General features: G+C 35.8%; 1 protein-coding gene across 1 annotated transcript; it reads right to left on the bottom strand.

The window, feature by feature from the left end:
* Positions 1 to 76562: 76562 nt before the first annotated feature.
* On the bottom strand, positions 76563 to 140766 carry BCHE (butyrylcholinesterase). The gene is made up of 4 exons (XM_045903441.3): positions 140641 to 140766; positions 131976 to 133500; positions 83849 to 84015; positions 76563 to 76951 (listed from the first exon to the last, which is right to left on the bottom strand). Exons 2-4 carry the CDS (start codon positions 133490 to 133492, stop codon positions 76827 to 76829), a joined length of 1809 nt encoding a protein of 602 aa, XP_045759397.1. The 5' UTR covers positions 133493 to 133500; positions 140641 to 140766; the 3' UTR covers positions 76563 to 76826.
* Between the last annotated feature and the right edge of the window lie 3413 nt (positions 140767 to 144179).

Genomic DNA, 144179 nt, shown 5'->3' with positions numbered 1-144179 from the left:
CATATTAGAAATTAGAAAGTGGTTTCCCCACATGTGAGGGAGGGAAAATGACTAGAAAAGGCAAAAGGGAAAATTGTGAGGTGATGAAAATGTTCTTGTTTTTGGATAGTGATCACACAATTATACAATAGTCAGAACTAGACAAACTGAACACCTAAAGTTGGGTGTATATTATTATGTTAATTAGACCTAAATCGTATACAGACACATATATACACATCCATACAAATACATATTAATATATAGTTACTTAAAACTAGAACTGACACTTCTAACTCCATGTTGTTAAAATTCAAACACATAAGAAAAATATTAAAATTAAAAATGCAAATCATGGTTGACACTTCTGTCTTAAACTTGTTTTATAATAAAATTTTGTACTAAGAAAATAACCAGTGAATTTTAATAAAAGTGGAGTTCAAAATTGTGTAACAACAGGAATTCATAAATCTACTTAAAATTGTAGTATTCATGATTCTTCCTTTGGAAAAAAAAAACAACAATTGCTATAGGTAACTTAAAATTTAATATGCAGGAGAGTAAATACAGCTCCCTCAGACTTTTCAGACTTTAACTTCAACATAGTTTTTGATTTCTACATTAAGACTCTTATATCAGGACAGTGTCTGTTAGAATGTAGGTACAAATAGCCCCATATTCTCATTGGCTAAATACAACAAAGATTTATTTCTCCCTTCTTCCTCTGTATGTCCAAGAGGGCTTTAAGGATTTTGCTCATCAGAGGCACTTGGTTAAGAATCTTTCCCATTCACCACCACAGGGGAAGTGAGGCTGTAGGGTCTCTGGCAATTAAATTCTCCAGTCAGAAAGTGAGGTGCATAGGTTCTACCTACAGATCATCGCTAGAATTTGTTATATGACCCTGTCTGTCCCACCTCAAGGTGGGAGGGTGTATATCCATCCTCCCATGTCATGGAAAGTGACGAGGATCAGATATTGGTGAACAATGTTAACATATTTCTTATTTAGGTAATGGGAAAGGCAGATTCTGGGGGCTCTTAAAATCATACAAGTTTCTTTCCAAACCAAAAAAAAAGAAATATATTTGGTTTATGTAATTAGAAAGTTCTCCATTTGCTCATATTAGTAAATAATTTATCAGCAAACTTTTAGGAGCTAAAATCGTTTAGATAATGCCTCCTTTTTTATTTACTTATTTTTTTAAAGTAATCCCAATGTGGGGCTTAAACTCAGGACCCTAAGACTAAAAGTCACATGCTCTACCAACTGAGCCAGCTAGGTACCCCTAGATAATGCCACTAAAACATCAACTATTCACAACTAGAGGACAAAATTTAAAAGAACAAAATAAAATAGAGTGTACGATGTGCAATATTCTTTCTTTGGCTTATTTGAAGACCCTCAATTGTCCAAGTGTTCTAATGATCACTGCCTCTGAAAAATGTATTTGATAAATTGCAAAGGTTTCTTGCAACTGCTCCTGATCAAATGTTTAAAAAATATTTATTATAGAACACTAACTTTAATTTGAAAGAAAAGAAAGGGAAAAAATTCACAACCTCACTACTCCAGCCATTATAGTGGTTGTACTTTTTCTAGCTTTACATATCAGCCTGTATCCATTTGCAGGTAATTTTTACTTATTAAACACAGAATAGATATAGTTAATGCCTTTTCCCTCACTGACAAATATAAGCATTTTCTATGCATTTTACTCTATATTTAAGCAGAATACTGTGAAAAATTCTGTAAATCCATAAAAAAGACAAATTATCTGAGGCAGAGTTGGCTAGTTTTCTACCCCAATACCATCTCTTCTCCTTAGGAAGTTAAAAAAATACATACTTATGTAAGCAAAATATCCAGGTAAGGATTATATCTTCCAGGTTCCCTTGAAACTAAGGGCTAAGAAGTTTTGATGAGTAAGAGGTAAGAAGATCTTTTCTTATGGTATTTCTGGGAATAATCCTTAGCAGGATGAGAGGTTCTTTATTTACTCCTTTGTTCATCTGGAATTTAGACATGATGACCCAGTTTGAGAAAATCATTGTGGAGTATCAAGCTGGAATGAACCGAGGTTCTGGAAGAGAAGGCCTGGATTCAAATGTCTCAAGAGATAAACAGCTAACTTGTCCATCCATTATTTATTTTGTTTGATTTTATTTTAGTTTTATTTTGTTACATGTTGTTGAACCTAAAACTACCAAATACAAGTCAGAATTCCCTAGCAAAAGTCCTAGATATGCTTGTGCTAAAAAAATTCTAGTAGTATGGGGCGCCTGGGTGGCTCAGTCGTTAAGCGTCTGCCTTCGGCTCAGGTCATGATCCCAGGGCCCTGGGATCAAGCCCCGCATCGGGCTCCCTGCTCCGTGGGGAAGCCTGCTTCTCCCTCTCCCACTCCCCCTGCCTGTGTTCCCTCTCTCACTGTGTCTCTCTCTGTCAAATAAATAAATAAAATCTTAAAAAAAAAAAAAAAAGAAAAGAACTGTCTTTCAGTTTCTAAAAAAAAAAAAAAAAAAAAAAATCCTAGTAGTATAAAAGGTAAAAAAAAACATTAAAAGCATTCACTTTTTATTTCCTTTCCCCAGAATAACATCTAAGTTTTGTTCATTCTCCAAATAAATATTTATTTACCAGTGTAGATAAGATCTAGACATAGATGGATAGTTATATAAGTACATTCTGACTGTGTTAGTTATTGTAGTAGTTTTTATCTATGTAGATATTGGTGTAGATATAGATACATATGCACATTTTTCTGAATTAGCAATGTTAGGCAATATTTACATGGTATAAAGGATAAAAAGAGTAACTTTTACTTCAATTCACCCTCTTTTCTTAACCTCCTTGATTTCATTATTATTTTTCTTTTTTTTACTTTTTATTGTTATGTTAATCACCATACATTACATCATTAGTTTTACATGTAGTGTTCCATGATTCATTGTTTGAGCATAACACCCAGTGCTCCATGCAGAACGTGCCCTCCTCAATACCCACCACCAGGCTAACCCATCCTCCCACCCCCCTCCCCTCTAGAACCCTCAGTTTGTTTTTCAGAGTCCATCGTCTCCCATGGTTCATCTCTTCCTCTGATTTCCCCCACTTCATTCTTCTCCTGCTCTCTTCTTTTTTTTTTCCCTTAACATATATTCCATTATTTGTTTCAGAGGTATAAATCTGTGATTCAGCAGTCTTGCACAATTCACAGCGTTCACCATAGCACATGCCCTCCCCAGTGTCTATTACCCAGCCACCCCATCCCTCCCACCCCACCCCCCACTCCAGCAACCCTCAGTTTGTTTCCTGAGATTAAGAATTCCTCATATCAGTGAGGTCATATGATACATGTCTTTCTCTGTTTGACTTATTTCGCTCAGCATAATACCCTCCAGTTCCATCCACATCATTGCAAATGGCAAGATCTCATTCCTTTTGATGGCTGCATAATATTCCATTGTATATATATATACCAAATCTTCTTTTTCTGTTCATCTGTTGATGGACATCTAGGCTCTTTCCACAGTTTGGTATTGTGGACATTGTTGCTATAAACATCGGGGTGCACATACCCCTTCAGATCCCTACATTTGTATCTTTGGGGTAAATACCCAGTAGTGCAATTGCTGGATCGTATGGTAGCTTCATTATTATTTTTCTAATGTTCCTTCTGAAATGGTATATGACTACTTACGTTATTTCTTGATTTTTCAAGTGTATTCAATATTTGTTAATTCTCCATCAAATAAGTTGAGAAAATTAATAGATTTTCATTATCTGCTATTTTCCACTCTGCCTCCCAATTTTTGTTTGTTGTTATCATGGCATATATATTATATGCTATTACAACACATATATGTTATATAATATATAGTATGACATTTAATTTCTGTAGTCACATTTTAGCAGTTTTATATATGAATGATTTAATATTGGTCTTTATTATTTTAACAGGGCTTATCATTTTTATTTTGACTTGCCTAGATTTTCCTAGTCGTTACATTTAAAAAGACTTTTATGTTTTGAAATGCTTTCCTGCTTCTTCTATAGTTAAATGCATTTGGATGGGTACACCACTCTTGGGTCTTCATAATTTTACAGTCATTGCTCCATTGTCTTCGGGTTTTACTATGGTTCATCATGCTCTGGAAAACATTGAAGAATGACTTCCCTTACTTCTCCCTCTAAATGTTTGAGAAGCTTTTTATCCTTGAAATTCAATTATTTGTCTCAGTACAGATGACTTTGAATCAATTTCCCTAAATTAGTGTGGGTCCTTTTCATTTCAGAAAATTCAATTCTTTATTAATTTCAGGAAAAATTCCCACAATTTTGTTGTCAATTTTCGCCCATACCTGTTTATATTCTATTTATGTCATGGGCATCATTTTTCTTTAAACTGGCTCAGTTTCTTCTATCTTTTAATGACAATTCTAAAATATATAATGATATTGATTGTGGTAAAGAAATGGTTTGTTTTCTATAAGAGATTTGACTTCAGGGATGCCTGGGTGGCTCAGTCAGTTAAGCGTCTGCCTTCGGCTCAGGTCATGATCCCAGGGTCCTGGGATCGAACCCCGCATCAGGCTCCTTACTCAGCAGGGAGCCTGCTTCTCCCTCTCCCTCTACCTGATGCTTCCCCTGCTTGTGCTTGCTCTCTCTCTGACAAAGAAATAAATAAAATCTTAAAAAAAAGAGAGTTAAAAAAAAAAGAAATTTGACTTCATTTTCTCCACAGTTCAAGAAGGTTGTTAGGTAAACAAAGCCTAAACCTAAACAATTTACATTCAATTTTTTTTCTCAGAGTTGAGAAATGACACAGGTCATTTTTGGGAAGTTTTGCATATTGATAATGTGCTTATTGTACCTTTACATCTAGTAGATAATTTGGTTGGATATGTTATTCCAGGTGGAAGTTATTTTCCCTCAGAATTTAGAAGGCTTTCCTTCATTTTCTTTAGCTTCTAGTGTTGCTGTTGAAAAGTCTTATGTCATGCTGGGTACACCTTCCTTATATTAATAGCTAAAATTATTGTTTCTCTATGAAAGCTTTTAGAATGGTTTCTTTAGTCTGTGTATTCTAAAATTTCGGGATGATAAGTAAGGACATTGATATTTTTAATTTATTTTCCTGGACAATCAGTAATCCTTTACAATTAGACAATTCATGGCTCTCACTTCTTATGACATTTAACGTTACTTATTTCATATTTTTCTCTCTTTTGTTTTAGTTTATCTTTCTGGAGCTCCTGTTATTTGAATTTGGAGCATCTAAAATAAAAGTTCTTTACTTACTCCTTATTTTCCTAATTTTCAATTTCTTCTGCTCTGTGTTCTAGAAGATTCTGCAATTTTACCTTTCTTTCCTTCATTTTTACTATAAAATTATGATTTCTCAGAGCTTTTTATTTGTTGTCTGTGTGGCTTTATATGGCATCTGATTCTCTTACAAGTGTGATACTTTTACTGATAGAAAATATTTGACCCACCACAGAGAAGAAACTCCAGACTTCTGATAGCATAAAGGAAATTACCTGGCAATGCAGATGAGGGGGGAGTCTTTACGGGTCTATTTCTTAAACACACTTTCAAATTATCCAGGTTTAGTTTAGCCTCACTCTCACCCTTTCTGAGAGATACCAGATGGTAACAATCCCTGTAGTGTAAACTGGGTTGCTTTATTTTGATACCATGGCTTTAGAATTGAGCTTTAGGATTTGGCTTCCTTGTGTATGTTAAGTCACCATTCATAAATCTGTCTACAGCTCCTAAAGTTGTTTTGATATTTCCTCTCCTGTTCACTGTGTCCTTTTAGGTGCTTTAACTTAACAACAACAAGAAAAGTTAAATCCTATTTTCTGCCATTTTAATAGAGTTTTGAGGATGGAACAAATATAAACATGTGACATCATTCTATCTTTAACTAGACAGCTTTGTATTCATATTATTTGTATTTTAACATAAATATGTAATTGGTTGAATTATTCTTAAAAACGTGGTTTGAAATATTCTAATCTAAATTAAGAAAAATCCCTCATAATCTTTAAATATTTCCAAATGATGCAATAATAACCTCATGGGGACAAAATAACCAGTGTCATTATTTCTCTTGTCTACACAAAGTTTATGAAAAGCTCAAGAGAAAAGGTTCTGAGTTGATCACTATCTGTTTGGGGTTTTGTTCTCCCTCTCCCCCTTCCCTCTCTCTTCTCCCTCTTTTGAACTCTGCATTTTTTCTTTCTCAGATATATATTTTGGCATCTGAACTGAGCACATGTAGAATGTAAGAAAGAAAGAAGGAACTGAATGTTATGGATTTGAAGCTTCTTGATAAAACACAGCTGCTCATATTGGAGGACATTTTATTGAAAACATAAATTCTCACAAGCAGCACCTGGAGTCCCATAGTTTTCAAGCTGACAAGACTGTACTGTGAACATTCTAACTAAATATTTAACAACTGTGGAAAATGTCAATTATATAAATGGTGAAATGATATACTCTAGATTTATATAGCACCAACTGAGCTCATAGTCCAGAAAAAAATCCACATAAATATTTACTTGTGGAATTTGTGATATTTTACATGGACTGTTCTAGATAACTCTTACTACACATGAGTGCAAACCACTATTTTCCCTCAGAAAATAATTAATAAATACAGATGAAATAGAAATGGACAATATGACCCTGAAGAAGTTAAGAATGGAATTATAATTTCCTGACCACAAAATGTGATAGATATGACACTAGTTTCTCCCTATAACCCACCTGTTCCACTCCCCTGTTTTCCCTCCCTCCCCAAATTAAAAGGGTCAGAGTACCTGTGTTTATGATGCTATCTGGATGAAAATTAAAATTATCAGTTGAAATTCTGAGTGTTTACACATATTTGGATGTTTTTTGTTGAGTACACCAAATCTATAACTTTTAAATTTCTTTGTAAAGTTTTTAATTTTCATCTGGGTGTTGTCTAAAACATCTCATTAATTTATTCAGAAGTTAATCACTCAACTGTTTTGTTTTTTCTAGCAACTATACACAACATAGCCCCATACTCTTATTTATCCTTAATATTAGTCATATTTCCTTAGGGCCCAGGTTCTTAATGGGTATGACTATGGGCATGTTCTCTGAGGATATATTGGTTTGGAGGAGAGGTCTTTTGCAAACTATAAATTCACCCCCGCTCCAAGACTGATATATTTCTAGAAATATGTAGTCTCTTTTTCCCAGTCTCCTAATCTCCCGTCTTCAGCAGCACTGCACTAAAAATCAATTGTGCACTCCTAAAGTATCCCATGTCAGGAAAAAAAAAGAAAAAAAAAGGTTATGTGTTGTTTGAAGCTCAATATATATATTGAAGTGATTAACTTCAATCCTGCATGCGTTATTAGGCATACAACATGATGGCTATGTTCACAACATCATTAGACTATTCAGACATAATTACTGATTGCCAGAAATATAGGGTCAGTGATGAGAACATCACACATTTTCAACTTTTAACAGTACAAAAACTAATTTTGAATAATTGTATTTTTAAGTCATTAACTGAAGAATTTTAGGCTTTGCACATTTATGTAATTGTATCTTTAAAAATATGTAAAGGTTAAAATTGTGGAACATAATGAAAGAAATCTCAGATTTGCAAACAAAATGAAATACCTAAAGGTGAGATAAAATTAATCATTAGTCTACACAACAATATTAGTTCAAATTGATTGGGTGCTAATTATATACTAGGCACTGTTTTAGGTGTTTTATGTGGATTAACCAATTTACCTCACATAGCAGCCCTTTAATAATTTACTTCTCAGGGAAAAAAAATTTACTTCTCAGAACAACACTTTGACATTATAATTATTTTCCTCATATTGCTAATCACATATATGATTATGTTAAAGCAATGGATGACGAGTTAGGAGAGCTTGTATCCAATTGTGGTCTTGCTTTTGGTTCAGGCACAATGCTCAGTTGCTTCATTGATAAGATGAGATTCTGTGCCAAGGAGACTTGAATTTATCTTTCAGTTTGAAAACGCTGTGGATTAAGTAAAAAATAAATTATCTGAGCTAAGCATTTTCATTTTCTTGATTTCAGTCTTCAGGGACTGTACCTCAGTTTTTTAAAATCACTAGCAATATTAGTAATAGTGCCTTTCTCAGAGGGCTGACTGGAAAATGTGTAATGAGTTATTATAATGAGCTAATGCAGGTAAAAAGTTAGAATAGTGCCTGGTCTCTAACAAGCACTTGGTAAATTGGAGCTAATACTGTTTTTTGACTAAATATCAGGTTTTAAAGATTTTTTTATTCTATAACATTGTAAAGCTATTATATTTCATATTATCTAGTAAGTCTGCTTTAAGTTTTTAAATTAGACTGAAACAATGTAGCTATTAACAATAATAGTAAACTTAACTCTTTCTTGTAAATTGTTAATATAATCTTACATCTTAGTATTAAGATGTTATCCATTACCTTTATTCAATGATATCAGATAGTTTATTCTTTATTTCACCCAGCATTTAGAATTTGTTTACTCCAAATATAATAGCTTTACTCAAATGAGTTTTGCTTTTTATTTTCTTCTCAACATTCCTTTGAGATAGCTAATTTAGAATATTCATAGATATTTTATTTATAATTAATCTAAAATTCTCTTTGATGGGGCGCCTGTGTGGCTCAGTTGGTTGAGCGTCTGATTCTTGGTTTTGGCTCAGGTCATGATCTCGGGGTCATGAGATCAAGCCCCACATCCAGTTCTGGGCTCAGTGGGGGGTGCTAGGGGGAGAGGGTCTGCTGGATATTCTCTCCCTCTTCTTCTCCCTCTGCTCCTCCCTCCACTTTCTCTCTCTCTAAAATAAATAAATAAATCTTAAAAAGATAAAAAATTAAAATTCTCTTATTGATTTTCCATCTTTCCCACAATGTGATCTCACAGTATTTTCATGTTGCTTTTATCTGCTTATATTAGCATATACTTTCCCCAGTTTTTCACAGCTGTACCCCTCACAAAAATTCAGTCCTACATAATTTTCTAATATACTTTTGACCAGATTATGAAGTACTATATATTATTACCTCAGAGTCTCATGTGACAAGGCTAGGCAACTAAAAACCTGTAACTACTTTATCAAGAATGAGATTTTGTAATCAAGAAACTTTTAAGTCTCAATTTTCTCTAGACAAGTAATCTTTTTTTGAAAAAATTATACACATCTTCATATATTTGTAAATTGGGATCTAAAAAGTTTCCATCACAAGTTTAAGCAATATAAAAGAGTAATTTCCGACATTATGTAAACATTGCCATTAAAACTATGAAGTCACTCTTGTAAATGTATCCATTGGAGTTGAAATACTTTATTGATCTGATACCTAATATCATCCATTTAAAAATAGGAATAAGCAACCAAGTGTATGAATTTATTATAGTTTCCTTTTCTTCTTAAACTCCCATTTCTATTCCATCCCTGGGCTCAGAATTTACCCATTATATATCTATGCTTGACAGTATTTTATTGATCATCTTTTCTACTTCTCTGCATCAAAAGTATGTGTGTATATTTAAATTCAATTCATTTAAAAATTTCATTTTATTATAGGTTTGGTGTTTGTGGATTTCATTTTCATTATTATTGTTACTCAATGCATATTTATTAAAAATAATACGTTCTGTTTACATTTATAATAATAGTGCAAAGGTAGAGGATAATGTATCTTGAGGTATAAAGGATTGTTTTGTTTTTCAATAAGATTATGTACCTATAGATGACTATTAGGCTAAAATGAAACATTACCTGCCATCACTTCTATTCCTCTTTTTGTTTTGCAGATGTAAGCTTGAGAAAAATATAACAATGTCACAGATGCTTTAAACTCCTTTTGAGTTACATTTCAAAAGTTATATTGTGATACACCATCATCTATCCATTGATCTATCAATATACATCTCAGTTATTTTTTCCTTCCTTTTTTTTTAAGATTTGGAATTTATTAGGTTTGTAAAAGAATGGTTACTCAGACCCTTTCTTAATTATATAGAAGTAGCCAAAAGGCTTTATTTTTTAGCCAAAATGCTTTATTAAGTTATCAAATTGTTATTAGCTAAAGTATCTATTATTCTACTATAAAAATGTCTGGGAAACTTGAAATTTCATGAATATATTGAGTGTAATATTTTTTGATAAAATGCTTCTATATTAACATATGTTTTAAATGTATTTTTTAAAAGATTTTATTTATTTATTTGACGGAGAGAGAGAGCAAGAAAGGGAACACAAGTAGGGGAGTGGGAAAGGGAGAAGCAGGCTTCCCACTGAGCAGGGAGCCTGATGCAGGGCTGCATCCCAGGACCCTGGGATCATGACCTGAACGGAAGGCAGACGCTTAATGACTGAGCCACCCAGACACCCCTGTTTTAAATATTTTTATTGAAACATTTTATCTGAAGATTTGATTGATTCTAGCTATGAAATAATGTCTATCATATAACTTAAATGGCAAAGACATTTCTCCTTTACAAAGTGCTACATAAGACTAAGTTTTTACCAAGAAAAATATGGCTCTGGGTTTAAATACAAATAGATTTCCGAGATAAGCATTTGACTTCTGAAATTTTAATTCTAAGATGAATGGATGAACGGCTAGCTCAATAAATGCATGGAGCCTTACTATGAATTTGTTCCCTGAATGAAAAGAGGCAATGCTTTTATCAATATTTCTGATCAATGCTTTGTTTGATCTCATGTGTCTTTCCTCAGCAACAATGTATGTTTTGGCAACAACTGGAGAGAGGCAATCTGGAGTAAGGAGGCAATATAGATACATGAAAATGTCCTATATTCCTTAAGTTCCACTCTACAAAAAAATTCAGAAAATTCCATCACAAGTCAAAATACATCATTTCTATAAGCCATGTTTAAGTTATTAAGATCGACCAAGACTTGAAGTTCTATATATGGCTTGTCCTATTTTGTCTATAGCAGACATTCTGATACCAATTCTTTGAATGCTCCCTGTAGTTTGTTGACCTAAAGACTTTGACACCTTGGCACAATGTGACATAGTAAAATTAAGGATTAATGAGGTAGGGATGGACAGTTGTGAAAGGCATTGTTGCTAATGAAAAGAGGCTGGTTACCTCCACCAAATGTCTTCTAAGGCAAGTAAATTTTAAGAGTTATATGTGTGTTCCAGATGTGAAATTTGATTCTCTTAAAACCATCCATGTCCACGTATATACTGGAAAATCTTTGTGAGCCCTAGAGGTTGGCTCAGTTTGGAGACTGCTATTTTTAAACTGGAGATCCCTAATGTTGGTGTATATAAGAGCCAGGCAGGGAACCACAAGTGCTTTAATTCTTCGTGGATTATTAACTGTATTAGCAAATGAAATAGGTACTCTAGTGAATTTAAGAGGAGGTGCCCTAAAAGAGTAACTCATTATGTTTGCCATTCAGGAATATGAAGCCAGTTTTGAAATTGGGTTTTTCAAAGTTAGAACTCCAATTTTTCTTCCTGTTATTAAATGTTCTAATTTCTAAATGTTGAGAATTCATTCAGTATTTGCCTAAAACACCAAGTAGACTAAACAAAACATATCTGCAGGCAAAACCTATCTCAGAGTTATCTACTTGTCTGTCCTTATTCTTTCTCTTCGTGTTCTCTGCGTTTATACTTTGATTTTTCATATTAACATTCCAGTACATTGCTGAGATTATAGACTGGTCTTGCTAGGGAATTATATCTGGTTTGTTCTTGGCATTGTTCTCTGAAGTTGAAGTAGTGTCTACTTTCTCTTCACCTGACTTGAAGGTCCACACATGAATGGACAGATCTTTTGGGATAATGCATTTTTAGGCATTTGTCTTAAGGGTAACCTGCTGGGTGAGATGCTCTTTTACTTTCTGCAGTTGGAACATTTGTTTCTCTTTAATGTCACACAGAGGCTTTCAAAATAATGTCTGAACTTGTTTTGCCTTTGCAAATGCTGTGCATTCAACCATCCAGTGGCTTGCAAATGGTCCAGCCTCTGTAAGCACATTAGCTTTCTTAGTACAGTCCACCAGAACCCCTCCTTCCTTTTTTTTCTATTTCCAGCAAGTCTTGTTGCTGGGGACACCAAAGCAAGTGTATCTACTAAGTCAGCACCCATTTAAAGATTTCTTCAAATTTCTCTTCCTGTGTCCTATGGATGCACTCTTATTGTCCAGGATGCACTTTCTTACCATTTTGTAGTGAACTGCATTGAAATTCTTGCATAGTTACTATTGTCAACATTGTATTCATTCCCTCTTTGTATACCTAGCCTATGAGTCTTTCTTCTTTCTTTCTCTTTCTTTCTTTCTTTCTTTCTTTCTTTCTTTCTTTCTTTCTTTCTTTCTTTCTTTCTTTCTTCTTTCTTTCTTTCTTTCTTTCTTTCTTTCTTTCTTTCTTTCTTTCTTTCTTTTTCTTTTTTTTTTTTAAGATTTTATTTATTTATTTATTTGAGAAAGAGAGAGAGAGAAACAGCATGAGAGGGGATAGGGTCAGAGGGAGAAGCAGGCTCCCCGCCGAGCCAGGAGCCCAATGCGGGACTCGATCCCAGGACTCTGGGATCATGACCTGAGCCGAAGGCGGTCGCTTAACCAACTGAGCCACCCAGGTGCCCTCTTTCTTTCTTTTTCTTTCCTTTCTTTCTTTTTTTCTTCTTTCTTTCTTTTGCTTTTCTTTCTTCTTTCTTTCTTACTTCTTTCTTTCCTGAGTACTTCATTCTAATTCAAATTCTGTCCTCTGAAAAATCTATAATATCATTTAGTTCATACTACAAATTCAGTTACACTGTCTTGAATTATTATTACTTAATACTTTCTGTATCTTTTCACCAGTTACATTTTAAACTCCTCAAAAGCCAGTTAGGTAATTTGACTCTAGCAAATTGCTTTAGAAATTATTAGTTACTGGCCTACAATAAGTAGTCAATGAAAGTTTATTGTTTAGCTCACCCTGGCAACACAAATAGATGCTAAAGGAATAAGCATTATATTTTGTGTTAGAACTCAATGCCTTATAAAACTAGTTCAACACACAAATCTTGTAAAAGTAATTAGAATTAAATTTATAATTAATTGATTTTAAATTATTTTTCTGTCTTTTGTAGTAAGCATTTTCTTCCAACTTTTCTTCAAATTATGTTAGATTATGTATGTTCTTTTCAATCACAACATTTGGATACTTTAAATCACATCCTAAAAGTCATTTAGCAACTTAGGAGAAGTGAAAAAAGCAAACTCATTACTCAAGGGAGAGAAGAGCTATGAAATGGTCAAAAAAGAAAAAAATAGTAATCTTTAAATCTCCAATATTCATGAATTCTATGGAAGTCTCTTTTAAAGAAGAAAGCTTTCACACACACAAAAGAGTGTATCAGAAAAGTAAACTTTGGTTCCTTCAGTGTTATGTAGAGATAAGTTTCAGTATGTTTTTGAATAAATTCAATCTAATCTGTTCCCTTATATTACTATTTCCTTCTTTTTGACTATCAAGTATCTTTCTGGGCTCTCACTAGTCTCATTCTCACTCTTATCACTGAGGTTTTTCTGATTTTATATTCTTATTGAAAAGTGACAGGAAAAAATAATGCATATTGAGGAACAGTGATGACTGATGTCATCTTTAAACTTGTTTTACTTTTAATTTACATTTACAAACAAACCCTTTGCTTACCCCAACTTTAGCATCCATTTAACTTCATAGCAAAGAGAGCTCTCTGAGCGAACACATCAAAATTAATCTACTTGTGTATTTGTGCTTTAGTTAAATTTATAATTATGTAGTGAAATTATGAAATTTAATGGAGAAAATTATTTTGGTGCATAAAATCTTGTGGAGGTAATTAGAATTGGAAATTCTTTGAGCCACAAGGAAGTTGGCTCTGGGACGTCCTTTGCCTTTGCAAATTCCATACAGGATTGCAATAAACTCATCAATTATGATAAGTACATTAGCATTCCTATTCAGCACGGATGGCAGACTCAATATCTAGGTTCTACTAGCTGGCTTTAGTGTTCCCAATAGAATTCGTTTCTCAATGTATAATTTAATGTCTGATTTAATGTCTGTTAGGTAAATACAGTATTAAGTATAAAATAGATTTCACTATTAATATCAGAATACTTTTGGACTCACATTGTCTTCCATTCAAATTGTTCTGTCCTGTATACTTACACTTGATATGGTAATCTGTTAATTACTAAGATTTTGATCAGTTTATTTCTGGGTGCCAATGTTTCACGTTTCCTTTAATGAAACAAGTTTTATGTTGCAGAAAAATATTTCCCATGTGAAAGCTTACTCAGGCATGGTCTGCATCTGCACATCAATGGCTCCTCCGGTTTAAACTAAAAGCACAGATTTTTTTAAAACGAAATACAAGCTTATGCCATAAAGAAGTTGAATAGCTGGACCATAATGGATCAATAATGAGTCATTAGTGACTAAGGTGAGAGAAATATTGCTGTAAAGTAATAATAGACTTTGCAGCACATGCAACATTCAACAAGAACCAAATGCCAATGGAAATCCAGGTGCCAAGGCTTCCTGTGAGTTTACAAACTATTCAGAAGAACACAAACAATTTGTATCTTATAGTAGAGAAAAAAAAGAGTGCTTAAATCCCCAATTCTCATTAAGCTTAAACCACTTAGGTGGTGGAGAACACAGTTAGGCAAATTGTGTAGCATACTGATTACATGTAGCTCTTTCTAAAGCCAGGCATATAATCATATTCTAAAACAGTTGCCAACAATGTTCCTTATTTCTTTCAAATTGGTTCTCTTTTCCAAAAGGTTAAACAGAAACCTTACACTCTCTGACAGGGCTATGTATGTCTAATTCTTACAGGCACTTAGTATGCTCAGAAAATATTTGTTAAAAGCAAGAGTAGCTTTGAAACTAATTTACAACCAGTATAACAAGAGTTCTGCTTGGTTAGAAAGGATGTTAACTGTGGAACTAGAGCAGAATTCCAGAGGGTCCTGTTGAGGCAGACAGTAGCTTTCATTTTGGACGATAGAAACGTCTGAGAGATCCAAGAGAAGGTAGTAGAAGAGACAGCCTGAGAAACAGAGAGGAACTAGTGCCCAGAGGAGCAACTGTTTACAATCCAGGAAGTATTTCATTATTTTAATAAGTATTGGCTATCATGGCATAATAATTCCACATCATCAGAGAAAGACAAATGCCATATGATTTCACTTAGATGTAGAACCTAAAAAGCAAAACAAATGAACAAACAAAAAATAGACTCTTAATCCATTCATCTGTCGATGGACATCTTGGCTCTTTCCACAGTTTGGCTATTGTGGACATTGCTGCTATAAATATCTGGGTGCACATACCCTTTTGGATCCCTACATTTGTATCTTTGGGGTAAATACCCAGTAGGGCAATTGCTGGATCATATGGTAGCTCTATTTTCAACTTTTTGAGGAACCTCCATACTGTTTTCCAGAGTGGCTGCACCAGCTTGCATTCCCACCAACAGTGTAGGAGGGTTCCCCTTTCTCCGCATCCCCGCCAACATCTGTCGTTTCCTGACTTGTTAATTTTAGCCATTCTGACTGGTGTGAGGTGGTATCTCATTGAGGTTTTGATTTGGATTTCCCTGATGCCGAGCAATGCTGAGCACCTTTTCATGTGTCTGTTGGCCATTTGGATGTCTTCTTTGGAAAAATGTCTGTTCATGTCTTCTGCCCATTTCTTGATTGGATCATTTGTTCTTTGGGTGTTAAGGTTAATAAGTTCTAGAGAACAAACAGGTGGTTGCCTGAGGGGAGGTGGGTGGAGGGACGGGTGAAATATTAAGAGGTACAAACTTCCAGCTATAAATAAGTCATGGAGGCAAAATGCACAGCATAGAGAATATAATCATTAATAGTATAATAATGCATGGTGAGAGATGATGACTGTACTTATCATGGTGAGCACTGAGTAATATATAGAAATTGCTGAATTGTATATTGTACACCTAAAACTAACATAACATTGTATGCCAACTCAGTTAAAGAACAAAGGAACTAAACATCAACCTGAGTGAATGAATAAATGAATGATACCTTCAATAAGACTGCCCATCAAATAATTTCCTAGTGCTGATGTTACCGCTTGACATTGTCACGAGATGTCCTCAATGAGGCTGATGCTTTTTGTTTTATTTATGTATTTATTTATTTTAAGTAGGCTCCATGCTCAATGTGGGGCTTGAACTCATGACCCTGAGATCAAGAGTTGCATGCTCTACCAACTGTGCCAGCCAGGTGCTCCTGATGCTTTTTGTTTTAGACATTTCTTGTTCCATTCACAGAGTAGAACATAAAGTCTGAGACAAGTTAGGTGACATTTTACCTAGCTAGCAAGTAGTAGGGCAGGACTTCAGCACACAATGTATTTTGTCATCCCTGGTGCTTATTAAACTACTTCTGTTGGAGAATACAAGGCCCCCTAACAGAACCCTGTATAAGGGCTCCTAGTCCAAGTGAAGCCGTAGGAGTGGAGGACTGTTCAAGTATAGGGGGAACGAAGGGAGAAAGCAGATCCTTGAAAATCCTTGCAACACTTTGTCTTTTTCAATTCTAAAAAATAATACCTCAGGTATATTATCCATTGTATGAAATATATTTAAACAAGGCTTAATTATGGCAGGGTGTTCAAGGGAAATAGGTGCTCTGGACAAAGAGGCTCCCTAGTGAATGAAGGTGAGCCATAACTGAGTTTACTAGAGAGTTCTGTGAAGTCAGCTGCAGAGCCAGCCAGCCCCAGTGTGAATCCTAACTACACCATTCAGTAGGTGTGAGACATGAAGCACCTAACCCCTCTGAGCCTCCATTCCTTCATCTGTAATACAGGGATAATTGTCTTCATTCAATTGCTATGAAAATTTCGTGACATGACTTATATTTGAAGCTTGGCACAATGGCTGGCAAAAAATAAATACTAAATAAATGTTAGTCCTTACTCTTGCTATTTTTACATAAGGAAAATGTAAAGAGAAAGTCTTCATAGCCTTAGCAGCTGCTAAAGAGCTTTTTGTAGAGTGGCTATTAGATAAATGTTGGATGAGTGACCAATGAGCGATAACATGAAAGTAATTTTTTTTCTTGACTTATTTCTGTTCTTAGTATGATTTTCCACTGATAATGAAATTTCCGTTAGAATTTATTTTCCCCCCTGTTAGTCTGTATTTCTAGAATTATTTATATAATAGTCTGGAAGATAGTAAGTTTCAAAACTGTGGCAGACCAAAAATTATAATTTTATAAATGATCAATTCTAAATTTGCTTCATTTTATATAGGTGTACCTATAAAGCATATAAATTAAAATACAATGTAGTATAACATGATGCTATAGCAAGACAGAGTATAAATAAACTAGAGACTTAATTATAGCATATGGTAATATTTAGTACTTGTTAACATGCTACGCAAATCAATATAAGAGCCATGGGGTACCGTGAAATATAAGACGTGATCTCAGGCCTAAAGAGCACCACTCTAAGTTACCAGATAAGACATTCTTATTTATTTACTCATTTATGTATGCATTCATCCAATTAATCTTTTAATTCATTAAAACATGTACTGGGTGCTTGCAATGCGCCATGTGTGCTCAGCACTGAGGTACCATAATCACAAAATGATATTCTTGTTTTCAAGGTGCTCCAGTCTTGTGGAGAAGATAGAAATGTAAATAGCTAATTAAAATGAAATGTGGTAAGTATTATAAGAGTGAGATGGAAACATGAAATAGAATGTCAGAGATTATGAAAACAAATTGAATGTAATTGGCCATGAATTTGGTAGGGTTCACAGACTAGAAAAAGTTAAGGCCCTACAAGATGTTTCCAAGGCTTACCCAATACATTATTGTAAGTGATATTAAAATAATTGCAGGTCAGCTGGAAACAGAAAATCTTCCTGTAGGAAATGTATCTAAAACAGATCTTAAAAGAGTAGAAGGGAAGGAACAAACTATTCGATAATGTTAAATCAGTTATTTTATGTTCAGCTGTCCATTTTGACTATCCACCTGCCAAGTGAACTATGAATGTCCTTTACTTTGTGTCATGAATCATCAAATCTCTGTGGGCAGGGTCTTCACTGTTATTTGAATGAACTTTATATTACTCATTGTCTAGAAGACATCCCTGGGATCTGGTCCTTAATACCGGTCTTCTCTTCTCTGTTTGAACACTGTCCCAGATTGGGTCACTCACTTTCTGCCTCTTTTATGTTTATATTTACAAAGTGTCTCTCTCTTCTAGGCCTACTTATTTCTCCTAGTTTTCTCTATAGTTGCATAGACTATTTGATACTCTTTTCATAGATAGTCCTTCAAAAAATGAAATACCACTACTGTTTTGGCAAAAGTCCTCTCTTTTGTATACCAAGCATCCACAACCTCTTCAGCTCTATCCACACGGCACAGTTTCTTGGTTTTTGACCATTTGGAGAAGATAAATAAAGGTACAAGGAATATTTTTTCTTCAGTAGCAGGGATGGATTTAAAACTTTTTTTTTTTTAAGATTTTATTTATTTATTTGAGAGAGAGACAGAGAGCATAAGTAGATAGAGGGGCAGAGGGAGAGGGAGAAGCAGGCTTCCCTCCGAGCAGGGAGCCCAATGCGGGGCTCGATCCCAGGACCCTGAGGTCACGACCTGAGCTGAAGGCAGATGCATAACTGACTGAGCCACCAGGTGCCCCAGATTTAAGACTCTTAATAAGACCTTGGCTATCTGTCCACCTTTGCTGATGACCCTCTTTAGAATTAGAATTAGAATTAGAATTAGAATTAGAATTAGAATTAGAATTAGGAGGCTTTAGTGCCACTTTATCCCCAGCATCTTTCTTAGTTCCCCCATTTTTCATATTCTCTGTCATAGTTCTCCATTCCCTCTTATTCTTATTTGGCCTTTTTAGGTAAATTGCCAGTCTTTTCTTATTGTGGTCATGATATTTTACTTTTGACCGTAGTAGTTGGTTTATCAGGAGGAACAGGACTAAAACTTGGCTGTGTCCCTGCTCTTACCTCTCTACACCTCTATTTCTTCTTTTGTAAAAATAGGAGTCTTGATTAGATTAATTCTCAAATGTGCCTTAGCTCTAAAATTCTGATTCCATGTGTCTGTTTTCTTATCGGAATAACTGTGGACATCAGAAGTAACTATTCACCTTGCTGACTATCCAATATCTTCTGATATTGTAAATAAATACAACATCAATATTATGTAACAAAAATAAGGGTAAAACAACAACAGCAAAGATAATTCCTAGCTGAAGTAATTATTTTGATCTTCCTTCCTGGTTGGGATTTAGTAAATGTATGTAATTTGTGGCAGCAGGAAAAAGCAGTAGAGGGAGGAGGAAGGCCAACACGACCTTGTGATGAGGAGCACAGAAATTGTTCTCACATGAAAGAGGAAAATAAAGACCAATAAACACCACTTCATAGAGTAATAGACACCAAGGAAAGAATGGAGGACCACTGGTAAATAATGGGCAGTGCTACTATTTCTTGCCATTCTTTATTCTGTTCATGACATAAATGTAGCCCTCATAAATTACTTTCTAAAACCGAAAGTGTTTTTCTTTGAAAAAAGATTCATTATGATTCTATCTACTGAAATGAATGGAATCAATTGCATACCCTGTAATAATGCTGAATAAAAATTAACTTTTTGAGACCATAACCTTTTCCAAATAGCATAATAATTGAAATGCTATCCTGCTACATGACAATTGAATCATAAGAAATTAAATTGAGAATTCAATCGAATTGAGAATTTAATTGGGAAATTGAATGAGAATCTTATTTTCCTTCTAGTCCATAGGAGACCTCGAAATCCTGCAGTGATACAATGAATAAATAAACTTAATATCCACAGCTTCATCTTCCTTTCTTTGAGCAGGTCAAGATATCTCAATTGTGCACAAATTTGGGAGTTAAATGTAGTGATGTTATTTGGTACTTTAAAAAAATTATCTGGGCACATGGGTGACTCAGTCACTTAAGTGTCTGACTTTTGATTTCAGCTCAGGTCATGATCTCAGGGTTGTGAGATTGAGCCCCACATGGGGCTATGTGCTGGGTGTGGAGCCTGCTTGGGATTCTCTCTCCCTCTATCTCTCCTGCTGCCCTTCTCCTCTCCCCTCTTTCTCAAAATAAATATAAACAAATAAATACATAATTACCAATTATGCATTTCTGCTAAGAATTTTTACTTGAAAGATTACAAATATGTAAAAGATTATAAATACAAACATATGCTGCCTAAACATGTGATACATATATATGTGTACAAAAATATATGTACACATGTATCCATAATAAAAGCAACTTAGGTAATGTCCAGTGCTTTTCTAAGTACTTCACATAGCAATTCATTTAATCTTTAAATTTCACAATAAGGGGTGCCTAGCTGGCTCAGTCAGTAGAGCATGTGACTCTTACTCTCAAGGTCATGATTTCAAGCCCCACATTGGGCGTGAGGCCTACATAAATTAAAACAAATGTTTTTAATTAGAAAATAAATAAAATTCATAATAAGCCTATGGGGTATTAATAATCATTATCATACTGATGAGAAATATGAGGTACCAAGAAGTGAAGTGATCTGGCCAAAATCACACAGCAAAATGATGGAGGAAGCAGTTTAACTCCAGAGATATTATTATCATGTTGTTGCTTATTTCTATATGGATATGGACACATGGATTTATGGAATAAATCTACATACTGAACATCCACCTCCTAATGACTATTATCTACTATGAAATTGGTAAAATAACCAAACCTAAGGTTGTCTTCAGTGTTACACTGAATCATTGGGAGTTAGGTTTTGAAAGGTGTAGAAAATGGTGAAGGCTGGACCAGATGGACTTAACAGTTATGCTCAGAACCTTTCATCCTAAAGCAGCAGAATATACATTCTTTTTAATTAATTAATTTAATTAATACATTCCTCACAATAGATCATATTATAGGTCACAAAGCCTCAACAAGTACAAAAAGATTGAGATCATACCATGCTTATTTTCAGACCACAATGCTATGAAACTTGAAGTTAATCACAAGAAAAAATTTGAAAAGACCAGAAATACATGGAGGCTAAAGAGCATCCTACTAAAGAGTGAATGACTTAACCAGGAAATTAAAGAAGAGATAAAAAAAATACATGGAAGCAAATGAAAATGAAAACACAACAGTCCAAAACCTTTGGGATGCAGCAAAGGTGGTCATAAGAGGGAAGTATATAGCAATACAGGCCTACCTCAAGAAGTGAGAACAATCTCAAATGAACTGACTTAAACTTACATCTAAAGGGGCTAGAAAAAGAACAACAAATGAAGCTTAAAGCCAGCAGAAGAAGGGAAATAATAAAGAGTAGAGCAGAAATAAATGATATAGAAATAAAAAAAAAAACAGATCAGATCAATGAAACCAGGAGCTTGTTCTTTGAAAGAAATAAAATTGATAAACCCCTAGCCAGACTTATCAAAAAGGAAAGAGAAAGTACCAAAATAAATAAAATCATGAATGAGAGAGGAGAGATCACAATGAACACCACAGGAATATAAATGATTATAAGAGAATATTATGAAAAATTACATGCCAACAAATTGGGCAATCTGAAAGAAATGAATACATTCCTAGAAACACATAAACTACCCAAACTTATCAGGAAGAAATAGAAAACTTGAACAGACCAATAACCAGAAAAGAAATTGAATCAGTAATCAAAATTCTCCCAACAAACACAAGTCCAGGGCCAGATGGCTTCCCAGTGGAATTCTACCAAATATTTAAAGAAGAGTTAATACCTATTCTTCTCAAATAGAAATGGAAGGGAAACTTCCAAACTCATTCTATGAGGCCAGCATTACCTTGATTCCAAAACCAGACAAAGACTTGAATAAAAAGGAGAATTACAGGCCAATATCCCTGATGAACATGGATGCAAAAATTCTCAACAAAATACTAGCAAATTGAATTCAGCAGTACATTAAAAGAATCATTTACCACGATAAGTGGAATTTATTCCTGGGTTGAAAGGGTGGTTTAATATTTGCAAATCAATCAATGTGATATACCGCATTAGTAAAAGAAAGGATAAGAATCATATGATCCTCTCAATAAAGGCAGGAAAAGCATTCGACAAAGCACAGCATCCATTCTTCATAAAAACCCTCAACAAAGTAGGGAGGGGGAATATACATCAACATCATAAAGGCCATATATGAAAGACCCCCAGCTAATATCATCCTCAATGGGGAAAAACTGAGAGCTTTTCCTCTAAGGTCAAGAACAAGACAGGAATGTCTACTCCCACCATAGTTATTTAATATACTACTGGAAGTCCTAGCTTCATCAATCAGATAACAAAAAGAAGTAAAAGGCATCCAAATTGGCAAGGAAGAAGTCAAACTTTCACTTTTCACAGATGACATGATACTCTATGCAGAAAACCTGAAATACTCCACCAAAAAACTATTAGAACTAATATATGAATTGAGCCAAGTCACAGGATACAAAATCAATGTACAGAAATCTGTGCATTTCTATATACCAATAATGAAGCAGCAGAAAGAGAAATCAGGGAATTGATCCCATCTATGATTCCACCAGAAACCATGAGATACCTAGGAATAAACCTAACTAAAGAGGTAAACGATCTATAGAACAACTATAGAACACTTATGAAAAAAATTGAAGAGGACACAAAGAAATGGAAAAACATTCCACAATCATGTATTGGAAGAACAAATATTGTTGAAATATCTATACTACCCAAAGCAATATACACATTTAATGCAGTCCCTATCAAAATACCACCAGCGTTTTTCACAGAGCTAGAACAAACAAACCTAAAATTTGTATACAATGACAAAAGACCCCAAATAGCTAAAGCAGTCTTGAAAAAAACAAAGCAAAGCTGGAGGCGTCACAGTTCTGGACTTCAAACTATATTAGAAAGCTGTAGTCATCAAGACAGTATGGTACTGGCATAAAAACAGGCACATAGATCAATGGACCAGAATAGAAAACCCAGAAATGAACCTACAACTATGGTCAACTGATTGTCGACAGGGTAGGAAAGAATATTCAGTGGAAAAAAGGACAGTCTCTTCAACAAATGGTGTTGGGAAAACCAGATAGCCACATGTAGAAGAATGAAACTGGATCACTTTCTTACACCACACACAAAAATAAATTCAAAAAGGATGAAAGACCTAAATGTGGGACAGGAATCCATCAAAATCCTAGAAGAGAACACAGGCAGTAACCTCTTTAACATCAACTGTAGTAGAATCTTACTAGATACATCTCTGAGGCAAGGGAAACAAAAACAAGAATGAACTATTGGTACTTCATCAAGATAAAAAGCTTCTGCACAGTGAAGGAAACAATCAACTAAACTGAAAGGCAACCTTCAGAATGGGAGAAGATATTTTCAAATGACATATCTGATAAACGATTAGTATCCAAAATCTATAAAAAGCATGTCAAACTCAACACCCCAAAAAAACATAATCCAGAGGCTCCTGGGTGGCTCAGTCGTTAAGCGTCTGCCTTCGGCTCAGGTCATGATCCCAGGGTCCTGGGATCAAGCCCCACATCAGGCTTTCTGTTCAGCTGGAAGCCTGCTTCTTCCTCTCCCACTCCCCCTGCTTGTGTTCTCTCTCTCGCTGTGTCTCTCTCTGTCAAATAAATAAATAAAATCTTTAAAAAAAAAAAAAAAAACATAATCCAGTTAAGAAATGGGCAGAAGACATGGATAGACATTTTTCCAAAGAAGACATCCAGATGGCCAACAGACACATGAAAAGATGCTCAACATCACACAAATCAAAACTACAATGAGATATCACCTAATACCTATCAGAGCAGCTAGTTATAACAACACGGGAAACAACAGGTGTTGGCAAGGATGTGGAGAAAGGGGAGCCCTCTTACACTGTTAGTGGGAATGCAAACTTTTTCCTCAAATGGTTAAAAATAGAAATATCCTATGACCCAGTAATTACACTACTGGGTATTTACCCAAAGGATACAAAACTACTGATTTGAATACATGGTTATAGCAGCCTTATCAACAATAGCCAAATTATGGAAAGAGCCCAAATGTCCATCAGCTGATGAATGGATAAATAAGTGGTATATATATGATGGAATATTACTCAGCCATAAAAAAAAGAATGAAATCTTGCCATTTGCCACAATGTAGATGGAGCTAGGGAGTATTATGCTAAGCGAAATAAGTCAGAGAAAGACAAATACCATATGATTTCACTCATATGTGGAATTTAAGGGATGTAACAGATGAACATAGGGAGAAAAAAAGAAGAGAGAGGCAAACCTTAAAACAGACTCTTAACTATAGGGAACAACCTGAGGGTTGCTGGAGGGGAAGGGGTTGGTGGGTGAAATATGTGATGGGGATTAAAGAGTGCACTAGTGATAAGTACAGGGTGATGTATGGAAGCGATGAATCACTAAATTCTGCATCTGAAACTAATATTACACTGTATGCTAACTAACTGGAATTGAAAATTGTGGAACTAAATAAAAATAAAAATTAAAAAAAATTAAAAATTAAAATTAAATCATTTTACCTTAACTAAAACATAAATAAATGCTTATTTATCTGTTTATTGGAAGAAAAAAGGATAATAAGAAAATGGTGGAGACAACTAGTTCCCACCAAAACATAAAACTAAAAATTTTATGTTGAAAACTAAAAATTAATCCTATCCTATTTTCTTCTTATATTCATTACCCCTTTGCTGTACCTTAATGTGTGGACAGAAGGAAGGAATGTTTTGTTACCAAGGAGTTTTTCTATTTAAATGCTAGGCATATCTAGGAGTCCAGTAGAAGATGAACTAAAATTCATAATTCTCATAAATTGTATTGTCTTATTTCATTTTCTTAGGAGGAGGTGGAAGATGTGAGCAGAAAGCAGGGGGAAGAGTTGCATCATTCAAACCTAGGTAAGGAGAGGAGATAAAGGAAAGTGTCCTATCCTTAGTTGGTCACTGCAAACGGAAATAAGCATCGAGATCCTTTCTCTGTTATGAATACATGCAGGTGCTTGCCAAATTCCAGTTTGTTATGCAAAAAGACTCAATAATTTATCTCCAATTAATTATTTTATTATCTTAACTTTTCTTCTCTCAGGGCCCCAGAAAATGAGTGGCTAACTGCTAATGAAAATTCAAATATCCAGAAATACCCTGGTGTGAGCCGTTTCTATGCTGTTCTCGTTCAGCAGATACCAGGAATACAGCTCAAACCAATTAAAATATAATCTCAGGCAGTGAGGTCCAAGAATAGGATTTTTATGATTGCTCTAGGAAATTACAATTTGCACGTTGTACATTCCCACTTTAGTTAGTTGTTGTAACCCCATTTTAGCAGCTAGGATGCAAAGTTAAAGAAATGGGTTTACTGGGAGAGGCAACAGAAGAGTCTGAAGGAAATGGTGGCCCTTTGCTACCTACATAGCCTAGGTTACATTGCAGAATCTCAACCCTGCTTATCTCTTTCATCCCATGTTCTTCTGCTTCTTTACTCATGTCCAACCACTTTCTTTCTCAATTCATCAAGTGTACCAAACATGAATGCTTCAGAGATTTTACACATATTATCCCCAATACCCAGAACACATTTTACCCTACCTGACTGTGTGCAGGAGAATTTTATCATGTCAACTTAGCCAAGAGGGAATCACACTTCCCAGAATTTTCTTCCCTGTACAGTTTCAAATTAGAAGCAAACACAAGAGGGTGCCTGGGTGGCTCGGTCGGTTAAGTGGCTGCCTTCAGCTCAGGTCATGATCCCAGGGTCCTGGGATCAAATCCTACATTGGGCTCCTTGCTCAGCAGGGAGCCTGCTTCTTCCTCTGCCTGCCGCTCCCCCTGCTTGTGCTCTCTCTATCTGTCAAATAAATAAATAAAATCTTAAAAAAAAAAAAGAAACAAACACAAGAGATATTTGGCATGAGAATTGAAAGGCAAAACAGGAGCGACAGATACATTTTTTCACACTAAAACTGTTGGTGCAAGGGAACTGTGCAGATGCTGTTGGAGTTCACACAAGTCTTTTCTTTTTGGCTGGCTCACCTTGTTAGCATGGGGTGGCAGTGGGGCTTAAACGCCTTCAGAAAATACCAGATCCTCCTTTGGCTTCCTCAACTCTTATAGTGGGTGCATGTTTAGGTCCATGACAAGGGTTCTGGCTTTTCCTGTACATAACTTGAACCACCGAGGTTGGTAGCTTAGAAGTGGTGAGAAGCTGATGTGAGTTCTAGTCCGTCCTCACCTGTTCCAGTTTGTGCTCACCCACCCCACTTCACACCCACCTGCCATCCCAACCGCCTGCTCTACTGACGGCAGCCTCCATCTCTACACGTGCAGAAATGGAAGCCTCACATCCCTTCATCAGCTCCCACCTCATGTGTGCTCAAATCTCTCTAAGAAATCCCATATTTTTCACTCCCAGTGATTCTGTTTCTTCAAGCAAATCCTGATAGATCCAGCTTCTGTTCTTTCTCAGGCTTCAGCCTAAACAGCCCTCCTGGATGGGCCTTCTCAGCCAGCGTTATCCAGAACGTGCCTCTTCTCAGTCCTCTCATTATGATCTAGTTCATCACCTTCCTTCTTTCTCTCCAAGCACTTACCATCATTTATACAGATCTCATTAAGCTTACTTGCTGTTTGCCTCTCTCGCTCATGACTCCATAGACTCTATGAGAGAAGTTATGGTTGTCCTCTTTATCACTTCATCTCCAAGATCTGTGACAGTGCCTGGTATACAGTGAATGCTTATTAATTATTTCTGTACATGTGAATGAATGATAAATGAATGGGTAGATACTTTTTAGAAAGGTAGCTCTCAGGGCCATGTTAACAAAGAATTTGAGCTTGGTGACCGGATGACCAGACAGGGGACTATAGAAAGTGTTAAAGGCAGGAAGGAAAACTAAAGGTGAAAGGTACGAGAGGTGGACAAAAGATGAGAGAGGACAATTTAACTCCTCAGTGGAGAAGAAGACGGTGAAAGAGAAAGTAAAATCAGGATGAGAGAGTCCTAATTCCACTAAAGAAACAGAATCACTCAGAGTGATATGTAAGGCATTTCTTAGAGGTTTGAGCGCAAATGATGTGGGAGCTGATGAAGCGATGTGAGGCTCCCATCTGCACATGTCGAGCTGGAGGCTGCCATCAGCAGGCCAGGGGGTTGGGGAGGGCAGGTGGGCGTGAAGTGGGGTGGGTGAGCACAAACTGGAACAGGTAAGGACGGACTGGAACTCACATCAACTTCTCATTTCTCATTCTTCATGACCAGAAGGGTAGAGATGCTTCGACAGATTGAATAGGAAGAACAGGCTTTAGGGAATAAGATACTGAGTTTGAGGTGTTCAATTCAGATGGAAATTTCTGATAAAATGACAAAAGTCAAGACTGGTGACCCACTAACTTAAATGCATCAGACACTAGTATCATTTGAAGCTATGCCAGTAGTTAAGATTATCCAGGTAGACTGTACAAGTGAGTTAAGAGGAGGTCCAAGGAATCCTTAAATACTTACCATAGTAGGAGGGTAAGTAAAACTATAAAGCTTAAGAGACGAAAAAGATTTTCCATGCTCTGAGTAGGAAGTGAAATTGTTTTAGATCAGCACACTGCACAAACATGAAGAACAGACAGAATCACACACTTCATTGCTCTGAACCAGCAGCCTCAGAACTCGACAAGCCATCACCATGAGGATTTAGCATCCTCTATCATCTTGCCTTTTTTTCTCAGCTCTTCTCTCAAATATTCATTGTATTGTTCCAAACTCCCTTCAGTAAGATCAAACCTGAGAGGGAAAAAATTGTATTGTCTGTATCAATAGTTATCAAATGGGGGCAGTTTTGCCCCTGTGGGTACATTTGGCAATATTTGGAGATTTTTTTTTTTTAGAAAGATTTATTTATTTATTTCAGGGAGAGAGAGAGGAGGGAGGGGGGCAGGGGGAGAGGTAGAGAAAGAGAGAATCTTTAAGCAGACTCTGCTCTGAGCATGGATCCCACCTCGGGGCTCAATCCCACGACTCTTGAGTCCACAACCTAACAGAAACCAAGAGTCCGATGCTTAATCCACTGTGCCACCCAGGCACCTCTGGAGATAGTTTTTATTGCCATTGGTACCTGGTGGGTAGATAAAGGCTCAGATAGCAGTCGTTGCCCCCAACAAAGGACTTGTTCATCCCCAAAACGTCCATAGTACTGAGGTTGAGAATCACTGGTCTAGAGAAAGACTTTGCAAATTGCTACTTTTAGAACATGATTTGCACAGAATATTCAAAGTTTGTGTATATACATGCACTTACATATAAACAACTATGTGGTCAAATTGGTTGCTAAAAAAAACTAAATGGGTTTATTTGTTTCAGTATTTCTCATATTAATATATGAGTATATTAATGAACATTTTAAGTCTCTTACATGGTATTCTTCATGTCCTGTTTCCCAAACTTAATTGATCTTGGAGCCTATTTCTGGTAAAACATGTTGAGGAACTAATGTTCTGTAAGAAAACTTTGGGAAACACTATTTTGGAGTCTGGGAACAGAATCTTAGACTGTAAGAAATATAATCATATGAATATTACCCCCTAAAATGTTTACTAAAAGATGAGTATGTAGACCTGTGATCTAGTTTTAGGTCTACTTGGTCTATTAATCCAAGGCTAAGAAGCAATTAGTTGTGCAGGGCTTTAACTTGGGGACTGGTTATTAAAAAGATTTTGATTTTGATAAATAAATACATATGAGTGTGTTAAAATTCAAAACACAATTATCTGTGCTATAAATTTTCACTGAAAATTAAAATAAGAAATAAGATAAAAAATATAAACCAGATAAAAAATTCAGATTAAATATAGTATTTATTTTAAAAAATTAAGTAAACTAATCTATTTAAAATAAAAAATGTTAAGATTTTCACTAAAAAATAATAATCAAACTTTGCAGAATAAAAAAATTACTTAAAATTACATTTCTTGAATTTACTTGGCATTTCCATGAACATATGTCAAGTTTAATCACTGGACAAAATCACTGACCGCATTTCAATGTATCTTAGATTCACTCTGAAATCAGTGAAAACACAATATACCGTTATTGTGGTACCATGTTTTTGGTACTACTTTTTTATTTTTTTTAAAGATTTTATTTATTTATTTGAGAGCGAGAGAGTGAGAGACAGAGAGCATGAGAGGGGGAGGATCAGAGGGAGAAGCAGACTCCTCCTGAGCAGGGAGCCCGATGCGGGACTCGATCCCGGGACTCCAGGATCATGACCTGAGCCGAAGGCAGTCGCTTAACCAACTGAGCCACCCAGGCGCCCCCTTTGGTACTACTTTTTTAAAGTAAGCATCTTATATGTGAGTGACACAATCTTTTAGACCTTAATTTTACTTGGAAAAAATAGTGTTGGGCCATTGACTGGCAGGTATACCAGTAAATGTGGAGATTTTTTTATTCGTATCAAGTTTTGATTATTCTAGAATTTTATGGTATAAATCTTAAGGAAGAAAAAAAGTCTGGAAAGAATCCAAAGAGTGCAGCCATGAGTGTTGATAATATTAAATGGCCTGGAAAATAAGATATATAAAGAAGGCTAAAAAAATAAAAAAGGTGGCTGGCTTATAAAAGAGAATCCTGAGAAATGCATTACTAAAAATTCTATTTGAACCAAAACCAGAACATATAAAAGTGTTCTTAAACTGTACCAAGAAAAAAGGTTAAACATAAAGATGAACTGTGTTGTATACCCTTGAATCATTTCTGAGCTTGGTGCTTTTATAGCATTTTGAGGGCAAGAGTCTGAACTCCCAAGCATGTTGAATTATATTTAGTGTTACTGGGATAAAAGAAAGTCGTATTTCTTTTTATGTCTTTATAAAAGTGTTATTTATTTTATCTCTATGCACACCCTTCTATGATTTTTATGTATGTTTTTCTAAATGTATATTGCAAAAAGTGGTTAAATGAAGAATACAAGTGGCAATGGTAGAATGAATGTATATCAAAAGATTTTACCAGGATGGAGGAGAGTGTTTGTATGTACAAGTGTAGGGTACCATTCATGGAGAAAGTACTATATTTCAACCCCAGGAACTCAGTATTTTAGGCTCTAAAACTTTATTTTTTATATAGGAGAAATAGTCACCTTTTTGACAGACTAAGATTAGCCAAAATAAGAAGATTGTTACATAAAATCCTACTACCAATCTGTTTGACAGTGGGACATGTACCTGTCACATTTATAAGAATTTTCATCTTAGGGGTGCCTCGGTGGCTCAGGTCATGATCTCAGGGTCCTGGGATTGAGCCCCGCATCAGGCTCCCTGCTCAGCGGGAAGCCTGCTTCTCCCTCTCCCACTCCCCCTGCTTGTGTTCCTGCTCTTGCTGTCTCTCTCTGTCAAATAAATAAATAAAATCTTAAAATTTTTTTTTTCACATTGGCCTCATCACACATCCTTTTTTGATAACTAGGGTATGTGCAGAACAAAACTATATTGTTTGTTCAGTGAATATAAAATTATTATAAAGTGAATTAGTGCACTAAGCAGATAGGTTAGTTTATACTATGGTCACATGTTAAACCCTAAAATCTCAGTAGTATAATTTAATGAGGGTTAATTTCTCTTGGAGATGTGGAAGTATAAGCATTGACTCTCAAATATTCACTTTAAAGTGACACACACCATTCTGGCTTTCAACCAACTGGCCAGAATTAGTCACATTGCCTACTAGGAAAAGGGCTGAGAAATGTGGAAATGCATATAGATATTTGGTGAATTGTAGATGACTTTGTCCTGGTTAGACTGATTAATTATTTAATGGCATGGGATAAAATAGCCTGCTTCAACAATCTCTATTGGATGTAACTTATCAATGATTCAAACAGCTTAAAGAAGGGGGCTAATTCTTCCTTTTCTAAAAAAGCTCTGGAGTAGACATTGTTTACGCTTTACTCCAAATTTGATATCTGAGTATCCCCTTTTCTACTGGCATCATGCATTTAATATATGTACATTTTAAAACAATTTATAGGGGTGCCTGTGTGGCTCAGTCGTTAAGCGTCTGCCTTTGGGCCAGGTCATGATCCCAGGGTCCTGGGATCGAGCCCCACATCGGGCTCCCTGCTTCGTGGGAAGCCTGCTTCTCCCTCTCTCACTCCCCCTGCTTGTGTTCCCTCTCTCACTGTGTCTCTCTCTATCAAATAAATAAGTAAAATCTTAAAACAAAACAAAATGAAAACAATTTATAATAAAGTCAGCTAACTCTATAGCCATTCTGTTTTTTTAAGGTGACTTAACGTACCTGTGATTTTATCCATTAGATATTGATTTTATTTTTGAACTGGATGGGAGAGTGAGGTTGCAGACAGATAAAAAATAAATTATAAATTTATTAAATATTTTAATCAAAATTTCAATTAATCAATTACTATTTTGCTAAGGAAAAGCACGGAATTTAGAATAAAATACATTTTATTGTCTTTAATAACTGAGTCATTTCAATTAAATTGATCAATTCAATCTTTAAAAACATTTTTTTAAAAAACTTAAATCTCTAAGCAAACTAGTCAAATGAATTCACTCATTTTTTTCAAGGTACAATTTACAAATCTATTATTTTCTAAAGAATATGATTTATATTTTGTTAAAGAAACACTTGCAAAATTTCACAAGATATTGTCTTGAAATATAAAATAATTAAAATTAACCCAAGTTTTCATCAGGAGAGAAGCCTTTAAATCCAATCCATAGAGTTGAGTGTAGTAGAGTATTTGGAAAAAATGGGTTATATCTGTATGAATTGTTCAAGATACTTGTAAATCAGGAAATTTAATAATAAAATACATAACATGATCCACTTTTATTTGGGGATCAAATAAATTAACATATAAGATGTGTTAAAAGATGAATAAACAAAAAATCTGGTGAAATAGTCACCAAACTCTGTATCTTGTGGATGCAATTTCATCTGAAATGTTTAAATTTTATAATCGGAAAAATTAATTAAACTATATTTAAATAGACAACTGCATAAATATCTATTACTAATTAATTAGCTTATTACTGCAAAACAAATACCCCCAAATTTAGTAGCTTAAACAACATTTATTACCTCACAGATTCTATGGGTCAGGTATCTGGGAACCACTGAGCTGGTTGGTTCTGGCTCAAGGTCTCTCGTGAGGTTACAAACTGTCAGCTGGGACTGCAGTCTCCTCTGAAAAGTTTGACTTGGAAGAGATCTACTTTCAAGGTCACTCATGTGATTGTTGGTGAGCTTAATTTCACTAGCTGTTGGTCAAAGATTTTAGTTTCTTGCCTCAAAGGCCTCTACAAGTTTCTACAGTGTATATACATAATAGCAACTGACTTTTTCCAGAGCAAGTCATCCTAGAGAGAGGGCATACCCAAGCAAGGGCTGGAGCCTTTTATAACTTAATCTTAGAAGTGACATACCATCATTTCTGCTGTATGCTATTGGTAATAATGTACTATATGTTATATTCAATTATTGTCATGATTTATGGAATGCATTAAGCTAGGCAGTCAGGGAGGGTTACACAAGGGTGTGACTAACAGGAGACAGGGATCATTGGGTGTCAATGTAGGTAGAGACTACCTACCACCTCTTTGTCCAGTGTTCTTTATCTCCGTAATACTTACCAACTTCTTAAAATCCGAATGCACATTGGTTTATTTGTACTGTGTCCCTTTACTAGAATATGGATGACATGAGAATAGGAACTTTATCTTTTGTCTGTCACTAATGTCTAGAACAATACCTGGCTCACATGTGCTCAATAAACATAGTTTGAATGATTGAATGAATGAAGGATAAGTAAATCTATATAGAACGTTTTGTGGGGTTGGTTAGTAGCATGAATTTTTAAATTTTTATTTAGTAGAGTTCATGTTTTTATCTTTTTATTTAATTACTTATTATTTTACGCAAAACCATATATTTTAATAAGAGCTTACATTTAGCATAAGTTAGTTCAAAAGATTTTGTCTGTTCTTTTGAAGAAATTGAAAAAAAAAAAGAGATGGGGGAAATCTATTCAATTCATGTTTACAAATAGAAAAATAAGACAATGCATGTCATATTTGAAAGACATCAATAGATTATATTGTTGATAAAAAGAATACACACACATACACATCACTTCTTTATATAAAAATTTTTGGAAAAAACATGATATACTTGTAGTTATACTCAAAAGCTGTTTTTGACAGCACAGAATAAAACTGTCTTCATATTTATTAGACCATGCATTTTCAGTCAAAGAGCAATTATATTTCTTAATATCCCTAAGCACATTATAATGCTGAAAAGAAATACTGGTGAAAATTGTAATTTAAATTACAGTGAAAAACTCTGAAAAGTCAGCTTTATTAAAAAACTGCTGAAAATACAAAATGTAAGTAGGTGACTAAACACCTGGCTTAGGGGAAGAATAGAATAATGGGCTAAATAAAGAAGACACTGAGCGCTAAGAATTTAACTCTTCAAAGAATAAACTCTGAAATTATTCCAAACATCTTTGAAGACTTGAAAATAAATTGGTGTCTATTGGGAAGAATGTGTTGTATCCAGGTCTACTAAAGAGTGGATATGCTCCAGTTGGATAAACTGATTTGGGTCTTTTCTATTTGGTCAGTGTCCATCCATGCTGTACTGCTTCTGAAACATTTTGAGTATTATATCTGGTATTATCTATAGTTTATATTTATTTGGGGGTTAATTTGAGCATTTTTTGGTTTACGTATTTGATTGACTCATATATTTGAACTTTTTCTTGCATATTTGATCAGTCTTTATAACTAAAGACTCAAGAAATATCACTATTTCTTTTCTGAAAAATTTAATTCCTTAAAAATTATGTACATTATAATCAAGGCTTCTTTACTTCCACATAACTCACAGCCTTATCAAGACCTGCAAAAGTCAACTGTCAAAAATGCTTGCTAATTGCAGGAATAATTCAGCTTCTCAACCTCACAGTGTCTCATTCAGTTTTATTTCTATCTCCCATGTCTCTGGACAGTTTTATGATGACCTTCCTAAGTACTGATCCTATATACCACCCACCAATGTGGGCATAAATGAAAGCTTTCCTTCAAACTTCTGTTTTCTTTCACTCAAATATCCATTATTCACTGAAATATCCAGTTGCCTTTCCTTTATGCTTACTTAATTTTAACATTTTTATTTCTTGAAACATGACCTAGTCTTTATCTAGTATACATTAATATGTGAAACATCACTCACTAACTACAAAAAAAATCATTAATTATCTCTTAGTGTAGAAGCAGTCTTATGCCTGTCAGTGGGATACACTGATGAACAGAATACAATCCCTGTACTTCGAAGATCACAGAAATAGAGAGAAATTGCCAGAGAAACGACAACAGAGGAGCAAATAATGCACTGACTATTCTGAAGTTTAAGTACCACAAATAATGTGAGAGAACAGAGACATACTTAACTCTGTCTGGTAATGTCAGAGGCCCTCTTGGATGAGGTAATACGTAAATTAAATTTTAAGAGGAATAAGAAATTCCCAGATGGAAAAGAGAGTAAAATTAAGAAAAACATATACAATAGTAGCTCTATTAAGCAAACTTCATTTAACTAATTGGATTAACTGTCCCTCTGTGATCGTCAAGACACAGCCCCATGTTCCTCTCCTCCCATTAGTTGGGTTGTATGCTTACCACATGCTACATTTATTCTTAAAATTGCTATGTCAGATAAATTTTTATCATAATTTTATAATTAATGAAATATTACATACACAGACAAAGCAGAACAAAATGAAAGGCATTTATGTACAACTTTCTTTAAATGTTTAGGAAAGGATGAAGGTGACTCTCTGAATACTTTGCTATCAATTTAGGTATTGATGAAAAATGGTAAAAGATACGGTAAAAATTTTTAAAGTTTTTGTTATGAGGATTTTTTTACTCAGATTACTTTTCATTAGATTCTTGCTTTATTTCAATTTTCCCAAACTGCATATGGATATGGTTACTATAAATCATGCAATTCCAGTCAGTGGGGCCACACTAAAGAAAACACTAACTCCACAACTGAATATCTTTTTTAAAGATTTTATTTATTTATTTATTTTTGAGAGAGAGACAGAGCACGAGCCAAGGGTGGGGTGCACTGGGAGAGGGAGAAGCAGGATCCCTGCAGAGCAGGGAGCCAGATGCAGTACTCAATTCCAGGACCCTGGGATCATGACCTCAGCCGAAGTCAGATGCTTAATGGACTGAATATTTTTGTTTTAACTTACAGCACACTTCTTAAAACATGAATGTATTTTATTCTTTCCCACTTGCCAGATTTTTTTAGTGAACTAATCGTTAGAAATTTTTTTCAGTGAACTAACCATTAGAAATATATAACCTTTTCAGATAAGAGGGATTCTAAAAATCAGAAAAAGTAACAAAACTATGGCCCCAAAGCCATTATTTTAGGAAAAAAAATCAATAATATTTTTCCATTCTTAATGATCGATTTATATTGCCATTAGAATGTGAAACAATGTTCAAGGCTAGGTTTAAAGTGAACATCTATTACCATGAAGGAGAAAAAAGAATTCAAGAGAAGTTAGTTCTCTGTTTTTTCAAAAAGAAATGTCAACAACCTCTGTAGTAATCACAAAAATTACACAAAATGTAATAGTAACAAAAATTAGCCATTATGTCATAGAGGACGTTCCCTGAATGTTCGCTTTTACTACGTTGTTGGAAGAAGAGTTTTTTTCTTTCACACAATCCATTTATATGCCAAACATTGTGCAGGCTACTCAGGTTATTCAAGAAAGGTCCTTCTCTTCTAGGAGGTAAGATCTGGTGGGGGGCGAAACAAACAGAAAATTCTAATTCTGTACTATAAGGAAGTTCTACAGTTATAGGTACCATGCCAGTGTATTGTTTTCCTATTGCTGCTTTAACAAATCACCAGAGACTTGGTGGCTTACAACAACACAAATCTACTATCTTAGAGTCCTAAAGTTCAGAAGTCAGAAATGGGTCTCAGTGGGATAAAGTCAGGATTTAAGAAAGGCTGTGTGTGACCGTTGTAGTCTCTAGGATGGACTCCATTTCCTTGCCTCTTCCAGCTTCCTGAGACTGCCTGCATTCCTTGGTATGTTGCCTTCTTCAATCTTCAAAGCCAGCAATGGCCGTAGAGACTCTCTCACACTGCATCGGTCTCACTCTCCTTTCCTCATACCTTCCTTGCTCTGACTGTGATCTCTTGGCTTCCTCCTTCACTTATAAGGCCCCTTGAGATTACACTGGGCAACCCAGATAATCCAACATAATCTCTCCATCTCTTCACTTAAGCACATCTGCAAGGTCCTTTTTTCCGTTCGAGGTAGCATATTCACAAGTATCAGGGGTTAGGTTGTGAACATCATTGCGAGATTACTATTCTGCACGCCACTAGATATAATAAGCATACGGTGCTATGGGGTCTGTTGCAGCAAAACAGTGACCACTAATTCCGTATTGACCATCATCAACTTCCATCCCAAGAGGAATATGACCTCAGATATCCTCCTTTAGGAGGAGCAGGAAATAAAAAAATGTGAAATATCTTCCTTTAGGAGCAGGAAAAAGAAAATGTGAAAAACAGTTACTTGATAAACAAAACAAATATGCTTCTTTTTTCAGGGTCTTAAAATTCTATCAATGTGTTCATGTGAATTATGGAAGTTTTAGAAAAAAATAGTCCAGAATCCATTGTTGAATGAGGTGAAAACTGGACTGAGTCTTAAAGGAAGAATTGGAATTTGGCAAAAAATAGGAAATGAACGTATATTGGAAGAACAGCAAATATAATGCAGAGATTCGCATATGTAAGGAACCTCTGCCACGTTAAAGGACAAAGGTAATGCATATCAGGAAGAGAAGAAAGATAAAATTGAGAAAGTAGGCAAAATTCAAGTCATGAAAGAGGTTGTGTTATATACTGAGAAGTTTTAGTTTGTCACATGAACCAAGTGAAGACCATTGGCATTTTAGAATGATTGCTCTAAATCCTATGTGAAAGAAAACTCTAAAATTTCAACCTGAATATTCAGGAATCTTACCGGGTCAAGAAGCAGAATAGAGATGATTATATTGATACTTCAAGCCTAACTGCTAAATATTATATTTTCTTCCAAAAACAAACACTTTCTTTGGACACCTCCATTTTTTATACCATTATTCTCTATCTTGTATCTGAAACCTCCAATTTATTTTTTTTAAATCTTTCTTCCCCCTTGACACGCACATATATCTGATGGATAACACCCTTCTATGTCTTCCTTTTAAAAAACCTGTAAGACATTTTCACCACCATAATATTAGTCCAGAGCCTTAAGACCCAAATTCTCTCTCCATTTAGATGCTGTCCACTTGAATTCATTATGACGAAAACCAGATTATATCCCCCCCTCCAACAAACATGGTTAAATAGTTACCTTATAATTTGAAAGAAATATAGAGGTCATAATTTTGAGGTCAGTTGTATTCATGGATACCCCCTGTTCACCTTTTTATTTACTTACATGTTTGGATAAATCTTCAGTTTCAGAAAAAGTAGACCCCTCCCAATAAGCCAAATTCACTATATTCCTACTTTTCATGGTTTTTCTTACTATCAAACTTTCTTTCATGTATTAATTTATTCATCTAGTCAACAAAATAGCGATCTCTAATAGATAACACTTTACTCTTTCCTACAGATACAGATATTATATATTATATGATAAAACATAATACTATATATGATACATATATAGTACATATTATATATGTACATATATGATACATTTTATATATATTAAACATTATATATATATATATATACAGACCCTACTGACAAACTCCTCAGTGAAGGAGGTAGAGAGATAGCTACATGTCATTTAGGATTATATGAAGTGTTTTATTCTCTTGTTATTATTTTTTTTAATGGGAGAGTGTTAGTCATATTAACTGTTAAATGAAAGTGACTTATAGAGAGAAAGTTTGAAAGAAAAAGCTTCAACCAAAGGAGCAAGTTGGTGAGGAAATAATACACTATAGATTCCAGAGGATAGGTGAAGAAAGAAGAAATTTAATTTTGGATAGAATAAAGGACCCTTCTACCACTGATATCAATCAACCATTAATATGCAAATATTTATTAAGGATTTTCTATTCTCAAGGCTCAAATATATGACACTATTTCTGTTCTTGTGGAACTTACAGCTCCTTATTAGATGAGGCAGATGTTAATAAAATCACAAACATGTAACATTGCAATTACAACAGAGTAAGATCTATGAAGATAAAGCACACTCAGAGCTATGAGAGGGTAAAGCCTTATTATTGGAGACCAGGGAAGGGTTCCCTGAAGAAATTAAACTGTGATATGAAGGAATAATAACAAATAAACACATAGAGGAGGGCAAAGTGAAGGAACATGTAAAAGGCTCAGTGGTGAAGGATGAGGTTCCATTAAGCAAAGGCAAGGCCAGTGTGGTAGAACATAGACACTAAAAGTAATATAGCACCATGAGGGTTTATTCAATCTTTTTGTTAAAAATTTGAAGCTTTTTGAGTAAGGATTTTGACCTGATTAGACTTGCTTTGTGAACTGATTGCCTCAGTAGAAATCGGCAAGAGTGGATGCAGAGGGAGAAGTTAATAGAATTGCATTGCAATAACCCAGATAGGAGATTATAGCAGCTTGTTTTGGGGAGGAGAATGTGGAGATCAAGCAAAGAGGATGGGTTCTGGAGATCCGTTAGGGATAAGCTCACCAGAATTGCCGACTGATGTAGAGAATGAAAGAATGTCGACGTGTAAACAATGATTTCTAGTTTTCTGTCTTGAGAAAGTGAATATATGCTAATACTATTCTGAGTTGAGTACCAGTTAAAGGGAATCAGGTTTTTGGGGGGAGGATAAGGAGTTACTATTCATTTAAAGATGAAAATTGATTTCCTCTGAATTATGAAGCATTTCTGATGCCTGGGAGAAGATGGTGGGAGCACTCAAGTCTGAAGCAACAGGAGATTGGTAATGGCTTGGAATAGGGGATGTGAAGTGCTTATTTTTCCACTTCCAAATGGAGTTTTACATTGAAACATGGTGGAAAGATTTCACTCATAATGGTTACTCAGGAATCCTGGATTTATGTAGGGATAAACATGGAGGCTAGGACTTTTTCTACTTTTTGGTTCAACAGCATGGATTTGGAAGTGTAAGGAGAATATGAATTGTTGAAACAGCTAAAAAAAATTAGGAAATTTTGGCCCAAATGTAGAATGCTAGATTTGAATTTCCACATTGCCGTTAGGGTAATGTTAAGGTTTAAGTGTTGGCTATAGATGGAAGTGAGCTGCACCTATTTTATTGATACCATCTTTTTCCAGTTGTGCGACGTTAGGCAAGTCATATAAATTCTTGGCACTTATATTTCCAATTTGTCAAATGGGGATAATAACAACAGCCCTTTCACAGGCTAGCTTGTGTTTTAAATTAATTAGTAAGTAAAATGGTTAGCAAATATCAAAAATGTAAGGAATTCCCCACAAATGTTATTTTTATTATATATAAATACATGGATTTCTTTTTTTATCTCCATAAATACTCTGTGATATATCTTGAATTCAGAAAACTTCTGACTCCTAGCACTTAGCAGAAGAAAATAATACAACCAATTTTAACACATAGTTCTTTTGTAAATCTTTCTCTGAGGGATAAGAAAATAGTAATACTGTACTTGTCAACAAATTAGTAGCAGTTTCTCAGTTGGACTAGAATTCTAATGACTATAAATAACAAAATTATTGTTTACCTGTTAAAAGCACTTCTTTTGTATATTTCCATATATACGCATTATGGTCTCACGACTCTGCTAGTTTCTTCTTATTATTATTTTAATTATTATTAAATTATTGCAAGTTTGATGCCCCTTGACATTTTCAGTATCAAAAATTTCTTTTAAAAGTGAGATCACAATTAAACTGGCATTAAGTAGCCTCTCCTCGTATAAACACAGTCCTCTGTAAATAAAAGAAATACCATTGCTGAACTACTTACCACTTCTAAATTACTTGCTACATGTATAATCTCATATATAATCCATGGAAGATACTTGTAAGCTAGGCAGTAAGCTGAGGAAACCATGGCTGGAGACAGAAGTCATATATTTGACATTCTGTGACGACAAAGTAGTGGGCACAGCATTCAAATCCAAATGCCTATCTGGTTTCACATATGATTTCATTGTTACTAGATTTGTCTTTATCCCAAGAAGAATTTGAGCTATCTGTAGTGGAGGTTGGGAGTAATTTAGATAAGAGAAAATTTATTTCATTTTACAAAATATCTTCTAGTAGCATTCAGGTATCATCAAATGTTCTTTAGGAAAATAAAATGCTCTGTGTTGGAAACACATGGCATACACAACCGCAGACTCTGTAGTAAATGCTGCCGAAATTAGGAAAGTTGCAAATGATATTTTTAGAAGTGTACTAGTGACAGATCAGATTCCTGCAGACTAGAAAGTGGTTGTCATAACACATTTATCGGAAAGGCATTACGTGATGACAAGTACAGGAACAGAAAATTGGTTAGTTTAACATAAATTATAAGGGAACCTATATTAGAAAACCAAGTGCAGAGAATAAAGACTCACAAAGATGTGCCATACTCAAAATAAAAAATAAAATTGCTTCAGTATTGCTTCAGTAACTTATTTTGGTTATTCATTTTAAGACACACATTCTTTTTTTTTCTTAAGATTTTATTTATTTCTTTGACAGAGAGAGACACAGCGAGAGAGGGAACACAAGGGGGGGAGTGGGAGAGGGAGAAGCAGGCTTCCCGCGGAGCAAGGAGCCCAATGTGGGACTCGATCCCAGGACCCCAGGATCATGACCTGAGCCGAAGGCAGACACTTGAAGACTGAGCCGCCCAGGCATCCCAAGACACACTTTCAATCACCTGTGGGATAGACACTGACGTTTATGTTTATACTAGTTTCCTACCTAAAATCACGCATTTGTTTCTAATACAGCCAATGTGGTAATGATTCAAAATAAAGTGTGTACAGATATCAGTACTAATCTTCAAATTAAACATATTAGGATGACTTTGTGCTTGTTCTTCTCATAAATATATTTGGCCATTCAATTATCTAACAAGGAAATGCTAGATGTATAGATTAATTATTGCTGTCCATCCAACCATTCCAAATGCAATGGCTTAACATAAAAATTACTTATCCTCATGCATTTGTGGATTCTCAGAGTTTGTTGATATAGACTATGCTTTGCTTAAAACTGTGGGCCTGGTTAAGCTTAACTAGGACAGTTCTACTTTAGGTGAATTTGTCTTGGGAACTAGGTTATAGAGGTAATAGCTCCCAGGTGTGCTGGTTAATTTTAGGTAAGCTTGACTGGGCCACAGGGTACCCAAATATTTGGCCAATATTATTCTGGGTGTCTGTGAGGATGTTTTCAGGTAAGATTAATGTTTGAATGGACTGGGTAAAGTAGACTGTCTTCCCTAATGTGAGTGGTGTTCATCCCCAATCAGCTGGAGGTCTGAACAAAAAGCACCCTGGTAGGTCAGAAGAAACTCCTTTCCCTAACTGCCTTGAGCTGGGACTTGGGTCTTTTCCTGTCTTTGGACTCTAACTGAAACACTGGCTCTTCTTGGGTCTTGGGTCTGCAGGTTTGATGATTGCAGATCTCAGGATTTCTCAGCCTTCAAAATCATATAAGCCTATATATATGTATATATACATACATATATATATATATATGTATATATACCCCTCCTATTGGTTCTGTTTCTCTGGAGAGCCTTCACTACTATACTTGGGGAATCTCTTCTCAAGAAACCATACATTTTCGGGGCACCTGGGTGGCTCAGTCGGTTAAGCGACTGCCTTCGGCTCAGGTCATGATCCTGGAGTCCCGGGATCAAGTCCCGCATCGGGCTCCCTGCTCAGCGGGGAGTCTGCTTCTCCCTCTGACCCTCCTCCCTCTCATGCTCTCTGTCTCTCATTCTCTCTCTCGCAAATAAATAAAATCTTAAAAAAAAAAAAAAAAAGAAACCCATACATTTTCTTAATGTGTAAACTCAGAACTGGCTCGCTGCTACTTTCTTCTGGTTCCTATTAGCTAGACTAATCATGTCTAAGCCTGAAGTCAGTGGGGGAGAAAAGGACACCATGCTCCTTATGTGGTCATGGTGAAGTGCTAGCACACTTCTGCAGACTCTAAACCAAGGGTGGCTGGTGAACCAGCAAGACAGAAAAAATGACCTGGAGACAGCAATCAAGTCTTAGGTTTATTGGAAGAACTTCTATACAGTCGGTCCAGGAGTGGCAGACTGGACAAAGAATCTGCTGCCGGGGTCTATCTGCAGCAAGCCTTTATAGTGTAGCAACTAGCCTAGCAGCTCTCTGTAGCCTTTTCCCTCCTTACATGACAGGTGTTCCAAGGAGATCAAGGCCTGCCATCTGGACATTCTTCAATACAAAGAAGATGCTCTGGGTTGGCGACCCCCAAAGTCCCTGACTATGAATGCTGAACAACATGTTTCTCTACATATCCTGCTTGATGAGAATGTAGAGGGAAGACAGGATCTGTATATTCTCAAGATAGTGATTATCAGGGGCATTCAGGGTGTGCTTGCTCAAACCAGCCATCCAGCACATCCAGCATATCCTGTACACAAGGGTGAAGATTTGGGGCCATTTATTCATAATACTTCAGTAGAGGTCACATGAGGATCCTCATGAGCTTTGATTTAATATCTCTTTGTTGGTTACTTTACTAATGAAGATAATAAAACTGATCACCTGTGGAGTACATTTTCTTTACATAAAATTTAAGGATCAGACATATAATTTAGGAAATTACACTGTAAATGTCATTTCTCTCCAGGATTAGAAGCAACTGTAAAAATTACCCTGATAAAAACATAACTGTAAAATTAAGAGATATTAGCTGCTTTAGAGGATTAAAATCCCTTACATTTGGTTTTGGATTTAGTAGATATGGTCATTAGAACTAGAAAATTAAATCTTGCACTAACTTTCACTCACTCCGAAAAACTCAGAATATACATGAAGGAAATGCTCCAGTATGAAAGATAAAGACAATGAGAGAGAGAGAGAGAGAGAGATTGAGAGGGCAGAAATTTTTTTTCAAAAATTATAGTTTATATTCTCAAAAAGAACAAATATATTGCATATGAAAACAAAGATCATAATATTACAATAAATCACAATTAAAAAAAGAACATTTAGAGAACAAGAAAGAGGTCTTAGGAGTTAAAATATTATAAAGAAATATAAATTCAGTGTAACACAGGGAAAATAATTTGAGGAAAGCTTCTGGAAAGTAGAACAAAGATGAAAAAGAGATGGAAAGTAGAAAGAAAAATTAAAGCATTGACCCAGGATGTCCAATATCCAATTTCCAGAAGGCAGGAACATAGAAAACAGAAAGGAAGTCATGTTTATGTTTAATGAATATTACAATACTGCCTTTCTTCTCTCCCAAATTCCCAAAACCAAAGAATGGGAATTTTATCAAACTTTTAAAATAGTAACATCTGATGCTATTTAAAATGTTTCACAATATAGAAAATGAAAGAAAAATATTTTGAATATTTTTATTAAAAAAACCCACATATACATAACCATGACTTAAAAAAGAAAAAAGGAAGCCATTGATTTGCAATTGACATAATCATTACGAGCTAATGAGGCTGAAGTTTGTGTAGAAGAATAGAATGTTAAAAGGCTCTGAGGTAAACGGAAGAATGTACTATAGTATACTTTAAACAAGGACAACGTTCAAGTAGCAAAGACAGTAAAGGTAGAGAACCGATATGAAAAAAGGTTGGAAAAGTAGGCAGATGTTGGAAAAGGGAAAGTCTCCTGGGCTTGTTGAGGAAGTTGACATTAACGTTAAGTACAGTAGGATGGCACTGGAGACTTTTGAGCAAAGGAAATAAATGGTCAGATGTGTCTAATTATGAAATATGTTTGATTATGATGATTTCCTCAGTTTGCAATCTTAGAGAATACTCTTGGTGTCTAATCATGGGTCACAGAGAAAATGTGTACTTGCTCATGAATCTGATAATGAATCATGAGATTCAAGTTACATGTAGATAGAACAGGTGATTATCTACATTATATAATTTCACAGACAAATAGAAACTAATGATAGCTTCTTATTCCTCTAACCCCCTACCCCAATATGGCTTAGAAGAGACAATACATTGTTCTCAATTTACACAAAAGAGCAAAAGACCGTAAAAGGCCTTCAGACTGGGCGCCTGGGTGGCTCAGTCGTTGAGCGTCTGCCTTCGGCTCAGGTCGTGATCCCAGAGTCCTGGGATCGAGCCCCGCATCGGGCTCCCTGCTCCGCGGGGAAACCTGCTTCTCCCTCTCCTACTCCCCCCTCCTGCTTGTGTTCCCTCTCTCACTATGTCTCTCTCTGTCAAAGAAATAAATAAAATCTTAAAAAAAAAAAAAAAAAAAAAGCCTTCAGACTATCTTATCATGGTCACTTTTTAAAGTAAGTTTTTCAAACCCTTCTTTTAAAGATCTGATTCTTGTTTTCCAGGCTTATTCTTTGCCCTTTTATCCCTTATACACCAAGGTCTCTAGCTACTGAGATACTGGTTTTTCCCCTTCACTAGAATTTACATGCCAATTATTCTTTATATACTGCTAATTGTCTGGGGCCAGAGATGATAACATTTTTATCCTATGATTATTTATGAAATGTATGCCCAGCATACTTTTTTTGTCAGATACTATGCAATACACGAGGGACAAAAAGATATTAAGATAGAGTTTTGTCTTGATTCTAGTAGTATTGGCTTATAGCACATGTTAAGTATATATTTCTTGACTGTCTGTTACTATGCACCGAATTAATGCTTCTTGAATACTCAGTTTGCTTTTTTTTTTTTTAAAGATTTTTATTTATTTTTGACAGAGAGAGACAGCGAGAGAGGGAACACAAGCAGGGGGAGTGGGAGAGGGAGAAGCAGGCTCCCCCGCTGAGCAAGGAACCTGATGTGTCAGTTTGCTTTTTAACATTTAAAGTTTAATTTTAAGTAGATAAAACTTTATTACCAGACAAAAATTTATTAGCTATCTTTCTTATCAAAAATATCTCTATAATAGAATTTAGTGCCCATCACCTTCACCCCTAGTGTCCTACCAACACTATGTTACATTACATGGCAAAAGAGACTTTGCAGATGTAATAAAGATTACTAAACAGGGCGCCTGGGTGGCTCAGTTGGTTAAGCGACTGCCTTCGGCTCAGGTCATGATCCTGGAGTCCCGGGATCGAGTCCCGCATCGGGCTCCCTGCTCGGCAGGGAGTCTGCTTCTCCCTCTCCCACTCCCTGTTTGTGTTCCCTCTCTCGCTGTGTCTTTCTCTGTCAAATAAATAAATAAAATCTTTGAAAAAATAAAAAAAGATTACTAAACAGTTGACTTTAAGTTAAGAAAACGGTCTTGGATTATCTAGGTAGGCACAGTACAATCACATGAGCCCTTCAAAGCAGAAGAGGAAGTCAGAGTGATGCAGGTAAAGGATAAATCAGAGAGATTTGAAGCATAGAAGGACTCCACCAGTTGCTGGCTTGAACATGGAGGAGACCATGTGGAAAGCATAAGGAAATGAATTCAGCCAATAACTAGTCATCTTGGAAAAGGACCCGAAACCCTAGATTGAATTGCAGACCTGCTGACACTCTAATTAATACACTGAGCAGAGAATCCACCTATGCCATGCCCGACTTTTGACCTACTAACACTGTCAGATAACAAATGAATGTAGTCATAAGCCGCTATATTTGTAACTTGTTATGCAGCGGTAGAAATCTAACACACCAAGTCAATGCTCATTACTATTGTGGTTTTAGTTACCCATACTACACTTCAATGTTAAGAGATTTAACCACATAGAAAAATGATACATTTGATTAATTAAATGTAATTGTATGTTTAATTTAAAGAATTATAATAATGACACTGTATTTACGATTAGTGGAAACATAATCAATGTAAGGGCAGTATGCAACTTGCATCAGTTTCTAAAGAGGTTTTGTGTTACAATAGAAAAAGCACTGGAACAGCAACCAAAACAGCTGACTTCAAGTCCAACACTAGCCACGTGTCAGTGAGCAAATCTGTTGTTTCCCCTGCATGCTATATTTCGTGTATTTTAAATGGATGTCATACTGGCTCCCGTCTCCTCTCAAAGGGCTGTGAAATTCGAATAAGATAATATGTATAAATGCACTTTATAAAGTATAAAACATAATGTAAATGTGACACAATTATTACTAGACTGCTCCTAAGTGAAATATTAATGTTTATATTTTCTCAGTTAATTCTGAATAGTTTCAATAATTCCACAGTAATTAAGTTTCATAAGTGATGTAGCTTCTTCAAAAAGGTAGACTGATGGATGGGTAGGTAGATAGGTAGTTATAGAGATGTGTATTCAGATTTAAAAAAAAAAAATGATTGTTCTCAGGAAGATTTGAAATGTACTTAGAAAATCCCTTTTTCTGAATAAATGATTTTAGAGGTTTAATATCATTGCAAATATCTCAACTCATTAGATACCACTGTGTAATTTACATACTTTTTAAAAGCAAAGTTGCTTGAGCAGCAAATTCAAAGTGACAAGACTCTCTATATCATATATGTGGCATTATTAATTTTACCACATCTCCAGGAGATGCTAAAAATAGTATGTCATTAAATTATAGATGTGCACAGAGTTCTCTAAGGTCTAGGTACTCAGAAGTAAAAGATGAAGGCATTAAAAAGCTCATTAATATAAATAATAGTATGAGCAAAACAGATACAGCCTTAGGCAGTACAATTACTGGTCAATAACTCCTTATCAGTTGTCTGTTATCATCTCTTTTATTTTTAGTACTTCACTTCTTATCCTTTGATCTGGTAATTCTTGTTTTACACCTCGGCCCTTCTGTTATTTTCTGGCAAACAAACTGACCTAGTAAAGATTCAACATAATCAATCTACATTTAAAAGTTTTCACTAAATCTTTATTAATACTGAATGTGAAAGGTTCAAGATTTTTTTTTTTTTCTTTTTCAGTGATTATCAAGATCTGACTGTGATGTGCATTGGTATGCTTTTCTATATTCTGATTGGACTTGTTGAACTTTTATCTGTGGGCTCATAGTTTTAATCAAATTAGGATATTCCTTGGCCATTATGTTTTCAAATATTTTTTCTTCCCCTTTCAGATCATATGCTCTTTGTACTTCATTCTGTTACCATGTCTTCCAGCACACTGATCTTTTCTTTTGCAGCATGTAACCTGCTGTAATACCATCCAGTGTATGATTTGTTTGAAATATTCTTTACACCTCTAAAAGTTCTGTGTTCTTCTTCTTCTTCTTCTTTTTTTTTTTTTTACAAGTTTTCGTACCATTGTTATCTTCTAGTCCATTCTTCATCCTATTCGTAGTATTGTTTATACTCTTGGGTATTTGGGGGGTATATATTATAGCTATTTTAAGACACTTGTCTGGTAATTCCCTTATCTCTGTCATTTCTGTATCCCTTTCATTTGATTCATTTTTCTGCTACTAACAGGCCATATTTTTATATAGCTAGTAATTTTGTATTGGACCTAGACCTTATACATTTTACATTATTGAGTGATGGATTTTGTCTTATTTCATTCAAGAGGTTTGGACTTTTATGTGGCATAGTTACTTGTAGTCAATTTGATCCTTTGGGGGCAGCTATAAGGCATGATGAGGATGGGTTCAAAGAAGTAATCCAGAGCTAATTTGGCTCAATTTCTAAAGTGATACCTATTTGTGAACTATCCCTGAGGCCCCATAAATTTAAATGTATTTCTGCTTCTGACATTTTTTTCAAGTCAAGGATTTGTTTAGATTGGTGTTACTCCACCCACATGGAATTTCACCCTTTTCACCTACAGACGGATAATAAGATAAATATTCCAGGAGACCTCTCTGTAGCTCTCTCTCTCTGAGCTGTTGACTCCTTCTCCAGTGGTCTTCACAGCATGGTTGAGCCTTCTTCACCTCCTTTAACTCTGACTCCTGGCTCTTCATCTTATTGAGATTGCTTGGTTTTCTTTGGTTTCTCTTTCCCTGGATGACAGCCTGGAAACTGCCTTCAGAAAATAACCTACTTTAATCATCATGTTGGTTTATTTGTTTCCTTTCTCTCAGGGATGACAGTCCTGTGTTGGCTGTTGTCTAATGTCTGAAACCTGTTGTTATATATATGTATGTATAAACAGGGTCATTCTCATACCAGTGAAATGCCCTTGAAGCTACAAAAAAAAGTAATTTTCCTATTTCTTTTCACTGAAAAGGTCCAGAAATAATGATATATCATAGACATAAGGATACCCAGTACCTAGATCTTTGTTTTAAAATACGATTAAGGGGCACCTGGGTGGTTCAGTCATTGAGCTTCTGCCTTTGGCTCGGGTCATGATCCCAGGGTCCTGGGATAGAGCCCCTCATCAGGCTCCCTGCTCAGCGGGGAGCCTGCTTCTCCCTCTTCGACTCCCCGTCTTGTGTTCCCTCTCACTGTGTCAAATAAATAAATAAAAATCTTAAAAAATATATGATTAATCACCAAAATAAACCAGAACTCCTTAGGACAATAGGTGATTTTAAATATGGGACAAGGAAAGTCAAAAGATTAGCCTGGAAATTCTTGTTACATGAGAATGTAAAAAAATTCTTACAGAATTGGTGAAGGTGTGTCAAATTTTTATAGGTGCCTCGACAGCTCATATGGACATTTGGCAAACACTTCAGGAGTTCCAATGAAACACAGATGGGCCAATGTTTTAGGAGTAAGGATCTTTCTGAAAATAAAGAGCTACATTATAGGAATAATAGAATTAATACAGATTCATCTCAACAAAGACCAAAACAAAGTCTTCACAGGATAAAGAAGATCCACCAACAGGGGCGTCTGGGTGGCTCAGTCGGTTAAGCGTCTGCCTTCGGCTCAGGTCATGGTCTCAGGGTCCTGGGATTGAGTCCCGCATTGGGCTCCCTGCTTGGCGGGAAGCCTGCTTCTCCCTCTCCCACTCCCCTGCTTGTGTTCCCTCTCTCGCTGTGTCTCTCTCTGTCAAATAAATAAATAAAATCTTTTTAAAAATAAATAAATAAATAAATAAATAAAATATTTAAAACAAACAAAGAAGATCCACCAACAATTTAACTGTCATGTAGAAAAATTCAACACTCTTTCAATGAAAATAACAAAATCAAGATTCCCTATAGCTTTTCGTCTATAATGTTTCATACATAATTAAAACTTAATAGACATGTGAAGAAGCAGGAAAATGTGATCCATAATCAAGAGAGAAAACAAGTGAAGAAAAATAGATGGTGGATTTGTTGGAATTCGCAGACAAGGACTTCAAGATAACTACTAGAAATATGTTAAATAATTGGAATGGTAAAGAGACGGGAGATTTCAGGAGAGATAGGAAATCTCTTTAAAACATACGTTAAAAAAATCTCAGAACTAAAAAGGTACAATACTTAAAATAAAATCATTGAATGGGACTGATGTCAGAGAGAACGCTGCAAAGAAAAGAATCATTATATGTGAAGACCAGCAAATAGAAACTAATTTGATGCACAAATTATCTAACCTGAAACACAGACAGAAAAAATGATTGAAAGAAATCAACAGAGCCATAATGACCTAGGAGATAATAACAGGAAGTCTAAAATACATGTAATTGGTGTCCTAAAAGGAGGAGGGAAAGTGGGGGAAAAAAGTATTAGTACTGCCCTCAAACAGCTGCTTAAAACATCAACTCACACAGCCAAGAAGAAAGAAAACCCCAAGGTGGATATGCACAGTGAAAACCACCCCAGATCACAGCATAGCCCAACTACTTAATCTAAGATATAAAGAAACATCTTGGAAGCAACCAGTTTAAAAAAAAGAAAGAAAGAAAGAAAAGAAAAAGAGAGAGAGCAACGTGTACAACGGAGACACAATAAACAGGATAATTAATTTATCAGCAGGAATAATGGAGGGCAGAAGGCAATAAAACGGCCTCTTAAAAGTGCTTTAAAAAACACCCATTTACCTAGAATTTTACAGATAGTGAACGTATCCTTGAAAAAGGAAAGCAAGTAAAGACACGTTCAGATGAACAAAACTCAAGAGAATAGGTTGCTAACTGAGCATCACTGCAAGAGCCATTATGGGAAGTGAATCAACCTGAAGAGAATTGAGTGGAAATAATTCTTGCATTATATGTGAAGAAGTATGATATTAATTCAAGGTAGATGAAAAGTTAAGGAAGCATATTGTACTCCTTAAAATAAGCACCATGAAACTAATTGGAAGAGTTAATAATAAAATTCCATATAGGAGATAAAATGGAATACTAAAAAAAGTGATTTTAAAGGAAAGCAGCAGCAGGTTGGAAACTGGGGACTTGGGGGCTCCCAGCTCAGTGCTTTGCTTTTTTAAGGTGAACTGGACCCTGTAACCCCACAGCAGAAAATTACTAAAGAAATAGATGGCTTTTTAGATAAATCGAGGGAGAAGATTAAAATTGGAATGTGAGGCAGGTAGGACTTTGAGAAAGTGCAGGAGCAACTGGGAAGGGATAGGGTTGAAGAATAGGATTATATTTTTTTCCAGAAAATGGCTTGGTATACACAAAGATGGGAACCTCTGTGTAAACAGAATATTCAAGATCAGCTAGGTGAGGCAATCAACTACTGTCTGAGCTACATTGCAGAAATTGAACTTCCAAAGAGGGGGTACTTTCATTGCAATTCTAAATGGGATATTAAATGCAGTTCTAAGTGAGATGTCTCCTTTGGAGACATTAACTTGGGATGTCGAATTTCACTGAAAGATCCTTTTTCGTATTAGACCTGGTAGGGCTTCCCAAAGGCATTATTCACCTTAGTTTCTCAGGGATCAGGTAAGAGACTGGTAATTAATAAGAAACAGAGCTGCACTTTATTTCTCTGACAATCTTTTTTTTTTTTTAAAGATTTTATTTATTTATTTAAGAGAGAGAGAATGAGAGACAGAGAGCATGGGAGGGAGGAGGGTCAGAGGGAGAAGCAGACCCCCTGCTGAGCAGGGAGCCCGATGCGGGACTCGATCCCAGGACTCCAGGATCATGACCTGAGCCGAAGGCAGTCGCTTAACCAACTGAGCCACCCAGGCGCCCTCTCTGACAATCTTTTAATAAAGGTGTCCACCCAGGCCCTCACCCAGACTTTGACTTAAAGGGTGGGAACAGCTGTCATGTGACCTTCACTCCCCCTTCCACATTTGGCAAGTTCTTTGTGAAACCAGAAGGAACCTCAAGGCCCTCGCCAGTAATACAGTTGAAGAGAGCTTTCCAACTAAAGGGTTCATGGGTCATTTATCAGTAGATGGAAATGTTGGGACCCACAAACCTTCCACAGATTGGTGTTGGGACTAGTTCAATCCACAGGTGGCCTCTGCTGGGGGCTCACCTACCTGAATCCCCTGTCCAGGGGAGCCCCATGCTCTGCATCCGGGACCTCCCAGCCCCTAACCAGGTGCTTTCATCACAGATAAACCTGGTTCCTTCCAAACCTTCAGGCCACTCAGGCTTATCTCTCTCAGGATTGTGTTGCGGGAAAGCAAGAAGAAAAGCCAGCTTGTGGAGTCTGCCCCCCTCACCCACCCTCATTTACCACCCACAGGATGGACATATCTCAGTGATTCCCAGGACACGACATTTAGTGGCCCTTTTCCTCGTTGAATTTTGCAAATGACATTGAACTGACCTTTCAAAATGAAAAGTAACAAAGTGATTTCCTAAAAAATAAAAAGAAAATTAAAAGAAGAAGTCAGTAGGAACAATGGAACAAAGAACACATGATGAAAAATAGAAGACAAATAGCAGGAACACAAATATATCAATAATTATGTTAAATATATGTGGACTTAATGTGCCAATGAGGAGTCAGAGATTGTCAAATTAGATAAATAAGCAAGACTCATTTATATGCAGTTTAGAAGAGATTACGAGAGATTTTAAACACAGGACTGGGTGTCATACGCAAACCATAAATCATGGAACACTAACATTGAAAGCTAATGATGTACTGTACGGTGGCTAATATGACATAATAAAAAAATAAAAACTAAAAATTTTAAATACAGGAAAGTTGAAAGCAAAAACAACAGAAAAGATACACTATGTGAACACAGAGCATAATACAGGCTGATGTGACAATACTAATATCAGATAAAGCAGACCTCTGGACATGGGGTATTACCCAGGTATAAGAAATATTCATAATGATAAAAGGGTCAATTTAACAAGAGGATCTAAAATATTAAACCTGTATGTGCCTACTAACAGATCTCAACAAAACATGAAGTATTAACTGTTACAACAAAAGGGATAGCTAGAGAAATCCATCATTATTATTGGACATGTTGTATGATCTTATTTACATATATTTCTAGAACATAAAATGCCAATCTAATCTGAGAAAAATCTCAATAATGGTTGTTTTTGGTGAGGGTTTGACTGTAAAGGGCAAGAGGTATTTTCTCAGGATGATAAAATACTTATTTTCTTGATTGGGAGGATAGTTTTACAGAAGTACACATTTGTTAAACTCCTCTAGCTATATACTTAAATCTGTGCACTTTATTGCTTTTAAATTCCACCTCAACAAAACTTCAAAGCACTGCCTAGTATTCTACATAATGCTCTTTTGTCACTCGCCACATTTAATATTGAATTTTCTATATATTTATCCGTATTATTTTCCCTATTAGAATCAGAGTCCTGCCTGAGTTATTTGTTGACCTTTGCAATTTTGCAATACTTTGCCCAATTTAGATAATCAATTAGTATCAATCGAACAAATAAAAATGAACTATAGATATTGAATCCGACATCTTCAAGAGGATTAACTTGATGGTGTGGTTGTAGAGCAGAAGTTGGCAAATGATGCCCCAAAGGCTACATTCTGCTCACCACTTGTTTTGTATGGTCCGCAAGCTGAGAGTGGTTTTTACATTGTAAATGGTAGGGAAAACATGAAAAGAAGAAAATATTGTGTGATGAGCAAAAAAGTTACATAAAATTCAAACTTCAGAAACCATTAAGTTTTATTACAACACAGCAAAGTAAAAGGATGAGAAGAGATACATCATGCATGGTAAAGCTGATAGGGTTTTCTTAGTATCAGAGAAAGTAGGCTTCATGGTGAGGGTTTTTGCCAGATACAAAGAAGGAGAATTCAAAAAGGTAAAAGTTGAAAGTGTTGCAAGCACTGCTGAGCAAAAGCCCAGGAATCTGGAGGGTGGTAAGCCTTCAGACCCTCCATAACAAAACCCGCTGTAGAGTAATTGCAACAACAAGATATTTCTTAATCATGAGCCATGCAAATAATCAGCTCTTTCACATGATACAAAGTGACAGATGGGGTCATGCAACAGATTTAGTAAGAGGAGTGTAAATGATTATGTAGGCTATAGGAGTGGATACAATTTGGAGGCTGTGAGATAAGGAGATAACTGGTTTCTGCCTACACAGTTTCAGCAGCTTTGCAAAGATGAGATTTATAAATACTTTATAAATTAAAGAAATTAACTACAGCATCACTAAACTGAAAGTACCACCTACACCACTTGCACAATTTTCTATTAATAGTGAGTGAAGCATTAGCTGCCAAGGCCTTGGAATAAATTATTATGGAATTAGACCTTGCAGAGATGAGTTATTGCCTCTCATATGCACATTACTTGTAGCAAGAAAATACCATATTTGGAGTCAATCTCTTGTAAAGTCCAAAAGCTACACACAGTTACAATGACATAAGAGCTTAGACTTACAGCCTTATTAATGTTTTATAGAAATGAGGTGGAGAAGAGAAAATGGATAATAATTTAAATGAAGATGAGATGGTTCTTCAAGACTTTTTGGCCCTTTTCTGGTCTCTCAGCTATTTCCAAGTACAAGCAGGCATTCCTCGTTTTAAGAAAAATTCATTATTCTATGGCACTACTCATTAAGGAGAGAATACATTCAGTATTAGTTACATGGATGATTAGAGTTAGAAATAATGAGGCCCCTGTTTAATTAATTGTGGTATATCTTTGCAATGTGGGTGAAAGGAGGTTTCAGATCAGGATCATCTGCCTATAATTAACATAGTGATTATAATAACTCTTACTACAAATAACAAACCTGTTGAGTATTGCTTATTGAAAAGGAAAATGTATCAGTGGGATGGAATATCAAGGTAATTCGCAGTTCATAAGGGACTCATGTGGCCAGGCCTTATGAAAGAAACTGGAACCACCACGTGATTACTGTTAGGGCTTTCTCTCAATCTTCACTTTAGGCTGTTTCCTTGTTCGGTTGTGCCACTGACCAACATTCTCTTGTTGCTGAAAATGGTGGCCATTAGCTCTCAAGTTTAGAATCTTCTTTTGAAGAGGGGTGCCATAAGAGAAATTAAATGTCTACATTTCTTGCTAAGGAACTCTTTGGCCCTGTTGGTGTTAGTAAGGTACCGCTCCTAGTCTGACCACAGCAGGTCTTGTGGCCCTATGACTGAGCCACCCAGGCGCCCCAACATTCTGAAGTCTTTCTATTCCTTCACACCCCCTAGCAGAACAGTAAAAAGTTTTGATTTCACTTTCAAAGCATATTCCATCTTCTTATCTGAACCTTCACTATTATTATTCACTTTCAAGCCACAGCCATTTCCTGTCTGGACTATTATAATAGCCTCCATATTGGTCTTCCTGCTTCTGTCTGGACTACCTTTCCTGGGAATCCGTTTGTCACACAACAGAATGATCATTGTTCTAGTCTGACCAGTACTCACTAGCCAAACCAGAAAATTTTCTGGTAATAAGGCAGAAATAAACAATGTATCAGTTGTCTAAAGAACGGTCTCATCCATAAAACAAGAATGCTTTGCTTGCCCTGGTTAAGACTTTATAGAACTGTTGAGCAGGAAAATGAAATTTTGTATGTTAGTAGTATTTGCAATTTGGGGGGCACCAGTCCTATGAGCTTCTTCGCTATATTTAAACAATTTCTTTCTTTGTGGTTCTTGTTGGAAAGCTAAGCTCCCTACACACACTATAGAAGTTAAATATGCTAGATTCTCACATCTCAAGTCTCCCTAACATCTTAGGCATGAACATGTGACCTACGTGGGCTACACAAGGGCATTCACCAGGGATTGCACATGGTGCGGCATAGTGTTGCCATGAGTAGGATTTTGTGTTGGGCCATGGCAGAACACTGGCCAGGTGAGATGATCCTACTTGTTACTTTGACCCATGTTTCCATTAGTTTCAAAGCCTGGCTCTTCCAGCCTGCTAGTGCTTTTTTCTATGCTCTTAATTGAAATATATAAAGACAATAGATTTTCCTTAAATTTCTTTTCTACTTAGGTGTAAAAGATCTAGATATATCTCTTGCTTACAACTTAAAACTCTCACCAATCGTGAAAGTACTCATAAAATACAATTCATTAATGCTGAATATTTGATTTCCATTTGTAGCCCTCAATCCACCAACCTGGAAAGTTATTGAGAAAATAACAATAAGAAAATGAGCTTACCATGAGTCCATGTCCTTTTAAAACTGACATCTAAATGTACTTTTCAGATTTCATTGAAAGGACACTAAGGATTTATACATTTAATTGTAAATCAATTTCACCTCAAAAATAACAACAAAAAAAACACTAAAACCAAATATTGAACTCTAGTTAATGATGTGTATGTTGAAGTTTTTGTGGGAATATACTGATTCTATAACTTTGTTTGAAATGTATCAAGAAATAAGATAGATGAATCAATGGTCATGGGGATGTGTAGATGAATATGGATGAATAGATATGTGATAAAGCAAATATAGTAACGTTAATTTCAGCACTGACATCATGTATATATGAATTTTTGCTGTGAAATTCTTCCAACTTTTCTGTATTTTTAAAATTTTCCTAATGAAATGTTGGAAAAAATAAATTATCTAGTGAATTAGCACCTCATAATATAAAAAATTCATTCTCAATATTTCTATGCATTTGAGAATCTAGAAGAATCTCTATTCCTACTATTTCTATGATAGTATTTTACATTACTTTAAACTCACTTACCTCTGAAGTTTCTAAGTTCAAGCCTGTGTAGCAGGCTTACTGTTTACAATGGGTCATCTTAATTATTCCTTTCAAGTTTTTAACTCCACAATGAATAATTATGTCTTTCAGAAATACATATGAGCAAAATCTGAAAATATAAATTGTCTGTGTACTCACCACTCAGAGATATTTGGTGTACAGTCTTCTAGAATTTGCTTTAATAAATGCCCTTTAAAAAGTTGGAGACACTAAAGCGAACATATGGGAAGCATGTATTATCTTTGTCATTTAATAGATCTGGCCAGAAACCCGGCTTTTTAAAATCCAAATTTATCATTTCCCACCTGCACCTTATCGTGACAAATATTTGTTTTTATCCTTCAGATTTCTCATTGACCTATTCCATGGGTAGTTTATGTTCTATTGATTTTCTCAGCTAGTACAATATTGTACATGTATTTCATAATACAATATTATTGGATTGTACTGTCTGAATAGCTTAGGGACTGAGATGTTTATCAAGTACTGCCTAATAGGCACCACCATGAATAGTGCCACAAAGATAACATAAAGGAAATAAAACTCATTTTGAGAAATATTAAACAGGTCATTTTTTGAATGGTTAAAATAGGTAACTTCTCTGAGCCTTACTTCTTGAACCTTAACAGCTTTAAAAGAAGTAATATAGGGCACCTGGGTGGCTCAGTTGGTTAAGCGACTGCCTTTGGCTCAGGTCATGATCCTGGAGTCCCGGGATCGAGTCCCGCAACGGGCTCCCTGCTCGGCGAGGAGTCTGCCTCTCCCTCTGACTCTCTCCCTCTCATGCTCTCTATCACTATGTCTCTCAATAAATAAATAAAAATCTTTAAAAAAAAAGAAGTAATATAACATGCTTGTACACCTCATCCAGTACATGTCAGAAGCTCAGTAAATGTAAGGGATCATTTCTATTAGTACGTTGTTTTTGATTTGTATACTGTCGGCATATTGACAGAGTAAAATATGCAAAAATCATTTGTACTCAAAAGAAGTTTCAACATTTTCCCACAAATATTTTTCACACTATAGACATTTTTATTATGCTTTTTTCATTGATAATGCAGTCCTATCATTAGTTTAGACAAGTTCTGACACTACAAAGTCTAGATTTTTTGAGCCTCGCTAAATGAGATTTTCTTATTTGAGAATCTAAGATAATGAACCTCACCTGGTGTTTTGTAGTCTTTGGTAAGACATCATTCTTCTACCACTATTCTGGACCAGTGACTCTGGTACTCCATTTGTGTGTAATGAGTCATTAAAGAGAGTAAAGACTTTGTTCCTAAAATTATATATATATTTTTTCTTTTTGAATTAAAGGTTTCCCATTTGTCATGTAATAGCCATTACTAATCTGTTCAAATCACTTATAAAATTCTCATTTTCCATCAATGCTTGCTATATTTTTCATTCACAAAGAACAAACGATATATTAATTTTGCTGTCTTCCTTATCTAATGGAATTTCTTTTCCAACCCACCATATGCGAGTCAACTGACATGTGGCAAGTACCAGTCTCACAGATGGATCAGTAATGACAATCACACAATTGCTGCAGTTTGTAACACAGGTGCTTGGACTGGCTTTGCCTGCCAGCCAGCAATTTACAAATTTTTGGCAGACCCCTACGGTTGTTAAAAGAAGCAAAGAGAGAGCACATACTCGTTCGGCTGGCACTCATCCTTCTCTGCAATGGGCCCTATGGTTGAGCCAGACACATGGCTATCATTGCTTCTTAGTCTCTGAATCACTGTCAGATTCTTGACCCCTATCTGCAACTTGCAAGGAAACCATTTTAGTTTAATTATAAATGTGCAAATTTAGCATGGAAATAATGTGTTCCTTCATGCAATATTTGCTACCAAAAAAAAAAAAAAAGAGTAGAAACTATGACACCTGAAGACAGTATTTTTTCTTCCCAATCCAAACTGAAACATTTTTACAACAAACTTAAAAAATACACTTAAAAAGAGATTTTCTTTGATAAAAGTCATGTATTTGCTATTAATTTTCAAGTTTAATCTTTGATTTTTCCGATCACACCTTTGACCTTCAAACTTGAAGATGTATCTAGAGAGAGTGACTATTTATATGTATGTGGGTGAGTATGAAAATAGTGCTTGTGAGCCATTTTTCAGCATGAGTGCATATGAAAATTTGTCTTTAGTGAGAATTTATGCACTGGGCTGGTTTCCAGGAATCTTAATATGAATTGGAGACAGACTCACCCTGAGGAACTCATGGTGGAGTTGATGAGAATGTCAGTGTGACACCTTTCACTAAAAAGTATGAATAAATTAAAGTAATACTGCTGAGGAAGAGGCAGTTGTGCCTGAAGTGGGTCAAGGAAAGTAATAGAAACTGACATGTACTTAGGGTTTACAGGGCATGTAGCACTTCATTTGGAAAGTATGCAGATGTAGGTAGTTGAGACAAAGGGAAATGAAGGAGCAGGTTTGTTTTGGAAAATGGGATTTCTGAATGTTTGTTGGGAATAACTAAAGATGTGGTTGGACAGACAGTCTTGGATCAGGCATGATCTAGTGATTTATCCTAAGGAGTTATAAAATTCTCACTTTCCATCAATGCTTGCTATATTTTTTCATTCACAAAGAACAAACGATATATTAATTTTGCTGTCTTCCTTATCTAATGGAATTTCTTTTCCAACCCACCATATGTGAGTCAACTGACATGTGGCAAGTACCAGTCTCACAGATGGATCAGTAATGACAATCACACAATTGCTGCAGTTTGTAACACAGGTGCAAGGAGTATGGGGTTTACTTAAATACAGGCCATGCAAATTGTAAGCATGTCCAGAATAGAACACTTGAGTCACACACTCTACTAATAAACTTGTCCCATTTCCTGAGTTGCCCCATCTCACTGCACCACAGGACATCGAGTGAGTCTAGTCAAAATCGTAGAGTCATTCTGAAGTTTTTCTTTTTCTTTTCTTTTTTTTTTTAAAGATTTTATTTATTTATTTGACAGAGACACAGGGAGAGAGGGAATTCAAGCAGGGGGAGTGGGAGAGGGAGAAGCAGGCTTCCTACTGAGCAGGGAACCAGACCCTGGGATCATGATCTGAGCTGAAGGCAGACGTTTAATGACTGAGCCACCCAGGCGCCCCAACATTCTGAAGTCTTTCTATTCCTTCACACCCCCTATCAGAACAGTAAAAAGTTTTGATTTCACTTTCAAAGCATGTTCCATCTTCTTATCTGAACCTTCACCATTATTATTCACTTTCAAGCCACAGTCATTTCCTGTCTGGATTATTATAATAGCCTCCATATTGGTCTTCCTGCTTCTGTCTGGACTACCTTTCCTGGGAATCCATTTGTCACACAACAGAATGATCTTTTAAAACTTAAATCAAATCACATCATTCTGCTTTTTACCCTCCTAAGAGCTCTCTATCTAAGAATCTAGAATAAAATGCCAAGTCCTAATGCTCTTAGGAAACCCTACATGGTTCAATTTGATCTCCTGTGACTCATGCTACCTGTTCTAAACTCATTATCTTTTCATCAAACACAATAAGCTTATTTTTGCCTTGGGGTCTTTGCACTAGCCTAGAATGTTCTTTCTCAGATTTTTTCATGACAGTCCCATTCTTGCTATTTTCTTTTTTTTTTTTTCCTTAAGATTCTATTTATTCATTTTACAGAGAGAGACAGCGAAAGAGGGAACACAAGCAGGGGGAGTGGGAGAGGGAGAAGCAGGCTTCCCATGGAGCAGGGAGCCCGATGCAGGGCTTGATTCCAGGACCCTGGGATCATGACCTGAGCCGAAGGCAGATGCTTAACGACTGAGCCCCCCAGGAGCCCCCCCACACCCATTCTTGCTATTTTCATCTCAGATTTAGGTATCACTGACTTGGGGGAGCATTTTGACCACACAACCTTAGTCATCATCCAGATGTACCTTATCAGTGCTCATCTAAGTAAAACCTTCTGAGTGGTTGGAAATGGGAAAAAAGAAACTGCAACAGGACGTAAAACAATGTACTGCTTTCTGTATCAAGGAAGTTGTGTAACAAAAAAATGTCAACTATATTTTTTGATGAATTCCACATTCGCACATAAAAAGTACCCTTCATTTATATCTTATGTATAAGAGTCATACTTGCTTTATTCAGCCACTATAGCCAGTATAGTGGAAATTCTAGGAAGCAGTAGTTTTATCTTGATCAGAAAACAGACCTGATTGGGGTGGGGGATCCCTGGGTGGCTCAGTCAGTTAAGCAAGACTCTTGATTTAAGCTCAGGTCATCATCTTAGGGTTGTGAGATCAGGCTCTGCTCTGGCTGTGAAGTCCGCTTAAGATTCTCTCTCTCCCTCTCCTTCTGCTCTCTCTCTCTCTCTCTAAAACGATAAAAAAAAAAAAAAAAAAAAAAAAAAGAACTGATGGTCTGACAAAAATCCTGTCTGGGCATGTGTTCTGACTTTTTCCCTTTGCTACCCTCTAATTTCTTCTTTCTTTTTTTTTGAAAGGAGAAAAAGAAAATCTCATTTTTATTATTAGAAAATACAAGTAAAGAAAGCTTGCTATTCCTGATTTTTGTCAAGTCCCATTTACACATGAGGATACAAAAAATGTACTTGAAATATTAGAAGTACCCTCTCTTATTTCTTATCAACAGAAAACAGGAGGAAGGGAGTGCATATGCATAACATGAATATGAAAGAAATTCTGTCTGGGTGAGGTTATGACACCAAAATGTTGCTGCTACTTTTCCTTTATCTTGTGAGAGAAAGGGGAAATGGCCTGGGGCAGGCAGGTCCTCCCAACTATTTATTCCAACAGCATACGATGTAGATACATTCTGATATTGATTGAGGGAAACTGTAAGTGCCTATTTAAACATTCCATTATGGAAATTAAAAACTATAAATTGTATTTTTATTTAAGGATTTTATTGCCTTTTTTTTTTTTCCCTGTAAAAGAATCAATACCTAGGTTGAGATTTTAGAGTTCTGTGCCACAGATCATGGAAGAGCCATTCTGGCATGGAAATGTTAAAGGTAGTTGTTACTGATTCGTAGATATTGAGGAACTTTAGTAAATCTCTTGCCAAATGTAGAATTTTGAATATCACTGCCTTCATGGGTCCTCCAGGATTAGTCTGCAGCAAAAGGACACTCTAAGTAGTTGAAGGTATTAACAGGTCGGATGGGATTATTTAGTATCTTCCGTTACATTGCTGAACAATGCCTGCCAAAAGCAACAGTATGGGTATTTGATTGTGGTTGTAATTTCTTCCCTGACAATAACTAAATGACAGGCTTGGCTATCTTTTTAAAAGTACATGTTATTATTTGCTTTGAGTAGATTATATATGCACATGCTCCAAGGTATAAAAGGCGCTCAAAGATAGAACATTCAAACTAATTCTCAGTCCCACATTTTTATCACAGCCAGCTAGTTCCTTCCTCAGAGGCATTCACTGTTACACTGCTTAGATGTGTTTCCAGAGATAACCTAATGTACATTCAAGCAGACATCCCATGCATATTGGCTTTAAACAGGAATCATAATTCATCTATAATATTGTGCACCTTGCTTTCTTCCAATTAAAAAATATCTTGGAGGGGCACTTGGGTGGCTCAGTCTGTTGGGCATATGCCCTCAGCTTGGGTAGTGACCCAGGGATCCTGGGGTCGAGTCTGCCTCCAGCTCCCTGCTCAGCGGGGAGTGTGCTTCTCCCTCTCCCTCTGCCCCTCCACCTCGTGCTCATGCTCTCACTCTCTCTCTCTCTCTCAAATAAACAAATAAAATCTTGAAAAAAAATCTTGGAGATTTTTCCATATTCGCACATAAAAATTACCCCTCTGACTGCTTCATGGTATTCCATCTTATGGATAAACCAAATTAGCTTCAATACTTTCTTGTTATTGGACATTTAGGTTGTGTTCTTATCGATCTAAAAATTTTTTAAAAGTCTTGTAGAATTCCTAGGATATGTGTTCTAATTTTTTTCTTCCCCTGAGAAAGTGTCCTTTCTCAATTTACACACAAAAGGTTGTATTTAACAAACGTCTTCTTGAATTACATTAATTTTCTTTTTTCTCCTATTTCAGTTCTCAAGCTTAGCAAGCTGATTGTGTTTGATCTCCTTTATAAATTTTTCCTATTAACTTTGTCTTTTTTTTAAACTCTTATTTACTTTTATTTTATTTCACTTACTTTTCAATCCTATCACGTTTTCTTTGTGTTTTTTCAGCTGGGATAGTTCTTTTCTCTGTTGCTTCTAATATGGGCCTTATACCTGAGGTTTAATTTTTTCCTCTTACTTCTTTCCTGTGGTTTGCTAACTTATATGCTATCTTTCTCTGTTATGTACACATTTGTCCTGGATTCTTGTATCTCTGCTTTGAACTATAGATTATGCCATTTTTTGCTTCATTAAGATTTTTTAATTTAATGGCAATATATTTGACCACAATTTTTACCTGTTCCATGAATTTTTTTTTTAAAGATTTTATTTATTTATTTGACAGAGAGAATGAGAGAGAGAGCACATGAGAGGGGGAGGGTCAGAGGGAGAAGCAGACTCCCCGCCGAGCAGGGAGCCCGATGCGGGACTCGATCCAGGGACTCCAGGATCATGACCTGAGCCGAAGGCAGTCGCTTAACCAACTGAGCCACCCAGGCGCCCTCCATGAAATCTTTTTATTCCCTAGTGTTTTTTGTTCATTTCCCCACTTTCTTCCCTCTTATTCTAGCATTTCCTGTAAATTCTGGGCTGGTTTCTTAATTTCAATGAGTTCAGTTCTGGGACCAACAATTTGCTGAAGCTTTATGTGAGGCAGGAGTTTTTCTTAAGACATTATATTAGAGCAATATTTCCTTAGTTTATCATTAAAATAAATTATTATATTCAAAATAAATTTTGACATTTAATGATGGCATTTAAAATCTCTTGGCTTAATGGTCCCCCCATGTTCATCTTGGCTTTTATCAACAAGGTTATCTTAAAACATTAAAAAGAAGCAGCACTGGATGCATTTAATATGTCTGGGCAACAAGAGTTGATTTATTCCAACTTGAGGTTAGCAGCACCAAGCCTCTTGACACTTAATTGAAAAAGACACCTCAGTGAAAAACAATTGGGAGTCTTTAAATGTTACTGAGCATATAAGCATATTACATATTGTATTCTGAGAGTTATGGAGCCTATTGCAAAGAAATAAAATCACTAGTAAAAGTGCTGCTCAAGCTGAAAATTGCAGTGCTGGGATTCAGTAAAAATAATTTTATATTCTTATCTGATGGTGTTGATATTCATTTCTTTAGTAGAACAATTAATATTAATATTGTGATCACCAGCTGATATCACTATACCCAAGTTACTTACTTTTCTCAGACTATATGCCTCCTTGAGATTCTGATGAAAAGTTTTGACACCCTGATCTCTCTATAGTTTTTGAGGATGTATCTCTTCCCTTCTTTTTCCAGCATAGGAAATTCTGCACTGGTGTCACACAGAATTCCAACCTAAACCTTTACATTTTTCAGGATTTTTAAAATCTATACCTCTCTAGGTCAGCAGCTTTTGGACTCTATCACTTAAACTAATTATATTTCAAATACTGAAAACTGAGCCAGGCAAAGAGTAAACAGACCTCTGAAGAAAAATCCTGGCGCATCCCAAGCCATGGAAGGCTAAAATAATGGAAAATAAAACAAACAAGTAAAATGAAAAAAAAATTGGAATGGGACATTACTAAGGCAATTTTCTATCTCACCTATCTTGCAGGAAAAAACTCTCTGGAATCCAGGTAAATATCCTTTCTGTGGCAGGGCCCTCCACTAGAATTTCTTCTCAGGCGCTACCAGATGTCAGATTTCCACACTGATGAGTTAAAATTATGTTAAATATAATGTGTCTTCTCTTCCTCTGTCTGTGTCTGGAGGGTTAAACCAGGAATACCTACTTATTCCTGCCAAACATTTATATCACATAATACTGTGTTGGCATAGACTAATAGAAAAATAATTCATCTAGGGGCACCTGGGTGGCTCAGCTGATTAAGCGACTGCCTTCAGCTTAGGTCATGATCCCAGAGTCCTGTGATCAAGTCCCACATTGGGCTCCCTGCTCAGCGTGGAGTCTGCTTCTCCCTCTGACCCTCTCCCCTCTCATGCTCTCTCTCTCTCTCTCTCAAATAAACAAATAAAAATCTTTAAAAAAAATTAAAAAAAGAAAAAGAATTCATCTAAAAGTGTCTATATCCAAAAATAACCTGCTTTTGAAATTCTGTTAGTAAAGAAATAAGAACTTTTAGGGGCGCCTGGGTGGCTCAGTTGGTTAAGCGACTGCCTTCGGCTCAGGTCATGATCCCAGAGTCCTGGGATCAAGTCCCACATCGGGCTCCCTGCTCAGCAGGGATTCTGCTTCTCCCTCTGACCCTCCCCCCTTCTTGGGCTCTCTCTCTCTCAAATAAATAAATAAAATCTTAAAAAAAAAAGAAATAAGAACTTTTAGAATATTTATGAGTATAAAAGAATCTGTTTTTAAAAAGACTAAAGGGATTTTTTTTGCATCTGTGAAATTATAACAATGAATCATGAAGAAAGAAAAAGGTGAAGAAAAGCTATATGGGACGCAAAACAAAAGTTATACAATTTAATGAAAATAATGGTGGTAATAATAATAATGGATTAGCTATAGAAGACAAATCTGGGAGAAGGAACAAACACTGGAGGGAAAATGTCCCAAATCAGAGTATTTCTGAGGAGAGGAATCAAGAAAAATGAAAGTGAGTCTGAAGTGGGGCAGATCAGTTAATCAGACTCATGTAATAATATACCGTGGAGGTGAGGACAGAGTGCACAGAGTACAAATCACAAGGACATGAGTCTGAAAACTTTCACCCAATAAAGATAGATTTCAACTAGCAGACTGAAAATAGCTTTGGAAACCTAGGGGAAATTATGTTAGATAAATAGTAGTTAAATATATCATGGTGAAATTTTACGGGTATGTACTTGTTTCCTATGGCTGCTGCAATCCGTTAACACTGATTTAATGGCTTAAACAGTGGAGATGCATTCTCTCGCAGTTCACAAAACAGGAAATTTGAGATCAGTTTGACTGTGTCAAAACCAAGGTGACAGCGAAGTCACCTTCCCTCCATAGGCTCCAGGGAAGAACTCATTCTTTGTCTCTTCTAGCTTCTGGTGACTGTTGGCATTTTTTGGTTTGCGGCTGAATCATTCCAGTCTCTGCCTCTGAAGCCACACACTGCCTTCTCTTCCTCCTCCTCCTCTTCTTCTTCTTTTTTTTTTTTTTTTTTTAAGATTTTATTTATTTGTTTGAGAGAGAGAGAGAGCATAGCGGGAGAGTGAGAGGGAGAAGCAGCCTCGCCACTGAGCAGAGAGCCCAGTGCATGGCTCGATCCCAGGACCCTGAGATCATGACCTGAACCTAAGGCAGACACTTAACGGACTGAGCCACCCAGGTGCCCCCCTACTCCTCTTCTTTGTGTCAACTTTCCCTTTGCCTCTCTCTTACAAGGATACATGTAATTACATTTAGTGCCCTCCTGGATTATCCATTATCTCTCCCCATCAAGATCTTCAACTTAATCATTTTTGCAAAATTCCTTCATGCAATATAAGGCAACATTTATAAATTCCAGGAATTAGAAAGTGGATGGCTTTTGGTGGGGAGTCATTACTCAGCTTGTGATTTATATGTATGTATGCATGTATGCATGTATATATAATCTTGCAAACATCCAAACACACACACACACACACACACAAAAGATACAGATTACATGCATGGAAACAAAATTCTAGTTGTCCTTAGACTATTATTCTGTAGAGAATGCTATGGAGTTGAGGAAAAATATATTTAAATGGTGATATTACAAATTCAACCAAATATTCATTTATTTGCAAAGGCAACCAAAAGATTTTCTCAGTTATGAAAAGTCTCGGTTTAGTTTTCCCGAAGAAAAAATTTGTTGAATTACAGATGGATGGGAGATGATTCAAGGTTAGAAAGTTAAAAAGAGGAAGTTTTTTATAAAAGTCTGGCAATAAGCTCTGTAGCTTAACAGAGACATAAACATCAAATTATAGTCTCCATGCTGGAGTGAGGCTCTGCTCAGGCCAGATTTACACTCAGTCTCTAGGTAGCCTCCTTCAGCCCTGTGACTTTGCATACCATCTGTATGCTGGAGACCACCTGATTTATATTTCTAATCTAGGCATCTCCCCTCAAGTCTCCTCTCATTTAACAATATTTTCTCTTTCTTGGATACCTGATAGGCATCTGAAAGTTAACACACCCTGAAACAAACTCATTCCTCTATTTAGACCTGCGTAGCCTATAGCTTTCCCTGTCTCAGAATATGACAAATCCATTTAACCAATTATTTAAGCAGAAGATCTTGTATTCATTGTTTAGTCTTCCCTGTCTTTGGCAAATCCTGTTGGCTATTGCCTAGAGCTCCAAGAACTGTGACACCACTCACTTCTCTACAGCTCCCACCTGGCTGGAGCCATTCTCCTCCCGTGCCTTGAATAATTAAACAGTCCGCTCTGCACCCACTCTGGCTTTCTCATAGTCTAGCCTCCAAGGAACCAGAGTGATCTTCTAAACTTAAGTATGATCATAACTACGTTATTTATCTGCTCGGAGCTCTGCAATGGCTTCCATTCTGCCCCTCTCCCTTCCTGACTTGTCTCCTACCACCCTTTCATTTCCTCCAGCAGCTCAGTCCTCCTGGTTGCTGCCTAAACACAGAACTTAGAAGAAGGTCCTCCCAGGGCCTTGTCATTGTTCCCTCTGAATTGTTCTTCCCCCATACTGGCATGGCTGAATGCCTTACCTCCTTCAAGATTGCCTCACACGTCCGCTGTTGTCCTGGCCCCACCATAAATCTCTCTTTCCTTACCCTGCCATATTTTATTCCTGGCTCGGACATTATGCAGTTGTGTATTTATTTATTGTTTCATCGTGTATTTCACACCACTCGAATGTGAGCTTCAAGAGAGCAGAGGGATTTTCTGTTTTGATCATTGCTCTATCCCCCAGGGCCTGAAAGTATACATGACAAGTAATAATAATAGCTGTTAATATTTTTGAATAAACACATTAAATGAATAAATAGTGAATAAAAAATTATCCTGGTATATCCTGAGACACATTTTAAAAAATATGGGTGTCATGTAATCATATATATGTTTTTCATATATGTAATATACAAAAATTCATGAATATATGCATATGAAAGTACACCAAAAAAAAAGATTATCTTTGGTCAGTATGAATACAGGTTTTTTTTTTTTACTCTTTCATATTTTCTAAGATTTTTTTTCAATGAATATTAAAATTTTAAATTTTAAATTTTAAAATTAGGAATTGTACTATTAACATTTTTTTACAGATGAATAAGACAGAAAAAGAGAGGATAATTAATTGAAATATGGGTATGCAATCATTAAATTGTTTTGAAGATGAAAATACCTGCCTTTTTATATGGCAAAGAGTCCTCCTCTAAAGCTACCTTTAAAATTTGTTTAGTGGTAGAAACTTAAATGGGAAAATGTCCCAAAACATTCCACCATGGACTTTCTTTACTTGAATCCAAGCCAGACTCACTTAAATTGACAATGAGGATGGTAATGTGATAAATCAAATACTTTGCATTAGGACATTAGCGTGTAATAGTTATGATTTTGTTCTTTCAAGAGATAGTGCAAAAGGGTTAAAAGATGATTAAAAGACATTATAGAAAAAGAATGTTTTTCAGGTAATGAAAAACGTGTACAGAATAATGGAATTCCATATAGCGGTGCCAACCAATGATTGAGAAGCTTTGGTGCTCTGGAATTTGATGCATTCCTTGGTAGCCTTCAATCTACTCTAACGTAAATAAATCTTTGCCTCTGTAACTGATGGTAATACCAGGTAAACAGAGAGAGGACATGGTAGCCATTCTCTGCCTTTGAAAGCTTCAAAAATCTTAAAGAAGGAATGGTGTTCTATTAGAATTCTAATTTAATATTTTGCACATGACTTCAAAGGGACAACTCCAAGGGAGATTATTAAAATTTTCTCTCTCATGGTTATGTGAAAATGTTAATTCACTTACCAAAGAGAATATTATACATACATTTGGTTTAAAATTGAAATGCCACAGCAGATGTTAGCATTTGAGTTTTTCACTCACTTATTACCTTGCACAAAGATAGTAACTTCAAAATTAGCATATTACAGTGTTGTAAAACAAAGATAACACATTTCAGCTAAAGAAAACCAGGGAAATATCTTTAAGAACAGTGGGAGAAGAAGAGTTCTTTTGGACTAAAAATGTTTTGTGCCTGGGACTATAGACTAAGGGCTCATTTCTGTTGATGGTGAAAAACAAAAGCTAAACCAAATTTTGTTCCTCTCCAAACTCATATCTTTCTGGCAACCCCTTTAAAAAAAATAATACGAGATTACAAATACAAAATTACATGTAGTGCCTTTAAAGGAGTCCTTGCAAGTGAAGATTCCTGAAGTTTAAGTTATATTGGCTTCATGATAAATCTTTTTCTATGAAAATGTTTTTTGTTATCTGTTCCCAAAAGCCTAAGAGTATAATGGAAATTTGCATTACAGATGTAAATGTAATCCTTTATATCACTAGTGACTTCTAGACCATAGCACAAAGATCTGTAGTTATTTTTTGCATTAATGAACATTGGAAAAGGAAAGAGGAAAGGAGAGAAGAAAAAAAAGGGAAAAGAAAATAAATCTTAAATGCAAAATGGGGAAATCCATTTGTTCATGGCCATTCTAACAGGAAAATGGCATGACTATGAAAACTTAAATGTGATATAGAAAGAAAGAAAAATAGCAGGACATTAAGGAATGCTAAAAATGAAAAATGCCAAAAACTTGACATTAACACAGGAATGCAAATTATTATCTGCCTAAGATCTAGAGGAAAAAATCACCAAAAGCAGGTATTCAACACCTCATGAAATCAAATTTTGCCACCCTCTTCATTAGGTTGGCAGGGGAACTGCTCTTTCTGAAGGATATCTGTTATAAGAAAATATTTGTATTTTCCTGATGTGGTCATAGAAAATTGGTAGAAATGTGAGTGTACCCCAGGCACTTTATAAAAAGTGTTGGATTTTGGTTTAGACTGTTAAAGTAAAAATTGCACTGGACAAAATATTATAGGCAAGCAACACCTTAGTCAAGACTGTTGCAATAGTGGAGAGAGACTGAACTCAACTCTGCTGAAACAAAAGAAGAAAGGGTTTTTAAGACCTGAGGTGAGCTGGCAGAAAAGTCCTGGGGGACATTCGGGGAGGGTGGACCAATGGGAGACATTCATCACACTGAATTATCCTTGAGTTTTCAAATGTTTTTATCTGTGGTTAGGGTATCTGTGTTTGGTACTTGGATCTCACTGAAGTTTGAGAGACTGGGAGATGGAGACACTTTGTCTTTGCTGAATTTTAAAGTACTAATTTCCCAGTCCTTCAAAGAGGCATTTCCTGAGAAGCAAAACTGGCAAGAGGCAGGGCGATTTGCATTTGTTTCAAAAGGGCAGAGAATGAATTTACAACTGCTAGATCTTTCATGTAAATGCTCTAAGAAATAGGAGGTCAGAGGCCTGCAGTCAGGAAGAACTCTGTTTAAAGTTTTGTCAAGCGGAGGGGACATTAAGGCCATCTTGCTCTAAACAATGACTTTGAATTTATATTTCAAGTTAGATGAGATATAGTAGTCACATTCCTCTGGTCACCACTGCCCGCATTTGCTAAAATTGGGAGTGGCAATTTTTGATGGATGATATGCAAACACATGATAGATGATGATAGATAGATGATAGATAGATAGATATAGATAGATAGATGATGATAGAGATCATTTTCTTGGCATATTCAATTTCAAGGATTTTAGAACACTTAACATTATTAAGTACATTTTTATAGTTTATTCTCCAGAGATGTCTTTAATAAGTTTTTTTTTTCCCTTTTTCTCCCTAAACTGTTAAAGGAAATCAAAACAATTAGAATGGGAGGTCTCACTTCAGAAAAACAAAGTAATACATTAATTGCCTCCAGCAAAAAGCTTCTGCTGATTCTTCTGAGATGAAAAACAACTCTTAGTACTCACCTACATAGTTTAATAATCATTAAGTAATTAATCCTAACAACATTTCTTTATGAGTCTGGCAAGAATGAAAACTTACATGCATTTTTGAGAGTTCACAAGACCATCAAAATACTTTTTACATGAAAAGTAAAATTTTGATTCCTTTTCTTGAATATAAATTACTGTTATTAGTTATTGTCAAGTGAGCCAATTTGGGTTACCTCAGGGCAAACAATTATCTTCTACAATAACTGTTATTATATATACCACCATAAAATATATATATTTCATTTACTCATCTTATTTTTCTTTTTTTTTTTAAAGATTTTATTTATTTATTTGAGAGAGAGAATGAGAGAGAGAGAGCATGAGAGGGGGAGGGTCAGAGGGAGAAGCAGACTCCCCGCCGAGCAGGGAGCCCGATGCGGGACTCGATCCAGGGACTCCAGGATCATGACCTGAGCCGAAGGCAGTTGCTTAACCAACTGAGCCACCCAGGCGCCCTACTCATCTTATTTTCCAAACATATCTCTCTCTACACCCTATATTTTTTGGTAAAAATGATGTCTAGTGTAGAGGAAGAAAATATGCACTCCAAATTTATTTCACATTATCAGTAATCTCTGTTACAGTTCCTTGTTCAGAGAAAAACTATTAGTTTCTCAAATATCAGTAACAGGTACATTACTTTGTCACATAAAATTGCAAGTTTTATAGTTACCTGCTCTGAGTACTAAAAGAATATGAATATCCTCCCTGTTCTTTAAATTAACTGTCTGGAATGGGCCATTGGTTCCCAGCCATTGCTGTATATTGGGACCAGTCAGGAATCATTTTCAGGGGCACCTGGGTGGCACAGTCGGTTGGAAGTCCAACTCCTGGTTTCAGCTCAGGTCTTGATCTCAGGGTCATGAAATTGAGCCCTGCATGGGGTTCTATACTCAGCTCAGAGTCTGCTTGGGTTTCTCTCTCCCTCTCCCTTCCCATTGTGCTTTCTCTCTCTAAAATAAATGAATAAATCTTAAAAAAGAAAGAAAGAAAGAAAAAAACCTGTAAAAAAAAAAAAAAAAAGAAAGAAAGAAAGAAAAATACTGATGCCTACCTCCCACCCTCACATTGTGATTTAATTGGTATTGGGTGGGACATGGATATTGGGATTTTTTTTTTTTAATAACTTCTGAGGCAAATCTAATATGTAAAGAATTTGGGAATTACTGACCTAGGACCTATGATTTTTTTTTTTTTTTCTCTAGAGAAAGCATTGTCCTTATATCTGTCAAGACAAACAGTGCTATCATAGAAAAATAAATCAGTGTGTCTCAACCTGATAAAATCAAAATCAACTGAGAAATTCTAAAAAATATTGATGTCTAGACTCTACTCTCAGAGATTCTATTTCACCTGGTCTGGTGTGTGCAGGCCGCAGTTATTGCCAGGGATTCTAATGTGTAGCTGAGGGTCAAAGTTGAAAATAACTGAATTAAATGCCCTATATATCAATGTAAAATTATCTAATAAATTATATCTATCTATCTGCAATTTCTTTTCTCATCATGTCTTCTGCCTTGAAACTCTCAAAGTGCCCAGAGAGATCATTTGGGTAAATTCGATTCCAAGTGAAGGCTTTCTCCTCCTTCTCCAGCTCCTCTTTCTTGTCTTCCATTTTTCTTTTCTCATGCTTCCTCCTGGCTTCCTCAAGATTCTCACTACAGGTCACCTGGGTGGCTCAGTTGGTTAAGCGACTGTCTTCTGTTCAGGTCATGATTCTGGAGTCCCACGATCGAGTCCTTCATGGGGCTCCCTACTCAGCAGGGAGTCTGCTTCTCCCTCTGACCCTTCCCTCTCTTGTGCTCTCTCTCTCAAATAAATAAATAAAATCATAAAAAAAAAAAAGTTTCTCACTACAATTTTGCTCCTATGTAGTGGAACTCAACCATGCTCTATCTTATCCTCTCATTCATCCACTCAGTTAACAAGCACCAGATACAGTGTGGTGGCATTGTGCATGCAGTTCCTAGTTGGGAATCTACACACAGATGAATCTGATAATTATCAAGACATTGGCAGTTAACTGCCTTGGAAATTCAGATTTTTCTGTCTTTCAGGATAATTGTAAAGGGTTAAACTGGGCTATGAAAATGGGCTATGCCTAGAGAAAACCCAGATTTTTTGGGTGAGGTGAATGAATTTTGTGTTGTGTGTTATGGCTATTTGTGTTCTAATTCACCTCTAAAATCACTATGCCACTTCTACTGCCTTAATATCTCAACAGCTGGTAACAGTAATGGTGAGATTTTGGACCAAGGATAAGACAGAGCAAGGTAAGCTGAACTCATGGAAGCTAGGGCCTAACTGAAGAAGGAATTTCCTTCCTTCCTTCCTTCTTTCCTTCCTTCTTCCTTCCTTCATTTTCTTTCCTTCTTTTCAGGAAAATTGGAATTTTAGATGTTGTTCATTTTTGGATATAATATTAGACTTATGGCTTGGCTATATAAAGGTTTTACCTTTTCTGTCCCCTACAACCTGTAATGCCTTCCCTGCATTTTGATTGACAACATTCCTCACTCAGTAATTGGTCTGTGTCTTTTTAATCAATTTATAAGTAAAACATTTTCTAGTTACAGCAGCTTTTGTCAATGACATGTCAAAGTGATAGCTGTGTTTTATCAGAATTGGCCCTAATACAATCTATATTATATGTTATATAATTTAATAATATTTTATAATTATATATTAATACATAATAAATATATATTATATTAATAAAATATAGATTATATTTCACATTAGTGTCTCATGCGTGATTAGATGACCATCATATGACCATCATGCACTCTCCTTTTCTAATACTGATCTTCCATGACTTACCATGACTGCAGTTACATCCCAGTAAACCCACTGTAAGTTGAAAATATCATAGGTCAAAAATGCATTTAATGCACTTAATTTACTGAACTTCATAGCTTAGCCTAGCCTATCTGAAATGTGCTCAGAACACTTACATTAGCTTGCAGTTGGGTATAATTGTCAAACAGAAAGATCATTTTATAATAAAATATTGAATATCTCATATAACTTATTGAATACTGTACTGGAAGTAAAAAACAGAATGGCTGTAAATGGGAAGGTTGTTTATCCTCATGATTGCAGGGCTGACTGGGAGCTGCAGGTCGCTGCCACTGTCCAGCATCATGAGAGAGCCTCATACCACATAGCACTAGCCTGGGAAAAGATCAAAATTTAAAACTTGAGGTATGGTTTCTACTGAATTCCTATTGCTTTCGCACCATTGTAAAATCAAAGAATCCTAAGTCGAATCCTTATAAATCAGGGACTTTCTATACTCCAACCCCCCTTTTTTCCCCCTATCTTGGAGCTATTCAGTGAATTCTTCAAAGCCATCACCTGCTGGACATTAATAGAGTAGTCCTGTATGTATAAATGTATGTATGTATGCATGTACTTGAGTGTGTCTATTTTCAAATCTGATATTTACTTTATTCTTTAACAGTCTAGTTTCCACCAAGATCATATTGATAAACTGCACTGCGGGTTTGCATTGACATTAAGTACGTTTAGTTAAAAAATATATATATGTCTTACTTTTCTTACCATCCTAATTTTAAAGCAAATTCTTTGTAAAGAGAACGCTTTTGTTGAAATCAGTAAGGCTGCAGACACAACAGGAAATTTTACTAGCTGTTGAGTTTGTCATCCTTCAGCAATGTCAGGGAGGCTCCATTTATTTGAATATTCTGCTAAAAATGTCACAGCTGCAATTATGTTAAGATTTATCCATGAAATTTAATTTCTGATTGACCAGAAATTACTTACCTTGCCTTCATGCTGATAATATTCAGCAGCCAATTTATTTGAAAAATAAAACCAGTTTTAATGGTATTTCTTTAAAGGTATGTGACTTGTTACCTTAATCCTTACACGTATTACATGGATACCAAACCATAAATGATAATCAATTTTCAGTAAACCCTATAATGCAAAGTTTTATGGAGAGCACCGCACTGCAAGAAATAATGTTTTCACTTAAATAATTGATCAAGCTAAGTGTTGTGATACTGGTTGGACTAATTCCACTTGTTCTATTGTAACCTTAGACATAATTTTCCCTCATACTTTTGAGAGATGTACCTTAAAAATGTACCAGAATTAGGTGATAGCCTCCATGGTTTTGTGTATGTATGCTATTATCTCCCTATACTCTGCTTTCTGGGAAGGGTTTTATGCCATTTTAGGTTTTAATGCTTCTATACTGCTAGTATCTCAGACAACTGAAAGTTCTTTCACCTGTGAGCCTGCTGAAAGACAAATCTCCAAGTATTCAGAGATAGTAATTTCCGTCACTTTATGCACAAGTTTCTCCCTTGGCTTGGGTTTCCTGAATTAAAATCCTACACTGAAACTGCCTTTTAAATGTCAATCATAGTAAGAGAAACTGTATAGACACTGTTATACAGTGTTTTCTTGAAAAGCCTTAACCTATCTTCCTGCAATGGTGCTGCTCACAGTGGATTTATAATAATTTATTTACAGAACAAACGCAGAGGGGTTTATATGCTGGCTGACACTTCTTGTTGCATTTGGTTAAAAGCTTCAGAGTAAGTAAAGGGTTGTTGCAGTAAAATTCAAGAACAAACCAACTGGTTGTCCAAGGTGGGACAAAGTGGTCCATGGGATCTTTTCAGATGACTGGAGCCTGTCATTTAAGGCAGGTTGCAGTTATTATATAAACAAAATTATGTTTTCCTAATTATTGGTTTCATCAAGAGTATCTCTAAAGAGTCTTTAATGCTGTTGAAGAGGCATCATCCTGTTGTTTCATATTTCAGACGGTTCTACATGAAAAGGAGGCTCAAATGATTCAGAAAAACATAATGGATTCTGGAAGAATGGCACCTGAAACAAAGATGGTGGCGTAGAATGGAATGTCTGCTCATTCGCCTATCATTTGTGGTGTTTTTTTGCTTTGTTTTTTTTTGTTTTTTTTCTGCATCATAGGATGAGGGAAGAACTCTAAAGCAAAGATGTCCATTTACAGCAGCACTGAAGTGATATCAAAACTGCCTTGCTTTGTATAATAAATTCTCTCTCTAATCAGCTGAAGCTGATAAAGTAGCCTGAAACTTGAATGAGTGAGCACGACAGACCATCCTGGATCTGACTCTGAACATCCTTATGACCAATGAACAATGGGACACACTTTAACCAACAATCTACAGACCTATATACTAAATACTTTGTCCTATCCTGAGTGTGGGGTTTTCAATACTTAATTAACATAATCAACATGCACTGACCTTTTCTGAAACTTAAAATCTATGACTTCTCCCCATTAATGAACTACTTGTTTAATTTATTCAATGGATGTATTTAGTTGCCATGCCAGTTAGTAAATGTAGCTTTGTAATTTTTTAAATTATAAAAATAATATCATTTATCTGCAGAAAGTATAACAATTTCTTTCCTGGAATTAAACAATTTCTCTATTAAAATCCTAGTATTTCTGGGTCCAAGACAAGAATTCCCCTATCCCGGCTGGTATATGACATCTGACTTTAGACTTCTGCTCATCTGCATGTTTTACTTTTCAGTTACAGGAAGAGTAATTTACAGATGTACACCTTTGGGAGAGTCAGGGAGTGAGGGCTGAGGAAGGGCAAGAGTTGAAAGAATGAAGACAGGAGTTTGAGGACTAGGAATGTACATATTAAAAAAAAATAAAAACAGAAATAATTATATTCTTTTACATTTTGTCTCTTGGGAGCAACATTTTGTTGTAGTCATTAGGTGTTTCAAAGTGACCAAGCCTTTTACTTTAAGATTCCCTCCTGCTTTCATATAAAAAACAAAGGGAACCAATTATTTTCTGTTTGTTTTAATATCCCATGTTGACATTAAATTCATAAATTTCTTATAGTATTGTAAATTAGTGTCCAGTGTTTCAAGACCTAGTTCCTTTTAAAAAGATACCTTTTTATGAGTGGTAATGAAAATACACAACTAAAAGTAGAATATGGGTATTTTTAAGGAGAAAAATTCATAAAGTTACTCAGGAAAGAGAGTTTGAAGCTGCAAATCATTTTAATATGCATATAATTAATTGTCAAACTTTATATTGTGAAATTTAATTAAACGTGTTCTAGACATTTGGGTTTTGAAATGCTAGGTACAATACTAAGTGGAAGATGTGAGGAATCGATATTATCCTTCTGGCATTTTTGTTTCAGCTGTATAATAGCTTTCTTACTGGGTATGTAAGAGAGCTACTGATATTTTTACCTTGATCTACAGGAAAATGAACATTCTATAAAGGGTAAATCTATTAATTAGAGACCCGCACAGCTTTCTTTCTTGCTAGTATAATCGTTAAATTGATTTTTCCAGTCCATCATGTAATTGTTCCAGCGATAGAATCCTGCTCTCCATTCTCGTTCTGCTTCATCAATGTTTCCTGTAAAACATGGAATAAGTTGTATTAATCTAAATTTTAATCTGTTTACATTAATTGAAAAATAATTTTGATCACAGATGCCATTTTCTCCAAGTTCACTGCACAGTAATTTTTAATTTTTCATTATTTATTATCAGCTTCTTTCACTACCTGGAAAGCTTTTAATAGAATTTTATACATTATATGAAAATGCAAATTATATATATGTATAAATTGCATATACCATAAAAATATGAAAATGAATCAATATATTACATCTAATTATATCATATAACATATATTTACTTAAGTTTCTAAGAAGATATATAGATATTATCTTTTCCTGAACTCCTATGCATAACAGAAATCTTATTTAATGCATCTCATTTACATATATAATTATATAGCAGGCTTACTTCTGATGAAAATATTTATATATATTTATTAATGCCTAAGGGTAACTTTGTAATTGACACTCCATGTAAATTTTACTCTCACTCTGTATCGGTGTACTTTAATTCCAAACAATGCATAATCATTGAAAGCAGTTAATGGAAGCTACTACATGAAAGCAGTTTATTAATTGCTTTGCAAATTAGAAAGATGACTAAGACAATCTCTGCTTTCCAGTAGTTTGCAAAATGTATGCATGTGTCAGAGGAGGGGAGTGTTTATGCCAGAAGCAATGTGAGGCAATGAACCAAAAATGGTCTATGTACTACAAACACCTTGAAATTCTGATTTATTTGAGAATGTATTACACTAAAGAGTAAGGTTTGTGAAGAACAGAAACTCTTAAATTACAAACCTCTAAAATCATGTATCTATGTTCCTAATATAAATACATATGATAAAGCTAGAAGATGGTTTAAATTATTTAAGTCTATTAGTATTTTCCACATTTGTAGTTCTCTTACTTCTTAAACTTTTAGGATGCTGTGCTCTAGTCACTGAATTAAAAAACAACATTTTACGTTATTTCAGCTATCCTGAAAATAAGGACTTGACAGTTTTTTTAAATATATACTTTACAGTTAGGAATTTTTAAATTAATTATAATTCTATAAGATACTAATTTGGAGAAGATAGTTCATGTGATCTTACTACTTTATACATGAAAACGTGTCTTCTTTTCATTCATACTATTAACAATGGAGCACATTCAGTGATTCATTTTTAGTTTATATGAAAATCAAAATATTTAAAACATTTATACAGCTATTAAAATATCCCCTGTAATTTAGGATATATGTAAGTTTGAAATGTTCATACTGCTTGGACTTTGGACAAATATTTGAGAACATATACAAAAATGTCCCATTTTAAAAATGGCTTTTAGAAGGTCAATGACTGTAATTATTTTCTGAATACTAGAACTTTTCTAAAAAACATTAGATGTGAAAGACATTAAATATCACACCAAATGATGTACTCTTTTGGTATCTTTTCATAATTAAATGCTTTTTTAAATGTTATGCCAAGTAAGGGCTCTAAAGTTCAGAAAGAACAAACTTTTTGATATAACAAGTAAGTGATGGTACTCTACCACTTACCCCATGAATTTTAATACTCAGAGAAGAGGTCTTAGATTTGATTTTCCTTTCTTGTGCATAGAATGATACCAAATTCATTGATTCATATAAATGTAAATTTATTTCCTTGTGTATCATAATCAAACACTATACAATTTAGTGTATTGAAATACTTTGCTTTTTAGTGTACAAATGCTTTGTAGACCTGAGTAATTTTTTCTTTAATAATGCTGAACTTTGATTGAGACAGTAAAATATGAAACATTTGATTATTTTCCAATACAACCCAGAACTGAATATACCATAGTGAAAAGATAACAAAAATTTTGAGTCCCATGACATAAATCAAAGTCAAACTTAGAAGTTTTGTTTTTTTTTTTCTTCCTCCTACTTCTTTTTCTCCAAACTGGAATACTACTTAAGTGAATATAGACTTATTATCTGTGAGATGTAGATCTATTTGTTTTGTAGTTAACAAGGTACTACAAAGTGAAAAAAAGGACATTATATATAGGCTTTGGAGTGACATGGGTTAAATTCCAGCTTGACCACTTACTATATTAGTGACATAGAAAAAATTCTTAACTTTTGAAATTAGTTTTCCAACTATAAATGGGGTGGGTGATCACTATTTTGCAGTGCTACTGTGAAGGATAAATCAACTGGTGTGTATATTACGAAATCAAGCTCTATACACCTATTGGGAACTCCACTAATGAATTTACTGCTCTCTTAGAAAAATTTATTCTTAACTTTGCTCCCTATTGAATCCATGTACAGCTAGATCGATACCAGTAGTTCATAAATATATTGACACAACTTTTCAGGACTTTTGTGATCTTTGATTTGTCCACATTGTTGGCTCATTTGGAAAAAAGAAAAAGTCAAGCTTTCTTCCCAACAGAAAGAATAATACTAATAAGGCTACTTTTTGTCTTGTCGATGAAAAAAGAGTAAGAACAATATTTCACCAGAGCAGAGTCTATTTAATCAAGTCTGAGGCGTTGAGAAAGAATACAGGAGAAGTGAGTCTACTCAAAATTATTCATGGGGTAAAGTTAGAAGAAAAGATTAAATTGGATATTGAATTGTATTAATCATTATAATAAAAAAATAATTCATGTACTCTGAGATTTCGTTGAAAATCTCTTTTGTTCCCATTACTTGCTTATTTTCCTGTTTGTTACACAATTATTAAAGTTTCCGAGGAATGCATAATTCCTTATGGGGCAGATCAGAATCCCATTAGTTGTCCTGTTACGATTCTGAGTATGGGATGAGAGTGAACTACAACTACTACTGTAGAGTGAACTACTCTAAACTCAGGTGAAGCCTGGTGAAGACCACATACAAGTGTACCCATTCCACCGCACTTCTCTGTATTGGGCTTTGCAGATACTGCATTTTTTTATAAATTGAAAGTTGGTGGCCACCCCACATCAAGTAAGTCTATCCACACAATTTTTCTGACAGCATTTGCTCACTTCATATCTCTGTGTCACATTTTGGTAATTCTTGCAGTATTTCAATCTTTTCATTGTTATTATATTTGAATTGCTGCAATCTCCTGATAAAACTTTAAAGGATGAAGAGTTGCTTCCTTTGGACAAACAATGAAAGTGGTTTCTTGAGCTGGAATCTACTCTTGTTGAATATGCTGTGAAGATTGTTGAAATGCCAACAGAGAATTTAAAATATTACATAAACTCTGTTGATAAAGCAGAAGTAGAGTTTAAAAGGATTGACCCCAGTTTTGAAAGAAGTTCTACTGTGGCTCAAATGCTATCAAACAGTATCACATGCCACAGAAAAATCATTTGTGAAAGGAAGAGTCACTCAATGTGTGAATTTCATTGTTGTCTTATTTGAATAAATTGCCATAGCCACCTCAGCCTCCAGCAACCATCAGCCCTGATCAGTCGGCAGCCATGAACATTTGAGGCAAGATCCTCCACCGGCAAAAAGATTATGAATCACTGAAAGCTCAGATGATGGTTAGTGTTTTTAGCAATAGATGTGTTCAAAATTAAGATGTGTTCATTATTTTTTTAGACATAATGCTGCTACACACTTAATAGACTATAGCATCATGTAAATATAACCTTTGTATGCATTGGGAAACCAAAAAATTCATTGACTCAGGATATTGTGACACTTGCTTTAACTGTGGCGGTCTGGAACCAAACTGGCAATGTCTTCAATGTATGCCTGTATTTTTAAGATGAAACAAAGCAAAAACTACTGGATCTAATATTTTTCTTCATTGGGAGGATTTGAAGGTCAAAGTAAATTTACTCTTCCACTTTTAGTGAGAAATACTGATATCTTATTGACATTGAATGGGTCATTTCTTTCTTTTTCTTTCTTTTTCAAACAATTGTGAAATATTTTGTTCAGTTACATTTTCTAGTGAAAATTTTGAGTTTGAGAACATTTAAAACAAATATTGCACATTTTATTTCCTGCAGGTGCACACACTAATAGCCCAGGCATATGCTGAAGTATAGTCTAAATGTTAAGTGCCAGAATTCCTGTGTTTAAACAGGTCTTAAGGATCATTTTATTTGAGAACATTTATTGTACAAATATAAACTACTGCTCAAGTGGTACTTATAAAAGCTCATTGGGTTTCCATCATGAGTGAGGTAAACATTTCTACCTTTAAGAAACCCAGTCAATAATTTTCCTTTACATGTAGAGCTGCTTTTTTTTTTTTTAAAGATTTTATTTATTTATTTGAGAGAGAGAATGAGAGACAAGAGAGCACGTGAGGGAAGAGGGCAGAGGGAGAAGCAGGCTCCCTGCTGAGCAGGGAGCCCATGTGGGACTCGATCCTGGGACTCCAGGATCATGACCTGAGCCGAAGGCAGTCGCTTAACCAACTGAGCCACCCAGGTGCCCGTAGAGCTGCTTTTTTAAAAAACATAGTATTTCCATAGGAACTTCAGCCCAGGTCATGTGAATAACCCCAATTTTCAAAATATCGAATACTGAAATGTGTGAGGTTTTGCACCTTGAAATACACAAAATATGGTAAGAACATGTGTTCTTAATCTTTTTAATCCCCTACATTATTCATTTGCTAAACCTAGAAACATATAACTTCAAACTGGTTCTGTTTAAATGTAAAACATTTTTGATTATTAATGAGGATATTGATGTTACAACAATCTCTTTTTTTTGGTAAAGATTTTATTTATTTATATGACAGAGAGAGACACAGCGAGAGAGGGAACACAAGCAGGGGGAGTGGGAGAGGGAGAAGCAGGCTTCCCGCAGAGCAGGGAGCCCGATGCAGGGCTCCATCCCAGGACCCTGGGATCATGACCTGAGCCAAGACAGACGCTTAACGACTGAGCCACCAGGCTCCCCGTGTTACAACAATCCTATCATGCATTTACTTTACATTTTATAAAATATATTTAATATAATCTTTTGGGGGGGAATTATCTGAAAAAAATGCTAAAGCATAAAATTATGTTTTTAAGGTGCTTTGGAACAATCCCAGAGCACGGTACTAATTCAGAGCCAGGCCTGCTATTTCCATACAGCTCATGTTGCTCAAACTAGAAAGTGATTCCTCACTGCATAGGAAGGCATGGCAGCTAGCCAAAAACTTAGGAGTTTGTTTATTCAACATGCTTTTTGGCAGTTGAGTATTTAGAGATAGAGATTATGAAGTACATCTTCAAAAACTGCTGATACTTAAATTTTATTCTATCAACAAAGAAATAGCAACAGACCACAGAAGCTCAAACCAGAACAGGTCAGTTTGGCTTGTAATAAGTTAGTCATTTAAAATCCTCCCCACCCCTTCTCATTGTCCCTCAATTACGACCTTCTCATTTAAAGATATTTTAAGTAAAGATTAAGAACGTGTAGTCTGTGTTATGTTAAATGGTACCTCTTTTGGTCTCTTGGCAGATTAAACACATTACCTCATTGTTATTCACACCCCGAGGACACAAGGGCAGCTCTGTAGCTTTGCCAAGGGATGAAGAAACCCATCTCTGGGTATATATTATGTCACAGAACATTTGGTAATACACAGAACAGTGGTATATCAGAAACATCTCCCAAACAGATGGTGTAGATAATTATAATTTTGGTGAGTAATGTCTGATAATTAAAAAGCATATTAAACAATCAAAAACAGCTTTAAGATGCCCATGTTTGCCTGAAACTAACCCCCAACCTCTCTAAACAGGAAACTAAAGCATCTACTCTATTGTAATATCTAACATGGCCCCCAAATTACAGAGTATTATGATGAACAGAGTGGTAAAGTCTAAGGAAACTGTGCAGCAATATATCTGATGGTTGAAAGTCAATTACTTTTACTTGAAAAATCAAGGTCTGAGGAGTCACATGGATTAGAAACAGCTGGGCATTTTAAAACTGGCAAGTGAATGAGATATGTATGTCATTTTCCTCACAGAAGAGGCGATCATTCAAGCTGCTCCTTCAAGTTAATTTAAATATTTTCTTACTAATGAATTTTGAAATAACACTAAAATTTGAACCAATTTTCCTAGTATTTCCTTATATAAACAAGGAATCCCTTCCTAAAGATTAGTTAACTAAACTACTGTCTGTTTATTGGATTGTGTTATATATGTATGTGCTCATGAGCTCATGTGCTCTAAGCTCAAAATATTTAGAACTATTTGGATTGTGGTTTTTTTTTTTAATTTTTTTTTTAAGATTTTATTTATTTATTTGAGACAGAGAGAATGAGATACAGAGAGCATGAGAGGGAGGAGGGTCAGAGGGAGAAGCAGACTCCCTGCCGAGCAGGGAGCCCGATGTGGGACTCGATCCCGGGACTCCAGGATCATGATCTGAGCCGAAGGCAGTCGCTTAACCGACTGAGCCACCCAGGCGCCCCTGGATTGTGTTTTTAAATATTTAAATTCTGGAGTATTTTTCCTCCCTTAGAAATCAAGAGTTCTATTTATCAATAAATTTGTTTTTACCTCCTTTGAGTATAAATTATATTCATTCTATATTTTATTAATTATATTTTTAGTTCTATACATTGCTTATTTATGTTTATTTATTCATTTATCCATTAATTAACTCCACAAAGATGAGCTGAATAGGCAAGTAGTGCCCTATTTTAGTTCCATTATGAGGTTTTATGTTCCTCTGAGGGAAAATCTCTACTTTAGTTTCTTTATTTTAGTACTAAAGTGCTGCTCATGTAGTAAGCCCTCAAATATCTAAACTTGCTGGAAGAAAAGTTGTGAAAGTAATGTACTCACTGGAATCAAGTAATTGTAAATTCACAGATTAACACCATCACTGTGCCTTGGATAGGCTACCTTTTCTCTCTTTTACATAATCCACAACCAATTATTTGACCAAATACTAGAAAAACACACACCTGTCATTTCCAAGACTTTGGGAAAAAATAGTGTCCAGAATCGGCATTGTTGAGCATGTAGTTTAGCGTATACTCTTGGTGACTCTGTATTCAAGGTTAAATACTTTTGGTCTGTGTTTTTGAAGGCAGGCCATCTTGTGCTGTTGTTCTGGTTTCCATCTGGATTTCTAAAAAATTAAAGAGAGACATTATAGTTCTACTGAAATCATTGTTAAAGAGAATAGTGTGCTCAAAAACCAACAACAGCTTTTAAATGTCAGAAAAAAATGTGGATTTGTTTTGATGATGTCAAGTAAAAATGAACTGGGTGGAATATTTTCAGCAACTTGAAATGCTAAATTAAAAGTGTAGGAATTAAAATTTAAAGAAAAACTTTTACATGCATTTCTGCTTAATATACAGGGAGAAAACGTATTTTTATTTCAAGAATGCTAATGTTTTCTTCACACTTAAACATGCTCGAAGGAGCAATGTTCCTTTTGTCTCCTTTTCTTCCTTTACCTCAGACTCAATCTTCTCCCAGTGAACATTAGTACATTTCTGCTCAGTATCTTGCATCATGTCATTCTATTTGTTCTTGTCATTACTGCCTGAGTCTGTGACTGATTACACATCCTATTATGCAATAACTTCATTACTGTAGTAAACTTCCTTCGGTCTCACTTTTAAGTTGATCTTACATTCTTGTAGATCTGCTCACCGATGAAAAATGTTTCAATAATTCCCCAACAGGTTCAGATAAATTTAACAAACATGGTGCCACCCATATTTCCAAGCTTACTCTCACTTAGTCTTCCCATGAGCTAACCAACAGGAATTAGAGGCAGTTTCTGAGGAATTCCCTCCTCTATTTCACCCCCTTGCCTTTGTCCCAGCTGTCAAATTTGGAATCCCTTCATTTCCCAAGGGCATGGGCTAGGACAATTCAGATTCCCTTTCTCATCTTCTCTTTTTGTGCTGATATTTCCCATATCTTTCACTGTGATTTTTACATCAATAACAGTTGATTCTATTTTTTTAGAAATGTATAGCTGGGGGTTTGTTTACACCTTTGTAGCACTCAGTAATATGGTCTTAACTAGATCACACAAACACAAACTCAAAGAGTAAACATTTTGCAAGTGGCTCCAAGTTGTCACTGGTGATTCTATAGATTTCCCTTTAATATTTTTTTTATTTTTTTATTTTTATGTTAATCCCCATACATTACATCATTAGTCTTTGATGTAGTGTTCCATGATTCATTGTTTCTGCATAAACCCAGCGCTCCATGCAGAACGTGCCCTCCTCAATACCCATCACCAGGCTAAGCCATCCTCCCACCCCCCTCCCCTCTAGAACCCTCAGTTTGTTTTTCAGAGTCCATCTTCTCTCATGGTTTGTCTACCCCTCCAGTTTCCCCCCCTTCATTCTTCCCCTCCTGCTACCTTCTTCTTCTTCTTTTTTTTTCTTAACATATATTGCATTATTTGTTTCAGAGGTACAGATCTGAGATTCAACAGTCTTGCACAATTCACAGCGCTTACCAGAGCACACACCCTCCCCAGTGTCTATCACCCAGTCACCCCATCCCTCCCACCCCACCCCCGTCCCTTTAATATATTTTTATGCTATGATTATGAGATAGACATTGCTCTAGGATCTGGAAATACAAATAAACACGGGAAATATAGTTTCCCCCAGGGAATTTACAAGGAAGACCATTCATGAAAAAAAAGAACCAATATATGGTAGCCTAAACCAAACATAAACAAAGGGACACAAATTGTCAGAAGAGGGAATAATCACTACATGTTTGAAAAGAAATTACCTGAAAGAAAGAGCTTCTAGCTGAAGTAAGGAGAGTAAATAAGGAACTAAACCAGAAAGTGAAATTGGGAAAGCTAGAGAAAGGGAACAGAATTGGGGTGCCTGGGTGGCTCAGTTGATTAAGCAACTACCTTTGGCTCAGGTCATGATCCCAGAGTCCCGGGATTGAGTCCTGCATGGGGCACCCTACTCAGCAGGGAGTCTGCTTCTCCCTCTGGCCCTCCCCCTTCTTGTTCTCTCTCTCAAATAAATAAATAAAATCTTTAAAAAAAGAAAGGGGACAGAAATAACATTGTTCTAAATAATGAGTGTTCAGGGCGCCTGGGTGGCTGAGTCGCTAAGCGTCTGCCTTCGGCTCAGGTCATGATCCCAGGGTCCTGGGATCGAGCCCCGCATCGGGCTCCCTGCTCGATGGGAGGCCTGCTTCTCCCTCACCTGCTCCCCCTGCTTGTGTTCCCTCTCTTGCTGTGTCTCTCTCTGTCAAATAAATAAATAAAATCTTTAAAAATAAATAAATAAATAAATAATGAGTGTTCATCTTAGGTCAAAACACAATGAAAAAACTAGTTTTCTTGGAATACAGGATAGAGGAGATCCTATTAGAGTGATAGCTTTAGGATATTAGTGTTAATCACATTAAGATCTGACAGCCTAGGAAAATGGTTTAGACTGTTACTGTAGGCCTTTACTACTCTTGAGGGATTTTTGACTAAATGGCTTATTTTGAACATAACATTTTAGAAATATTGACCTGGAGGCTATCCAGAATAACCAAGAAATTTATAAAGTAGTCACAGGTACTTCTATCATAAACAAAGACTAAAGTGATAAGGATAAGTAATTCATTCCTCTCTCTTGGATTCATTCCACCTTAATTAAAATCATGTAAGAAAACTCCAGTTGAACTTTTCTAAAAGTTCAGTGCGCAAATTTCTTCATCATTCAAATAGCTCTGTAGGTTGGTAACAGATAGAAAGTTGGGAGCAGGGACAGCAGTACAAGATTTCTTTTGGCCACAAGCTGTGAACCCAGTAGATTTTGGAAAGAGAAGCAGGCATTCACTGAGCATGGTTGTCTAGAGCAGATTTTGCCATCAAGAACTTGTATCCTTTTATCATAGAAGCAGACATATTCAACCATGAATTCAGGAGCTTTGGAGATAAATAGTTTCTTGAGGGACTAGTTGATTTTATGTAGGAATTGGATGATTAAAAAGAATTATTAATAACCAGAGTTATTCAAGGTAAACCAATATCATAACAGGATTGAAACCTCCTGCTTCAGGGTATTATTTGAGAGACATCATGAGGAAAATTTCTCCAGATCACAGATGGCACACTTGTCTAGGTGAATTATGTAGTCTTTTCCCTTTCTTTTAAAGGTTTAGAAACTTACAAGTACAGCTGCTGGAGGCTGGATATTAAACCAGGAGAACAATTGGTCTGATTCGGTACGGCAATTCTTATGTTCCTAAATTGCCCACTTTCCTTCTAATTCCACTCTAATTAACTTATGGCACCATTTTAACTGCTCATTCATTTCTGGCTTCTGCAAATGGTGACTTGAACAAAGCTGCCTCGTACTTGAGTTCAAGAGCAAAGCCCTACTGGCACTGCCCATGTTCATTTGATAAGCTTTGTCCTATGAAATAGCTCATGACATTCCAAAATGCAATCCAGAGATAATAAAATTCCTTTGCCTATGGATATAGATACAGTTTTCAAAAAGTGATTGAAATAGCTATTGAAGTGATGGAGCATTTTACTGTATAATCTGAAGGAATCTTCAAAGAATTTAAAACTTAACAAGAGATACAATTCTCTTTCTATCTGTATCAATTAAAGACTGTGAAATACAACACATTTTCCAGATATGCAATTCTGAAACACTATATAATTTTAATCTCAGAATTATAAGGTATATTTAAACATCTTGGCTCTTGTTATTTTTCAAAAGTATTTCCTGTTCTCGTCACAAAATGAAGACTTTGAAGCGATAATACCTAAAATTTTCCATGAAATAGAAAAATCTCTGCTCTATTTTTACTGTGAGATTTGTGTTCTACTTTGTGGTATACAGAAATGGTCTAAAGATCATCCATCATTACACTTTTCCTTTTATGTAGGTTTGAAAAGTTTAAGACATAGCTTATTTAACCAAAAAGGCAGAATATTTTCCTAACATCTGTATTTCAGAAAATTACTGCTTGTCATTGATATTTGAGCACAGATTTGAGATCTTATTTTATGAACAGATTTATAAAAAACACATTAATTGACTCAGGATGCCTGATATGAAGAAGTAGTAAGCATTCAGCTCCATGCGTCAAGTTTTCTTGGGATTGTAAATCCCAGGATTGCCCATCAATCCTAACATAGGAATTAAGATTATTTTTGATTAAGAATTCAGAGACAGTGATGTCTAAGAAAGCTATACAATGATTTTAAAGTGAATATATTTCAGTGTGCCTTACAATCTAATAAAATAAAGCCATAATTAGTAGTTGTAAATTGGAAGGCTAGCTGAAATATTCTACTGTCCTGAGAGGGCAAAGGGAATACAGATTATGTTGGATAATTTCTTAGATATACAAATATTCATAGATTTATTTATTCATTTATTTTTTTTAAGTTTTTTTATTTATTTGACAGAGAGAGACACAACGAGAGAGGAAACACAAGCAGGGGGAGTGGGAGAGGGAGAAGCAGGCCTCCCGCCGAGCAGGGAGCCTGATGCGGGGCTCGATCCCAGGACCCTGGGATCACAACCTGAGCCGAAGGCAGATGCTTAATGACTGAGCCACCTAGGCACCCCAAATATTCATAGATCTATATTCTATGTCAAGTCACTTGAATAAAATTGTATTTTAATTTAAGGAATAGAGGAGCTATAAGAGAATGTGAATTTAGCAAAACAAAATTCATCTATTCATTCAACAAGTATTAATTGAGTGCATACTATGTCAGGCTTATTTAAGTCACAGAAAATCAACAAAGACAAAAATAGAAATTTTTGCCTATTGCAGTTTTCTTACTTTGAGGAAGAGAGACAATAAATAAGACAAAGAAGGAAAATATATAATAGCTGCTAGAGAGGGGACAGTGGTGAAGGAGTGTGTAATCATGAATTTCATTGGCCTTTGTCCATAATTCCTGCAAGGTAACCTCTAAATCTTTGGAATTTTGCACTGTACCTGTTTATGCTAACAAGGTGACTCACGGTGGGCACCTGATGGCTTTTACTTAAGGTCTGACTCAGGGTGGGCCTGCTCACACTGATAATCTTGTGGAAGGAAGGCCATGCCAGAAAGACCAACCATGTGATTAGAAGGGTGGGACTTTGGGGCACCTGGGTGGCTCAGTCGTTAAGCGTCTGCCTTCGGCTCAGGTCATGATCCCAGGGCCCTGGGATCGAGCCCCGCATCGGGCTCCCTGCTTAGTGGGAAACCTGCTTCTCCCTCTCCCACTTCCCTTGCTTGTGTTCCCTCTCTGACTGTGTCTCTTTCTGTCAAATAAATAAATAAAATCTTAAAAAAAAAAAAAAAAAAGAAGGGTGGGACTTTGAGTCAGGTGATAACCTGACCTCCAGGAAGGGGAGTGGTGTAAAGATTGAGTTCAACCACAAAGGCTAATAAATTAATCGATTATGCTTATATAATGAAACTACAATAACACTCTGGATCTCAAGCTCAGGTGAGTTTCCTTGGGCTAGCAATACTCCATGTGCACATTGCCATAATTAATGCCTTGAAGGTAATGCATCTCTGAGGTTACAGAAGCGTTACCTTTGGAATCCTGTGAGTATCAGATCCTGTTTATGTATCTCTTCTTTTGATGGGTTCTTTTTTTTTTTTTTAAGATTTTATTTATTTATTTTTGCGAGAGAGAGCATGAGTATGGGGAGGGGCACAGGGAGAGGAGGCTCCCCACTGAGGAAGGAGCCTGATGTGGGACTCGATCCCAGGATCCTGGAATCATGACCTGAGCCGAAGGCAGACACTTAATTGACTGAGCCACCCAGGCACCCAGACGGGTTCTGATACATATATTCTTTTATTATATAAAAATTGTAATTGTATTTATAGCACCCTCCTGAGTTCTGTGAGTTATTCGAGGGCATGATTAAATCTGAGGAAGTCCTTAGGGATCTCAAATTTGTAGCCAGCTAGTCTGAAGTGAGGGTGACCCTGGTGACCTTGAACTTGCAACTGGTGTCAGAAATCTTGAGCCAACTTTGGGGCACCTGGGTGGCTCAGTCAGTTAAGTGTCTGACTCTTGGTTTTGGCTCAGGTCATCAAGCCCCATGTCGGGCTCGGCACTCAGCGTGGAGTCTGCTTGTCTTTCTCCCTCTGTTCCTCCTCCTGTCCTCTCTCTCTTTCCCCCTCTCTCTCTCATGAATAAATAAACCTTTTTTTTTTTTTTTTTAAGAAAGAAATCTTGAGCCAACTTGGAAATCTGAAGGCCTGAGCCCTTAACCTTGATTTTGGCTACCTCTGGGTAAGGAAACAGAAATATTTGAGAGGAAAGAAACTTTTAAGTGGAGACTTGAAGGAAGAGAGGAGTGATCTATACAGTGTTTTGTAGGAAGAGCATTTCAGCAGAAGGAATAGACAGCAAAGGCTGTCTGGGGTTTTCCAAGAAAACTGAGAGAGAGAGTGTGGCTAGAGTGGAGCCAGCCAAGGAAGGAGTAGTCTGAGGCACGGTTGCAGAGGTGACAGGAGGCCACATTATTTAGTGACCTGTAGGTCCTTGTAAGGTTTTTATGTCTACTCTGAATGAGAGAAGAAGTAATTGGAGGGTTTGCACAAAGAAAGGACAAGATCTCACTTAATATTTTTTAAAAAAGATCATCTGGCTGGAATTCTGGGAATAGTCTACAGAGACTCCAAGGTCAGAAGCAGGGAGACCAGCTAGGAGACTACGGGAATAATTTAGGTGAGAGATGATGGTTGTTTGAACCAGGGAGGTAGTAGTAGAAATTGAGAGAAGTAGTTAGATCTTGAATGTATTTTGAAGGTAGACAGTGCCCTTGAAATTAGCCAATGGAGTAGTAATAGAGAGAAGGCAAGGATGACACTAAGGATTCTGGCCTGAGAAACTGGAAAGATGAATGGAGTTGCCATTACTGAGATAGAAACTGCTGCAAGAGGATGTTTGAAGAAAAGTATTGAGAATTTAGTTCTTCATATATGAAATTTGAGATCCAAATAAAGATTGGAAGTAGGCAGTTGGAATTTAGTGGTTAATCTTTATTTTCCTGAGGGAATCTCTGCCTTCTCTAATGTAGTATTCCCCAGGAATACCAAAATTGTGACTCACTTTCCAAATTTCAATACAGGAATGACATTTAAAAATATACACATAGCAATAAATTAATTCATAGGATATACAGCACCTGTCCCTTCCCAGATTGTATCTCCTTGTTCTATGCTCATCCTACTATCTCTTCAGACAGGCCTTCTTTGCTGGCTCCACTAAAATAGCCAGTCTTGATTTCCTCATATTTCAAAATTTTAAGTTTTCATTTAAATTCTAATTAGTTGTTAATTTCAGGTGTATAATATAGTGATTCAAAACTTGCATACCTCACCTGGTGCTCATCACAGCAAGTGCCCTCCTTGATCCCCATCACCTATTTCACCCATCCCCCCACTCACCTCCCCTCTGGTAACCAGCAGTTTGTTCTCTAGAGTCAGGAGTCTTGTTTCTTGGTTTGCCTACCTCTCTCTCTTTTTTTCCCCCTTTGTTCATAAGTTTGTTTCTTAAGTTCAACATATGAATGAAATCATCTGGTATTTATCTTTCTCTGTCCGACTTATTTCACTTAGCATAATAATTTCTAGCTCCATCCATGTTGTTGCCAATGGCAAAATTTCATATTTTTAATGGCTGAGTAATATTCAAAATTGATTTTAACTGTAAATTTTCATTTTCCCTCATTACAGAGTGCTATGGTCTGAATGATTGTGTGCTCCCGAAATAAGGTGATGATATTAGGAGCCGGAGCCCTTGGGAGATGCTTCAGCCATAAGGGCAGGCCCTCATGAATGGGATTGGTGCCTTTATCAAAGAGACTTCAGAGGGATCCTTTGTCCCTTCCACCATGTGAGGACACAGTGAAAAGGAGCTGGCTATCGGTTAGGAAGAGGGTCCTCACCAGAAGATGACTATGCTATAGTGACTAAATTTTGGACCTCTAGTCTCCAGAATTGTGAGCAATAAATTTCTGTTGTTTATAAACTACCATATCTGTGGTATTTTGTTATAGCAGCCAGAATGGACTAAGACAGAAGGTAAGCTCCATGCAAATCATCATTTGGTTGCTTTGTTTACAACCGTGCCTGACTCATAGTATTGTGGAACTATGCCTGACTCGTAGTATTTAGGCAAGAAATATGAATAGAAAAATAAGAAATATCACAACTGATAGTTCAAGTTATCTCATTTTCCTTTAATTATAGTAAATATTCATATTTAAAAACTACCACCACATGGGAAATTATATTTCAAAGATGGCCTTTTCTCCAATTTTAGTAAAATCAGTATTTGGAACCCCAAGTAATATGAAATTCTTCTTCAAATTAGTTTTTAAATAAGGCTGTAAGAGACTGTGGGATAGTTTTAACATGTGCCTTACGTGTGAACTATTTTTTTACCACGATAGTTTAACATTTAAATAAAATAATTGATAAGATAGCGTAAACTTGTGCCTAGAAGGTTGACATTTGAAAAGGGAGATGTGCGGGTTTAGTATTCTTAGAAAAAAATTAGAAACCAATTGAGCAAAATTGAGCAAAAAGGAAAATAAAAAGGAGACATTTATTTAGTATCATGATTAGTAGTGTTAGCAGCAGTAAAAATTACACAAGTTGCTTCTATTATTTTGACATATTTATATAAAGAACAAAGCAATTTTCATACAGTAAACAAATTTTCTCTTCATATTTAAGTATATGATGATGAACATGAATTCATAATATAATCTGTTTCAGAAAAATATGAAGACACAGGTAAAACAGTGACGCTAATAAATAGCAAAGGATAAATAAAATACTGTTTCTCTCAAGATCATGGTCTCTGCTTCATTCTGTATACAGGAAACTCCTTAGGATAAATATAGACATTAAATACATTTTGAAGTTGTTTTTGATTCCTTCTAGAGGAATTTTCCGTGACTATAATATATTTATAAATTTGATCAAGTGCCATTGCTGATTTCCTTTAATTAAGTGTTCTAAAATCTATTCAATCTTTAAAACCTACCCAAAGATAGCTTTCTTAAATTAAATAAATTAATTGTACATTTATTCTTAATTATATAACCAACTAAATAGCCACTGAATTCTATTCAAGCAACTTAGTATTAATTCATGAATGCATTCCCAATAATGCAATCATACTGGGTCCATTTTAACCTATAAGGCTATATCCTAGGTTGATTGATTAGTTTTATAAAACGGGAAGAAACAGAGAGGGAGACAAACCATGAGAGACTCTGGACTCTGGGAAACAAATTGAAGGTTACAGAAGGGAGGGGCCTGGGGGGCTGGGGTAACTGGGTGGTGGGGATTAAGGAGGGCACGTGTTGTGATGAGCACTGGCTGTTATATGCAACTAATGAATCATTGAACACTCCATCAGAAACTGATGATGTACTATATGCTGGCTGACAACATAATAAAAAAATTAAAAAAAAGAAAAATATCTATAATAAAATGCCATAAATACTACAATAGAAAAAAAAAACTTATACTGAACTTTATGGTTTCCTACAAGCTTCTGAGATGAATCTTTAAAGACAAATGGAATCATTTAAATAATTTTCCTTTGCAGATATAGACACATAAACACACAAACATGCATATTTCTGTGTATCTGAATCCCGACATTGTGTGTGTGTGTGTACTGCAACTTGAATATTAGAGGTACCAAAACAATTGTAAATCACATACATATTTAATTTACATCATCCTATTGAAACTCACTATAAAGGTGCCAAATTATATAGGTAATAACTATATTTTGAGCTTTAGAGCAAATCACATATTATTCACTTTTGCACATTCAGCATCTATCATAAGCCTGCACAGAAAGTATATGCTCAATGAATGCTTGCTAAAATAACTAAGTGAACAGCCTTCAGAATTTTGGGTATGTTTTAGATTAATTCAGTAACAGTCGTAGAATACTAATTTTCACAGTATTAGAAGAGAGGAATTAACTTCATTCTCCTGTGCTAAGATGACAAAAAAGGCTTATAGGTAATACTCTTCTCAGATTGAAAACTTGAAAACTCATTGATTCTTCAAGTGCCTAGTATAATAATGCATTTGATGTCAAAGCCCTACATCAGCTGAGGGGGAGTCACAATATGCATGAGTTTCTTGTAAGCCTTGATCACAAACTAAAACTCAACTCTTTTCCAAGGCTCATTTATGGCCCTCATTTAGCCTTACTGTAGTTTGTTAGAAAGTTTTTTATGATTGTACTGTTTTCCCTCTGTAGGCAGTAAGGGCAAAAATATTACTTACTAAAGCAATCTGTACTGTATAATCATGTAGTTGTGCATAGAGTTTTTTAAGTGGATTATTTGCAATTTAAATTATAGTTAATGCAAATATCTAAATCTAGTTCACTTTTCTTACTTGCTTCATTCCATCTCCTGACATTTCCATTGTAAACTGTGGGGATGAGAGAAGTAATTATTGAAGAACAATTCCCTAGATTCATTGGTTTGTCAAGTTTCCTCCTTACTTCAACAGGTTTGTTTTTCTAGGGCGGAATCTGGGTACCCAGAGGGGCAGTATTGTATTAGTACACCACAGAAGTTGTTGGTAATTCACAAATGCTCTAACAATGATTTCTTGTATCTAAATCTATTGTGTGGGTAGAGTCCATGGTCAAGTTGGTTATTAAATTTTTATTATTTCATCATTCCTAAGTAGTGGATTGGGATATATTGTCAACCTCACAGAGAAATAGGAGTACAGGTCTTTATGAGAGAAAGAGAGACCAGAAGAATGGGAAGAGACAGGAAGGGAAGGGAAGAAGAGAGAAGAATCCTAAAGGAAATATGTAAACTGTATGATCCTGCGACCCGATCTGCTCAAAAGGCAAAACATATCAATGGGCTAAACCTCCAAGGGAAGAAAAAAAAAGGGGAAAGATTTATTTTCACTCAACATTAATAAGAAGGAACAGATTACATTTCTGTTAAATAAATACCAATAGGGAAATGAGATCTGTTTAGTTGCAGGTCATCTTCTAACTTTGAGAATAATTAGCAACTGTTGTAACTGAAGGTATACAGGAGATGGGCTGAGGTTTCAGCCCTGGCAATAAGCAAAGGCCAATTATGATCTAACACAGCTAGATGTGTGCTATGAAAGTGGATGCCTGGCAAGTAAGAAAGAAATATCCAGTCTAAAGGATGATCCTAAAAAGTCAAGCTGCTGAATATTGCATATAAAGGGAGATTTCTTGAGCGCTCCCTGGTGTCAGGAACCTTGTCTAAACTTTTTTTTTTTTTTTTTTTTTTAACTAACCCCTAACAGAGAACCTGACACTGGTTATCAATCAGTGTTGTTGAACTCAATCATATTTAGGGAAAAAAAAGCAGGGGGGACATAAAAAAAGTCTCAAATACACATAAACATATTTCTCCTTTTCATCCAAATCTAAATCTTCCTACACATTTTCACCTTTGCTGAGATGTAGTATTCTTTTTCTAAATTTATAACTAGGAAGAAGATGCCCACTTTAAAGCACATTTTCTGTTTTGTGAGAACTTTTACATCTCAATTAGTATTTTAAAGTGGCTATTGGACTTAACCCACTCTCCTAAATACTTCACTGAAATAGTTGGATAGAGTCATGCAAATAAATTGATTCCCAATGAGCAGTTACCATTTAGCAATTGGGTTGCGCTGCTCATCTTCAGTTGTTCATCAGCTGAACGGGCAAAAGGTTGTCAAACAAAAGATCTCTAAGATCTTTACTATCCTGGCAAAGTATGGTATTATGGATAAACAGAGCTTTCATGGTCTGGAAAATTAATCTTTCTTCTGTCCTCTGCATTGTTTGGACAGAAGGAATTGCTTAGTTATTTGGAGAGTTAAAGAGGAATACCAGGCAACGTTTAGCCTCCTCCAGCGTTCCAGAAAATGAACTGGGCTGAATCCTAGACTGATTGATTGATTGATTGATTGATTGATTGATTTAGCATTTTTTTAAGTTTTTATTTAAATTCCAGTTAGTTAAGGGCGCCTGGGTGGCTCAGTTGGTTGAGCGACTGCCTTCGGCTCAGGTCATGATCCTGGAGTCCCGGGATCGAGTCCCGCATCGGGCTCCCTGCTCGGCAGGGAGTCTGCTTCTCCCTCAGACCCTCCCCACTCTCATGTGCTCTCTCTCATTCTCTCTCTCTCAAATAAATAAATAAATAAAATCTTAAAAAAAAATTCCAGTTAGTTAAGATACAGGGTAATATTCGTTTCAGGTGTACAATATGGTGATTCAAAACTTGCATACATCACCTGGTGCTCATCACAGCAAGTGCACTCCTTAATCCCCATTACCTATTTCACTCATGCCCCTAGCCCTCTTCCCCTCTGGTAACCGTTAGTTTGTTCTCTATGGTAGGAATCTGTTTCTTGGTCGCCTCCCTCTCTCTTTTTTTTCCCCTTTGTTTGTTTCTTAAATTTCATATGAGTGAAATCATATGTATTTGTCTTTCTCTGTCTGACATTCCTTAGCATAATAATTTCTAGCTCCATCCATGTTGTTGCAAATGACAAGAGGTCATTATTTCTTTATGGCTGAGTAATATTCCATTATATGGATACACTGCCTCTTCTTTATCCTTTCATCGGTCCATGGACATTTGGGCTCTTTCCATAATTTGGCTATTGTTGATCCTGTTGCTATAAATATCAGGGTGCATGTGCCCCTTTACATCAGTATTTTTACAACCTTTGGGTAAATACCTACTAGTGCAATTGCTGGGTCATAGGGTAGCTCTATTTTTAACGTTTTGAGCACCCTCCATACTGTTTTCCAGAGTGGCTGCACCAGTCTGCATCCCCACCAACAGTGTAAAAGGGTTCCCCATTCTCTGCATCCTCGCCAACACCTGTTGCTTAGTGTGTTGTTGATTTTAGCCGTTCTGACAGGTGTGAGGTGATATCTCACGGTATTTTTGATTTCTGTTTCCCTGATCATCAGTGATATTGAACATCTTTTCAAGTGTTTGTTAGCCATCTGCATGTCTTCTTTGGAGAAATGTCTGTTCATGTCTTCTGCCCATTTTTTAATTGGATTATTTATATTTGGGTGTTGAGTTTTATAAGTTCTTTGTATATTTTGGGTACTAACCCTTTATCTGATATATCATTTGCAAATATCTTCTCCCATTCCGTACATTGCCTTTTAGTTTTGTTGGTTGTTTCCTCCACCATGCAGAAGCTTATTAGAGAGAAGCAGAAACCTGTTCTTCCTCCCTCCCTCCCTCCTTTTCTTTCTTCTCTTCTAATAGCTTGGCAACTGCATCCAGATATCTTGCCTAATTTCTAAGTGTCAGAATGCACTATATTTGTACCTATTTTTGTTTTCTAGTGACAATAGAGCAACTGCTATCATTTGGATAGGCTCACATGATTTCCCAGAGAGGCTACAGTCCAGGGATCTGCAGAAAGTTCAAAGGCACTTTCACATAATGGCACCAGAGCACTTATTTTGAATAAAGGGCAGACTTAGCATTAATTATGGATAGAAAATAATCCCAAACTTGAAACAAATTGGCTTCTCTTTTGAGTGTTCCAAATTCTACCAGTTTGCTCTAGTCTCTGCCGTAAAGTTAATGGCAGCAAGCCCACAGTTTCAGGAATAAGCCCAGGAAATGCCAAGAAAAAGTCCTGGAAACTTAGTTTTGTAGTAGCATATATGTCTTAAAATAGCTTGATTTTAAGGGAACACTTAAACAGTAGAAGGGACTTGGGAAATCAAATGCTCTAAGAAAATTATACAAAATCGTAATTACTGCAATTTTTTTTTCCTTAATGGGTAGTTTGAGCATATCAAATAATTCTTCTTGAATTCAAAGTTATTTTCTTTATATCACTATTCACTGGAGGTCCCTATATTTGAGTCATCACCTCCATTAGACTGAAAAGCTCCATGAGAGCAGAGAACATGTTTGTTCATTCCCATAGCCTAATACAGTCAGTGCTCAGTAAAGCTACTTGGTAAAGGGGGCGCCTGGGTGGCTCAGTTGGTTAAGCGACTGCCTTCGGCTCAGGTCATGGTCCCGGGGTCCTGGGATCGAGTCCTGCGTCGGGCTCCCTGCTCTGCGGGGAGCCTGCTTCTCCCTCTCCCACTCCCCCTGCTTGTGTTCCCTCTCTCGCTGTGTCTCTCTCTGTCAAATAAATAAATAAAATCTTTAAAAAAAAAAAAAAAAAGCTACTTGGTAAAGGTTTTACCTACTAGACCTTGCTTAAGTAAGTAGGCCATTAAATTCACTGTATTGGAACTTAGTGTAATTTTATGTATAGATATATAAATATAATTTTTTTAATGTGCTAAGAAAGATTTAGCTAATATGATGAATATATTGCAAAATAAAATTAAAAATTATGTATATGTGATTTTATTTATATATTTATAGGGCATTGTTTCTAAGGAAAATAAAGTAAAATTAATACTATTTTTGGAGAAAACTGTCAGCACAACAAATAATTTAAGTATGTTTTATTGCAATACACATATATATGGAGCTTCAAATGATGCTTAATGAATTTTCCAAAGTGAGCACCCAAGCATATTGAATTTCTAATCATTAAAATAGTTATACATACAAAAAATCATATTTTAATGAAAGATGAAAACCTTTGATCTAAGTTATATTAAATCTATATGAACATTGAAGAGATAACAGTAAATACCTGTTTGCTACCTACTATATAAAATATGATGTTTTTCAATAATTTTTTTTTTAAGATTTATTTATTTGAGAGAGAATGAGAGAGAGAGAGCACAAGAGGGAAGAGGGCAGAGGGAGAAGCAGACCCCCTGATGAGCAGGGAGCCCAATGCGGGACTCGATCCCAGGACTCCAGGATCATGACCTGAGCCGAAGGCAGTCGCTTAACCAACTGAACCACCCAGGCACCCAATAATTCTTATATTATTTGACCAATAATTAGTAAATTAAAAATTATCCTATCCATTTTTCCATTATTTAAAAATTTCATGATGCCCCATTTCAGCCTTCCATTATTTCTCATTAAAGTATTATATTTTATTATTTATTAGTGTGGAGTTGGAAATGTTTTATTATCAATGATTTTCTATTTTTAAATTAACTCTTCTCTGCATATTTTTTCTAACTTTTCTATTACTTAATTTTTATTTTTTTACTCAAGGTTTCTTGAAATAATGTTGTCTAATCTCCTATGCCATGTTTCATTTTCTCTAAAATATCTCCATAAAGCACTTTCCATAAAGGGATGTGTCTCACATTCTGGAGAAGGTCATTCTAACCCCAGACCACTTTATTCACTACTAACTCAACTTGATAGAACAGACCTGTATTCAGGGCCTACTAGAGTTCCAGGCACTGGGGCTATTTTTAATTCATTTTCAAAGAGAAATATATGTTTTTTTTCCTTTTTTTTTTTTTTAGATTTTTATTTATTTATTTATTTATTTGAGAGAGAGAGAATGAGAGACAGAGAGCACGAGAGGGAAGAGGGCAGAGGGAGAAGCAGACCCCCCGCTGAGCAGGGAGCCCCATATGGGACTCGATCCCGGGACTCCAGGATCATGACCTGAGCCGAAGGCAGTCGCTTAACCAACTGAGCCACCCAGGCGCCCGTTTTTTTTTCCTTTTTAATACTAAATTAAAAATGGTCTCTGTATGAATTTAACCAAAGGTTCTCTGCTTCCTCCTCACATAGAATATATCTAAACTCTCTTTTATGATACATTTTTGTTTTACTTGAAGCTAGATACACTTGTCCCCTCAACAGACACCTTTTTTTTGTCCTCCAGACTAATCATAACCTCTTCACTTGTGAGACAATGAGGTTATTCTTAATTGTAGATGTATCACATGATAGTGTTTTGTTGAATTTTTTTAATCCACAATAAAATATCAAACTATTTTTTTTTTCCAGGAAGCTGTTATTTATTTTGAATTTTATTGCCAGTTTGTTCTGGGAACTCCTCTCTGGACAATGGATATAGCAGTGAATAGGACTGAGAAGTTCCATGATCACAGAATTCCATTTTAATCTGTGGAGATAGACAATATATAAACGAAGTAACGGACCTTAAAAATTCATATAGTAATATTGTCTATGAAGAAAGACAAGTAGTACAACCAAACATCTTTGAAAAGCATGTACCAATTCAGAACTGCCTATTTATTGAGTCACAGTAAAGAGTTTGAGGTGAGCTGAAGGGTGCTGAAAGCAAACCTTACTTTACGTGCTGCTTCTTGGCTATAGTTTCCTGGTTTTTCCTTAGAAAAGGAAATGTAAGAAGGATGAACAGAGTGGACTGTGCGGTTCTCATAGATGCTAAATACAGCTCAGGCAATTCCTTCCAGATTCTTCCTTAGTGATGATGATGAATGTAATTTCTGAATGACTTGCAAATTGCAGCCAAGTCACAGGATTTTACTTCTTATATTCAAAGCAGATATACCATAATAAAAGCTAAAAAGATAATTATTTTATACTGGCTAGTATGATTCAATAACTTGTGAATATAAAGGAAGTGTTCCTTGGACACTTTTTCATGAATTTTATGCAAAAATATCTGAAGTAATGCTGAAGAATTAAAAATATTTTTCTATTAAGTTGTATGCTGTTTTTTGATAAGAGCTACAGAAATAATTACCTTGCTATGATCAGATATATTTTGAACATTTATATCAATATATAAATATGAAATAAATGTTATGAAATATATAAAATTAATAAGTATATATATTTGAAATTAGAAATCTTAAAATGTCCTTAATCTGAGAGGTGGGATAAAAGTTTATTTTCTACATAAAAATAGTAGCTATCTAAAGAAGATAAGGAGTATTCCTGCCAACAATATATTTATCTCACAGTTTAAAGTCTTCTAAACTGCTATTTCAGGTACTATAATTTAGAAGCAATTTTAGTATCAAGAAATGGAGCAGAAAAGTATTTATTAAAAATGTTATTGGCTATGTGACCTTGGGCAATTTGCCTAAACTCTCCAATCATCAATTTATTTGTAAAATAAGGATATTAATGCATTTTACATAGATTAGTTGTAAAGAATGCATGAAATATCTATGCAGAATGCTTAGAGTCATACCAGGGTCTTGATAAAATATTTAATAAATGCAAGTGTGATGATGAAGTGGATGACAATAACAACAGTGAAGATAACAACACTGTTCTACAACCACCAAAACCATTCTGGCTGTTTCTTGTAGGCTTTCCATAGTACAGTATGTATGACTATATGACTCACTGGACAAGTTTTCCCAAAAAGGTGTGAAATAGGTTTCTTAGGGAAATAGAGACTCAGAGGAATTAATCACCTTGGAAACTACATGGTAAACATGGACTTCAGCATCAACTGTATCTCCTTCTAATGGCCATGTTCTTTCTGATCCATCATAGTTAGCTGGAAGTTCAACAACAAAGCAAGGCCATTTTTTGTTGGACGTGAAAGAAAAACCAAGAAATCCATAGTTCAGTGTGTGTTTAGATTTTCAACTTTTAATATGATCTATTTTAATACTTTTAAAATTAAAAAGTAATGAAAATGAAAGTGTTTCATCTTTCAAATATACTTGTAATTTAAAAAAATCTTTTTTTTTTTAAGATTTTATTTATTTATTTGACAGAGAGAGACACAGCGAGAGAGGGAACACAAGCAGGGGGAGTGGGAGAAGCAGGCTTCCCGCTGAGCAGGGAGCTGCTGCGGGGCTTGATTCCAGGACCCTGGGATAGTGACCTGAGCCGAAGGCAAATGCTTAACGACTGAGCCACCCAGGCGCCGCCCCCAACTCTTTTTTAGAAAACATATTCCTTTAGACGTGTATTTACCAGTAATTTATCTTATTTGCACACTGATGAGCATGTTATCCATGATAGCACTTTTTTTTTTTTTTTTTTTTTTTTTTAAGCATGGGTAGGGGAGGAGAATGAAGAAAGAATATCCAGCAGACTCCTTGCTAAGTCTGAAGCCTGACATGGGCTCAATCTCAGGACCCTGAGATCATGACCCCATCCTAAATCAGGAGTTGGATGCTTAACCGACTGAGCCACCTACGCATCCCCATGACACAGTTTTAATTAAATACATATTTTATGTTTCTTTTGCTACTGTCATCATTTGATTTTATATTAACTTGCATTTTGTCTGTGTAGCTTGAAAAAAATATTTTAAGTGTGTTTCTGTCTCCTAAGCTATAAAGCAGTGATTCTTTTTTTTTTTTTTTTATTAACATATAATGTATTAATTTGTTTCAGGGGTAGAGGTCTGTGATTCATCAGTCTTAACACAAATCACAGCGCTCACCATAGCACATACCTTCCCCAATGTCTATCACCCAGCCACCCTATTCCTCCCACCCTGCACCACTCCAGCAACCCTCAGTTTGTTTTGGGAGATTAAGAGTCTGTTATGGTTTGTCTCTCTCTCTGGTTTCATCTTTTTAAAGCAGTGATTCTTAATGGGAAGAGAATAAGAGAGGAGAAAACGGTAGTGATAAGGAGACACATCTATTTAGGGGTTGTTCAGATTTATTTGCAGGACTTTTTAAAATTGCACACTCTCACCTAGAGATTTTGGTCAAGGTATATGTCCTCTTCCCTATCTTTACAGTCACTGTCATTGTGATCCAATATTCCAGAGGCAAGTAAGACCTTTTTATTCAAATGTTTGCAATAACTTAAAAATCAAACTGCTATTTGGTTCTGGGCTTACAAGGGATAACTTTGACTCCAATTTTCTTTCTGCCTCTATCCACTCCCTTGACAAATGTATCCATTCTCAGTTTTAATTATTCTTGTACATGATGAACTCATAGGTCTCTCTCCACATTCTTTCATCCACAACACCTAACTGGGCTCTAGTCATGAAATCCCAGCCATTGCATTTACACCTACATTTATAATTCTGCTTTTCCTTCAACTCTATGGGACCACACCATATTTAAACTCCACAAAGTCACTCTCTGTGTTCTCAGATTCAATTAATGTCCTCAACTTGCTCCCAGTATCACATTACACCCTGAGGGGCTGCATAATACATGGTTTGAAATCACAAGCCTCGAAACCAGACTCTACTACTAAAAACGGCTTGAACTTGCATGATGTTATTCAACTTCTCAGAGCCTGTTTATCCATACATTTTTAATAAGTGATCTCAAGAGGACCACAAGGTTGGCTGGAGCATAGTAAGCAGGGAGAGAATCTTAATAGAGATAGCCAAAGAACATGTCATATAGGCCCTTTTAGATAATGATAAGAAATTTAGATTTTATTCTAGATAAAAGAAGAAATCACTAGAGAGCTATTATCTAGGCAGCAATGAGATCTGGCTAACGTTTTGAAAAGATGACTGCAACTATAAAGAAGGAGAATAAACTATAAAGAGACAACGGAGGGACCAGGGAGACTAGCTATTGTAGTACACCAGAATAGGTACATTGGTGGTAGAGAACAGCCTTGTATCTGAAACAGTGAGACCTAAGTTATATTTGGATCTATTTTGAAGATTGAGCCGATAGAATTTGCTGATGAAGAAAATAAGGATTTAAAAATAGGGAAGGTTTAGATTTTGAGCAACTTATAGACGTAAGAGACATTTACAGACCTACAAATGGAATTAATGAACATATATATAGTGTTTAACATCATAGAAATAGATGAGATTACTTAGGGAAAAGAATAGAAAAAAGAAAAGGGAAGAGATCTGAGAACTAAACTCTGGAGAACTTTAGCGCTTAGGGAAGTCGAGAAGAATCCATTCAATTACTTCTTTACTCCATTGAACAATTGTTCATTGAATACCTATTATGTGCCCAACAATGTTACAAGTACTGGATATACAGTTCTGAGCAAAATAAACAAAACCCCTATTTTTCCGGATCTTATATATTGGTGGGAGAGCAAAATGATGAATAAGATCAATCTGCTAAATAATACGTGTGAAGAGGACAAACATGTGTAGAGAAGGAAAATGTTAAATGCATGGAAAATTGAGAATGTGTTAAAAGACAGCCAGGAAAGGCTCCCATGAAAAGGTGACTTGACTGACCTGAAGAAAATGAAGGGTATATTCATGCAAATATCTGGAGAAGGAGGCAAACAGATCAGTGAGGAAGAACTCTGCACAAGTTCTGAGGATAATGTATTGAGTGTGCCCCATACGTTCAAGAAACAGCGAGGAACAAGCATGGTGTGGAATGGAGACGCTGTGCTGAGAAGAGATGAAGTTTGAGCAAACACAAGAAAACAAACACCAGGCAGAAAGCTAGAGAAAAATACATGTGGGAGATGATGTGGTTTGAACCAAAGGAGTAGCAGTGAGGCAGTCAAGAGTCCTAAACTCCTTCCATTTATTTGTTTTATGCTGTAGTACCAACACTACATTTTTCACCTAATCAATGTAGTATGCATCTCCCTCTCCCTGAAATGGACATATTCCTACTTAGCCAAAACAGCACTGTCATACCTAATAAACTTAACAATAATTTCTTAATATCACTGAATGCCCAGGCTCTATTTATGACTATTTTAGATTCAAACATACGCAATGAGCATCAATCATTATAAACAACATGTACTCTTCAAGAGAATTCTGGCTTGGTTATTTTCTTAAAGGTAAGCTGACAGAATTTACTGACAACCTGGATGAGGGGAAGGATAAAAAGGGAGACAGCAACATTGATCCTGAGATTTGGGACTTAGGCAAATGGAGGAATGGAGTTGTTCTTAACTGAGATGAGAAAGCCTGTGAGGAGAATATTACAAGAAAATTATAGCTCTTTAGTTTATGATATTACTAAATACCTAAACAGATACAGACATAAGGTCTAGGGGTTCAGGGAGAGGTCTGCTCTACAGATAAAATTTTGGAAGTCATTGGTATATTGATGGTAGTTAAAGGGATGAAACTGGATGGGATCACCTATGGGATGAAAATGTACAGAAAAGAGAACATGTCCAAGGACTAAGTTTGGAAACACTACAACATGCAGATGTGAGAAGAGGGGAAACACCAGAGAGGACAAAAATAGGTTTGGAAAGGTTAGACAAAGCCTGGCCATGGCTCGGTTCACAGGACCCAACTGGAGAAGATGCTTCCAGGAGGAAAGAAGGCAGCAAGATCAAACACTGGTGACAGGTTTAGCAAGAAGATTGAGAAATGATTATATAATTTGCTGACCATTATGAGAGCAGTCAATTTGAGGTGACTGGGGTAATGGAATAGTTTAAATATAGAATGAGAAAAAGAAAAGTAGGCAATTGGTAGAGAGAACTCATGTAGAGAGTTTTGTTGTCAAAGAGAATAGGAAAATGAGAAAGTAGCTATTGAACAATGTGAAGTCTTTTTTTTAAGATGAGAGATATTATACACTAATAAAACAATGGGAATGATATATAGAGAAATAAATGATGATGAAAGAGAGAAGGAAAATAATTTTTTTTTTTTTTTTTTTAAAGATTTTATTTATTTATTTGTGAGAGAGAGAATGAGAGAGAGCACATGAGAGGGGGGAGGGTCAGAGGGAGAAGCAGACCCCCTGCTGAGCAAGGAGCCCGATGCGGGACTCGATCCCGGGACTCCAGGATCATGACCTGAGCCGAAGGCAGTCGCTTAACCGACTGAGCCACCCAGGCGCCCGAGAAGGAAAATAATTTTAAGAGCTAAGTTCTTGCATAGTCATGAGTGGATGGGCTCTACAGAATCCCGCTTACAGGGGGGATGGGAGACAGAACGTTAACTGCAGAAGGAGGAAGGTAGGGTACATAAGCATGAATTCTGATAGGTTGATTTGGTGAGCTGACTGAGTCTGGGTGTGTATATGTGTGTGTGTGTGTGTGTGTGTGTAAAATGCAAGTTTATAACTGAAAGTGTGACTGGAAGAGGAATTTTTAAGCTTTGAAGAGTGAGAAAATATATTCTCCAGAAAAGCTGGAGAAATAAATTGGCTAGCGACATTTAATTCTAGGCAACATTAAAGATCTTGAATTTAAAGTCTTGAATTTATTAGCACAGTGTGTGTGTGTGTGTATTTGTGTGTGTGTTTACAGGCACATTAAACTGTTTGGTTGCAATTGTATATTTAGACATAAATAGAGCTGTGATTCCTGCAGGTGAGAAAGATTGAATGAGTCAAAGCATTGGATGGATTACTGTTATGAACACCAAAATAATTAAAAATGCTTATGTGATTTATGGTAGAGAGAAGGCAAGTATGCCAGATGCTAGAATTCTCCAGTGAATGAGTAGGATTCACTAGGATTTAAGCAGATGACTACAGCAAGAATGGGGAGTGGGTAGCATAGTTTGACAGTGTTTCATAGTATTTGCTTCAGACTTGAATTATTCTGAGGGATGTGGAAGGAATGATGTTTCAGAAATGGTGATGAACATTCAGGTAGATATTTTACAACTCTGTGGTACATGAATCCTGGAATAAAGACAGCCATCACTTGAATGGGCTGAAGGTAAAATAGAACCTTCAGGATCAGCCAGATATCAGTTAATGCCAAAGGATGAAAGAAATGTTTAAAAACTGAAACTGCAATGAATTTTGTTGCCAGACTGGGAATTCCAGAAGGGATAATTGGAGGGGTTTGGAAGCTTAGAAAAAGTGAAAATTTGATTATTGCATATTTCAGTATAGGTTATTATAGACACACAAATACATTTCCAAAGGGATTTTAAACACAAGATTATTTCATAGTGGTATAAGATGTTTTGTTACATATTTTGAATATTTAATGCTTGCACACTCATGTGTATATAGGCAGAAGAAGAGACATTTATCTCTTTTCAAGTAATTCTGGAAGATCTAAGATACAGCACAGATGAATGACACCAATGACCTAGATCATTAAATATAAAGGTCATTTTTTTGGTGCTTATTTTGCTAATTTTTTACCTTTCTTTTTAAGAAATTTATTTCCATTTCTTTTAGAAACGCTACAAATTTCTTATTTTCTTTTTTCCTTCTAATTTTCTAGCCACCCCTTCCCACTCTGAATTTTAGGCTCCTTTTCCTTTTCATCCTCCCTAACATCGGTTATTGTCAAGTATCATAGGTTCTCATTGTACATAAAATATCTTAGTGATCACACCCAATTTGGTTGATTAAATTACTATTTATATCCAAGTACCTATCAACCTATTCCCTTGGGTGTTTCATAGGCACCAGCTCAATATATGAAGGGCTGACATCAATTTAACGCTGTCATCCACATGTACCTAACTCAGGAAGAGACCCTGGCTAGTTGAGTCAGAAAATTGGGTAACATTCATTGATTTCTCCTTCTTCTCCAATACCCTTTATATCTTATCTAAGACTTATGTCTACCAAACCTCTCAAATCTAGCATCTGACTGGTCTTTTCATTCTCAACAGAACCCTTCTAATCTATGCTTTTTATCGTTGCCCTGGATGATTGAAACATATCTCCAAATCATATTCCCCATCACCTTTCTTGCTCATCTCTAGGCCATCTTTTTCCCTGCAGACGGGTTGATCTTACTAAAATGCTAATTTAATAGTATTCTACCCAGACTTAAACAAACAAAGAAGCAACAAAACAAAATATTTCCACATGGTACCCTTCTGATATGATCCCAAACTAGTAGGGTTGACACATTTATGAATTGGTTTCTGCATGTCTCTCCAGACTCATGTCTCCCCACACCTGCCTGCCTTATTTTCTCTTGCCCTTTCTATCACCTTTGGGTCTTTGCAAATACTATTTCATCTTCCCAAAGGATTCTCTCCTTGAGAAATGTTTCTATAAGACCCTAGGACTGACTCAAGTTCCTTCTAAGTTGTATTCCACAGAAGTCTATTTTCATTCATGGTGTAGCCCTTATCACTGTGCATGGTAAATTGCTATTTGCTGCTTTCTTTCAGCAGTAAGTGGTATCTCCTCGATGGTAGGACTGCATTTTTTCTGCAGTGTATTTCTATTGACTCTACAGCATTTAGCACAGTGCCTGGCTTATAATTAGTGCTCAACAGTTTTTTCAATGAATAAATTATAAAATATAGAGATGTGGGGTAAAATTTAATATAAAATATTTGATTTTTTATAATCATAATTTTTTGTTCATAATATTGTATGAAGCAGAGAGGGACTAGAACCAGATGCCCAAATAATGGTGTAATCATATCACAACAATAATGATTATGTAGTTTATTTTAATCTGCCTGAATAATAGTCAAAATGGATGAAATATTGTTCTGATTGTTTTAATGACCAAACTGGGTTCTTCCCGTGGCTGTGTTGATTGAGTATGCAAAACTCAGTCATTAAATTAGAGAAGAATAGTGTGACTCGAACACTGTAATCTTATAGAAACAACTATCATTTTATGTGGGCTATTTGGGGAGGTGGATGGATAACATTAAGCCCGTATAACTGAAAATAGGTAAAAAAATAACGAAACCCAATTTCTATGTGGTTTCAATTAAAAAACTTTGAATTTTTTTTCAACTTTTAGGTCAAGACCACATGGTTGCCAAATTTGAATATTCATGGCTCTCTTGTGTGGCATACTAAATACAACTTAAATAAAGGACATTTTTCAAGTTTTTGTTGTTGTTGTTGTTATATAATAAAAACATAGGACAAATGAGTAGATTTTAAAGATTTTTTTTGACATTCAAGATGCTTTAAAATATGTTACTTCCTGGGGCGCCTGGGTGGCTCAGTTGGTTAAGCGGCTGCCTTCGGCTCAGGTCATGATCTCCAGATCCTGGGATTGAGCCCCACATCTGGCTCCCTGCTCAGCAGAGAGCCTGCCTCTCCCTCTCCCTCTGCCTGCCACTCTGCCTACTTGTGCTCTCTCTTTCTCTGTCAAATAAATAAATAAAATCTTTAAAAAAAAATATGTTACTTCCCTACCTCTGAAACTAATAATATGCTATTTGTTAATTAATTGAATTTAAATAAAATAAAATAAAATAAATATCTTACTTCCCATTTTGTATGTATCTATATAATCGCACATGCATAACTGTTTAGATCCAATGCTCATGTTTAGCTTAAGTTTAGCAAGGGTACATAAGGCCAATATTTGTTGGGTATATTTTCCTCTAAATATCTCATCCATATTACCATGTATTTTTATAATCCAAGCACAGCATACTTTCATATTATAGTATCTTCCAAAGTAAAGTACATAATATGACAAATTCTCTAAGAAAAGTGACATGGTTTTTGTGATTATCAAACTTATAATAGTAAAAGTTGACTTTAAGCATGTCTAGTAGAGCATGGCACTTAGTTAAATTTCCTGAACTGTTAAGCTTCAAAAACAAAAAGTGGGTGTGCCTGGGTGGCTCAGTTGGTTAAGCATCTGCCTTCACTCAGGTCGTGATCCCAAGGTCCTGGGATTGAGTCCCACATTGGGCTCCCTGCTCCCCGGGGAGCCTGCTTCTCCTTCCCCTTGTTCTTGCTCTCTCTCTCTCCCTCTCAAATAAATAAATAAAATCTTGAAAAAAAAAAAGTGCTACCAAGCTAAGTATTCTTTTGTTATCATAATTTATTGGAAAATGCCCCTATTTGTTTGGTATTTTAAAGAAGTTAGTAGAGTTTTAAACATTCCTTGGATGATACCTATATTTATGATTATCAATAATATTAAAAATTACTGTTCTTAATCGTGCTTACTATATGATAGACATTGTATTAGGTGATTTTGAAAAAAAAATCTCTAGTTTTACATCAATTATAGAAATTGATATTTGTTTTGGAGACAAAAATAGTAAGTTTCAGGCAGGCTATATTCTTGCATGCTGAATTTTTAAAAATAAATCTCTGATAATAACAGTTTTATTATCTATAGTTATACTCAGTATGAATTAAGGATAATATTTTTCTGTTCAAGTAGTGATTTTCTAGCAGCCGATTCCAATTCACACAGCAAATGTTTATGAAAGTTTTCCATATTGTCCGTACTGAGAAGACTATGGCGCCACTCAAAATATCTTAGTATATTTAGTGTCTTGGAAGTGTGCAGATTCCTAGTACTTACACTTCCTTCATTTGTGTGCTAATGTATTTTGATGGATTCTCCCTATACTTTGCATAGTTTTCTCACTTTACAACATTTGTTTCTATTTTCTCCTTGGGTGTGTTATTTTGTTGCTAGTGTTTCAGTTTTGAGGCTAGGCTGTGAAAGTGGGACAAATAGCACTAGCCACTGGGAGTAGGATGCACGGTGTCCTCAGCCCTGCCTGGGTGGCAATTCGGAGAATCAAGTTCCTCCACTTGAAATTAATAGTAAGTTGTTAGGTATTGGTATCCTTAGCAGTATTTGAAGCAAGCTGTTATTCCTTCTGTCTCTTTTAAAAAGTTTTGTTCGGGGCGCCTGGGTGGCTCAGTTGGTTAAGTGACTGCCTTCGGCTCAGGTCATGATCCTGGAGTCCCGGGATCGAGTCCCGCATCGGGCTCCCTGCTCGGCGGGGAGTCTGCTTCTCCCTCTGACCCTCCTCCCTCTCATGCTCTCTGTCTCTCATTCTCTCTGTCTCAAATAAATTAAAAAAAAAAAAAAAAATCTTAAAAAGTTTTGTTCTTGGTGTGGAGCTCTTAGCTCAAAGGACAGACTGTGGAAACATCAGAAGATAAAAGTAAGGGGAAACTTTTGGAAGACTAGAAACAGCGAACTCAGTGTTAATGCATTAAAACACGCAGTTAGTGAGTACCCCTTTTTTTGAAAAACTAAACATTTTACTTAAGAGTCATGAGTTAAATTGACTGACATTTATTTCATAGTGATGATTAATAAAATAAAGCTACACAATTAAAGCTAAAATAGATACCCATAAATCATTATTTTTAAAAAAGAATCAGTCATGATAACAGCAACAATGTTAAATATTAATTAGTAGAATATACCAACTCAAGAAATGAAGCAATCTTGCTGGAAGTGGAAGACCCAAATTGCAAATGAATCTAAAGTTGAGAGATTTAGATCTCCATTTAATATGCAGTTACAATCGCCACAGAAAAGGTGAAATTAGAAATAACTGCATATGCAAGTGGAGGTCTAATTCTTTTTCTTAAATTTTTAAAAGATTTTATTTATTTATTTGAGAGAGAGGGAGAAATAGAGATTACAAGCAGGGGAGAGGCAGAGAGAGAGGGAGAAGCAGACTCCCTGCTGAGCTGGGAGCCCCATATGGGGCTGGATCCCAGGATCTGGAGATCATGACCTGAGCCGAAGGCAGACGCTTAACCATCTGAGCCACCCAGGCGCCCCCTAGTTCTTCTTTTAACTAAATTTTCATTTAATACCAAAGGACAACAATCTGAAACAGAAGTGAAGACGTATCTACCTATATATTTATGAACAGATGCCCCACCTTGTGCAAATATATATTCATGAAGAGATGCCCCACCTTGTGCAAACATGCCTAACACAGTGTAAGTGTGTGGGGGTGTAGAGAGCAAAGTGGAGGCTCTCATGTCAAGCAGGAGCCCATGTCAAGCAATGACACGAGCAGTTAAAGATACGGCAATTAAAAGATATTTTCAGGACCAGCATCGGCTGACACCCCAGAACTGATGATGAGCAGAACCAGAGGAGGTCTGCAGGGGCCCAAGACCAATGAAATGCCTTTAAAAATGGGAGGATTTTGGCAGCAAACTGACTCTTCAGACCTGACCTATGTCTGACCACTTAAAAAAGGCAACTACCACCGAAGGCTCTGTTTGACTGATCCCCGAACAGAACTGAGATCCTTCACTGCTTGAACATCAGAAGCAGTAGGTGCCCAGAGCTGACCTGGGCCATACCGAGGCCTTATCTCAACTGTGTGCCTACAGACTAACTTTGTGTTTGGTTCAGTTAACTTCCTGCACCCTCTGTTATCTTGTTGGTTGTGTGGTTTGTCTAATGTCCTGCTCTGTGTGCTGTGTAAGAGGCCAAGTTTTATCACATAGTGAATTGTCATTGAATTTGCGATCCTGAACCTGCTTTATAATTGTGATTAATTTTGCTTTATGATTGAATAAAGCTGACACTGTGGAAAGACACAACTTGTTGTGTGAGCCTTCATAGTGTGCTCGTGACGGGGAGATTCAAGAATGTGGCATAAGTGGAAAAATAATAAAATAATTTTACTGACATGAGAGAAGTCTTGCATGAACAGACAGTGGTAATGTTTCGGTAATAACTGAATTCTCTACACCTACAAAAAAACAAAACAAAACAAAAACCCTCAACTGGCTAAAGAAATTAATTTGATTTTCTCTTCAAAAATTCCCTTCTTGGATTTCTGTTTTTAGCATTAAAATTTTAATTTGTAAATTTGAAATAAAGATAATTTAATCTGATAATTAAGACATTATTTCCTCAGCAAGATGGGAGGCTACATGGATAGCCATTGTTTTACCTTCCCGTTTTTTTTTTTTTTTTAGATTTTATTTATTTATTTGAGAGATGGAGAAAGAGTGAGCACACAGAGAGAGGGAAAGGGAGAAGCCTGCTGAGTAGAGCCTGACTTGGGACTCCACCCCAGGACCCTGGGATCATGACCTGATCAGAAGGCAGGTGCTTAACCGACTGAGCCACCCAGGCGCCCTTGTTTTACCTTCCTATTGTGTGGAGTGTCAGTCTCAGCCCGGAATTATGAGTAAGTACTGAGCAGAATGGGGATTAGAAAATAATAGTTAAAACAGTAAAATCTAGAGTGACAAGTTAGTTAGGTGATCTAGTGGAAAAAAATGGGCTTTGGTGTCAGAACAACTTCCTCAAATTTCTCATTTCAAATCATGTCCAGTCATTTGACTTTGCCCAACTTAACTCACCCCATCTCGTCATTTAGTTAGTAGAGATAATAACATCTTAGCAAATTTGTTATGGAAATCATGTGGGTTAACATGTGAAAGCACTGAGACCAGAGCTAGAAATCTGAGAAAGATTCCTTTATTTCCTTTCTTCTCCTTGTCATTCATTCTCTATAGACTCTTTTTAATATAGATTGGTTCAAAAGTTCAGAGTATGTTCAGGTTGGATCCTGAAGTCCCTGTGAATACCAACTTTCAAGAACAGGTAATTTATCAGGAACAAACAGAAATTTATATAAATATAATTTATATATATATTTATATATATAAATAAATAATTTTGGTCTTTATCCATTCTTAACACTTTGGTACCACATCTGAAATGTACAATTTTAGAATAGTTAAACAGTTTGAAAAGAAAAAAATACTATAATATCCTCATCCAAAGATTTCTTAGATATGAATCCATAACTGGATAAAAGCTGGATCTCATAAATCTTTTACTTTTTTGTTGTTCTACTACAAATCTTGAAATACAAACATACTTATCACCATTTATATTCTATGTTTAAGTCTGAGTTATTAATTTGCTCTTGTTGACATGATAATCTAGTTACATTTATTTCACATGCTAGATATAGGAAAACTATAAAACTATTATAGTTTCAAATAAACAGCATGTTCAAATTTTAAACTGTGTTTAGATAGGCATTTCTAATTTTGTGGATTATAGTATCTTTATTTCTTTTTAATTTATCTCTTGCATTGTGTTCATAACTCAACTAATCTAGAGGACCAGAGAAATAAAAAAGAAAATTAAATATTTTACATAAATGTTTCCGTATGTATTTGTTTACTAGTTATTTATAATATAACTGTTATTTATTTGCACGGTCTTTAATGTGGTATTTTCCCATGATGAAAAATGTTTAACTAATACTCCATAGAAAGAAACATAATACGGTGAATAGGCATGCACGCTAATAGTGTGGGATGGTGTGCCTTCTTAAATAAGGAGTATACTGTAGTCATGAACAGACTGTGCTGCAAAGCATTGAACATCGGCATTAGTTCCTCCAGATTTTGTTTAGACCCCCTTTCCAAGTTATTTATCATTTCAAGTTATTAAACATGTTCAGATGCTCTTCATAATGGCATAGGATTTCCACAGTTCTCTAACTGCTAGACAATCTTTACTTTCATTTTCAGCTATTCAATATATTCTCCACATATATTTTTTGTCAGGGTTTTCGTTCAAAACTTTTTTTTTTTTATCAGGATAAAAAAATGATAGAAAGAGAAGCTACTGTGAATTTAACAATACAAACTGCAAAATTATGATCAGTCAGCGCTCTATGGCATGTTGATAAACAAGAAATAAGTTCACTTTGATGATTTATCAATACAATTTCAAAGATACTTTGTAGGTAGAATCTTTGTGATGTTGAAATAATTTTTATATTCTTTTAGGTATTGAATTGTCAAATATTTGTGTTGATCATTTTCCTACAATCATCTTTTATCTCTTCTGGTTTTCTTCCTTATTAAGTAAATAATTTTTGGCTCCTAATCACTAAAGATTGAAGATCAATTCTGATTTTTCCATCTTATTTTCCATTTGTAGATATCTGATTATATCAAGAGTAGGTTCACAATGAGAGAACTTAAATATGTATACCAATATTTGGTAAAGTCAATAATGCTTTCCAAAATAAAGGTAAGTGATCTTTAACTTAATCACAATGAAAAGCAGATTGAGAGCATATTCTGTTTAAACCATAATTAATCTACCATTTAGATTCACTTATTTACACAAAGTCTTTCCCTAGTCCAAAAAATGAAGAAGAAAAGCTAAAACACAATGTCAAAATAAATTTCTAACCCCAAAATGGGAGTTGTTTCTGCTTGGGGTGCTAGGTCAGCAAAACAAACTCAGATAATTTTTGTGTCCCTGTAAGTACTCCACTTGACCAGAAACATCCAGTCAGCTGATTCCCAGTACCAAGCTAACTCTTGGCTTATTTCTTTTGTTTCTTGATCTTTCTAAATAAAGTTGGATATGTAAACCCAGCCAGTAAAGTCCTATCTCCATGTTGTTGCTTCTAAAGCTCTAGAAAACTTGCTCTTGCCCAAACATCCCTGGGGAAGAATGCTCCACTGTTGATAGATAGGCACTGTATACTCCCCCCCAACCCATGGATTGTTTTCCCTTAAATAAAGGACATCAAACTTGTTACGAAATTGTTTCATCTTTGTTATTTGACAATAAATATAAATTCGTAAGTTTTAAACCAATTTTCTGTAAATGTCTTAACATAAGAAAGGCCAATTATAAAAATGATGTTCAATTTAATGTTTAAAAGTTAATAATTTTTCTCACTGTTACGTTACTTATTCATTACATATAAATGATCTCTATTGTACTAATAGTAGAAAAGGAACGTAATTAAATAGAGAAGGTATAAAACAATGTGGCTAATTGTAATAATTTAGGTAGAGATCAAAAAGCCAATCTTAATTTACACGTAGTCTATTATAATCCTAAGTAATAGAATATCTGAACCCAAATTTGATGGAGATGACAAGATTAGGACTTGTACGTCCTTGAATTTTAATCAATTTTATAACCATTAGGTTTCTTTGACTTCCACAATGTTTACTTTGTGATAAAACCCCTTATATAATTACAAGGTCTGAATAATTTATTTCTAATAACTCAAATTTATAAGTAAGCAGAGCATTGTAAATTGTTATTTTTAGTAATAAATAATTTGAAAATGAAATTTGAGATTGCAGACTCCAGTGTTGTAAATAGAATTAGTTTGAAAATCCTGCAAATATTGTGTTTTCTGGTTTATGTTATTTTCCCCTCATTCTTTATTTCAGGGTTCATTAATATGATTCAAAAGTCTTAAAAAAAAGTCTTCATGAATAAATTGTACTATTTTATAAAACATTCATTTCCCAGAGGTTATCTTTTCTTAGGTGGAAAAGGAGAGTAAAAGATTCAAAAATAAACAATAAAACAAACTCAAATGCATATTCAGAGCTTTGGAGATTCAGGCTGAGGGAGAAGAAAATCTTATTTCTGTTCTAATGTTAATATTTAGATCAACTTTTGCCCTTATGACGTTAATCCTTACTTACCTCAGCTCAGGACACTTAAATCCTAAACTTGCAAACTGAGCCCTGTCTAGCCCTAGAGCTAATCCTGAGAAATGTAGCCAGGACTTTAGAAATGCAGGGCGTCCCTTGAAAGCCCCATTCTCCAACTCCTGCTGGTCTGATACAGTTGTGAGGGCCACCTCACTACAATGTTCTGTATTTCCTTCTGTTTTTCCTACTGACTTAACGGGCCCTTTGCCGAACTTCCCTCTGACACCTTTCTCACCTTTTGCCAAACCCTGCTCCAACTGAGAACACTTTGTGTAGGCCATCTGACTTACAGTTAGAGTTACCAGATTTAGCAAGAATGAAACAGGACAACAACAGAACAGAACTCCTAGTTAAATATGAATTTGTTGTTTAGCTCAACAACACGTAATTTAATTCTTTTAGTATAGTATGTCCCGTGCAAATTTATGGGACATGCTTAACACTAAGAAGAACTATCTGTTGTTTAGCTGAAATTCACATTTAACTAGGTATCCTGTACTTTATTTGGCAATGCTACCTGTAATATGTGTCTGGAAATATGTCAGCTATTTTGCATAAAGTTTTTTTCGAATTACCATGCCCACCAGGAGATAGGTATTGGCACTCCCATATTAAAGATGAGAAAACTAAGGACAAAAGGGATGCAATTATTTGCTCTTTCCCTTCCCCAATGGCACACACAAATTCTAATAGAGAGGGAGCAAAGTATAGGGAAGAGAGAGGTCCCTGTGTTCTCCCATCAGACTATAGGATTCAAATTGGATCTCTGGTTTTCATTAATACCTGTAGAATTTGGGGCAGCTTGAGCTCTGTAAGTTTCAGTGCCCTATCACACCACCTGTTGGTCACCACCATACTTCCTTAGAGAGTTGCATAATGGAAGTAAAGTCCTAAGCGGACAGCGAGCACATGTTATTAGCATAATCCGAAAGCTAGTCAGTACTTTCTTAAGTAGATTTTGACCACACAATAAGGCCAAATTATTATTACTTATAAGTCATACGCAAAGCGTGTTACTTAAGGCCTCAGTTATTTTAATTATAATCACATTCATCTTATTTTAACAAATTAATTTTCCTGGCAAGCATTGCGCAGTGTTTCCTTGAAAGTGAAAGGACACCAAAAAGGCACCACACAGCATGCTATTTGATCTCAGGGTCAATATTTCATTACCACGGGCACCAGCTGAACAGGGAAAGGATGGGACTTTGAGTAGGGAAGGAATAGTGGCCCCAACTAGGCTCTGAGGGTATTTCAGGTATACAGACACTGAGACAGAACAAAAATAAAGATAAGGAAGAATATCTAGATGCCCTGTCCCAACTGCTAGGGTGAATTTTTTTTTTTTTTAAAGACTTTATTTATTTATTTGAGAGAGAGAGAATGAGAGAGAGCACATGAGAGGGGGGAGGGTCAGAGGGAGAAGCAGACTCCCCGCCGATCAGGGAGCCCGATGCGGGACTCGATCCAGGGACTCCAGGATCATGACCCGAGCCAAAGGTAGTCGCTTAACCAACTGAGCCACCCAGGCACCCCGAAAATGTTTTTCTAATAATTACATTGTAACCACAGAAAATAGAAAATAACCACCAAAAAAAAAAAAAAAAAAAAGATCAGGCCTCGAAGAAGTTAACGATAAAGATTAACCAGACCTAGCAAACCTATCTATAGATCATAGATGTCACAGAAAACAGAAGCAGACTCTCACACAATGTATAAGCATCATGTCTGCTTCCAGATCACTGACCTAACCACCAGCAAGTTCCTGGTAAAATTCTAATAAAAGGCCAGAGATAAAAACCCTTGGTGGCAACCTGGTCAACCCCTCTCACTCCTGAGAGCTTTTTCCATACCCTTGCTTAATAAAACTCTATGCTCTGCCCACTCTCCTTTGTCCTGGAGATTCATTCTTGGACTCCGTGAGACAAGAACCTCGCTCCCCTGCCTCATAGCTAGCATATCAGAGGTTATTTTCCCCCTACTTGCTTCTCTTGCTGTTCCTATGACCTCTCAGACTGTTGCAAAGTTGCTTGCTTTCTGTCTTAGCTCTCAAAAGACTACTACTTCTGATTTGTCTCTCATTTTAAAAAGTAAAGGAATAATCCTTTTAGGATTTAGGGCACATTACAAGCCAAAAGATTCCAAATGATGAAATACCACCTTCTTGGTGGAATAAATATCAAAGAAGTATTTCTTGATAGCTTTTTTTTTTTTTTTTGATGTGCAGAATATTTGGGTGGTGGTTTTGTTTATTTTCCCTTTGTTTCCCAACTCTTGATTCCTTAGTTTGTGCACTGCTACATCCAAGTTACCAACAGCCTGACTTCTAACCAAGTGGTTTGCATTATATGGAGATGTATCGTTTTCTAAAACAGAAAATAAACAAATGAATACAATTAGGTAGATGATTATGATGCTGATACAAAACCCAAATAGTCACATTAATCACTCACTGTACCAGTCCCATCAGCACACAGACATGTTGCAATATCTCCCATTAAAAAAGCAAAAAAGCAAAAACTGGTGTACCTAGAGCCATTTTAAAATAAAGCCTGAGGGATGCCTGGGTGGCTCAGTCGTTAAGCGTCTGCCTTCGGCTCAGGTCATGATTCCAGGTCCTGGGATCAAGCCCCACATTGGGCTCCCTGCTCCGCAGGAAGCCTGCTTCTCCCTCTCCCACTCCCCCTGCTTGTGTTTCAGCTCTTGCTGTCTCTCTCTCTGTCAAATAAATAAATAAAATCTTTAAAACAAAACAAAACAAAAAATAAATAAATAAAATAAAATAAAGCCTGAGCAGCCACCGCAGAGAAACTGCCTTCTGTGCCCTTGTTTGCTCTGGGCCAAACCTCTGCACTGGCTAAGAAAGCAAGTGTTCTAAGCAATTGTTTCAGAAATCAGTGGGACAACAGATATCCTGGTCACAGACTGAGACTTGTGGACTTTCTGAAGATAAAATCAACAGTCCATTAATGTATAACCCGGAGTGGTTTGCGACTTAACACCAGAGAAAGCTTGTTAACACCCATAGAAAAACTTTCTTTTCTTCAACTCATGTAATTGCCCCCTTGCCTTTCCTCATAAAACTGCCCTGGTTTCACCTGCAAGTGAAACACTATTTGGGTCTCTACCTGAGTCTGTGCTCCCCGAATTGCAATTCTTTGATCTCAAATAAAAGCTCCTTTGCCTCTCATCCTGGCTCTTAATTTTAAGTTGACACAAAGAGGCTCCTGCTCTCTGTTTTCCCTACATCCCAGACTTGATCTCCCTGTTCGACTTCAGGGAAAGTAAAGTCCCATCCTTTCCCTCTTTGAAAAATAGATTCAAATTGAAATTTCTAATTCCTCTTCTCCCTTTCTTTTTGGAATCTATCCATTAAAGTTTTCGTTCCCAAACATTCCATCAAAAATCCTATGTCTTTGCCACCAATAATCTCCACATTTCCAAACCCACAGACCTTTGTGTACAGTTTCATATAGTTTTCATTATACTCATTCTATATTTGATACTTTTATTACCCCTTGCTTGAAACGTTTTCTTCATTTGCTCTTGGCGAGATCATTTGTTCTCCTAGTTGCCCTTCTGAGTCCTTGGCTACTCATTCTCTCTCCTGGTTGCTCTTCTTCCTCTGGGCCTCTGGCCTAGGAGTGCTCAGGCATCTGCTCTGTCCACAACCTCTATCCATCTCGTGGCTTTAAATACCATCTTCATGCCCTTAGATACCAGGTTTATATCTTGAACCCCTACCTTTCTAGTTCTAGAACTAGAACCCCTGAATTCTAGACTACAGTGTCGGAATTGTTATTTTATTGCTCCAAGTGTCTGTTAAGATAGACCCCTTAAACTTAAAATGTTTAAAATGGTGCTTTTGGTTACAAGATCCCATTGGTATCCTTATTTCAGAAATTGGCACCTCTGGTGGCTCAGGTCAAAAACTTTGGGATATCCTTGCCATCACTTACTCTCTCATATCCCACACCCAATCTATTAGCAAATCCTGCCAGATCATCCTTCAAAGTATGGTCATACCTTGTTTTTTTTTGTTTTTGTGTTTTTTTAAGATTTTATTTATTTATTTGACAGAAAGAGAGACAGCGAGAGGGGGAACACAAGCAGGGCAGTGGGAGAGGGAGAAGTAGGCTTCCTGCTGAGCAGGGAGCCTGATGCGGGGCTCCATCCCAGGACCCTGGGATCATGACCTGAGCCGAAGGCAGACGCTTAACAACTGAGCCACCCAGGCGCCCCGGTCATACCTTGTTTTATTGTGCTTCTCTTTGTTGCCCTTTACAGATACTGCATTTTTTACAATTGAAGGTTTGTGGCAACCCTGCCTCAAGCAAGGCTATTGGCGTATTTTTTACAACAGCATTTGCTCACTTTGAGTCTCTCTGCGTCGCATTTGGTAATTCTCACTATATGGCGATTTTTTTTCATTATTATTATATTTGTTATGGTGATCTGTGATCAGTGACCTTTGATGTTACTATCATAACTGTTTTGGGCCACCATAAGTGGTGCCCTATAAGACAGAGAACTTAATCAAGAAATGTATGTATTCTGTGGTGCCCTACCGACCTGCTAGTCTCCCATTTCTCACTCTCTCTTCAAGCCTGCATAATATATGCCCAACCATACAAAAATTTTTAACTTGTGATTAACAAGTGCTCTATAAAAAGTGTAGATTTTCATATCAAGGAGTTTTATGAAATGTCTAATTTTCATACCTCCAGAAACATTGTGAAACCAGTAAAAGCATGACTGAAATTACGGCTTTTAAACAAAACATGGAATTCTAACACCTGTGATATCATTGGGTTATTATGTTGGTTTGTAACGGTTTATCAGATAAAATATATTTTTGTAGCTAATATTTTAACTCTAGTCACAAAAACAAATATTATTTCGGTATCAATCCTTAGAAATTGATACACCAAAAATAATGTAATTTGTACAAGATAAAGACTCAGTTGCTTTTATATAACAGAGGTCTGTGGACAAGTTAATACTGACATTTCATTCACCATAAATCTACCGATTATCCTATCAGGTTCATAGTATTTATCATGTTATTAGGAAGGGGTCTAGGTAAAATATTAACACATAAAAAATAAAAATAGGGTGGAGTTATGCTTTTTAGCACTTACTTGGATCTTGAATGCTATTGACTGGGAAGGAAAATTGAAGCAAGAATAATTTCTTGGAACTCATAAATCTGACCAAACACATTTTAGTTATATCTGGCTATGAAACAGTCAGAAAAGTAGTATTTTATACAGTAAAATATTTAAAATCACATTTTGGTTACAGCATTTTGTTACTTAGTGAAATATGACATATTATTTCATACCTGACAGGTCTTTTGAAGTATTGCATATATATGTTACTGAAATTATGACTTTGATTTTTAAAATAATAATGGATTAATTCCAATTTCAGACTGAACTTCAGATTTACAAGTGCACTGAATGTTATAATTTTTTCCAAATACAGAAAACATTTGGAAAACCATACAGAACAAATCACATTGTTATTTCCAAGTAAATGGATGCTGTCAGTGTGATTTTCCATGTTTTAATGAGCCCCCTTATACTATAAAAACATTAGTTCTCCCCTACTTCATTGTGATAAAGTATTTCAAAACTTAGTCAAATGTATTTTGGTTTTATAGCTATCTTCATAGATGCAGCCCTTTGGGGGGATCAGGTTTCTCCTTCTCATACCACTATCACTGATGGTAAAATACCACTGCACTCTGAAACGGTTTTGCAAGTGATCTTATGCACACTTTAAACTGTCCCATAATGTAGGGCGCCTGGGTGGCTCAGTTGGTTAAGCGACTGCCTTCGGCTCAGGTCATGATCCTGGAGTCCCTGGATCGAGTCCCGCATCGGGCTCCCTGCTCGGCGGGGAGCCTGCTTCTCCCTCTCCCACTCCCCCCTGCTTGTGTTCCCTCTCTCGCTGTGTCTCTCTCTGTCAAATAAATAAATAAAATCTTTAAAAATAATAATAATAAAATAAAATAAACTGTCCCATAATGTAATTCCTCCTTCTCAAATAAGTTACACTAATGCATGCATATTTTTTTTAAATCTACTTTTATATTTTATCTATTAGACTTAAAGTACTTTACACTGCAGCTACTACTCATTGTTTTATTCCTTATGGAGTAATTTCTCACCTAATTCCTCAGCAGGGTCGGGGGAGGCAGGCAGAATTTGGGAAGTGAGAGAACACTGATGCTGTCATGATAGCAATAAAATAAATCCAAGGGGATTGGAACCCTGACCCTTTTGCAAAGTCATCAAAATGTTTCAGTTAGGTTAATTATAATAATGTACCACAAATAATTAGAGAATCAGAGGGTAAGGATTTTTTTCTTCACTCTGGAAACCACATGAACTATTATCTGTCAGAAAATCTAATTATAAGCCTGATAATAATTACACTAGATGGCCAGATGACAGTCTTCCACAAACTTAAACTTGTCTCTACATCTCATGATGTCTAATTTTAGTCTGTTCTCTGCCCTTACCCTTATAACATTAACCAGGCAGGTATCAGCATGCTAACATGTTAAAATTATTAGTTTGCAACCAAACGCATTTCCTAAGACTGTTTAATGACTCCTTTCAATAATTCATGATGAAGGCAGCCTGGTAAATGGATAATACAAGGAAATGAAAGTTAATAGTCTTGAGTCCTAGTTAATCTTTGTTCTGTCACCTATTAGCTCCAATTCACCTTTCTTCTATGGACCACACACTTCTCATCTGAAATGTTAGATAGTGTCATCATTTCAGCACTTTTTCATTCTAATAATAGAATCCATACACTTCATACCTTGCCAGTGTAATGGTATCATTCATGCTAACACAATCTTTAACTACTATCCTTTTGCTACACTTAAGGCATCTCTTATTGAGAAAGGTGTTGTGATGAAGTCCTAGAATATTTATTTTGGAAGGCAGCTATGCTAACCACTATACCACCAATACTCCGGCCAGAATATTTATTTTGTTAAGTTAAAACATATAATAAAAATAATTTCAAGTGTAATTTGAAAATTAATTTCTTGGTGAAGGGATTTGTACAAACTTTACATAATGAATAGGGACACATATTAATTCCTACAGAGATTTAGAATGAAAAAGCACTGATTCTTACACTTTCTTTGATTTTCCTCAGTTTTTCTATTATCTCTTGAAAACATAAAATGGTTGTAGGAGGGGGAAAAACAAGAACACACAAAGAAAATACACTCACTTAAAAAATAAATGGGGTTGAAATAATTGTTCTAATCACTTTATTTCCTGTGTCATATATAAGTAAACAAGAAGGAATCATACCTATTAAACACTAATATTATTAAATCCACTTTGCATTATATTAAAAAATACATTATTATCGCATGTGTTCCTACTAGTCTAGTGAAGTTACAGCAATGTCTATGAAGTGCCCACCCCTTAATGCATGGGTGTATTCAGAAATATATATATATATCCCAAATATTCCAAATTGCGTTAGGAGTCTAGCAAATCTGTAATTTGTAATCATTATAATTACAATTTAGTATATGGAAGCATGCCTATTTTTAAATTGTCTCAATTATTTTAAAAAAATCTTGTGCACTAAGAAATTATGGCTTAGCATTTAATTTAATCACACATACTTCTTAGTACAGAAATCAGGAACTATTCTTTTTTTTTTTTTTTTAATAGATCAGTGAATCATGGGATTGAGAGTTTAGTAGTATATTTTTGTTTCCACTTAATAAATTGTTCCATCTGTGATAAGGTTTCTTCCAGTGTAAGGGAATAAATAAGAAATAAAATACACGAGAGTAGCAGCAGATAAGCTACAATGAAGTTACAAATACTTTGTTAAGTAATTTTTTTGGTTTCATGATATCAAAATAGGACAAAAGAAAAGTGTGCCATAACATTTATGTCTGGCAAAAAAATGTGTTAGGAAACATTAACCACTTTAGAGGGATTCTGAATAAATGGATTATCACCAAAAAGACAGAAGCCAGTCAACTGCCTCAATTTTTAGTTGATCTTTTTTTGTTTGAAAACATCATTGATTAATTCCCGTGGAGCTGGGAAGTGAAACAATTGTACATTTTTGGGGAGAATGCAAGTCTGATCTTAGATAAGAATAGATTGAAACAGTGTGTGCCTGGTAGGAGGAAAATATATATTGTTTTAATGGGAAGGAGGAATGCAATTCTCTGTAAATGATAAGGTAACATTTGCATATGTCAGTAAGGGAGGCATATTTATATCCCCATTTTACAGATAAGGAAAAACAGTAGGGAGTTTTAAGTAAGTTGCCTAAGGTGATATAAATATAAGATCTGTAGAAAGGGGAACACTGGACACATCAGGGCTGTCACATACAATTGGGACAACTGTGCAACTGCACTGTAAATTGCTTCCCTTGAAGTTATACACTGGTGGAGCTCTGAATGTAGCACCTGGAGAGGACACAGTAAACAAAAGATGACCTGACCCAGTGGGAAGCAACGGGAGGGGTCCTGGAATAATGATCCTCCACTATCTTACATTATGCTACTAATTATATTTTTGCTATTTACTTTCTTTAGCTGCTCTGGTCTCTCTGATAAATCAAGTTTGATTTCACCAATTTCCTGTATAATTGGGATAGTGCTGAATCAATGTCATTAAGTTCTGCTTAATTTAATTTCTTGGCCATCAAGTTATTGCTTGGATGAATGATTGATGGATATATACGTGAATTGATATTTCAACATATATTAGTATAGAGTATTGGGTGTAATGCACATATGGACCTGTGTGCTATTTGGGTAAGGTTTTAAATTCATTTTCAAAGATGGGATTGAGGGAAAAGCAGGAGCAAGCAAAGTACATATAGGTGGTAATTACAATTAGCAAAGGTTTACATGATAGTGTGGCTTCTGTTTTAGAAGGAATTTAAAACATTACAACTAGAGATACCAAATCTGAATACAATTTAGTGCTACCACAGAATAATGTTTTCTTATTTTTGCCAATAAGTCAAACTAAAAAGGCTTTTATATGTCTTGAAAATTGATAAAATATTCTAAAGTAACTGCAAAAAAGGTGTTTCATGTAACTGAATGAGAAATATAAAGGTTAGGATTCCCTTAAAATACAAATGAGGGGAGTTTGGACTTTTATGTTCATCCATGATGGAGTGATTTAAAATGGATTAGCCTTCCCACCATAAACAATTATAATACTGGACAAAAAAGAAAACAAAAACAAAAACAAAAAACAAGGCAATGAGTTTCAGGAACCTGAGAACAGGCAGCACAAGTCTGTGTTATTTGAGAGCAGGGAACTCTAAGGTGAGCCCGTGTTTACTGTGGTTACACATATGCGGAGAATTTCTCGTCCAAGATGCAGGGAGCATGAGGCTAAGCAGTTGAGTAGCTTCACTGAGGTCAAGAGACAGAAATAAGAGTTCCTGGATACAGAAGCTGAAATCTGTGGGGCAGGACTCCAGGAAGGATGGAGTGAGGCTCAAATTCTCTGCAGGGATTCCCTGCAGATTTTTGGCTGAGGCCTGGGCTGAATATGTACAGGGTGAGAGTCTAAGAGGCAGACTAGAGAGAAGATGCTGCAAGCCTGAGAGCAGAAGAGAGATGGGAAAAGTTGGAGAGTGAATAACTATCATAATGTTGTCAACACTTCATTTACATCTCATTAATACCTCTTTAAAACTCAGTGTCCAGCTGGAGGCAAAGACAAGCCTTAGAAGTAAGGAATACAATTAGACCTGGTCTATCCCATCCTAACAGACCCTGAAACCAAGTACCTGCAATACCCTCAGTGAAAACAGACTTTTGAGTTTAAGTCCTGCCAAGTTGGAGGATCTATAAAATATCTTGGACCTCTCCTGAATCCACTCTAACAAAATATAAAACCATGCCTATTACACATTTGAGACAAACTTAAGTGTATACACATTTTTTAATTGAATGGCCTGGTAAAATAGAAAAACATTCTTCAGTGCTAGCATACTTCTTCCAAGAGGGATAAAATAATATAGAATTTTTTCTGCATATAATCCACAAAGTCCAGTATAAATTTGAAAATTATTAAGCATGCAAAGAAATAGAAAAATAGAAACTGAACCCGTGAACCAGATATTGGATGAGCAAACAAAACCTTAAAACTATTTTAAATATGTTCAAGAACTTAAAAAATAATATCTTTTTAAATAGGAGACAGGGAGGGACTCTTGGCAAAGGAATGAAATTATTTTTTAAAAAGGAAATTTTTATCTGAAAACTAAAATGAAATAAAATAGTCATGGGGTGGGTTCAGCTACAAATTGGAGAAGGTTAGAAGGGTCAATGAGCTTGCAGAGAAATCAATAAAAAGTACTTAATTTGAAAAACAGAAGCAAAACTGAAGAAAAGGGAACAGAAATTTAGTGACCTGTGAAATATTAAACAACCTAGTATATGTATAATTGGAGTTTTAGAAGGAGATGAGAATGAGAAGGAAGCAGAAAGAATATTTGATGAAATGCTGACCCAAAATATCTCAAATGTGACATTAAAAATCAACAAGAAGAAACTTAGTGAACCCCAGACCAATATATATATATATATATTTAGAAATGTCATGGACAAACTATTGAAAACCCAAGATAAGGAGAAAATTTTAAAATCAACCCAGGGGGTGAAAAAAAAAAAAGATATTGCATACAGGGAGGAAGTCATATGAATAAAAGCGCACTTCACATCAGAACTAGAGACAAGAAGATAATGGAAAAGAAAAAAAAAAAAACAATTCAGTATTTTTTTTTTTAAAGATTTTATTTATTTATTTGACAGAGAGAGACACAGCGAGAGAGGGAACACAAGCAGGGGGAGTGGGAGAGGGAGAAGCAGGATTCCTGCGGAGCAGGAAGCCCGATGCGGGACTCGATCCCAGGACTCCAGCATCATGACCTGAGCCGAAGGCAGACGCTTAACGACTGAGCCACCCAGGCACCCCAACAATTCAGTATTCTATATTCTTAAAAAATATCCTTCAACGGAGGTAAAATAAAGGCATTTTCAGATAAAAGAAAGTTGATGAATGGCTAGTTGTAACTAGCCAACCTACACAATGAGAAATCCTAAAGAATGTTCCTCGGCATGAAGGGAATGATACCAGACGAAAACTAGAATCCATAGGTAAGAATAAAGAACGTTAGAAATGGCAATTCTGTGGGTAAATATAAAAGACCACTTTTCCTTTTCTTTTATGAATTTACATAAATATAACTGATGGTTTAAAACAAATGATGTTTTAATGATATTTAATATTTTTTTTAATTTTTTATTATGTTAATCCCCATACATTACATCATTAGTTTTAGATGAAGTGTTCCATGATTCATTGTTTGTGCATAACACCCAGTGCTCCATGCAGAATGTGCCGTCCTCAATACCCACCACCAGGCTAACCCATCCTCCCACCCCCCTCCCCTGTAGAACCCTCAGTGTGTTTCTCAGAGTCCATCGTCTCTCATGGTTCGTCTCCCCCTCCGATTTCCCCCGCTTCATTCTTCCCCTCCCGCTACCTTCCTCTTCTTCTTTTTTTTTTTCTCAACATATATTGCATTATTTGTTTCAGAGGTACAGATCTGAGATTCAACAGTCTTGCACAATTCACAGCGCTTACCAGAGCACATACCCTCCCCAGTGTCTATCACCCAGTCACCCCATCCCTCCCACCCCACCCCCCACTCCAACAACCCTCAGTTTGATTCCTGCGATTAAGAATTCCTCATATCAGTGAGATCATATGATACATGTCTTTCTCTTTTTGACTTATTTCACTCAACATAATACCCTCCAGTTCCATCCACGTCGTTGCAAATGGCAAGATCTCATTCCTTTTGATGGCCGCTAATGATATTTAATATTAAGTGAGATTTTATATTACACATTGCCTAACCATATGACAGCAATACAAAAAACATCAAGAATACGTGAAACAATATTGTTAGTTTCTTGCATTTGTGAAGTAGTAAGGGTGATGGAGAAAATGGGAAATGTGAATTGTGAAGAAAGTGGGAAATGTCAGTTGCAAAATGCAAAATGTTTCAGTATTAACTATAAGTTGACTTTCACAAGTTAAAGAAACAATTGCTAGCCCTAAAGCAACCATGGGAAAAAATATTAAAGGCAAATTAAAATGTCTATATAAAATGACATTTTTAAAAGCAAGATGATGTACTTAAAATCATATTGATAAATACATTAAATGTCAAATGGATTAGTCATACCAACTCAACTGTAAGGAAGATTTCTTTAGAAATATAAGTGGAATAAAAGAATAGAACAAAATGTGTAAACATAAGTATGGGAAACTTGACATGTCTATCTTGATATTAGACAAAGCCAACTTTGGGATAAAGAGACATTTCATAATGATAAAATGGTCAATTAATCAGGACTACATGATCCTAAATATGCATAGAAATTAATAACATAGATTTAAAATACTAAAAGAAATTAGCAGAGCTAAATGGAGAAATGAGTAACACCACAATTACAGTTGAAGATGTTAATACCCTTCTCTCAGTATTTGAAGAAAGTAGAAAATATATTAGGGAGAATATTAGAAGACCTGAATGACTGTGAACTAATTAATTTACAGAATACACCATACTAAGTAACGGAAGAGCACATAAACTAATAACCCATACAGATCATATGCTGGGTCATAAAATAGTTCTTAATATATTTCAAAGGGGAAAATCTTACAGAATATTGTCTATTACTAGAATGGAACTAACCTAGAAATCAATAACAAAATATCTAGAAATTATCCAAATACTTGGGAGTTAAATAACAGTCTACTAAATGACCTATTGGCAAAATAAAAAATCACCAAGGAAAATTCAAAATTATTTTGAATTTATTTTTTTTTTAAAGTGGGCTCCACACCCAGCATGGAGCCCAACAGGGGGCTTGAACTAATGACCCTGAGGTCAAGACCTGAGCTGAGACCAAGAGTCAGACACTCAACCAACTGAGCCACCCAGGCACCTCTTATTTTGAATTTGATTATAACAAAAAGTACAACTTATACTAGACATTATTTAAGAAGGAGAATTTGTTAAAATGTATTATGAACCATGAACTTGAAAACTCATTTTCCTGAATAATTATTACTGCTCCTAGTTCTACGTTTTTACTTTCTTGATATGCCATTTTTGGGATATGAAGAAGTAGAAAACTGCAGTTTCTCAATCTTGGAATAACTAACATTTGGAATGAATAATTCTTTATTGTGGGGGCTGTTCTGTACTTTGCAGGAAGTGTAGGAGCATCCCTGGCCTTTACCTTGTTAGTAGCACCCCCACCACCAGCTGTGACACTCAAATACAGATCCAGACATTAGTGAATGTTCCCAGGGGTGGGAAGGTGAGGGGTCAGGGGATTAATCTCCCTTCACTGAATACCACAGAGCTAGAACATAGCCTTTGTGGTCAGATGATGTGGATGGATTTAACAAACTGTACGTTTACCAACCTTGTTTCCATTGGAGTTTACTTAACCATTCTAAACTTCTATATTTATTCCTAGGTATACTTTAAAGAAAGATAATGTATACCAGGAGATTAACATTATGTTTACCAACAAGTCAACTCTCAACAGGTATGAAGTATTACTACTGCTGTTCCACTGTGCAAATATTGACTGTAAAGAAACTCCCCAACTAAAATGACATTTTGTGATAGCCAAACTACTTTAAAAATGAGATTATGGTTTACAATCTCATTTGTATGAATTTATCATTATAACTGAAATGTGTCAATCTTCATATATTTCCCATGAAAATATGCTAATCATGGAAGTAGATTAGGATTAAACAATCTATTCTGGTAAGCATCAAAGATTCTCTTCTTTGAACTGTTGCTGTGTGTCAAGATATTCGCCACATCCAATTCTCAGTATTCTCCATTGTGACGTGAGAAAGTATAAATTCCTTGATGATTTTAACATGCAAAATAAAGTCCTTTAAAAATTACAGGCATCAATAATTTTAAAGAATATATCTCCTTAAGCTCTTTACAATCTCTAGAATTGTAAGAAAGAATTTAAAACATATTAAAGCGATTTAATATGGATATAGCCTTTAGGGTGAGAACAAAATGAGATAGAAATCACTCTAAAGCTGCTCTGGAAATGATGATTCTTCTTCAGCAGAAATTGAAGCTGATGTGGATAAGTCATAAGATTGTGCAACTATAAATAATAGCCAACATATCTTGAACATATGTCCATTTTTTACTCATTCTAGCATTTACCTGTTTTTGTTCAATCATTTGATAACCAAATAATTTGATAAATATGTCATATACCCACACTAGTACTTTAATGAGTTTCTAGTAAAACCAGTTTCTCTTTTCAGAAGCTAGTTCAGTCTAGCTTAGGAGGCTTAGCATACAATGAAAAATCTCAGAGACAAGTTATAGTCAACAACTTCTGTTGAGAGTGAAAAAGAGGTCTGAAGCAATTACAACTCTAAGAATTAAAGATATGCTTGGTGAAAGGTGGGTGTTCAGGACCTTAAAAAAAGAGTAGGATTCATGTCATTAAAAAGGAGAGGGGTAGCTGTTCTAAACAGGGTGCAGAGCAAGAACAAGGATGAGAGGTTATATTAAGCTTAAAATCTTTGGCATTTGTGAGACAATTGGCCTGCCAAGAAGCCAAGTATTGTTGGGGAATATGGGTTGCAGTAAGATTATAGAGGTCTCTTATTGACAGAGAGAAGAATTTTTGCTTTAGACTGAGTGGATAAACATTAAAAATTTTTGAGAAGAATTACATCATACAAGTACTTTGTAGAAGATATATATAGTGACATGAAGTAAAAATGAATTTCAAATGGAGGTTGGAAGAGAAAACTAGAACACAGTATCACTATTAACATTCTTTCCAATTATAAAAGATCCAATTACGACAGATTGGATTAATGCATCTATCAATTTGTGAGTTTCTGCAAGTACTCACAGTATTTTAAAAATAGATGCCCAAACTTCTATTTCTTTTGTTTTTCTCACTGATACCAATTATCCCAATGTATAAAATTCTTTTGGGGGTTACAAAAAATACCCTTTATTTTCTATACACATACATTTGTATATTTAAGAGATACAAATTAGAAAATATATTTGAACAGATTATTTTCTCCTGACTCTTGGGGGCATAATATCACAATATTTATAACAAAGAAGGAAAAATAGGTTCTTCTATAATACTTCAGATTAGCTAATGTCAGCTATATGGCTGCTCAAGCTGAAAGCAGCTTAGCTAAACGTGAGGACCCTTGTAGCTGCTCCTGTCCAGTCAACTGAAAGCTCGGAACAAACTTATTAGGGGAAAAATTGATAAAATCCCGAACTCTGCATTTGCATTTGAAGTAATCTGAGGGCCAACCCCATCACGATCTTGCCCTTTGATTTTCCTGAATGGTAAGGTGTTTCTCCACCTATCAGTTACCACTACCTCTGCTTATGAACATGAGGAGAAGATATATTTCTACTCTTCCCTAAACCTGTGAACACTATAAACTTTCAGTTTAAAAAGTATGGTTACGGGGCGCCTGGGTGGCTCAGTCATTAAGTGTCTGCCTTCGGCTCAGGTCATGATCCCAGGATCCTGGGATCGAGTCCCGCATCGGGCTCCCTGCTCCGCGGGAAGCCTGCTTCTCCCTCTCCCACTCCCCCTGCTTGTGTTCCCTCTCTTGCTGTGTCTCTATCTGTCAAATAAATAAAATCTTAAAAAAAAAAAAAAAAAAAGTATGGTCACAATAACTTTAGCTTTCAAGATAAACATCTATTTGCATATAAACTTTGGCTAATATTACCACAGTACTTTGCAGTATTTTGGAAATGAAATCAGAAAATATTTTTCATGAAAGTTCTTCACTGATTTAAGCACCCTGATGCAAGAAATTGAAATTCATTATATAATAGAAACCAAAAGTAGCTTATGGTACAAAAAGAATAAATAATTAAAACATTTCTGTGCCTTTAATGAAGTCTATACCAGACAGCAAGCAAAGCTAAGCAAAACCAAACAAAATCAAACAAGAACACTGACAAAAATCAGCACTTACCCATATCTTGCAAAATTTGCCCAGTATTTCATTATGGATCTACTCAAAATTTCCTCAGCTTTTGTGTAATTAGCTCTTCTTTCCAGAGGTAAACCAAAGACAAATTCAATTTCATAACCATGCATCACTCCCATCCATTCTGGCCAAGGAAGTTGGGAGGATTGGTGTTCAAAATAGTAGAAAAAGGCATTATTTCCCAATTCTGAGAACTTTTTGGTGAACTCCAAGGCTGGACATATGATATTGTAGTCCCCAAGAACATCATCCAACGCATCACGGTATTTTTCAGCTCTCTGATCATCTAACAAGTCCACATAATAAAAAAGGATCGATTCCCTTCCAAATTCACTCACTCCTGGAAAATACATTTTTAAACCTTCTTGAAAGTCTTTTCTAGTTATGATACTGTCGTTATCTTTGCTGAAACCAGGAGCACCATATACTAAAAATGCTGTCCCCTCATCTTTATTAACGCCCACCAAGATCTGGGCTTTTTTGAACTGTCCAAGTTGGAGTAGTGTGTCTGGAATGTCAGTGAGAAAATCACCATCCACAATTGGACCAAAATTTACAGACAAAAGAGTATCAGAGGGGACAACCAAGACTTCATTCAGTAGAATTTCCTGGGGATCTTTGTTTCGAAGGCATTTGATTATCTCTGTCTCATTTTCTCTAGAGCAACCAATAAATTTAGCTAAGGTCAACGTTCTGTTCCTGGCTTCATCAAGAGACATTACTGCCCAAGGGGCATTAGAGGATCCACTTTGCAGAATGGCTCTGGTAAACAATGGCTGGCTTCTAGGAGAAAGTAAATGAAGGCTAACTGAACCTGCTCCTGCACTTTCTCCAAAGAGAGTTACACTTTTAGGATTTCCACCAAAGGCTGCTATATTTTTTTGGACCCACTGAAGGGCCAACTGTTGATCAAACAAGCCCATGTTCCCTGGTACCTCGGGATTTCCTGGTAAAGCTAAGAATCCTAGGGCACCCACCCTATAGTTCATTGAAACTACAATAACTCTTTCAACCCGAGCCAGAAATTTGCCATCATAAACAGGTAAAGATGATGTTCCGGTTTGGTAACCACCACCATAGATCCAGATCATTACAGTCGCATTTTTTGGTTTAGGTGTTGGAACCCACACATTCAGATATAAACAGTCTTCACTGAGATCGGTGTTTGGGTTCCACATCTCTGATCCAGGGAAACCTGGGAAACTTTGATCTGTGTTCTGATAGCAAGAATTTGCATATTTTGTGGCATTCCAAATATCGGACCACTTGGTCAAGAACTGTGGCTTTTTGAATCGAAGTCTCCCAAGAGGTGGCTGTGCATAGGGAATTCCAAGAAAGGCTGTTACTGTGCCACCAAGAACTGGCAGGTTCATTCCTCTGACTTTTCCGTTCTTGGTGGTAATTATGATGTCTTCTTCCATATGTGACTTCCCAATTAACACCCAGAGCAGAAGAAACCGCAAGAGAAACCGGATGCTTATGATTGTACCCTTGCTCTGCATATTGATTTCTGAAAGAGAGGTAATTAGGAAGTTTTAAAAACCTCATGCATCAAGTATTATATTTTATTTATGATAATTAACTGAAATAAAGTAATTCTTATTAATCCTAACAATTATGAAAACTAATAAATCTGTTACTACTATAAAGGTTTTGTTAAAAAACCCACACACACAGAAAATGTCTGGAGATATTTCAGTTTTCAATTTAGAACAGGAATAAGTGGAATGGAAAAGTAGAAAATATTTCATTTGGAGGAATTCATTATCAGGTCTCTGTAAGGAAGATTTAGTATTTTAAAGAGGAAGTTTGTCTCAGGCATATATATATATCTATATATAAAAGTATATCTAGATATACTTTTTTGACTGACCCACCAAAAGTGGCATTAAGTAGTAGTCAACTTATGAAGATATCATTTCTACCTCGGTTAGAGGAAAAAATATAAGCTCATGTATGCTCTGAAATGTGTACAGTTCTATTCATGGTCAGCTGACTCTTGACATAACTGAAGTAGATTGAGAACCTTTAAGGATCCTTAGACTTCTGTTACTGGCTTTTTCTGTTTCCATGGTCCCTTCTGTGGTTCTTTTTGCCTCATGGTTTCTTCCTCAAAACAATCCAGAAGAGAATTTGGACAATATATTCATAGAATATTAAGTAACAAAAATACAGCAGTTGTCATTGAACCTAAAAATTGTGAAAACTAACAAATCTGCTGCCACTGTAAAGAACTATGGGAAAAACGGGAAGAGAGACTGAGGATATATACCAGAAAAAGTGAGTAACGAAGAAAGCCTTCTCTACCTAAATTACAATGTCAATGGAGAGAACCAGCAGCTGATAATATAATGTGTGAGAGGAGATACTTTGAAGGAATTTTACACTCAGGGATTACTCAATGCACATCTGCTATTTGTTAATTGATTAAAGTATATGCAACTGACAAGTTTGCCTATATGTTAACACATGACATGCGTTAACATGGTCAGATTACTTGCATTTTGATAGTGGACAAAATAAGTGAGATTAAGAGGACTAATGCTGAGGAATTACTGGAAAGAGTAGAAGAAAAAGGAATCTTTGAGACCTACAAAATTATAACTATTTGACATTTTATTTTTTTAAGATTTTATTTATTTATTTATTTGAGAGAGAGAGAATGAGAGAGAGAGAGAGAGAGAGCACATGAGAGGGGGGGAGGGTCAGAGGGAGAAGCAGACTCCCCGCCGAGCAGGGAGCCCGATGCGGGACTCGATCCAGAGACTCCAGGATCATGACCTGAGCCGAAGGCAGTCGCTTAACCAGCTGAGCCACCCAGGCGCCCCTACATTTTATTAAATAATATTTATTGATGGCATGAAAAGATTGCTTGTGGAAATCAAAGTTTCATTAAAAATTCATAATGTGGGGCACCTGGGTGGCTCAGTGGGTTGAGTGTCCGACTCTTGATTTCAGCTCAGGTCATGATCTCATGGGTCATGAGCTCTAGCTGCACTGGGCTCCAAGCTCAGCAGGGAGTCTGCTTCTCTCCCTCTACCATCTTCTACTCCTCCCCCCAACTCGTGCTTGTGTGTGCTCTCTCTCTTCCTCTCAAATAAATAAATAAATAAACAAATTCATAATGCACACCTGAATTTCTTTAAAATTAATAAAACCTAAAAATCAGATTCTGAAACTTCACATAACAAAGAGGGACACAAAAATGTAATGCCCATATCATTTAAAAGAACTAACATCTTTATACAACTGAAAGAAAACCTGATTAAAACAGTCAAATACAAACACTGATTCTCATCCACACAATAATAACAAAGGTCCATAAATGTAAAAAAAAAAAATCTGTATTATTTTTTGATACCATAATTGTAAATACAATCTATGTGTCTAAGAAGCTAATGCTGTGAGCATTGAGACTCTGTATTAGTGTTTTGTTTTTTTTTTTAATTTATATTGTCTCAGAAGGTAGAGAGAATAAAGTATTACCCTGAAAACTGTTCCAGAGTTAGGATTCTCACTTTTTTTTTTTTTTTTTAAGATTTTATTTATTTATTTGACAGAGAGAGACACAGTGAGAGAGGGAACACAAGCAGGGGGAGTGGAAGAGAGAGAGAAGCAGGCTTCCCACGGAGCAGGGAGCCCGATGCGGGGCTCGATCCCAGGACCCTGGGATCATGACCTGAGCCGAAGGCAGACGCTTAACGACTGAGCCACCCAGGTGCCCCGAATTCTCACATTTTAAATCAACCGCATTCACCACTGCTAATAGTACAGCTAGTGATCAACAAGTATTTTTTGAGCCCCCCAAAAGATCTGGATAACCTGATCAATTGTACAGTATTTTGTTCAGTGTACGTATGGATATCTCTATCTCTGTCTCTGTCTATATATCTATATATCTAGATCTAACTCTATCATTGTCCATATATATGCATATATATACACATATATGTCTATATATAATGGTTATAAAAATAATAAGGTTTTAAAAAATCAAACTGTGAGATTATTTTATGTTATCAGTTTTGATACTTTTGAATATGTGTTGGCTGTTAAATACTTTATTGAATTACATAATATTTTAATACTATTTCTATACTATATTTATGATTTCTATACTATTATAATATGCTATATTTATGATAATTATAATGATATAGTATTACAACAATGTAACAATCATGTAAAGGTTCTTGTAGACTTAACACTAATGAAATTTTATATTTCTGACAGTTTAGGAGTTTTAGAGGTATAGCTACTACAGTCTTATTTTTTTTTTCCTTCTGATAATTTCTAAGCCCTTTCTTTTAAATAGATGGAGGTGACATTTGGAGAACAAAGTGCTGCAGAGTTTTTTTTTTTTTTTTTTTTTCTTTTTAAAAGCCTGCTTTGGAAAGAAAATAGGAGTTAAGACACAAAGCAGGTTTACTCTAAGCTGCATTTCAACAGATTAATTGCAGCATCTCTGGTTGTACTCCTTCCTCCCTGTGGCCCAGTTCAAGCAATGTTCTTCTGAATCTAAAGTAAAGACCGTCTGTTTTTTGTGTGTGTGTGGTTTTATATAAATATTATTTTGCCTTTGTAAACTAAACACCTAATGCTAATAATTTTTGGTCTCTGATAATTTTCAAACATTTGTTGTACAGTTTAATAATTTTATTGCACAGCAAGTATAATACTACAAAAACATTTTGTTTTTATATGTAATTAATAAATGTAATAATTGTCCTTGAATATTTTAAAAACTATCTACTATAACACATAAAAGGTTAGTATCATTCCTATGTAACTTAGCTTGATTTTCTTGTATGTTTTTATTTATATTTGTGCTGACTAGGTGTTAATTTTGTATAGTATGATTTATGCAAATAATAATCTTGCTTTCTCAACAATGACCTATGAGTCATCATCTTACAAATAATGTAATTAGTAACATTCAAAAAAATCATCGTAAGCATGTGTTCACAGCAAGAATGGCAATATAGGGGCGCCTGGGTGGCTCAGTTGGTCAAGCAACTACCTTCGGCTCAGGTCATGATCCTGGAGTCCTGGGATCGAGTTCTGCATCGGGCTCCCTGCTCAGCGAGGAGCCTGCTTCTCCCTCTGACCCTCTCCCCTCTCATGTACTCTCGCTCATTCTCGCTCTCTCAAATAATTAAGTAAATCTTTAAAAAAAAAAAAAAGAATGGCAATATAATCCCAACTCACCATCATGGTACTTGTTGGAGCATTTATATACCATATTATGAAGTCTAGACTTTAATATGAAAGTATGCATGTGCTCATATACACATTGTTAGTGTAGGGTAATATTTTTATAGTTAGCTGTAGTACTGATTTAAATAAGCATTATGTTGTCCTTTTCATAATCTGGTATTCTCTATTCTAACAGGTTGCTCTGTATTTTTAGTATATGTTACCACATGATTAAATAACCAAAAGATGAATAAAGGAGACTAAGAAAATGTTATTAGTCTATATATCTAAATCTTTATTAATAATTAAAACATTAAATAAAACTTCATTTGTTTTTTCAATAAATTCTGGTGCAAGTTGGCTAATGTCACATTAAATAAGCAATTTAAACTCTGAGAATACATAATACATCATAAGGAATGGGGAAAATTTTCATACCAACTACAACTGAGTATCTGAATTAGATCACTTAACTTACTGCCATCGTTTTGGAAAGAAAGGCAAGAGTTTTTGGAATTGCAAGAGAAAATGAATGATGGGTGTGGGAAGAAGGAAAAACCTGAAAGATAATGAAGACTATAGTGTTCCAAAGTTGTAAAGTGCTCTGGGATATCAAAATCTACTGGCAATCTTTGGGAAATATTTCAAACTTTTAACAATATAACTTTGATTTTTTTTTAATTAATTAATTTATTTATTTATTTGACAGAGAGAGACAGCGAGAGCAGGAACACAAGCAGGGGGAGTCGGAGAGGGAGAAGCGGGCTTCCTGCTGAGCAGGGACCCCGATGTGGGACTCGATCCCAGGACCCTGGGATCATGACCTGAGCCGAAGGCAGACGCTTAACAACTGAGCCACCCAGGCGCCCTAACAATATAACTTTGAAAATAAAAAAAGGCAAAAAATTACTTTTTTTCATTTTTGATTTAATTTTATAAGTATTATCAACTTTTTTAAAAAGATCTTATTTATTTATTTGACAGAGAGAGAGAGACAGCGAGAGAGGGAACACAAGCAAGGGGAGTGGGAGAGGAAAAGCAGGCTTCCCACCGAGCAGGGAACCCAATGAGGGGCTTAAACCCAGGACCCTGGGATCATGACCTGAGCCGAAGGCAGATGCTTAACGACTGAGCCACCCAGGTGCCCCGAAAGTATTATCAATTTTAAGAAATATATGTTATGCCATAAGACATGGCTGTAATAAAATGATTGACAGAAAGAGTTATTTATTTGCCAAACATTTGCCATAGTTGATTATCAACCACATTTTCAAAATAATTCGCCGCCCAAGGACTTCTTAAAAGATGGTCAAGCAAAGCAGCGCCTGGGTGGCTCAGTTGGTTAAGCGACTGCCTTTGGCTCAGGTCATGATCCTGGAGTCCTGGGATTGGGTCCTGTGTCAGGCTCCTTGCTCAGCAGGGAGTCTGCTTCTCCCTCTGACCCTCCCCCCTCTCATGCTCTCTCTCTATCTCATTCTCTCTCAAATAAATAAATAAAATCTTAAAAAAAAAAGATGGTCAAGCAAATATTGATAATAGTTTTCTCTGCATGTAATTTTCCTGTTTTTTAAAAAGTTATAATATGCATTTCTATATAAAAATAAACCTTAAAATAGTGGGGCAAGAGCCATCTAGATAATATGATCTAGAACAAGTGCCTTTAAAATGTATTTGGTCAAATTAAACAACTAAGCCTTTATACCAAACCTAAAAAGCTTGTTTTGTTGCAGGCTATCTGAAGTGGGGAACTGAGGAAGTCTATTTATAAATAGACTATACCACTGTCTTTCAGGGATCCTTCAGATACCCATTAGTCCCTAAAAGAATGTGTACAGATAGAAGACACTATGTTAGGTTTGAGGAGTGTAAGATCTTTATCTGTCCTCAATCAGGAAGAACATTCACAAACTTTTCATCATGTGAATAATTCAAACATTTAATATTAGAGAGATCTTGGGTCTTCTTTGAAAGTTGAAACTGGTGTTAGGTTGACATCTATTCAATTATAATTCTCTAACGTCCTACAGTTTTTATAAGAATGAGCAGATTTTGGCATGAAAGCATTAATATGAAGACAACATACAATTTAAATATGTTATTATCAAAAAATGACTCAGAGCAGAAACCAAATTTATAAACAAGATGTGACTTGTTAAGATATTATTAGCTCATATTTTAAAAACTGAAATGTGGAATAGATCTCAAACATTTTCTTACAGTTAAAGAAGCAGGACATTAAAAACAAACAACAATAAAACAACAAATCTAGGAAAATAAAACAACTTAGCGAATCCAAATAGCAATTTTGTTTGTCATTCAAAGGTGGTGTTATTTCAAATTCACAGAGAATTCTAAAGATGTTCATTTAAAGTATAAAGCCACTCTTTAAAAACTCATGCTCATCCTTAAACAAGTAACTACATAAGTGAAATATATTTATCATAAGTATGAGATAGTTTATATCATGGAAGACATTATACAGACTAGTGATAGTACCTCCTAGTTGAGTTTATTATTGTGTAATATGTTCATAAAAATATGGAAGGCCTACTTTTGAAATAAAAAATGAATTATAAATAGAAATCATAAACAATTAAATAAATTCATCCACATTTCAGTTTACTTTTAATCATTCACACATTTTATACTCAATGCTTAATTCTCTGATTAAACAAGAACTGATATCATCAAAATAAAGGTAGGTGTACAGGACTGTAGGGTGAGCAGAAAATCTATATTTGCTAATTGTTTGTATAATAATAGAAATAATAGCAAATTTACAATATTTTGCTATAATTTAAGTGCACATATTTTTAAAAAAGAGGACAACTAGAACCAAGGGGGGAAAGTTGGTATATCGAGTTAGAAAACAGAATTTTCTTTTAGTTATAAGAAACTTAGACTTTATTCTTTGCCAATTGATATTGTTTCAGATGACAAAATGTTGATTAAGTACCCTGTTCAAGCCAGACAATAAAAGAACTATTCATTTCATGCCACTTAAAAAAAAAAAAAAAAAAAGAAGAAGAAAGAAAGAAAAAAGAAATAGAGTAAGACTGGAAAAAACCACTTTTGTTACTCTTTTTAGGAGAGACAGAGATTCACTGAATCGTGCATTTAAGGGTAAAATACAGCAAAAAATGTTTTCCTTTAGGGAGCGCACTGAGAAGATACATCACAGTGATTCCACAAGTGCTACGGTCCTTTACACGAAATTGAGTAAATTCATTTTTTCCTCAGGAGTTAAATGGACTCAGTTTGCGTTCCTTGAATAATAGGCAGAGTTGATGCATGTGTCTGCTCGCTTGCTTCATCTGTCCCATTGGCAATAACTGTTCTCCACAGAGCACCAAAGGGGCACAGCAAACCAGCGAAGGGGTAACAATCCTCCTACAGAATGAGCTTCTCAGCAAGTTGCATCTCTACACGAACATGTAAATTCAGAGCCGCTTACCTGACTCACTGCAACGAAGATGATAAAGTTTGCAAGGAGTGGAAATCGTGTACTACTTCGGGGAAGCGCAGTATGCAGCTGCTGCTCCAGCCTGTAAATTGGAAGGCACTGACATTACAATCAACTGTTACTGACGAAGCTCGCGAGAGTTGGCAGCCGCAACTCCATCTAGAGGCAGCCAATCTTTACTTTCTGACATCTGTTCAGAGGCTAATGGTATGAATGCAATAGTGATTCATTTACAAAAATATTACCAGATTCATGCTTTATAAACGATTGCAGGCGCTCATTTCAGAGTGAAGGAAAAAAAAAAAAAAGACAGAAGTTTCTTTAACAGAAGCTGAAACTGAACAGAAAATGCATGTGTTTTCCTTTTTAAATACTACCAGATCTTTTAAGGTCTTTTCCCGTTTTTATAAAATATAAACTTTTTTTGGGGGGGGTGCTCATTTTAAGATTTAAAGACGTGCACATGGTTCTCAAGAAATTTGGTATTGAAATTCTTTGCACCTTTAACCTGTGCCTTTCCCGTAGTTATAAAGGAGTGCAAAAGAGAAAATTGGAAACAAAATAATTACTTTGTAGATAAAGCCATGCAAATCAAAAGATTAGTTACGTTAACTGAATGAATGTCTCTGTTGTGTATGTCCTTCCAAGCCCTGTGCCCCAGTACTTACTTAAGTTCTATAAATCTCAGCACTGGTAATTTCCTGTCAGGGGTCCTGCAGGCAGTCGAGTGTGAGGAGAAGCCACAATTTTCTGGTCAAGACAAAAATACAATGAATAATTTTCACCAAACTCTTAAAAAGATACATTTGTCAATTGGAAGAATGTGAATTCTCAGAGATGTATTTATAACTTTCAGGCTTATCTGCCTTGAAATATATATTTGGGAAAGTGAAAAAACAAAAACAAACTCCTAAGCTTGATTTCTCAACGCAGTTACATTCTTTATCTCTTTCAAATGATAGCTTTCACTTTTAAATCTCTCACTTTTTGGCTCACTATCAGTAGGCATGTAATTGTAGGCAAACCTGTTTTTGTTTTTAATATTGTGCTAAAATTTCAAACATGCAAATATAAGAACTGTCATTTGCTATTGATACTACCTTGTGCCAGTCATTATAATTGACAGTTACATAAATTATTTTACTTTATTCCAAAAATATATTAGTTAAATATCATTAACTGTATTTTTCAGATGAAGGAGCTAAGGCTTATTAAGATAAGAAACTTGTTAGATATCCTACCACTACTAGTGGTTGGAATCAACATTTTAACTTGATCTGTCTGATGTCATTTCATGTTGTTTCCGAGTAATAGCCACTTTGGTCTTCAAAAATATCTTTTCTGCAAAAATTGCTACTCAGGAGGTATTTATGAGATTAAAAAAACCCTCCCAATCACAATGATTTGCAATGCATTTAGAAGACAGTTTATATGATGACAACCTAGTCACATGAAAGTTACAAAATACATGGTCTATCTAAAAGGAGGAAGGGTTTTTTAAAAGGTGTATAATGACAATTAAGCAATGCTTTATAAAGTGATGGCATTTCTGTTTAAAATGTAGTCATTCTGGGGCACCTGGGTGGTGCAGTTGGTTAAGCATCCGACTCTTGGTTTTCAGCTCAGGTCTTGGTCTCAGGGTCGTGAGATGGAGCCCCGCTGTGGGCTCCGCACTAGGCGGCGTGGAGTCGACTTGAGATTCTCTCTCCTTCTCTCTCTGCCCCTCCTGCTTGTGCTCTCTTTCTCTAAAATAAGTAAATCTTAAAAAAAAAAAAAAGTGGTGAGAGTTCATTGGTTTAGTAAGTGTGATTTTGTATGCAAGTGTCAAGTGTCAAAATTCTCTCCGACACAGCTCTGCTGCACTGTTTCCGTGCAGGTATGGCTTATTCTCAAATCCGGCACCGGTCAAGGGATGTTTTTGATGTTAGTGAATTTTGGCAGAGCACTTTGCATGCTCCTAATACCAACTCACCACCATGTAAAATATATCACATATATACACATATTTCCTTTTCATCGTTAAATAGGAAGCTAAACAATAAAATAATCTGCTACAGATTTTTTTTAACCCATGTTTGAATTGGCTGACTAGCAATATCAAAACCTGCCAGTTTTTCCTCATCTCATCACCTTGGCTTCAGTGGACCCCCTTTAGCTACTACTGCCCCTTTAGTTTGTTTTCTCTGATTTCTTGGCTATGCCACATTATCTGATGCATTATTTCAGTGCATGTTTTTCCTCCTGTTTTTTTTATGACATGAATAATTTTATTGCTTTAATTTTTTTTATGATTTTTTTATTCTTATGGTAATCCCCATACATTACATCATTAGTTTTAGATGAAGTGTTCCATGATTCATTGTTTGTGCACAACACCCAGTGCTCCATGCAGAATGTGCCGTCCTCAATACCCACCACCAGGCTAACCCATCCTCCCACCCCCCTCCCCTCTAGAACCCTCAATTTGTTTTTCAGAGTCCATTGTCTCTCAAGGTTCGTCTACCCCTCCGATTTCCCCCGCTTCATTCTTCCCTTCCCGTTACCTTCTTCTTCTTTTTTTTTTTCTTAACATATATTGCATTATTTGTTTCAGAGGTACAGATCTGAGATTCAACAGTCTTGCACAATTCACAGCGCTTACCAGAGCACATACCCTCCCCAGTGTCTATCACCCAGTCACCCCATCCCTCCCCCCCACCCCCCACTCCAGCAACCCTCAGTTTGTTTCCCACAATTAAGAATTCCTCCTGTTTTATTTGAGTGTCTCTTTCTTCGTGCCTCAACATACAACAGCTGTCTTTTAACTTACATCACCATTTTTTTTTTTTTTAACATATATCCAGAGCTCATGTAGGTCCAAGGCCATAAGAGTCTTGTTTCAGGGTTAGGGAAGTGTTACTCTGCTCCCTGACACCCTGGATGATTAAGATCATGCTGTTAACTGTTAGGTAGGGTATGCCTCTTAAGTGGCATTGCTAAAATACCACAAGACTCTTGACACGTTAACACTGCTCAGGTTTTGCAGCCATATATGCCCAAGCTCAGGCAAGACAATCATTATGGTCTCGACTCTATGCTCATTTTCAGTTAGCCTATTATGGTGGCTTTTTGCTTTTAAGCTTTTATTGTAACTTAGTTACCACTGGGCTGGTTGTTTTCGAGAGAGCAGCATTCAAGGAGATTTGAAAGGGTGGGAAATACAAATCCCATATTATACATTAGTCTTCCTTAGGCATATTGATGCCCCAAGATGCCCTAATCTTTTATTAATCCTCTGTGGGTTTTTTTGACAAGAATAATACCTTCTCTAAAGGAAATATGGATTACAAGAAAGTATATTTCCACATTTTACATATGACAGAGATGAAAAAAGATCATTTGTTGTATTTCATTCTAGCCTTCTAAAAATGTATGTGCATAATTATAGAGTTATATATAACAATAGTCAAATAGGAATCAATCTTATTCCCTGTTTTTATTTTATTTCATCATATTAATTTTTATTAAATACTTTAATGACTGAGTGATGT

This window comes from Mirounga angustirostris, unplaced genomic scaffold, assembly GCF_029215605.1.
Source record: "Mirounga angustirostris isolate CCGP_5_RB_7025 unplaced genomic scaffold, mMirAng1.0.hap1 SCAF_1, whole genome shotgun sequence".
NCBI classification, from domain to species: Eukaryota; Metazoa; Chordata; class Mammalia; order Carnivora; family Phocidae; genus Mirounga; species Mirounga angustirostris.
This window is presented reverse-complemented; position numbering and strand designations above follow the sequence as displayed.

Coding starts and splice junctions, on each gene's coding strand:
- BCHE (XM_045903441.3), bottom strand. CDS start 133,492: ATGCAGAGCAAGGGTACAATCATAAGCATCCGGTTTCTCTTGCGGTTT. Junction 84,016..131,975: donor GCAAATTTTGCAAGATATGG/GTAAGTGCTGAT, acceptor TTAATTTTTTAG/AAATCCAGATGGAAACCAGA. Junction 76,952..83,848: donor CAAAGTCTTGGAAATGACAG/GTGTGTGTTTTT, acceptor CATGTTTTACAG/GAAACATTGATGAAGCAGAA.